The 105,934-nt window shown below is 39.6% G+C and overlaps 3 protein-coding genes across 3 annotated transcripts; all 3 read right to left on the reverse strand.

Moving 5' to 3' along the window:
• Positions 1–1,650: 1,650 nt before the first annotated feature.
• Positions 1,651–21,750, reverse strand: LOC311429828 (uncharacterized protein). The gene is made up of 20 exons (XM_084506072.1): positions 21,611–21,750; positions 20,347–20,591; positions 19,902–20,050; positions 19,692–19,817; positions 19,002–19,163; positions 18,509–18,626; positions 17,720–17,853; positions 16,249–16,408; positions 15,268–15,368; positions 14,988–15,049; positions 8,644–8,829; positions 8,044–8,282; positions 7,323–7,471; positions 7,096–7,224; positions 5,000–5,161; positions 4,763–4,886; positions 3,883–4,013; positions 3,468–3,627; positions 2,130–2,233; positions 1,651–1,904 (listed from the first exon to the last, which is right to left on the reverse strand). Exons 1-20 carry the CDS (start codon positions 21,713–21,715, stop codon positions 1,804–1,806), a joined length of 2,847 nt encoding a protein of 948 aa, XP_084362198.1. The 5' UTR covers positions 21,716–21,750; the 3' UTR covers positions 1,651–1,803.
• Positions 21,751–31,439: 9,689 nt separating this feature from the next.
• On the reverse strand, positions 31,440–41,095 carry LOC311429838 (stromelysin-1-like; the record flags this gene model as incomplete). The annotated part of the gene is given in 12 exon segments (XM_084506092.1): positions 31,440–31,540; positions 32,570–32,670; positions 33,974–34,133; positions 34,682–34,815; positions 37,515–37,668; positions 37,800–37,961; positions 38,511–38,636; positions 39,696–39,844; positions 39,934–39,946; positions 39,949–40,099; positions 40,101–40,175; positions 40,994–41,095. Coding segments are annotated over 12 exon segments (1,428 nt in total).
• A 6,593-nt stretch (positions 41,096–47,688) lies between these two features.
• LOC311429856 (uncharacterized protein) lies at positions 47,689–97,003 on the reverse strand. The gene is made up of 21 exons (XM_084506098.1): positions 96,703–97,003; positions 96,365–96,606; positions 95,178–95,326; positions 94,953–95,078; positions 93,897–94,058; positions 93,137–93,254; positions 92,461–92,594; positions 91,919–92,078; positions 91,046–91,149; positions 90,298–90,393; positions 76,402–76,478; positions 54,197–54,316; positions 53,815–54,059; positions 53,197–53,345; positions 52,954–53,085; positions 51,927–52,088; positions 51,177–51,387; positions 49,900–50,033; positions 49,193–49,352; positions 48,216–48,319; positions 47,689–48,024 (listed from the first exon to the last, which is right to left on the reverse strand). The coding sequence occupies exons 1-21, from the start codon at positions 96,823–96,825 to the stop codon at positions 47,915–47,917; spliced, it is 3,018 nt and encodes a 1,005-aa protein (XP_084362224.1). The 5' UTR covers positions 96,826–97,003; the 3' UTR covers positions 47,689–47,914.
• Between the last annotated feature and the right edge of the window lie 8,931 nt (positions 97,004–105,934).

The raw sequence follows: 105,934 nt of genomic DNA on the forward strand, positions 1-105,934 counted from the left end.
TGGAGAAGAGTTTAAGCAGGTCAGGACAGAGGAACAGGTAGGGAACCATCTCCATCCTGCCTGCTTTCAGTGTGTTCTGCTCATGTTTATTGTGGCCAGCCCCCAGGTAGTCCAAGCAGGTGCCTTCAACTTTAACATTGGTTTGTGGTCATATTAAAAGCTGATGATTTATCAGAAAGTGAACATCGGAGTGGATAAAAACAGCATGTCTTTCTGTTTTTGATCCCATAAAAACTAAAATACACAAGCAAAGACACTAGTCTTTTCAACACACTTAATAAATGTTAGCTGTCTGAAAGCTTAGCTACTCTAATTGAGTTGACTGGCTTGCCTCTGCTAAGAGACGCTTTCTCCAGGGGGTGGAGGTGCTTATTTGCCCTTGGACAGTCTTTGAATGAGATGAGTAACATTGTGGAGGATTTCCCTCTTCTTTCCGTACAGGGATCTTCCCTAATTCATGTAGAGTAAGTACACAGAGAGATAGAAAGTTAAAGCTGGGAGATGAATCTCACTCAAGCATCTACCATTTTACTCCAAGTTTAAATTTTGTTGGGGTTATAGAGTATGTTGCTGTTCACCATGACTACCTTTGTAGATCAGTGAGACAGCATATCTGAGCCTCTCTTTTGATTTCCTAGTGGAAAACAAGCCAGAGGAGCTCTCATAATAATAGCAGCAACATAATGACAGCACCCTTTAAACCAAATTGTGTAGGTAAGGTTTAGGTGGCAATCATTGCATTGTTGCACCTGGCACTGTAAAAGCACATAGCAAAAAGAAAACTTTTTACTTGAATATGGAATAAGTGTGTAAAACAGCCAGACATATGAGAACTAGGGAGCAGGGGGACAAACCTATACTAATGAGACCGTATTCTCAGATATATCCAGCTGTGCACATGATATAGCCAAGCATTTGGAAATTTGTTCTGGGCCTCTTTCCAGAATTAAATGTAAAGGAAATACTTGAAGAGGATATGGCTATGACTTTATAGATTTGGTTTGGTTTTGTGAGGAGTCTGCCCTGTGTGCAGTGACAGCATGAAATAATGCATTTTGCACTCAAAGCACATGTTTTGTACTAGCAGAGCAAAGGTTGTGCACTACAACATGGTAAATGAAAGTATTTCTTGATTAGGACAGGGCTGATTTATAAAGGAAGTCATTCATAGATTCACAAAGGTTTGTGAATTGGTCCTGAATAGCTGCTGATGAAATGCTAATCGATACACTGGGAAAACATATCAAGGTAAGTAAATGTACTTGGACACTGACAAGGAGGTAATTTTTGTGGCACAATATTGATTTGATATGAAAGGGACAAAGTTGTAATAGCCAAAGAACAGGACAAGAAGACAGAAGATGAGACAGAAGAATAATAAGGTAATGAAAAGCCTGGTTCTTGAAGATGTCTGGGGACAAAAGGAAAATACAAATATCCTAAGTTGGAAGAATATTTGAATACTAGAGTTGGCACATTAATATGTAGTCTTTCACACCTTCTTATAGATATAAAATGCCTTCAAGAGATGAAGCAGAGAATACTTGACTTCAAACTTAGAACTATATATTTCTGAATTATTTGTCCCCTCCTCCCCACCAAGTATAAAACAATAAATTATGTCATATGTTTTGCACTTAATCAGGGAAACAGAGTTTACATACTGGTTTATTAAAATAGTAGACATATATGAAAAGTAGTCCCATAGCTTCTCCCATATAATAGTGTATACATGAACAACCTTTGAGAAATCTAGAATGAATTTTTATTCTCATTTGTTATGTATAAGAAAGTTTAATGATATTAACAGTTAAACCAGCTGTTACTCTTCATTTCACGAATAACTTTTTTAGCAGTAGTGTCAAACTCCCACTGCCTTGAACCATGGAAGAAGTAGAAGAATCCTAGAAATAAAAAAGTAAAACATTATGTTATGTGAACAAGGAGCTTCATTCTTACATAGTGTCATACATGTCTAACATAACACCATCTTTGTGCACGCAAAAGAGCATCTGTTCAGTTCTATCTTTTGCAGAATACACCAATAATGACATCAATAATAACTCCAGAACTTGTACTCTTTAAAAGTAAACTGATTTTACTTAAAAGCCAAAGCTTCTTTCATTTACCTTTATGTTGAAAAACAGCATCAACCTTCTGGCTAATTCCTGGAAAGTCATTGACTGTCCGTCTAGGATAACCCTTTTCCATGGACTGGCTGCGTTCATCATATCTAAATCATATAAAAGGAGACATGTAGCTTTACAGAATTTAGTCACCAATTCTTCAAAGAATGAAACAGCTGCTGAATGCTATTCACCATCTCTATAGTGACTGCACAAATTTATTACATGAATTGTATACTCCTCTTAGACTCATATAATGTTGTACACAGAGGAGGAGGCTTCATGTCAAATCAAGTTGTACAATTTTTATAAGATGGGACTGAATTTGAGGGCTGAAAGGAGGAACTAAGGTTCTTGAAGATCTGAGAAAACAAATTTTTGAAGAATTTGAGGAAAAAAAAACACAAGTAAACAAGCAAACCTTTGTTTTACTTCTTGTTGGGTACAAGAAATACTTTTCACAAGGATTTGAGACTTAGAGAATGGGTGTTACTAGGTAAGAAATCCATGCCGTGGTTTTCTTACATGCCTTTGTCTTGTGACCAAGGCAGTAAAATAGCAGCGCAAGATATTGTGAACATTCTTTCCAAAACTATCAAAAACAAAGGGCAGGAAACCACATATGGCCAAAAATCCAGCTGACACTGTATGCCTCACTAAGGAGGACCACAAATAGTTATAATAAAGTGTATTTGACCTGTACATGCTCCTGATTGCCTGCAGAGACCTGATTGCCTGCAGAAACCTTTGCATCAGTTTTCCTTGCACACAGGAGGAATCCATCAGCTTCTCAAAGCTGACTTTTTGCTTCTGTTTGCTTGGTGTTCAAGAATGGGGAATCACTCATACAGATAGGGAATAGGATTTAAAAGAAGCACATTGTAAATCTAATGTTAATCAGCCAAAGGAAGGAAAATGAACTGATTGCTACTTTTCTGAAAAAGGTGAAATAATCTAGGACTTTTCAGAAATCACATAAATCTTGTACAAGCTGTCCCAGTCAGCCTTCTGCTGAAACAGGCTAGCTCTCTGTTCCTTATTTTCTAGAGATAATTTTGTCTACTTTTTTTTTTTTTTTTTTTTTTTTTGTAAGAATAGTCTACATGTAGGAACTTTTTCAGCTTCTAGGTGTAATGCATCAAAATGAGTGAGCCATCTTAAATGGCTGTTTCACCACACCATTAAATTCTCAAAAGTCAAAGCTATATTATTCTCCCTGCAGGAGTCAAACAGACACTTCTATGTGTTACCTAATGTTACATAATGTCTAACGTGCAATTTTAATTGCATATAGATTATACTGGAGTCAATCATAACAAAATATTTGTCTCTTTTTCTTACCTCCAGTATTTGTCGCCTATGAAAAAGTCTGTCTTCCCTGTATTTTTATTACAAACAACTGCATCAATTTTCTTAACACCTTTAGGAAATCCCAGTGTGTTGATGTTCTTTGGATAACCAAGCAACACCTGATATCCACTGATAACCCAAAACATATTGCCTATTGAAAAAAAAAGAAAAAGGTAAAGTTTTACCACTGATGTTGTGAAATCAAATGAAAGAAAAACATACTTTCTCAGCATAGGCTGTAGGAAAACTAGATGAAAGACATTTAGTGTTATTTATTTATTTATTTATTTATTTATTTATTTTAATTTGAAAAGTGAATTTTATTCACGTATAGCTGTCCTTCTTCCCTCATATTTTCCTTCAAAATTAAAAGTAAGAAAAAATTAAATAAAATCTCATACTTCACCTTTGAAAAATAGGATCTGATCTTTCATGTTCTCATATGCTGCTTGAATACCAGATGGCAGAGTTGGCCAGAAGGCAGAAATTAATCCAAGTTCAACTTCTGAGTTATCAGGATAGACTCGCCACAAATGTCTGTTTAAAATATGAAACAATTTTTGTAGTAAATAACAAACCACAGACTTTTCTATATATGCACAAGAATGTGACAACATTGTGACTTACAAGTTCTTTCTTGTCAGTGGAATTACCTGGGTTGATGTGTCAGAAAGGAAAACTCCCCTCTGTGGGAAACAAGGTGCTTTCTTTGTTGTTCTGACTTCTTTGTGGAATTACCCTCAATGGTAATTCCCATTGGTATTGATTGATTAATAATATCAGCTATAAGCAAGTAGTAAATTCAGATTGCTGCTGTACTGTGTGATATGAGAGGTATAGGGTCCCAGGGGAGCCTGACTGGCTATTCTCTGTATACCCAGATACAAGACTTAGGGCTTGAATAGGTAACTGGAAGAGATAATGGTCCAACTGTATCGTAGAGCATACTAATTTATTTGGAATTGGTTGCAGCAATTATTCATTTCACTGCTTGTTGTAACCATCTATACTTTTGGGAATAAAAATTTACTGGGACCAAGTGGTTTTCTGAAAATAAGCAGCCTATTTTGTCAGGGTATCCTGTAAAAATATGAATATAACTCCTATCTGCTGACAGGTTTTTTATTTATTTATTTATTTATTTATTTATTTTTTCTGTGAATAATTGATTCTGGAATCTATCTGTCTGTCTCATTATAAATCCCATAATCATGGTCATGCTAACCACCAGAGTATTCGGACTAAAACACAAACTTCACAGAGTCGATCATCATATCAATATTTACCTGCCCTTTAGAAACATGATTTCTCGTCGGAGTGTAGTTACAGCATCAAAAGATATATGGGAGCCACAGGTTTTAGGTGTTGTAGGATTGGGTGGGCTTTTATCTGGGATTTTTGTTGGAGAACCTAAGGGAGACATTTTAGAATCCACCACGTTAGTAGAAACATGAAGTTTTTCATGTATGAATAGATTTTTTTATTTTGTTTTTATTATTTTTTAAGCAGTGGATTTTACTCACCATAAATAGACTGAATACCACTTATGTCATCTGGAGAAAGAGGAAATTCACTGGGGCTGACGTAGGCGTAATTGGGGAACATCAAGGCTCTCTGGTCATTAGAATGGGAGAGACCCAGTGCGTGGCCAAACTCATGAGCAGCAACAAGAAACAAGTTGAATCCTTAAGAAATGGATATAGAGATTAGCCTACTTTTGGTCTGCGAATGGCTAATACATTCTGAGCAAACCAGGGCTATTGCTGTGATGGTTTCCATACAATATACTGTAATTCACTAGGGTATGCATACACATGTACATACATTTTATATAGGTAGGTTGTGCTCTTCCAACATTAGAAGGAAGTGACTCTCAGCCCTCTTTCCTCCTGTTCTTTCTATTACCTACTGAAAACACATATGTGGCATGAGTAGCTGTCTGGGGGTGAGTGTGGGTGCAGCCCTGATGAATGTCCTGGCATGGTTTCCCAGCTGAGCTAGAGCCGATTAGATAGTGAGTCATGTAAAACTAACAGCTCTCCAGGGAAAGGAGAAGAAGGTGCACTCTGTGCACAGTTGAGGTACCAAGTTGTCATTGTTTGTCAGTTCCCCACACCTGCCACAAACCTGGGTAAGAAAGGTGAGGTTATGAATAGGTAAAGAAAAATATAATTTTGCCTGGATGGTTTACCTTTTCATCATAGGATTTTTAAGCTTATGGCTTCTCTATAGCCTTGTCAAATAAAAAATCTTTAAAAAATATTATGCTTATGCACGCTTATTCCCAGTGAAATATTAACAAAGTTAACAGATAAAAATAGGATTTCCTTCAAATTGCATTTAATTATGTGCATCCCTCCAAGTAAAATGCCTTTCTGAATTAGGAAAAAACAATCATCTGCCCAGCTGTCCAAGAGCCAGCAATATCAACAGTGAAGATCACAAGCCTGTGGCAGTGCAGAGAACATGTCATCAATTGCCCAACACAGGCTGGCTGAATACAACATTTCCATTTCTCAAAAAAACAAACAAAGCCTCAAGTTTCCACACACGTTTCCTGTCCTCCCTTCTCACGAGCCTCCCAAGTTCTCCAACAAGTTCTGCAATACATCACTGCTGGAGTCACGCTGTTGAGGAACAACAGCAAAGCTGGGGTTGACCTGTTCATTCCCAGTGGGGGGGGAAATACTACATTCTGTCCATTCTGTCTACATGGAAGTCCAGCCATCAACCCTCGCTTTTTTTTTTTTTTTTTTTTCCTGCCACAATAAGCCCACATCTCTCTTCCTCGTGCAGTGCTCTTGCAACACCTTCCTGTTTGTTAGCTCCTTGTTTTTCTTGCAGTGCAGTTTCCCTCTGCTGTTTTCTATCCCAAAAAGTGGATGAGTAAAGGGTTTAAAATACAACAGGGTGACCTGCCCCTGCAGTGACAGATCTGTCAGAGGCAGTACATGCCAGCCAGGGAGTTGAGGGGAGCAGGTGGGTCCCAGGTGGATGGTTGAACACTTGATGTCCCTCTGTTTATGGGGCTAGTGGCACACATTTGTAGTCAACTCTCCACTCTGCATCTCAGCCTGTGGGCAGCCAAAATGGCATGTTCAGACTCCCAGCTGCTGGCAGTATATGAAAAAATATAGTGGGACCTATATGGTATCATTGGTGAGGACTTTGTTATCACTGGTGGCTCAAATGAGTTTCAGATGGAGGGAACCTCCTCCAAGGGCTGCTGCAAGGCACGATTTGCTGCCTCTGCAGGGTATGCTGGTGCAGGCTTGGTACCAGCACATGCACCAGGAGGGGAAAAAGAGACAGCTTTTACCACAGGTTGTAGAGCTTTGGTGGGGATGGGCCCCACTGACCCCCAGGTAAGAGCAGCACATGTCTGTAGCACTGATATCTGAAAAGGGTTGTCCTGTTGGTACCTTTGTTGGTGGAAAATATAGTCTAGAGTAGATCAGGTTGGTTTTCACGTTACATTTTAAGTATTCCTGTTTGAGGATGGTCTGCAATATCCTTGAACTGATAGTGCTGTGCTTTGTCTCAGTGTATCCTTCACCTAAATAAAGTCATAAAGGAATTTACCACTGTCATAACACTTTAGATACCTTTTGTTACATACCATCTGAGCCTGTGGTCCAATCTTCATCCTCATCGAAGTGTGCATCACCACCAAAACCATTGCCAGGTGGAAAGGCATGAGCAAGGACACCAAGGGGGCCATCAAAATAACGAGGGCAATGCCCATGAGCTAAATAATATGATGTTGAAATAACATTGAGTTTATGTCATGACAGCTGGAAAAATCTTTAAATTAGTCTTACCACTGGTTTGCAGTCAGTGCAATACCTTTGGTCCCAAAAGCAATCATTATATCTGCTATTCCCTCATGAATGCGAGTGAAAATCAGTGGGGTGACAGTGCTCCACACTTTAAATGCCTTCTGGATTGCTTTATCCACATCGTCTTTGCTCATATCTGGTGTATAGTTCACGATTCTACGGTTACAAAAGAATTTATCTAATATTGTTAAGATGATGAACAGAGATGTATAAGAAGCAATTTACCCTGTAATCCAATAGCTCCCCAAACTGATCTTGGACTGAGTAAGTTTAATATAATAACCGCCCAACATGTCTTTTGCATAAAAATAATTGTTTACACAGTATCAGTTTTTTGCCAAATGGCCTTTATCCAGGGGGTGGTCTCTTGAGCATGAGGAAAATTGTCTCCTTGTGATCGTGTGACTAAGCTGTTGGTCTTAGCAAATTTTGAAGATGTGAGGGTTTGCACAGGGTGCAACTGATATTTCTGTTTGGCTCGCAGAATATTAGTTAGGAGTGATACAAGACAGGCAAAATACTATAGTTGACTCATAAAATGTAAAATACCCAGCTTGAATCTCAGAGATTCTTCTCAGGAATATACTTAGCTAACAGCTGGAGAAACAAAAACATTTTTGTGTTTCCAGATGGAAACAGTTGCTATAGAAGTTATATTTAAATATAACAAATATGGATACCCACAAAACCACAATATAAGCACAGAAACACAATTATGGAAATACTACCTGTAAGTCAGCTTGTTTTTCTTCCACCCAGGCAGAGTGACACCATAAAGACCCACATCAGGAACTCCACACCTGGGTTTTTTCATCATTTCTAATGTCTCAGTGTCTGGTTTTCCAGTCACTTTCAAACCAAAAAATTGTTGCATTTTCTGGAGTTTTTCAGCTGACGATTCAGCATTTGTTTTCCATCCAAGCTGATTTGGATCTAGTTCAACAGTATAGAACTTATTTAAATAGTCCTAATGAAAAAAAAAAAAAAGCAAACACATTTCACATTTTGGTCTGTTTCTTAAATACATACCTTAGGACTGATATTGTTTGTGTATTGTGCTAGTAGAATCATCTGCCTGTGATTTCAGAGCACAAGAGTTGTTTTCCTGAGGAGCACAGTTAAACAGAAACAGGCAAATTTTTCTCTGATTCTTATTCACTTGACATTTCCAGTTTCTACCGATTATCCTACTTTAATAAAGTTTGGGCAACAGAATTCTGTGTAATAGCATTGCCTCAGAAAGACAGCAAACTGCTGCAAAGCTAGAACATGCAGATTACATCTAAAAGGAAAGGGCTGTAGATCTCAGATATGGACAATAGAGTTACCTCTACAAGCTTTGCATCTTCTTTGTTGTCTTTCTCTGGGTGGATGGGAAGAGCATTAGAAACAGCAGCACACAGTAAAAGAAAAAGCAAAATTTTCTTCATTCTTAAACTCCTTTCCATCCTCATACGAGAGCAGTCTGCTTTCTGCTCTGTGTGCGTCGTTCCAGTTAGTATGGTTATAGAATGCTTTGTAGAGTCAGCTGGAGACTGACTCAGAGTCTACCGTGCTCTGATTACCTCCAGACGTCCTATAACACTGTGCTGGCTGACACAATAGCTTAATTAAACCCATCCGATTTCACAGCCATCTGAAATCAGTTAGTACTTGAATACTCCTGAGCTGCTTGGCCACCATTTCAAACCTGGCACTCAATTTTAGATGTGTTAGACAGAATTTTAGAGAATCTGAGCAATTTCATGTCAGATGCAATGGAGCATAGTGGTTGTCCCAGTCCACCTGTGTGAAATGGGACCTCCAAATGTAGAGGGAGTCTTATTCGCTCTTGGTCTGAGAATGGGAGTCATGCAACAGATGGGCACCCCGTCCAAGAAATTTAAACTTTGGGACAAATTACTGCCATTTCTAGGATATTTTTTTTTTCATTAAATTTATCCAATAAATGAGAATGTTTGTTTTAGAAAATAGAACAAAGTCTCACTCACCTTCTCTTGCCTGAAACTCTTTGGAAAGGCTGTGTGTTTTCTTTAAATTATAGTGGTAAAATTCAAGATATCCATAAACAAAAAAGACTTTGCCCTATAAAAAAGCCTTAAGGATGTGAATAATCTTACACTTCCTTCCTTCCTTCCTTCCTTCCTTCCTTCCTTCCTTCCTTCCTTCCTTCCTTCCTTCCTTCCTTCCTTCCTTCCTTCCTTCCTTCCTTCCTTCCTTCCTTCCTTCCTTCCTTCCTTCCTTCCTTCCTTCCTTCCCTCCTTCCTCCCTCCCTTCCTCCCTCCCTCCCTTCCTCCCTCCCTCCCTCCCTCCCTCCCTCCCTCCCTCCCTCCCTCCCTCCCTTCCTTCCTTCCTTCCTTCCTTCCTTCCTTCCTTCCTTCCTTCCTTCCTTCCTTCCTTCCTTCCTTCCTTCCTTTCTTTCTTTCCTTCTTTCCTTCTTTCCTTCTTTCCTTCTCTCCTTCTTTCTTTTTCTTTCTTTCTTTCTTTCTTTCTTTCTTTCTTTCTTTCTTTCTTTCTTTCTTTCTTTCTTTCTTTCTTTCTTTCTTTCTTTCTTTCTTTCTTTCTTTTTCTTTCCTCTTATTTCTTTCTTTCCTTTCATTTCTTTCTTTCATCAATTATCTATTATGTTGCTATCTATCTTTCTATCTTTCAATCAATTATCTATCTAATCTATCTATCTATCTGCCTTTTCATCATGAAAGGCTTCTTCAGTTTAACCACAATAACCACAGGGGAAATGATTATTTCCTGTCTTAAGTAATTCAGAATAAAGGAAATTTAAAGTCATACAAACTGTGACAAATTTTAGGGTTTCATCCTGTGCCGGCCAAGCACCTTCCTCTTTCACTGGTAGCAATGGGAGCTGAAGGTGTTTGGGACCTCCAAGGAGATCTGACAGTGTGTGCTCAACATTTACGAAAGACATATAAGTAATATCCTTGTGTTGGACTGCGGCTTTTTTTTTCGGGAAAATCCTTGTTTCCGTATTGCTGGCTTTTTGCTGTCACTTGCAGCCAACTTTTCTCCGGCTGGAGACATTAATGACGAATTTTCTAGCCCAAATTTCACAATCTACCCTTGTTTGTTAAACTTTCTTGTTAACAGTATTTCTCAGCTATAATAATATTAAAAAAACCACCACCTACCTCCCTTAATTTGTCATTATTATCATTTTATTGTGATAAGGTAAGAGACCCAAGACACATGGACCCCTTTTAGTTCTGTTACTGAGGTACAAACTGTGACAACAAATTTTCTGAAATAGGGAATATCACAGAACTGAAACTAGAAATTCCATGTGCATTTGTCCAGAAATACAGAATGCTGTTTTTTTTTTTTTGAGCTCTTCTTTCCATTTTAAAACTGAAATATTTGGTAGCCTCAATGGTTTTAAAGCTAGAAGACATTACCATCTGACTGTATACATGTCAAAGGTCTCAAAACGAACAAACAAACAAACAAAAACAAAAACAGTTGCTTTTGCACAAAGTGTAATTACCAATGGCATTAGATTATCCTTTTGGAAAAGGTGTTTTGGCTTTTGTCAATTTAATTTTGCAAAAAATCAAGGCAGTATTTTGAGGTTTCATATGAACTTGGAGAATTTATTATCTTTTTTCTTGCTGTGGTTGGCTATCAGTTCCCACAGCTATCTGCTGTACAGCAGTGGAAGGACAGAGACAGTGAAAACAGCTAGGATAAGATTTGTTGCACCTAGTTTTATATATTTATTAGTTAAGTATTTGTCCATAGCTAATGGAGAAATATGTCTCTCTAGAGAGTGACTGAGCCAGCTGTCTTAGAAACTGCCCTTTTCAGGTACTCTTTTGCTGTCTTTACTGAATGTAGAATGGCTTAACAACTGATTTAGACTATGCCTCTAGCTTCAGCTAATAGCTCAAGCTACATTAGTATTTGCTCAGAAGAGACCTGTGTGACAGGTGATGGAGTCCTACATTACTCAAAGCCTGTGTAAGGTTTTTGCTTCTTGACCACCTGCATAACACAGCAGCCAGTTCCCACTACTCATGGGAGAGAAGTCTAAATGCAGTTTCTCACAAAAGATGTTACACAAATATGTCTATAGCATGCCTTGAGGTCTGAGAGAAGTAGCTGTGAAACAGCTGTTGGTTGTGGTTTCCTTCTTCTTATCTTTAGCTTTGGTTAGAATTAGAGGATGTTATGCCTAGTGACTTCCTTTGTTTTCCTAGAATAGGTTTCATCCAGACTGCAGCTATGTGACCCAAGTTTTAACTTAGAAAGGTCAGTGGCTGTCCTCGCCACATCACTAGTACCAAGTGACACTACACAGAGAGCTATAGCAATCCTCAATACCACTGCATCATTGTCATCTTAATATGATACAATCAGAGATTTAGATCTCCTAAGAGTTCACACTGTGGGTGTCTATATGTGAGTTAACTGTCTAGGCTTGCATGATATCAACAGAAATCTAATAAATATGGTCAGATGACATCTACAGAGCATTTCTTCTGACCACATGTAAGATGTAAACAGAGGATGATCTATACAGCTCTCAGGAGCTCACCAAATGTCTTGACCAACACCATTGACCATCATGGGAGCCTAAGCCTGAGATCATATGAAAACTCTTAGGCTTCAATTTAGTTGCCTAAACAATGGTGTGTTCTCTTGAGAGTCTAGTGAACCTGAGACATAGACACAGGTGGCTGTGACCCAGGACCTAGAGGGGACACATGGCTCCTAGTCTGGCATTGGGAGGCCATGTGGAAACATTCAGGAAACTTAATGGTAGTAGATACCTGTTCAGGTAGCTTATATGAGCCACTACTTTGCAGGCTCAATAGTAGAAGCATAGAATGGTTTGGGTTGGAAGGGACCATAGTGATCATGTAATTCTGACCCCCCTGCTATGGGCAGTACACCAGATTGACCAAAGCCCCATCCAACCTGGCCTTGAACACTTCTGGGAGTGGGGTATCCACAACTTCTCTGGGCAACTCATTCCAGTGTCTCACCACATCCATTGTGAAGAATTTCTTCCTTATATTAACATACCCTCTTTTAGTTTAAAGTCATTACCCCTTGTCCTATCAATCTGACCATGGATTCAACAAAGGTGACTACTCAGCTTGAGTGAAAATCATAGGACAATGTCAAATGTTTTAAATAATGTATTAGATCCATAACAAACCCTTGGCAAAGACTGCACTCTGTGAGGTCAGGATTCATTCATCCAAACATTGGTGCCAAGAGACAGCATAGGCTCTGTGGAGCTTTAGGGAGTGCTGATCTGCCAGAAGTTCTGTTTCATACCTGCATGGTCATCTTGGATACCAATGCACTAAACACATATTTAGGCAATTTAATACCTCCCTGGGTGAATCTGCCTCAGTTAATAGCAATGGGGTCTACACACAAAAAAACATAACAAACACTAGGGAGAGGTACATTACTCTACCTTGCTAAAGTAATTAGTGAATAGGACTATGAACTTATCAAAAGAGCAGGTAATTGCATGGATTTACCAGGTAATGACAACCAGAGTCAGACTTACTGGAACTGGTGCTTGTGCCAGGAGCTTGTACCATCTGTCCTTCTGTGTGGCTGAAATGGAGCAATTGCTACACTCATGCAAGAAAAGAAAAAATACACTCATGCAAGCTTGGGGGAAATTTTCTCTCAAAAAAATCACTTTGTTTTGAGCTCTTGGTCTTCCTGCTCAAAGAAAATTTACAAAACAAGTTCCTGAAATTGTGCCCGGGAACAGAAAATCAGAACTTTACTGCATGCCAGAAGGCGTGGACTAAAAATATGTTGTTATAACTTTCTCCACTCTTTAAACTCTTCATCTTTATGGGCTGTGAATTACCCTTTCTTCGTCTTTCTTTCTTTCCTTTAAAAAATAACCACCTCCTTACCCCATTTAACATTTTCTCTGCTCCAAAGAGTACCCCTAATTTTTAGTTCTAGAGAGGAATTAGTGGTCCTGCTCTAACTCTGAGGAGCTATTCTGGAATTACCTCACAACCTTCCCATTTGAAGGAAATATATGCCCCAAATTTTTATTTTTTAATTTAGACCTTGTCTAGAAAGAAGTATTATATTTCCCTCTAAATCTTCTGTTGCTAGGACTGTAGGTGATCTCTATTAAAACAAAACAAAACAACCCCCCCAAAACCATAATCAATTTAGACATATACGTTTAAAACAGCTTTTAGATTGATTGTTTGCACAAGACAAAATAAAATAACATTGTTACTGAAGTTTCAAATTTAAGAATTTTGTGAGAACAAGGTCCACATAAATTAACTTATTAATTTAAGTCTTCAATTTACTGATATACATTTCTTTATTTATTTATTAGGTTTTATAAGTGATATAATATATATTCACCTCCATTTCCAATTATAGTTTCTTATCTTTGAATTTAGATCAATTTTTACTCTTGAATTTGATGAAGGTAAAAATTATTGTCTGTTATTTATTTACAAAAGATGCAATTTAATAGGCTTCCAATACAGACAGCCAAGTAATGAAAAAAAGTTAATGGTTATATGTTCTTTTCTCAAAATCCTGTGAATTCTGTTACATTAACCTGAAACCTTCCCCTGAAGTATGTGTGTTGCATAATGCAGATGAAGAAGGAGACAATACATCTTGTTATGGGACATATGGCTTCTAATGGTATCAGCTGAGCTATATATATATATATATATATATATATATATATATATTTTTATATATATATATATTTATATATATATATATATATATATATATATATATAAAGAAAAAAAAGAAAGTGGATAACCCTTCAGAAACCATTCTAATTGAAGACATTTGAAAATAAAAACTGTGGATGTAAAGCCATCTTTTTAATGAAATTCTTGTATCAGAAATACTTTTGGCTAAGAATTCTCATTTTTAATGCAATCTTCTTTATCTTTTATTCCACTGAAACCAGAAGGGATTGACTAACTACCGGAGTATTAAGTACTTAACAGAGCCTCCCTGAATGAGGAGGTTTATCCGCCTCATATATTACATAATGTGGCTACCTGTGATAGCAGGGCAAAGGTTTCAGCAACCTTCTTTATAATCTTACATTTTTCCAGTGTTAAATTCAGTTCTTAAATACAAATATGGAAGTGGGATTTGTCGACTGGCACTAATGACTTTGTAGACTGACACTAGATAAAGATGACTGACACTAGATAAGGACTGATAATTTTGTGGATTTACACTAGACCAACTGTCCTAATTACCCACAGAATTTTTACCAGAACTTGTGTGGGGTTGTAAGTCTCAGAGCCAGCTGGCTGATCCTTTCATTAGCTAGGGATAAAGATCCAATATTTCATGCCAAAACACATTTTTTAGTATTTTGAAGCTAGACTTCTCTCTTGAGTATTAACACAAATAAAAAAGCAAGGACAAAATGATATGACAAATATAATTTATTAGGAATATTAATATGGTGGGTGAAAGTGCAATAAGTTATATAAATGCATTTGTATTACAATTAATAATTATTAAAACTGTACTCTTACAAAATCTGGGCAGAAAATCATTCTGACCTGATAGCCATAAAATGCTGAAAAAATCAGCACATAAAAATATACAGTGTGCATATAGAAAAACATTGCAATTAGCAATTAAACCAGCTGATGCTCTTCCTTTGACTGACAATCCGTTTGGACTGAGGATCAAACTGGAACTGAGTTGTTCCATGGAAGAAGTAGACATAGCCTAAAAGTAAAATTAAATCCAGTTATATTTAATAGGTGTCTTTTTGGTATTATGGCAGAAAAACAAACAAAAAAAACATTCATATATACTTTCTATTTTTCATTTCCATCTCTATTGCTTTGCTTCAGGGCTAATAACAGGTTTTTGAAAATAAATGCTTCTATCTAAAGAAGGTCAAATATTCAGAAAAAACCAGTTTAAACATATGTTTTACTTACCATCAGTCTGGAAAGCAGCATCTACTCTGCCTATTTTTCCAAAGTCATGGACTATTTTCCTGGGATAACCTTGATCCATGGATTTTTTGTTTTCATCATATCTTAAAACAAGAAACATCATTACAATTTGTAGTGAAGCAGATAATATTTTGAAAGTTCAAAGCAAATTCATACACCTATGCAACTTTACTCTTAGTATTAAGTCTTATAAGGATAAGCTAAAGTATATTTTTAATTCTAATTATATATTAAAGTTCTGATGAATGTCTTGAAATTTAAAAATCTCATGGATCTTTCATGAATCCTGGGAATGAAGCCCAGGGATATATTAATGAATTTCTGGATGATCTAGAGCCTTGGCCATCACTTGCATCTAAAATGTGTTTCTATTTCTAGCTACTGGATATCCAGTTCATTCTAAAAGCATAGCAAAAAGCGTGGGAATAGAAAAACTTGTAGCACAGTCCTGAAGCATACTTATATTACTGTCAGCCATGTACTTTCTGAAATTTATCATGAGCTACATTTAAATTACAAATAATACCAACTGTACAATAGGAGATTATGTACAGTTTGATTGTTTAAAGGGAAATCCAATTACAATACTTTTTATTAGTAGTTCATTTCATTTGAAATGTGAGTGATAAGTGTACTGTATCATAACATTACACAGAAAGGCATCAGTGTTGTGGAGAAAAAGTGAATAATTTACTAGAAAATAGCTGTTTTACTAAACAGATGTTTCATCCAGTAGCAAGTAAATACATTGCCACTATAGCAATTTAATGAATGGCAAAAAGTCCAACAGAAATCTTGGCATTTCATAGTAACTTCTATAAATGCTTAAACTTCCAGAGAAACCTGTTCAAATTTCTGGAGCATATCTGATTTAAACATCTTACATTTTAATTTTATAGTAATATATCCATCCTCAGGGACAAATGAAAAACCACTTTCTGATAGATGAATATTACACCTTACCTCCAGTATCTGTCAGCTACAAAGAAATATGTTTTTCCTGTGGTCTCATCACTGTAAGCTGCATTAACTCTTTTAACAGTCTTCGGGAACCCCAAGCGATGGATTGATTTAGGATAACCATGTGGAATGTCATATCCTCTGATAACCCAATATTTGTCCTCTGAAAAATATAAATACATTTCATTTGGTTTTTCCATTTCAGCTTATTGTTTTAGAAAATGGTTTTAATACATACATTGGAACTACGTCATGAAGAGAGTGGAAATGTCCGTTATTTTTATGGGTAAAAACCACTAGAATGACAAGGTGTATGGATAGTACTTTCCCCAGATTTATGTCAAATGAACAAAATATATTTGTCTAGTTAACAACCTGTGCTGGGCTGGAGGTTGACGGCTTAATCCACTGACATAGAGTAGGATGCTGGGAGTTCATTACATTTCTGTAACATATTATTTGAATATAGATCCACATAATATTTTAATGTTAAATCATGTGCATTAAACTATTAAGAAATGCATGTCTAATTAAATGCTTTGGTAATTTTAGGTGCAATGAACATCTTCATATATACTACATCTTCACATATAATATACACATATTAAAGTGTATATATATGTGTACAAAGCGTATATATATATACTTTAATTTGATACATTATGAAGTTAATAATAATGAAGCTATTTTAGATATTTAAAATGTATTTGATAACTTTAAAGAAAAAGATTTTTTTTTTCCCAGTGAACACACATTTTTCCTCCCACAGTGTAATTTTTCACCAACAATTTTTTTTTTTTTTGTAAAATATGACAAAATATTAATAAGCGTTTCAGTTTTCCAAACACTGCCCAAAGTCTTTTTTTTTTTTTTTTCCTCTTTGGCTTTCGAAATACAGTTCAAAAAAGATATTTTTTAAAATATCTTTTCAGGAAAAAACAAACAAACAAAAAAAAACAAACAAAAAAACAAAACAAGACTAGTCTAGTAACTAATTCTCTTACTCCCTTTTTAAACTAGACTTCACATAAGACTTCAAATATTTTTGGTGAAAATAATACTAAACAATCTTGTAAATGTACAGTATACTCCATGCTAATAGTGAGAACAGTAACAGTAATGTACAAACTCCTGTATTTGCCAATTGAATGATGTGTTAAGAGCAAAAATCCTTATGCATAAATCAAATGCTGTTATCTGAAGAAAACTAGATTTGAAGCAGGGAAATAATTATGTCTTGTTTTTCAGCACATTAGCTAAAACACAGCAGGAAGATTTTTTTAGGACTATGACTTCTGGAGAGCTCTTCTAACATTATAGCTCTATCATTCTCTGGTTTAATTATTTTCAGATATATAAGAGACTATTTCACTGACCTTCCTTAAAGAATCACTATGACTTTTGTAATTGTATAGTCTGTAAAGGTCAAGGGAGGATATCGTCAGAAAAAGTAAAGAAGTTCAGATTCCATTACCTTTAAAAAGTAAAACCTCATCCTTTTCAATGTTCTCATAGGCAGCCTGAATTCCTGATGGCAATTTTGGCCAGAACAGTGAGATAAAATTGAGCTCTGTTTCTGCCCTCTCAGGATGTTTGCGCAGCATGTATCTGGTTAAAAGAAAATGTACATATTAGAACAGTTCCACTCATCATAAATGTAAAACAACGATTGTAACTCCCGGACAGGAGGGAGATGAGTACGTCCACTTAGTGATTTAGTCTGTCTAATGTATGAATTACTCATTAGGGCATGAGTATCCCTCTCCACTGAATGTATAGCATGACTGCACTCTTAAGCTTAGCACCTTGTTTAGTACCAAAAATCAGGCAAGATAAATATAAGTTCTATTTCTCTGTAGGGTAGGAAGGTTGAGAGTTGGCTTCAGTAACTACCTTATATGTCTTCCTAAATACTGGTACTTTCAGTCCTGCCCCTGCTTGTGTAGTGAAAAGATTGTAGTGTGGGACATATGAATACATTGCCGTATCTACTCCAGAGACAAGTCTGTCACAGCAATGGCCAAAACAGCAAAACAGTTGGGAAATAACCTGTAAGTTCTCACCTCCTTAACTGCTCTTGTCAATTAAGGCTTTTGAGATTAATGAATTGAGAACTCTTTCTGGGGTACCATGGTGGTTTTCTAGTGTTTCTCTTTGTACTACATTTCAAAATGATAGTTTTCCCTCATAGATTACATTTCTTCTTTTTCTTGTTAACTTTTGAATATATATAAGAGATAATACACATGCTTATTGGTATTACCTGCCCTTGAAAAATATCAATTCTCCACGCAAGGTAGTAATAGCATCAAATGTCAAATTGGGGTCACAGGCTTGTGGAGTTTTGGGCCCTGTAGGCTGCACAGCAGCATTAATCTGTCCTATAGGAAGATAAATGAAGAAAATTTTATCTTTTAATGTGGAAAGATGTAAAGACAGTGTTCAGAAGTTGTCCAAGGATGTCAAGAACATTATTTGAAGAGAATGAGAGGGCATATGGCTATAAACTAAATGTCTGTCATTAAAAGCAGAATTTTGACATTGCTAAAAACAGTTGTGTTCATCTTTTCCAAAATGTTTGTGTTGCAGAATGGGACTTCAGATGAAGACAGCCTCCAGAATTTTTCCTTCTTTTGTTATCCATTGTTTAAAACAGTTAGATTTCTCATTTTAGTGGAATAAGCATATTTTAAATATATTCTTATCACTATTAATCAGCCTCCAAGTAGAAATACTAAAAAAATAGTTTTTCTTACCATATATAGCTTGAATGCCATCAATGTCATCCTGAGGAAGAATGAATTCATTGGGGTCCGTGTAGGCATAAGTTGGATACATCAGTGCTCCAGGATCATTTGAATGGGACAGACCCAGTGAATGGCCAAGCTCATGGGCAACAACAATGAACAAGTTGTATCCTGTGGGATAAGAATCATATGAAAAATGTAACATCTGTTTCAGTATTCACCACAGTTGACTAAATGGGAAAAAGTTTTGTGTGTCTTCCCAAAATACGCTACAGGTACAAGACAGGCTGTAAGTAATACTACCAACATTACAACTCATAAATTTTGTAACAGAAGATCTATATGAGTACTTGAAGAATGCTGGACATTGGTTATGGTCTCCTTGTTTTAAACAAAAATCCTGTTTCCCCTATTATTGCATAAACTGCTCAGGATCAAGGATCATTCCAATGATGTTGGATGTTCCGTGATCCAACAGAACAATCCTTCATAACAGACACAGGGATGAAAATTTTGAAGATGTTTGAATACTCTAGATAGTACAAAACTTTGAAGTGTGGAGGAAAGTGATTTAAAAGGACAAGTTCTGACCCTTCTACTCACATTGTATCTGCAATCAGGCTTAGGAGCTAAGTATCATGCAAATATTGTACAAGGTAAAACTAGATAATTGGATCCAGTTACTTAAAGAGTCCTTACCTCTTCCATCTTTTGACCAGGCTTCCTCCTCATCAAGATGCACATCTCCACCAATACCTTCACCTGGTTGAAAAGCATGAGCCAGCTGCCCATTGGGGCCATCAAAAGGAGAGTTGTCCTGGTGATCTAAAATGAAGAAAAAATAATTTAGAATAAAATTATTTCTATAACTTCAGGTGGCTAAGTACTATGTAAAGGTATCAGTTTTACCTCTATAAGCGAAAGAGATCACTATATCTGCATCTTTGTCCTCAGTCTTTTGGAATGTCAATGGTGTCACACTGCTCCAGACATTCAGAGCTTTTTGGATTGCTTCATCTACATCAGTTTGTCTCATCTTTCTGGTGTAATTCACAATCCTTCAAAGCAAACCCAACACATTATATAATGTTAAGAATATAGAGTTTTAGTTGAAAAATAATAATTAATGCAAAAGTAAGAAATCTTAGGTATTTCCTTCAGTAATAAAAATCAAGAATGTCTTCACTTTAGATACTGCCTTTTAGAGTAGAGTGCCTGTTTCTTTCAAGAAGTCAGTTAATCACTGAAGATATATTTATGGCATAATGTATTTTACTTCAGGCTTCCAAAGTTGAGATGCAAGATTTTTATTTATTTTATTTATTTATTTTTTTGAACCAGATTAGGAAGTTACCTGTATGTCAGATTATTTCTCTTCCATTTTGGATTCCCTGGTGTGAATACATATTGCTGAACATCAGGAACACCGCATCTGGGTTTATTCATAATCTCTAAAGTTTCAAGATCAGGTTTTCCAGTCACTTGTAGTCCAAAGAATTCTTGCATTTCCTTGAGCTTTTCAACAAGGTGATTTTTACCCCCGTGTCTTACATGAGGCCGATGATCTATTTGAAGATTGTAGAAATTCTGTAGATACGTCTGAACCAGAATACAAAAAAAGAAGTGGCATTATATCGTGGCATATCAATATTCTGTTGAGTCACACTTAAATTTTCCGACTCTTCTTAAATTATTTTATCAACAAGGTTTGTATTTACCAAAATCTAGAACAGATTATTTTCTTCAGAAATTGGTGTGAAAAGGTAGATATAATTTACACTTTTCATACTTATCTAAATGTCTTGTTTCACTGATGGAATATATGTCTTTAAAATCTAGTATTTGCTATTAATAATAATTAATTCCACATTTATTTATTGTAACCCATTACTTTATTAGCAAAACTTATGAGGAAATTTATAACTTAATTTCTCCCATTCAAGGAAATAGAGATTGCCAATGAAACCACAGACAGCTAGGACTCCTGAAAAAGCTGGTGAATACAGCTGGAAAGTCATACCATTTATTTTAAGCAGTGTAATATGATTTTAGAAAACCAGATATTCATACTAAATTTTAATATTGTTATCTCCAATAAATAGAGATATATATTACGTAGAGACATATAGTGTATACATTTTAAGTCCATATAAATGTTTCATTTCTCATAGATTTATTTATTTAAAAATATTCTAAAAAGATCCATTCAACAAAATACTGAAATCAAACTCTGATTCAAGTGAGTTTCCCTCCCTTGTATTACCGAGACCAGTCATGTCACAAGTTTCAAAGCACACTGAAATGCAAACTGTTGCCGATTTTGACTATTTCTGCACAACCTTGGAGCCTTGTGGCTAGAACTCATGCTTCTCTATTGTTGCTATTACCTTACTAGCATCATCAAAAGAGAAGCTATGCAATTTTTAGATGAATTTTATGTAAATAATTTCCACAAAAATTTTCACAGATTTTCCAGATTAGTAGGAAAAGCTTTCTCTTGAAACCCCTGCAAAATGATACATCTTTAATTTCAAATCATATTCTATGAAAAGAATTGCAGTTATAGCTATCTCTCAGACTATTTTGTTTCATTTAGAAATGCACCAGACAATATTTACCTCCACGAGATTTATGGTTTGTCCTTCATCTTTTTCTTCTGGACCCAAAGGGAAGGCAGAGGAGACAGCTGCAGACACCAACAGCAGAAGCAAAAAGACCTTCATTCTTGTCAAATGCTCTCTGGCTCAGCCACTCGTTGAAGTCTTGAGCTATTGAGCATGCTTCTCAGCTCTGTTTATATAGCTAAATTGTAAATCAGTGACAGTCTGACTCATGCTGCATAATATCCTCTGATTAGTAAAAATGATGCATAACCGTTTCATCATAAGGGAGTGAGGAAATGTGTTTAACTAATGTTACTGTCTTTATTTTGCCTTAGCCTTCTGTTTTGGGCAATTTCATAGTCTATTTAGTAAATAAGGAAGTACTCTTCAGATAAAAGGTGAAAATTACATTTCATTTCCAAATTACATTACATTTCATAAACTTTTTTCTTTTCTTTTTTTTTTTCTTTTTTTCTTTTTTTTTTTTTTAATCATACCTTTAAACTATTTATGGCATAAGGTCTTGACAAACTGGAATAAAAATCAGAATAAGATATAACAGTAACATAATATATTGCATTATAATCAATAACAATACATATGTTCTTTTATAATAAATAATAAAACATAAAACATTGTCAAAATAAGTAGAAATAACATATAAAAGTGCAATGAACTGATCTTAATTAGGAGTAATTAGTGTAATAAATCCATGAGTGCTGCCATCAGCTAATTAGCAGTTCTGTCTAAAACAATCTCGTGCTGTTAGCAAATCTAAGAACTGAAATGTTTCAACAACTTTCAACTGATATTTAAAAAATCAGTCAGATTACTGGAACATATAAGCTGAGATTGTATATGTATGATTAATAAAATACTGCTTATACTCTTGCCAGCGGACATGCAATAGGGTGTTTGGATCCAGGCACAGTAATGTGCTCTGATCAGAAAGACTCTGTGAAACCCAACATAAACATACGTGTGAAAAATAAAGACTGAAAATCATTTTGTGACTTTGCGTTCCCTGTCTCATCAAGACGAGGTATGTATGATAAATATTGTTAAATATATGAAGAGTTGTTCCCAAAAGACTATCTGTGTATGTTCTCCAAGACTCTACCATAGTCTTAATCAAGAGTGATTAAATGTAGATATGAGGTTTGTTGTGAGCATCTGTACAATTTGAGATATTCTAGGGAATCCAACCTGACTTCCAGCTACCCTACACAGATGTATGTCTCCATTCTTCCCTCCTACAATGATGTAGGTCTCCATACCTCCTGTGTCATGTCAGTCAGTCCCAAGTAGGTGTTTCAGTTATGGACAAATTAATGATGCTCTGATGTAGAATCAGCTTTAAATGTTTTGATGCATAGATATCTACATGTGATGTAGGTGTCTAAGTTCCCATGGATATTGATCCCATGGGGCAATGGATTCTAGAGAGTGACACTACTGACCATATGATATGGAGTTTAAGATCAACTGAAGTGCCCTTTATACTTTATTGACTGTATTGACTAGGTCTGTTGAATATAAGAGGATTTTAAATACCTTGGACATGCGGGCACCTGTAATATAGATCCCTAAATTCCAGAAAACATTTCTAACTGAAAGGAGAGCTAAGCACCAGGGTAGATGGTCTGAAGTGGCTGCATGCTTGCTGACTCTGGGAGTTGTCAAGTACAGGCTGCACATCTTTTGGGATGTTTTTGGTATTGCTGTCCTTGCCAGAGATAAATGCACTCTGTGGAAACCTATAGAGGTCTTTTGAAACACATTTTTTTATGATTCAATGTCTTGACAGGGAAAACAAAGGCTAGTGTGAGATGGTAAAAGGCAAATATGTACCATTTTTTTTGTTTCTGATATATGATCAGATTTTGCTCTGAAGAAGGTCAATACAGGGTGAAAACTTAATTGTTCTAGAATCATATAATATCCTGAGGTGGAAGGGAACCACAAGGACTATCTAGTCCAGCTTCTAAGGAGTTGGAAATATCCTTCTGGAAACTATTTAAATCAGTTCCCAAACACCAGGAAAATATAATGTACTTACTATTTATTTCCACCTCACTGTAGTGCAGCATCTGCCACCCCTCAGTCATGCTGAGATTTAACGGAGGAGACGCTATTTCTGGGAAAAGCAGATTTCCTTATATCTTCCAGTGTGAGTCATATTACTTATTTGTAGTGATTGAATAAAGATAATACAGGACATTTCAAAGCAATAATCCCGTGCTGGTCTTTGAAATTGCTAGGAAGATGATCAGTGGGTACAGCTTTTACACCAGTAAATAGATTCAGCTTCATGGCTCACTGTCCAAGGAAACTTTGCTGTTGATTATTTTTAATTCATCATGATTTTCAGACATGAACAAAAATTGTCATGTGTTGGATACATCTCCAAAGTCTGCAACAGCTCACATGATACTGGGATTAGTGAAATACTGCTTAACTTCTCTAATTCTGTTTCCAAACTAGATTTTTTTTTTCCTCCCTGTAAATATTTCTTCCTCATATGTTTCTGTAGGCTTGCTTGTATAGGTCCTTATTCAGTGCCTCATTTTTTTTTTCCTTTTTTTCATCTTTTTTTTTTTTTTTTTTAGTCTTCCCTAAGAACTCCTTAGATATTTATCTATCCTTTTTTTTCCTTTTTTTTTTTTTTTTTTATTATTATTTTTTTTTAAGACATAAGATGTTTAAACACATACAAGCAAAGAGATGCAGGTTAATCGGAAGGGTCTGGCGGCTGAGATGGGAACATTAGGAAATCATAAGCTGCAGATTGTACAGGAAGTTTCTGCTGCTATGCACACTTCTGGAAAGGGTCTTTTGCCAAATAGTAATGGGACAAGGAGGATACTGAGTCAGGCAGAGGGCAGGAGGGGACATCTGGTTGTTTTCCTGGAAACTTCAAATAAATTTATTTTTAGGATAGCCAATGGCAGAATTAGGGAGTCCTGGATTCCACCATTAGCTGTGGGAGCTGCTTATGTGCTTATAGTCATTGAATGAAAATCTTAAACAGCATCAGGAAGAGAAAGCAGAAGCAGTGGCTTCACTCTGCCTTGGGAATTTCCATCGTGTTGGGCTACAAAGTCATGTCCCGTTTCACCATCTGCATTGGCTTCCCACTGCGTGTCCTTCAGCACATCTCCCTTGAATGATGGAAAGAGAGGTTTCAGTCATCTGCTGTTCTCATCACACAGCCTTTCTCTCATTGTCACCCTCTTCTTTGAAGTCTGCAGAAAAAAAAAAAAAAAAAAAAAAAAACCTCAAAAGCCAGCAGAAAAAAGCTCGAATGTGCCAAACTGAATTTACTGAGTTCTAACCTGTGCCTACACAGTCCCTCGCTTTGCTTGTGGGACTGTTGTGTTAGATTGAGTGACTAGAGGCTCACCTTCACACAAAAAGGAGCAGAGGAGTATCCTGGCCAGCTGGGAAGCCCCAGCCAACTCTTTGGGCCACCAGAGCCCACAGCTCACCCCACAAGCCCCTAGGTTGTTCTGGGGGAGTTTCAATATATGGGCTGGTGGACCCTCATCACATGGTGGTAGGTTGCTTCCTAAAGGGCATGAGACTCATGATGGGGTGCAGGGGAAGAGCATTTTGAGATTGCACAAGACTTATTATGGGATATTTAATGCAGGAGGATTAACGGTGATTTGGAGAGGAACAAGTGGGAAAACAGCAGGATAAGGGAATAAAGTGCTGGTTGTGTGCAAGCAAGTTTCTGATTGCCTGATCATGCCCCCCCCCCCCCCCCCCCCACGTGACCAGCACAGTCCTGGCTTCTCACTAAACACCACTTTTAGCAATTTTCCTGGTTAAGGGACTCTTTCCCTTGTGCACAGGTATGTGGGGTCTTAGTGATAGCCCCTGTGGTGGGACCAGCGGCTGCAGACCCATGTGTCTGTGATGCCAGCAACTGGAAAGACTGGGATATGTGTCACATGAGTACCTACTACATCTGTGTACGAGCACTGGTGAAGACACAGCTGATGAGTCAGTGAGTAGGATAAGAGGTTGGGAGCTGACTTTCAAAGTGGACATAAGCCTTGGATGGATACTGGAGAGATATGGATGTTTGTGGGTTGGCTACTGGAGAGTCTGGGAGGCCAAACCAGTGACTAGGAGGGAGACTGTGGGATGTGGAGTCAGCAGAAAGACCTGTTTGTGTGAGTGTGCATGAGACAATAGGGGACAATAGGGCATCCCAGGGCAGCTGCAGGATGGCTGGGGAGTCTAAGCCCAGCTGCTGGGACATCCACGGTGTGGCATGCGTGTGTGTAGGTGTGCCTGGAACTACTGAGAACACATGTTCAGCATCTCTACTACCTGGACCCATGGAACTGCACCAGCCTCACCTCTGTCAGGGTACTGGATGTGGCATCTCCTAACACACTGACTCTGCCTGAAGTGTGCCTAACATCTCTATATAACCTTTGGAGAAAGGTAAGCCTTACCTACCCCCAGCTGTTGTTCAGAGACAGCTCTTGCCTGGAGAGTGATCATCTATACATCACCCAGGTTGCCTTAAATCACTCTGCCAGGTCCAGGACCCATCTGCTCAGCATTGCCAAACTGGGTGCCTAAGGAAGAAGGGGTTAATGCCTTTGTGAGTAAAGGACTTTTTTTTTTTTCTTTGTTTTTTTTTTTTTTTTTTTCAGAGGGGTTTCCATTCTTCCCACACACAGTACAGGCTTATGACTCCCTGCATTAGCAACAACCTTACTTTATTTGCACCTTTCTTCCTCAGAAAAACTGTGCCTTTCTTGCTCATGTTGAGGCAAGAGACCTCCCAAGTATCCCTTTTCTAGATACTCAACTCATTATTCCTTGTTCAAATCTGCATAGGAGTGCAAGCATTGCAGAGGTTTATCCAGAACATCTATCCTCTACATCTATCCTCTTTTCAGCACAGACTGAAGAAAACCTTTAAGCAGATGTCTTAGAAGAGAAGTAATTCCGCAGAAGAGTTTTCCAGCCTCCAACAATTTTCTGTCTCGGTGATTTCCATTTACTTTATACATCACTTATAGAGGATTTATATGTGACCCTTCAGGCTAGTTCTCTTTTGCTACAGTTATATCTGATCAATTTTTTAAATCTTTTAATGCCTTTCATTCTTCTCTTTCTAAGGAGAAACTTCCACCTACATCCCTGACTAAATAATGAAATAATAAACGCACAATGTGAATCATGTGTGGGTTTTCCCTAAACCAGTCTCTCACTACAGACCTACTGCTGAAAGGGGAACTATGATTGGTAGTTCCATATTTTTAATATCACAAAAATGAAAATTGCTAATTCATAGTTCTAAGAATTGCTTGTTAACTTATAATTTGTCACATTGATGTTTGCAATTTCTCTCATTCTCAGGCAGCACTTGAAAGTACAGTCGTCATTCTTCAAGGAAGTACTTTTTTGTCCATTCTGTGTTGCTATGCATATCCTAATCTCTCCATATGTTTCTGATACATTTTGAAGCAGCAAAATCAAAATCTTTCCACAAAACCAGAATGTTATCCTGTAACAATCTTTTTTCCTTGAAGGATGTCCCTTTTTCTGGGAAGACCGAAATGTCAGGGATATAAGTCACGTCACTGTGTAATAGTACACAGCTGGTTGCCAGATATCCTAGTAAAGTTAGAAGATTCATTAAGAGTTTTCTCTTAATGAGAAAGGTACATTTTAATAGTGAGATGAAAAAGCTGAATGAAATCGTCCGAGTCAGATGTTTTAAAGTTTGCACAAGCTTGTGGCTTCCTATCAGCCAATATTATACATTTCCTTTAAAAAAATGTTGTTGACTCCACTCCAAGAGTGTGATCAGTCATGCCCTTTATGAACCAGGATGCTGTGCTGGGCAGTGATAGGAGGGTAATGGCATAGCTCAAACCACACACAAGTCCAAAGGCCACTGTGATAGGGCTGAGGACGTTCGGTGCTGAATCAGCCTTAATTATTCTATTGTAGAGGAGCAATGCAATGTGACAGGTCACAGACTGGGGTAGTACCTGAGTTACACCTCAGTGACTTGCACAAGTCTCAGACATGACATCATCACTGAAATCAGTAGCTTCAAGAAGGGAAGGAGTGCTGCTTTCTGTGCCAAGTACCTACCTGTTTCCTGAACACACAGGAAAATCAAATCAGATGCTTTATCCCCACAGGAGTTGCTGCCTGGGCTTGGAAACTGCTCTGTTGTGTCCCAGGCAGCATTTCCCTGATGGCAGGCAAGCCATGGGACACTCTGTAGAGCTGATCTCACATGTGTGAAGTCCTTCACCTCTAAATCTGGCAATTGTCACAGAAGGTATGCAGTTGTAAAACTTGGCCTGAAAGAGGCACCATGAAGAGATAAATGTCCCTGCACTAATCTACAAAATATATCTGCATACGCCCAGGGACTCTGGCCCATTTGGGACTTACAGGAATTGCTATAGGCTTGATGCATGGCACTAATGCTGAAATACCCCATTGAGAGCTACTGATTGTGAACATGCAAAGTCTAGCTGTCAGGGAGCAAACACAAATGGGCTGGTTGGAGTCCAGAGCCAAGTTTTTGCTAGGAACCATTTCCTAAATCCCTGTTAAATGTAATCATTTTATTTTTGTTCTTTTTGGCCAGCACATTTTCTCTTATCTTTGTCTGTTTTATTTAGGTAATACTCCGTGGCATTTTAGTTCTGGGTGTCCAAATCATCACACAGTATGTTTTCAGTTCATTACCACAGCCCTGGTTATAGTGATGATGCATATATAATCATACCAAGAACAATGCCAAAGGAGATTTTTCCCTACCAGTGAGGGTGACTGTGTGAAACCAAGAAAACCAATAAGAGATAAGAAAAACAGCATCCAAGCCATATTGCTTTTCTAGGGTAGATATTGTTGGACCTTCCAGGTTGGACGTCCTGGCTTGTGTCTTATTGACACACTGTGGAGTCCTTGGTGAACAGAAAACAGATAGATACATTCAAATGTAGACCAAATACCCTCCAAAACAAGAGGTGAAAACCACAGCAAATTAGACCATTATATACGCACTATTAAAGAAAACAGTCATTTTTGTGCTCTGAATTCTCTAGGAGAAAGAATCACATGAAAATGTTCCTTATGAAGAGACTTTTATCTTCACTCAATTTTGAGGCAAACAGGCTAGAAATTTGCTATAACATAGAAAATCTGCTGCATTTAGAAGGCTGAGAAACTGTAACTGAAACACTTGGACTGAGTGCATCACAGATAATATCAGCTAAGATTCCTGGTTTCAAAGTTTATCTCAGAAGAACACAGGATCTTAAATGTAGGTCAATAGCCTACAGTTAAAAAGCCTATTTTCACACAAATGATGAGGCTGACTTGTCAGCAGTACCAGATATTTTCAAAATAAGAATTGGGAAGAAAAATAAGACACCAACATACAACAGGAAAACTAAATTATTTTAGAACAGATTTTACTACAGACGGTTAAGCTCTACTTCTGATACATATCTATGACTTCATATTCAACAGTTAGCATGATCATCTGGGCATGTAATTAGTGAAATAAGGAAGTAGAGTCCCAACTTACCAGAAATAATCAAAAATGAAGAAATAGAGAAGTATTTGAGAGCCACAACAATCATAAAAGATCTAGGACAAGTATGCATTGCTCTGAGAGCTAGAATCCCATCTGAAAGAGAGTATTTCAGAAAATGTCTGGAAGATTAGAGACAGAAGAGATTATTATATTATGTTTAAATGAAACATGCTCTAATGCAGTCGGATAAAATAGCAGTGCTGTGGAGGGCAAAGATACTATAGAGGATGATCAGCAGTAGGAAGAACTGAAGAAAACCACCCAAGCTGAGAGGCAGTTAGAGAATTCCTTGAGGAAATAAAACCTATAAAGTGTGAGCCAAACCACTCATGCATCTTTTTTGGCTTTTACTATTGTAGCTGAGACTGTGGACCGATTAAGACATTAACATATCTTGTGGTTATGAGACCACTCAGAAAGCCATGCCAGAAATGTGAAGGAATAACAGAATTATGAAACAAGAAGAGTGTGAGGCAAATAATAAGGAACAAATTAACGTAATTGAAACATTTCCTTCTTTATTCAATACAAACATTCAAGTTAGAAGATTTGAACCTGTTTCCCTGAACTTGGCAATATGAGACAACAATCAGATCTTCTTATTTATTTTTCTGGACATGGTGTAGCTCAATCTAATCATTTTGTCTCCAGTTTTGCCAGCGTAGCAAAGTCCTATTTGTCAGCTCTACAGCAGGGTATGGCAGCAGTATTTGCACTGTTTGCTGCAGGAACAAACAAATGGCAATGTCTGTGTCTTGCAAGACTGAGTTTGCCGTACCATGTTTTTGACCTCAGTGAAGTTCAGATTAAATTTGCTCATGGTCTAAATACACATTGGTGTCCCATTTGAGTAGACCTGCTACTAGGAGGGGGGTTAAATATATGTCAGGAAAAAAAAAAAAGTCCCATAATGCATGTTGAAATATTGCAATCGTACAATATAATTGTATATATAAATATAATACTTTTGTTCTGACAGAATAAGAGGCAATGTGTACTGAAACAAACTGAAACAAAGGTATTTCAGTGACCACTAGGGTGAGGGAGCCCTTGCACAGGTTGCCCAGGGAGGCTGTGGGGTCTCCTCCTTGGAGATCTTCAAAAACCACCTGGATGTGGTCCTGGGCAACCTGCTCTGGGTGTCCCTGCTGGAGCAGGGGTTGGACCAGATGGACCAAGAGATCCCTTCCCATCTGAACCTTTCTGGGATTCTGTGAGGAATCAAAAACTTTATTTCTCTGTTTTACTTTATTTATTTATTTATTTACTTATTTATTTTTAGGTAATCTGTCTGACAAGGGAGACAGTGGACACCAGGTCATTTTTTTTTTTTTTTCATGCATAAAACATACATTCTCTAAGACCTTAGATCTTGCTAGCTGTCCGTCTGTGTACTTAAGGGTTTGAATGACTCTTTTAATCCCACTTGTGGAGTGTTGCCAGTGATGCCTGACCCCAGTGCCTGGGAGATTATTGTCAACAGTGCTGAACAGTGGCAGTGACCCCTCAGTTTGTGAGAGATGGAGACTCTGTGTCATTGACACATAGTGACAGGTATCCCCCTGGCCCAAAGTCTGAGGTTCCCCTATGCCAACTGGAGGGGCATGGGACAGGTCAGGGGTGACTGGGTCTCTCCCATGTGCCAGGATGCCCCTAATCTCCTGTGTCAGTGGACATGAACCTTTAATCACATAAATATCAATAAATACCTTAGGGTAGGATTCATCACACCATTTTAGCCACCTACAATCAGGCATCTAACATAAGCTGCTCAAACAAGATGGTGCTGCTGCCAGTACTGAGGAAGAAGCACTTCTGTCCCTATGCACCCATCTCAGGTTGATTTCTGAATCGTTTTCTGGAGCTCCTCTCTGTCTCTCCATAACTATGAGAGGTAGCTCTGATTGCTTAATTTATATCTAAAACTTGTTGAAAGCAATGCTATGGCTCTTTGTAGGGTGATTTACAGCATGAAGACTGAAACGACTATGGAAAAAGTGTATTGACATGGTTTTCTATCAAACGTAAGAGCTGTGTTATTCTTTGGTAAGTAAACAATTCTGGTATATATACACCATGGTATGATAAATACAGTTCTTTTGTTATTTACAGAAACACACAAGGAAAATGCAGGTGTTGAGGTGTGATGACTGACTCTGAAGCACCTATATGTTCCGTATAATTGTAAAAGAAAAAGTGTTTCTAGTGCAATAAGACTACACTATCTCCTACACTGCTGTAGATTCTGTTTTCCTAACATGGAAACCAGAAGTTTGCCTTTAGGAAGCGTGTAACTCTCTTCTTATCAAAGTCAAACTCAAATTGCTTTCTTCTATGAAAGAAATAAAGGAAGTCTAGAGAGAGAGAGAAAAAAAAAAAAAAAAAAAAAAAAAAAGCCAGGTTAATTATGATATTGCAGGTGTAAAGATTAGTTTACTTTAACAAAAGCTGGAGAGAGTTGAAAAAACTTTGTATACACACACACTGCCAACACTATCTGCTCCCAGGTGTAACCTTTGCAAAAGGGTGCAACATGGCATGGGGTCACCCTGCTCAGGGCTAGCACCTTCCACAGCAAACCAGCCATACGTACACTGCATGATTTACTTAATGAAGCCCATGAGATGACTCTACAAAAAATTTATCTTGGGTGTGTTTCTGAAGTTTAAAATGTTTACTATCATGCAAAGGCTTTGTTGAAAGCCTCCAGAAGCATTTCTTTTATTGTGGATCTGGGAGTGGGTATTGCACAGCCTGGGTCGTGGCACAGAGCACAGTAGGGTGCAAGAGGAAGTAAGATTGCAAGGGTGCTGCTAAATAATGTGGGGGTAAGGATAGACCCAGCCTCAGAACAGCCTCCAAGAGTGAGGACTGCAGTTACAGGTTCCCACCATCACATATAGGATTTGTTCTGGAGGAAACTATAGACTTCCAATTAACATTCTAGGGTTTTGGTGGTAGGTGGATGAAGAGCTAGGAGAGAACTGGGTAGCTGTACCATCTGGCATTGCAGACTTACACTTGAGTCTGTCCCAGCAAACATCTTCTGTTGTGCAGAAGAAGATAGTGGCAATTATTATTCTCAAAGCAGTGTCATTTTATGTCACAGGATCAAATTGTGATAGCCTGGCTCACAGCAGATAGACTTTACATTGTTGAGACCTCAGTGTGTTCTTGAGTGGTGTTCTTCTGTCATCAAAAGCATATAACATGATTTTTCAAGGAGGTAAAGTGAAGCATGGCTGTCTTACATGACTGTTTCTGGGTCTCAGGGGTCAGCCTCAGGGCTATGAGGAGCCTGCAGAAGAGCCTCTTTCTGTCTAAGCACTCTTAGCCCCATGACTGGTCATTTAGTTCAAGTTTATTTAAGAAAAATGACTCACTTTTGTGTTGAAAAACAGCATCGACTTTCCCATTAATTCCTGGAAAAGTATCTTTTATCTGTCTGGGCCTCCTGTCCATGGACTCATTTCTTTGATTATAACTGAGAAAAAAAAAAAAAACAAAGAAAAAACCTGGTGCAAATTAAAAGTGCAAAAAACTTATGATTAATCCAGCCCACCCCAAGAACTTCACCCCAGGGATCCAAGTTCAATGAAGACTTTCAATAGGATTTAGACAGCCTTGAGACAGGTCCAAGATTTCATAAACAATTATTACTCTATGAGCTGCATTGGAAGAATTACTTCCGTTTACATGATCCCATCTAAGATACATCTAAGAATACTTAATATGTAAGCCATTATCACAAATCTGCCCTATTTCTATTGTTTTGTTTTTAAGAGACTGTATGTAAAGAAGAGGTAGATAATCTTACCTCAAGCATAAGTTAGATCTGTAAGTTTATAAAGAGATTGCTTTATTGATCCCTCTTTGCAAGAAGTGTTTATCAAGAATTTTTTTTTTTTTTTTTTTAAGTTATAATATAGATTAAGTTATTTTACTCAGTTTACTTACAACAGGCTGTTAAATTTTGAGTGAAGTACAGTTTATCAGTACTGGAATTCTGCAACATACTTGCTTACAACAAGGCTGAAAGCATTTTGCTTTGCTCAGCAAAAGCTTTAATTATCAGACAAATTACTCAGATGAAGCCCTCTGGACTATGAGATTTTGAATGAAAATGTAGAATTGTAGTCTTCTGTTCAAACTGTAAGTTTGTAGCTGACTAGCTACTCCAGGATGATCTCTGTATGCGTGACATACATGTGTATGAAAGACAGAAGCTGTGTCATTCACTTACAAATGCTGGTTACCTACTGCTTCTGTTATAGGAGCACGTCCTTCAGTTAGAAATATATGGCCTGCAACACAGACCTGAGCAGCAGAGACTGAATGAAGAAAGAAAATCATATCCAGGCACAGCAGAGAGTTCTTTGCTGTGCTAAACATTTGCCTGCAACCTCATGGAATGCTCTGTTTGTAACTGGAAAGAGGGATATTCAACCCACAGAACTGATGTTGATATAAATTATGTATTAAGATGGTCCTGACTGATTTCATGAGCTGATTTGTGGAACTGTAAGATAGCTTTTTTTTTTTTTTTTCTTTTTCCTTTTTTTTCCTCCAAAGTAAGTAAATTTAAAAAAAAAAAAAAAAATGCTAAATAACTAAAACATTTAAAAGGAGATCTAAGAACATTGTTTCAATTCCCTTTCAAATATTTTTTCTATAGAAAGTTGTGGCAGTGAAAGAGATGACCAAAACAGTGTGACATGCATCTTAAGTCATGACAGGATATTGATAATATTTGGTCCTTTTTAGGAAAGTAACACAGGTAATTTTACCTCCAAAATCTGTCCCCTATGATGTAATATGTTTTCCCCTTATTTCTATCATAAAAAGCAGCATCAATTTTAGCAACATCCTTTGAAAATCCCAGGATGTACATTTTTTGGGGGTATCCAGGTAATATGGTATCTCCTCTCACAACCCAGAATTCATTTCCTATCAAGAAAAAATGTTGAAAACATTATCAGAATCTTCCAGGAATGATGCAGTCCTTTTTTTGTGAAAACTAATCTTTAAATGAAAAAATACAGAGAGAAGCTACTGATTACTTGATAACATTCTACAGTCTAGTTTTGCAGTCCAAAAACATGCAAGAATAGTAGAGTGCACCACATTTTACAAAAACTAAAACTCCTCTTTTCCCTCCTACTTATGTTAGCTTTCCTCAGACTAGAAACAAATGTTATCATTTTCAAATTCAATAAATAACTCTCCAGAAAATGAAACAAAACACAAAAATTATGACATTTATTTTGGCATGGAAACTTTTCTCTTTTGATATTAAAAAATTAGACACATACCTTATCTTGGATAATATGTTTGCTATCTCTGTGATTGAAATATCCCAATTTATTGAACTAAATTAAAGTTCATGGAATACCACAGAAAGACCTTAAAGTGTTTTTCAAGCCAGACACATTCTCTAAGCTACTTGGAAAGTTGACATTAAAATAAAAACAAATAAATATATAAAAAAATCTGACCTTTAAAAAGGTGAGTTTCATCTTTTTCAGGGATTTCATATGCAGCATCAACACCAGAGGGCAGCCATGGCCAGAATGAAGTTACTAAATTAAAATCAATTTCTCTTACTGCAGGATGTTTGCGCCAAAAGTGCCTGATGTAAATATAGTACAGGCTTTGAATAAAATCAGATGTTTACACACAAGAATGCATGAAAGCATGCCATGGCAACAGGGACAGGATTTATCTGACTAAACTCAGCCATGTACCCTGTGTTAGTCACCCTAATCTCCTTGTAATATTGATGGAAAGAATGTCATTTCTATGGCGAGGATTCCTCTCCTCTTGATGCAGACATCTAAGATAGGGCAGATGAACTGTTGCATATCTAACCAGCTATTATTTTCCTTTTATGCAGAAGACAAGCTGGAGAGACTTGGTTCTTGTACAGAAACTGATTTGGGGATTGATTTGGGGAATGAATCCCCACCCCAGTCTTACCTCCAACAGTTTAGAGAAACAGTTGGAGTACATAAGTATCTTCTGCAAAATAACACCTGTCCAGCTTTGTGGACTCAGCTCCCTGAAGTTAAAGCTCCATTTAATGCTGATTTTGGGGAGAGTCTAAAGCAGTTCTTATACCCTTCTCCCAAGTCTTTGGGCTGTCAAGCCTTTGGAGACGGGCAGTTTATTTGAGCTTAGCAATGAATCAATTACCCTTACTTTTTATTATTGTACTAAATCACCACTGCAGGGGCTTTTCAAACAAGTATTGTCTCAGGACAGGTACACCCTCAGCTCAAAGCAAGGACAGAATGAAGGTGCTGAGCGTCCCAATATTGGTGGCATCTTTTGCTGATGCTGAACTCTCCTAGGTATCTGAGTGTCTGGGGACATTGTACAACCCAAAAAAGAAACACCAATTTTAGCACTTCATTATAGATTTCACTCTTAGAGATTACTGCAGTGAAAGAATCAGAATTATCAGCAGATGATAAAATAAGACATACAGTTAGGAGAACTTTCTCTAATAAATCAGAGTATGGTGCTTGTTTCAATTCCAACAGCCAGACTGCTGTTATAATGCTTTGCACTATTTGTGCTATAGCTTGAAGCTTGCAACCACTCAAGTGAATTTTTCTACAAATAATCACAGAATCACAGAATCACAGAATTTCTAGGTTGGAAGAGACCTCAAGATCATCGAGTCCAACCTCTGACCTAACGCTAGCAGTCCCCACTAAACCATATCCCTAAGCTCTACATCTAAACGAGTTTTGAAGACTTCCAGGGATGGTGACTCCACCACTTCCCTGTGCAGCCTGTTCCAATGCCTCACAACCCTTTCAGTAAAGAAGTTCTTCCTAACATCTAACCTAAAACTCCCCTGGCTCAACTTAAGCCCATTCCCCCTCGTCCTGTCACCAGGCACGTGGGAGAACAGACCAACCCCCACCTCACTACAGCCTCCTTTGAGGTACCTATAGAGAGCGATAAGGTTGCCCCTGAGCCTCCTCTTCTCCAGGCTGAACAAGCCCAGCTCCCTCAGCCGCTCCTCTTAGGACTTGTTCTCCAGGCCCCTCACCAGCTTCGTCGCCCCTCTCTGGACCCGCTCAAGCACCTCGATATCCTTCTTGTAGTGAGGGGCCCAAAACTGAACACAGTACTCGAGGTGCGGCCTCACCAGAGCTGAGTACAGGGGGACGATCACCTCCCTAGCCCTGCTGGTCACACTGTTCCTGATACAAGCCAGGATGCCGTTGGCCTTCTTGGCCACCTGAGCACACTGCTGGCTCATATTCAGCCGACTATCCACCATCACTCCCAGGTCCTTCTCTGCCTGGCAGCTTTCCAACCATTCCTCTCCCAGCCTGTAGCTCTGCTTGGGGTTATTGCGCCCCAGGTGCAGGACCCGGCACTTGGCCTTGTTGAACTTCATGCAGTTGACCTCAGGCCATGGGTGTAGCCCATCCAGATCCTCCTGCAGAGCTTTCCTACCCTTGAGCAGATCGACACACGCACATAGCTTGGTGTCATCTGCAAACTTACTGAGGGTGCACTCAATGCCCTCGTCCAGATCATTGATGAAGATATTAAAGAGGACCAGCCCCAGCACCGAGCCCTGGGGGACGCCACTAGTGACTGGCCTCCAACTGGACTTGGCTCCATTCACCACGAATGTGTGAATAATAATAAGTGATACTCAAGTGATAAATATCCTCTGGGAGATTTAGGCACTTCCGTTCCACTGAAAGTAGAGAGAATAGCTTTCAGTGATATAGCAGAGCAGCAGCCAGTACTGGGGAGAGATATAAAATATGACTTATCACTACAGCACAAAGCTGAGCCTGTGCTTGGGTGTGAACTTCCCGATTGCCCTGATTATTTACATACACATTCATACATGCTCTGGTTCACGTAACAGTAAAGGAAGAGAGGTTGAACACCTTGGTACAGCCCAGGGACTCTTTTCAGACATCTGATTGTGCATAGTGAGAGACAATGTGACCACAGGCACCTCAACCAGCCAGTGCCTGTGGCCCCTCCGGTGGCCAGCTGAGGTTGGTCTCTCCTGGAGGGACATTCACAGGGCTGAAGGAAAGTCCCTGAAGTTGGATGGTATCACCCAGATGGCTAGAGAGGTAACAACACCTGTGCAGGCTGGAGCTCATAAGCCACTTCTCAAATTAGCCATTTACCTCAGAGTGTAGATCTCTCTCTCATCTGAACCCCTTTGAGACCACAATGAGGAAAAGCAGCTGTACAATATTCTGGATGAAATTATTTTTCTATGCTGTAGTATATAATTTATAAATGACATGTGGGTATTATACTTTCAGAAAGCTGACTTACTTGTCTTTAAAGAACATTATTTCCCCACGGAAAGTGGTGACAGCATCAAAAGTTAAATCAGGGCTACAGGTGTTTGGCAATGCAGGCTCTTTTGACTCAGTAGGGTCCTTTATCTCAGCAGACTCACTTTGGTCATTGTAGGTGGTAGAAAGTCCTAAAGGAAGAAGTTTTTGGAAGAAATTGAAATGCTGAGTCATTCACATATATCCAGTACACAAAGTTATTGACAGGTATTCCAAAATGTTTGAAATTATAAGCATTATAAGATTAATAACTGGGAATTACCATAGAGGTACTGAATGCCCTTAATATCATCCTGATGAAGAGGGAATACTGAAGGGTCAAATTTCCTATAAACTGGGTACATCAGAGCATTGGGGTCTTTGGAATGGAAAAGTCCAAGTGAATGTCCAAACTCACGGGCAGCCACATAAAACAGGTTCGTACCTGAAAACAACAACCAAAAGGCATGAAAGGAGATCTGTGTCTTTTCACTTGTCCTCAAAACATGCAGGCCATAATAGGTTATCAAAACTGCTTTCCCGAGAAAGTAAAGCTATTTGTGGAAAATTCAGTTGGAGACAAAATTCTGGTCAGAAAGAAGCATAATGAAACCATTAAACATTTCAGTGTAGGAGAAGGACCCTGGATTAGTGCAGGTGATGTAACCACGGGGGGGTGAGGGGGGGGAAAGGATGAGGGGGACAGGGGAGACAAACTGGGTGCAGTGGTGGGGAGAAGGAGGTTGCCCATTCCCTTAGATTCTTCCCAAGTAAATCTCCACCCAGTCCAGGGCAAAAGTTTGGCTGAAGCCATAACTTTTAAAATCAGAGAGCTCAGGGACATTTTATGACTACAGAAACCAGAGCTGCCTAATGCTCCTTCAAATCAGCCCCATTTTAAAGCACTTATTAAGGGAGAGAGGAGACAGACTTTGCATTCTTGATTCCATGTATATGCTGCTTCAGGTAGGGATTGGAGAACTGAATTTCCTACCCTCTGTGCTTTTGGTCCAGGTTTCATCCTCATCGAAGTGTGCATCTCCACAAAGGTCCTTTCCGGGTGCATAGGCATGAGCAACAGACCCTCCTGGGCCATCAAAGGGGAGGAAATCATTGTGACCTGAGGAGCAAATCCCACAAAGAGATGACTGGAGGCTACAGGGAGGGAGCAGTGGGAGTGGGTGACAGACCTCAGTCATGCACGGAGCTTTCTATTCTGCTGATTGAAACTTTCAAGGTCCCTTTCCACACAGATTTGCCAAAAGGTCTATTTTTCATAGAGAAAACGAATGCATTGGGAAGGAAAACTTGGCTTCCTCAAGACGTGGGTGGACATTTATCTATTTCTTCCATGAGTGAGGAGGAGGGCAACACAGATTTGCTTGAAATCTATTCTTTGTTTTGATCATACTTTTTTTTTTTTTTTAAATATACTTTTTTGTTTGTTTGTTTGTTTTGTTTGTTTTCCCAAGCTCTGTGCCAGCAGCCCTCAGGAGGTTACTACTTAAACCTGACCTTATGGCTAACTTCAGTGCTGATGGCAAGGTCCTGAGGAGGACAATGTGAACCCTTCACTGGTGAGCCCTTAAATGGAAACTCCAGAAAAGGACTTAATAACATAGGTTTAAGGGTTACATGCAGTGCTTGCACACTCTTCAGAACCCAAATGAGTGGATATGTTTATTTGGGTGGGAACAGAGGAGCTGACTCGGAGAGTGCATGCATGAATGACTGTTAATGTAAGAGGGAAATGCTGCTGGTAACCCTGAGGGCAATGCCAAAAATATAAACCTTGAGTACATCTAGAACTTTTTTAGCTCACGTAGAACATATGAGTAACCCCAGGAGTGCAACTAGTGCTACCCACTCAGTTATGCTCTGAACCTGAGCATATTCCACAAGCCCCAAGCCCCTTGTGGTTTGTGCACACATTGTATGTTTAACACTAGGTACAGTTTCAGTGATCTACAGGCAGCTTATTACATTTATTTTCTCTCTCCTCTCTTCATCTCCCTCTACATCCTCCCTCAAACATCTTCAAGGATCATCTTCTTAACATCTTGAGCAGGAATTGTGGTTTTCTGTGCACTACATGAGAATGAATCATGACCTTTTTAGGTCAATGGCTTTATATTGGCAGTATTTGGCAATAGCTCATTATGGTTATGTAGGCCGTTACCTCCGGCTGCAAAGGAGATCATTATGTCTGCATCACCTCTGTCCTTCATGATGAATTTTAGTGGGGTCACACTGCTCCAAACGCTGAATGCTTTCTTGACTGCTGCATTGACATCTGCTGGGTGTAGGTCTGGTGTAGAGTTTAGTAACCTTTACAATATAACATAGAGAAAAATTGTGTCCTTACAACTTAGCTACATAACACACTGTCTTTACATCAAGGATTGCATTATGATTACCTATATGTCAGATTTTTTTTGCCCATTTTGGCTCTCCTGCGAAGGTAGAGAACCCAGCTACATCAGGGAATCCACAGCGACGTTTCTGTACTAGGTCCAAAGTGCCAGAATCTGCTTTTCCTGTCACTTCCAGTCCAAAGAATTCCTGCATTTCTTTTATTTTTTTTGGTCATTGGACTATTACTTTTCCAAATGAAAGATTCCCCATCTTTCTTAAAGCCATAGTAATTTTCCAGGTACTTCTAATGAAAACAAAGCATTTTAGGACAGTCAAATGTGTTCACTTTTGAAGCTCTTAAAAATTATGCTAATACCACTTCAGACCCGTATCTTCGCTATTTTTCTTTGTTCCCTAGGAACATGCATAATAGAGTTTGTTAAAGCATGTATGAATATTTTTCTCTTAATGACAATTATTTTGTATTATATTATCACTACAGATGCTTTGTGTTTTACTCAGAATACATTCAGATTTAGCAGTTGTCTAATAAACTGATTATTTTCTGGTAATGTGTCCTTCACTAACCTTGTGCTCCAGGGCTACCCAGAGTCATTTAGAGCAGGCAGTGAAAAAACTCACTGAAATGTATGACTCAATGCAAAATTTCAGTAGTGGTATTCCATTTACCCACATTTTTTAGAGTAATAATTTGGAAAAAAAAATAAATCTTATGAAGAGCTACATCTCATAATACAAGAAGTCACATAAATAACCACATTTCCACCTGACTACAGGTCAAACATAGGCTGACTCAGATGTTTAATTATTTGTATAATCAACTCAACACTGATGCAGTGAATGCATCAGCAGTTTTAGTTGTTCTCTACAAAAAATAAAACAGGAATGAGTCAAGATTAAAGAAGGCTTTGACGTCACAGTAGAGAGTAGAAGTCCCCCTACTTGGAGAAATAATCATGTTATTCACTCTAATGGAATTTGCAGTACATACTGGAATACATAGTATCTGTCAAGCTATTACATACTAGCATTATTCCAGAGACCACAATGGATGCTTAATAGTTGATAGAGATCTCAGCTCCAGAGGCCTACCCTCCTTACCTGAATCAGCTGCATGCCTTCTTCTTTCTCCTTCCTTGTATATGCAGGAAAAGCATGAGAAAGTGCTGCACACAATAGCAGGAGAAATGAGATGTTCTCCATTTTCTTTTTCACTTGCCTTTAGAAAAGTCTTCTTTGCAGTATGCCACTCACCTGTTTCACCTTTATATAGTACTCATTTGCTTTATAACGTTCTCCAGTCCTGACTCACTACTTCTCACAACTTTTAGTTAGCAACAGAATATATGCCAAACAGTTTTAACACAAAAAGATCGATTGTTGTCTTTCATCCGGTTCCACCTTTCTGGAGGTTTTGCAACATGGAAATATGATTAATGAGGAGATAACAGACCTGTATTTCTTTTTAATAGGATCATTACATTTCTTTTTAATAGGATTAAATTTCTTTTTAATAGGATCATTAATTTTTTTAAGTATTGAAGTGTAGTTTTACTTTGTAAAAACCTAGGGCATAACTCTATAACATTTTCCATCCAATGTTCCTTTTGATTTTAACTGAGTGGTTAAATAAATAAATTCGGTTAAATAAATTAAATAAACATTAAATTAATATTAATATTAGATTATTAATATTAATATTAAAATAAATAAATAAATGTTGTTAAAGTGGTTAAATAAATAAATAAATAGAAATGGAACAAACGAAAAACCACACACAACATTCATAGAAAGTTACAGAACTTTAAACTTCAAATAGATTTTTTAATTTATTTGTTTGTTGTTATCCATACAGGAACAGGTACTTTTGTACTTTTGGAGATTATAATAGTGCCATCATCTTTCCCTTGGCATAGTCCTCCAAAATTAGCTGGTCAATGCTGTTACTCATGGTTTGCTGAAGTAGTGCTTTGTGCAGCTTTTCTTTGATACAATTCTCACCTGTGTTAAACATTCTTTTGTCTGCAGGAAAATGTGGAAGTCCCACAAAGAAATGAAAGAACTTTACTCAGCATAATCAAGTTACGCTCATAATAAAAATTGGGCTGAGGAATTTGTATGTCACTTTTCTACAGGAATTCCCAGAATTCTTGGAAAATTGCTTGATGACTTCATATTCCATAGTCTCTTTCTTATATACTGATTTTAAGGTTTAAAAAAGCACTCAGATTTTCTGACCTGAACTCTCAGGTGGTTTTGTCTTTCAAAGGAGGGGGTTCTCTCTGTGCCTGCTGTTGGTGGTAAGAACTGCTGAGATTCAACATTCGGTCTATCCCAGCATAGGTCCCCTTTAACAGCTACATGCCTCATCACACTTTCTATGCGCTATCACAAATGAGGACAAAGTAGAGGTGAGTTGGTAAAGATCATATGGGTGTTGAAGAGTACTATCTACCATCACTGGAGGCAGCCTACTCTGTCTGAGGCTTCTGTGTGGGCCTGACACAAGATTTAGGTGACAGTTGCCACACTGCAGGGCAGGTGGGATGTTGTATGTTCAGAGAAATAAGCCCCCCTTCCACAGAGCAGGTAGCAGAATAGAGCTATGGAAAGAGAGGTTATAAATAAATAGTGTGCTTGGGATATTTGCTGAAATTGTTGCCTGCTGAAGAGCATTGTGGAGAGCATTGTGGAGAACAGACTGCAAGATCTAAGCAGATGGAGCAGGGCCAGACCCCAGGAAAGTGGAAGGAAGAGGACATCTGGCAGGGCTCTGCAGGGGAAGCCTGGTCACTGAGGGTGGAATTCCTACCCTGTGAGCAGACATCTAATTTACATTAGGGGAAAAGTCTCCCTCCCTGGCCCTGGAAAGACTTGGACATGCTCAGACAACAACTCAGAACTGGGATGACTGAGCTGCTTTGAGAAGAGAACCACTTAAGGAGCTCATACAAGGAGCTTTTAATAATGGCTGTGCTTATGTAGTTCTGTTAGGTGTCTCACATTGAGTGGGTGAGATGAATCTGTAACTTCTGTGCAGTGTTCTCCTATGCTGTTAACACACCCACAATATCACTTGTAGAAATAGCTTCTAGCTATTTCACTGTAGCTTTCCAACTTTTCTCTCTTCCCATACAAAGCGCAATTTTTAACCAAGTGTTCAATGTGTCTATGTGTGTACAGTGTCTCCATGGGTTTAGAAGAAAGAAGTAACTTTCCAACCTGTAGGATTTGATACATTTTTCTCACTCATCTTTCTTTCTAATGGAAGGGCCATTAGAGAAGACAGAAACAATCAAGCAGGGTATTGATGGAATTTATACAGTTTTCTCATGAGCAGCTTTCTCAAATACTCACTTTTCTCACTGTTCTCTATTGCCCTCAAGAGATCAGTCACCTCCTCAGACATCTTGTGACCACCAAGAATATGTTTTATGAACAACATTCCTCAACAATCTCCTCTGAAGCTGTCTTTTGACAAGACTTCATCAAGAAGTAGTACAAGATGTAATGACAATCTCGTGTTCTGGCTTAAAGAAGTGAGTGTGAAAATTGTTATGTTCTCTTCCTTTTGACCCTTAAAAGAGCCTGGATAATCTCTTAAGATTGCCCTTATCTTTCCCTCTTCCAGAGTCAGTCTTCTGCCTTGGATGGTTCTGACCAGCCTCTGCCAGTGCTACTGCTGAGCAGTGCTTAACTCAGTGTCTTCTGCCTGGCTTTGCCTCAAACACTGTGCAGCCCCAAAAATATCATAAAGTGAGTGTGGGACCAACTTGTTTTTTATATTACAGTCATCTGTCTCTATCACAGTAATGCTGATTCACCAGCAGGGCTCCTCTTGTGCTGGTCAGCTTGCACACAGGTTACCCTGCCTCTCCAGTGCTGAGTATCCAGTGCCTCCTTGCAGCTTAATTCATCTTCATTTTCTCCATACTGGTAGCAGTGCTGTCTGTCTCTGTGAGTGGAGACTTGCTTTGTATGGAAAACCTGACAGGGAAGATCTTAAATCCCAGACACATAGAACAGCATTAGACATATATTTAGACATATATTAGACATCTCCTCCACAGCTAAAACAACAGTCTTGAAAATCTGGCCAGGAAGAGGAAATGCAGTTCTGCCATGGGAAGATCCTTCTCATAACATCTCCAAAGATTTCTGTGTGACATAATTTTTTCCCTTCCCCAAAAGCAACATATGACACTACACCTACTGTGATTAAATCAGTTTTCCAACCGTAGACTGAGTGCTTGTGAATGAACAGCTTTACATTTTGTCGGGAGTCCACTGCTTTGCTGTAGCATTTACAAGTGTCTGGTATATACAGCTGAAGTGCCAGGAGAGTAGGCATTCCCTAGATTGTTTTTGCCACCTGTTGTGATATTTTTGTGTCAGCACACATTGTTACAAACTAACACAGCTAAAATTCTGTAAAGACCTTATAAAACTGTCATTTAAGCCATTAAGAAGTTTTTTAATGTGTTTTGAAGTGCAAGAGAGTAGAGTGTGTCTGGAACAGATGTGCAGTGATGAATTTGAGAAGTGGTGTTTTTATATATATATTTTTGCAGACCCAGCCTCAGACTTCAGGGGAAGTCCATATTCTTAGGGAATCAGTTCTTAAAATTATGTCTATGGGCAAATTTCACCCACTGGTATCCAGGAGACCTTTAATTCCAGCAACCATTTATGAGTTATAATGAAATCATAGCAACAAGAAATTTTCACTTGCTCACCAAGTGTGGATAGGCAGATCCAGAACTCCTGTTTCTAAAACAATCTGAATTACTTATTATTATATCATTTCCAGGAATTTCCTTGCTTTTCCCAGACCAAAATAAGATTCTTTATTTGCCAAAATTTAAGACTTTAACAAAATGGAAATACAGATGGAAAATCCACAGTTAATAATACTCAGCAGTCCCTCTGTCAGGGTAAAAACCATGCCATGTTGTCTTGCATTTATGGTCCAGATCAGACCAAAACACAGGAAACTTTCTGGATTACCCTTCACAGCCAAGTAAATAACATTCTTTTTTCACATACTAGCAGTTTAAGCTGATTAACACCTGGAAGTGGGAGACGGCGTTTTAATTTCAGGTAGCTGTCTTACTGAGGTGATAACTAAGAAAAAGGACCAGTCTTGTGTTAAATAAATAAGTTTTAAACTACATATTATATTATATTATATTATATTATATTATATATTTATTATAATGGCAATGGTGAGTCATTATTAACATCATTAACATCATCAATGTTCAGCCTCTCCATTGCTGAGATGTTCTTTTCGATTCCTCTTGCAACACTTCCACCACTCAGCAAACAAACAGGACCTAAAGGCCTGATTTCCACAGGTAGCCTTGACATAGAAGCAGGTATCTAGTTCGGATATAAAAGCGTGTAGGCACTTTTAAAATCAAAGGGATTTAACTCTACTCTTAATGTATAAGGAGCATTCACAAGTGCCCTGCCTCACCCTGAAGGCATCTTTTGTCCTTGGACTAAGTTCCTTCAGTATAGGCTGTGTACACAGCAAAAACTGTTGAGAAAGATACTGGGAGATGTTGAGGCAACACTAGCTTTACCATGTTTCTTCCCTGCCTGGATTTCTGCCAGGTGAGCTCACCAACTTCTCAGCCCATGACTTCAGCCTGGTACACCACAGCCTTTGAGGTAATGCTGAGCCGCTCGGTCCCTACAGGACTTCTAAACCAGTCTGAGATTCACAGCTTAGTTTCTCTCCTGCCTTGGTTTAGGGCAAGGTCCCATTTTAGCAAAGCTCACCTAGCAACCCACAATTCTTACACAATGAACAGAACATGTCAGACAAGAGGTTTTGAACAGTGGGAACTGGAAGACTTCATCAGTCGTTCCCATCCCTTCTCACTGCCTTTTCTGATTTTACTAGAGAAAGAGGAACAGTTAAGAGGAGTCAGCTTCCTCATAAAATCACATCAGAGCAGTGTTATAGGAGATGGGATCAAATCCTTTCAAGGAGCAGATGGACATCAGCCAAGCTTTCTTACAGCCCAAGGGGTATATTAGTCACTGAGATATTTCTCCGCAGCAACATGTCTGTTTGGAAACAGCAGAGCTTAGAGCTATATTTAAGCAAGGCACCTATCATGGCTGCTCCCCAGCTACTGTACTGGTGCCCTAAGTGTTGTCTTTAAGACTCTAGATCCTCCCAAAGCTCCCAGCCAGGCTGGTGCACCACAAGTGAGCCTGGTGCCCAACCACGTGTATGCCTACAGAGCAAGTGCAGTTGGGTCATTTCTCCGCGGCCTACACTCCAGGCTGACTTGTGGGGTGCCAGCCCAGCTCAGGAGCTGTGGGGATGCAGCCATTTCCCCAGCTTCACAGCCTCAAGTCCAGCCAGGTGTGAATCAGGCTGTGCACTTGGCGCCAGCAAGGCCTGGAACAGTGAGGATCAGCCTTAGGCGTGGTGATCTCAGGAGCAGGGGAATCCCTCACACAAAGGCAGTGCTGAGCATCTTGCTGCAGTTCAAGATATTTTCAGAAACCTGGCCCTGAATTTCAGGTGATATTGTTATGCCCCAAGTTTTCAGATCCTCAACAACAGTCAATTGAGAGAGCTCAATGCTTCACCAAGCTGGGCTCTGAATATTTGATGCCTTTCCTCAGCAAGCCGGATTTTCACAACCCTCAGTTAGTGGTGCAGAGAAATCAGGTTGATCTGAAGGCTTTTTACTCCACATAGACTTGGGACAAGAAGGGACAATGTCATAGCTCTGTGCTGGCTTCTGGCTGGTGGATTGAACAGCCCAACACCTCACTAGTTTGGACTAGTGGAGGGAGGGTCATGAGTCTTTCTGCTGACTGAGGAGAAGTGAGTAAAGTCACAGTCTGGCTTTTCACTGCTTTGCATGTACATACACTGCAAAGGGATCACAGTACGTGTTCATGTGGGTTAGTGGCATGGCTTTGCCAAGGGAGCACATGTCATGACACGATGGGCCAAGTAGTAGGGGAGACTATGAGGAGGTTCACACTGCAACCCAAACATGATGGACAGAGGAAGTGTGTGTGCTTTTGTTTGTGTCTTGCCACTCTTCCTCTAGAGGAGTCATCGCCAGTGGTTACATGAAAATCCTGTTTTTTTCTTATCACTTTGACTTGTTTGCTGTGGGAAGTGGTTCTTGTCAGTGGTTCCTGTCTAGCATTGTGAGTTGGACAGTCAGCCCTGATGTCATTCCCATGACACGTTCACAGTTCAGTGTGGGTGATCTCCTGACTCCCTGGTGATTACCCTGTGACTGTACTTCCATTGCATCTCATTTGGCCTGCATGCTGTCTCTATCCCCAAACTGACTCCCCTCCAGTTGCTCTTGTCCTGCCATACCAACCTCCTAACTCTGCCCACCAAAACCACCTCACAGAGGAATCAAAACATGTGTCCCCTCAGGACATTGCCATGTTCCCCTTTTACCAACAGGGATACATCCTCTTTCCCAATGCCATGGGGTCAAGGCAGGTGAGGTCACAGCTACCATAAACCTTTCCAGTGCTACTATATAGGATCTCCTTCTGTAGGATCTGTTTCTACTTTTTTTCCCACAACTTCCCTTAGTGTCTTTCTTTCCCCTTCTCTCTCTCAGGTCTTTTTTTCATTGCCACTCTAGACTGCTCAACTGCCTCTGATTCTCTTTAACTTCCCTGCTACAGGCACAGCACTACTAAAAACACTGCAGGGGTCCTGGGTTTATTGAGGCTTGCATTCAATACTGCCTTGTGCCTTGACACCACAGGATTGAACCAAAATACACAAATGATGCTATTCTCCAGCAAAATACTTTTATTACTCAAAAACAATTTGATTAATAAATAGTCGGAAAAAATAAATTAAACCTGTACATTAAGTTTTACATTATTAATATTTTAAATTAGGTTTTTCAAAGGCCGTCATTTTAGAATCAGATGCACAGTAACAGCTGAATGATGTTGTCTATAGGAACACGAAAAAACGTTTCTGGGGCAAATGTAGCCCTGCACCATCATTTAATACTTCTTGCAATCAAACCAGCTATTGCTCTTCATTACACGGACAAGTTTCTTGGTCTTGACATCAAGCTCATACTGGTTTGATCCATGGAAAAAGTAGAAATGCCCTAGAATTAGATGGACACAACAATGGCAAATTAATATTTAAGTTCAGCATACATATTGACCTATACCTGGTATTTTCCTTGATAATTAAAAAAAAAAATCATTTCAACACATATATTTGAAGCATATACTTTTTGTTTATATTAGCTGATGGTCTTCTATTTTGTTCTTAATTACGTTTAAATGTATTTACCATTTTTCTGAAGGGCAGCATCAACAGTGTGGCCAATTCCTTGGAAGTCAGCTGCAATTTTTCTTGGATATCCCTTTTCCATTGACTGAGTATTTTCATCAAAACTGAATAAAGAAATTAATGAAAACAAGAAACAAGCATGTGATGTCAATGTTGAAACCAGGTGGAAATTTTACTAAATAAGCCTACTGAAAACCCAGTAACTATGAGCTGTATATAGAACTCAGTGAACTCTATAAATCCTGCCTGTGTGAATATTCACATCTTTACTGGACTATGCAAGGCTGTTTTCAGAATATTAGACTAAATATTTCAACTCTGTTCCCTGAGATTGATAATAGGGCTGGACAGGGTTCTTACTGAGTAATAAACTTAAGCATAGAGTAAATAGTTATTCAAATTGATTATTTCAGTTTGACAGTATTCAACCTAAAAAGTGACTCCATGAGTGTAATGTAAAGTTCTGGTGTATTAACACTGTTACAAGATAATATTATTACAATTCAATTATTAGGGTTAATAATACTGTTTAGCAGAACTGTTTCTTTAAGAAAACAATATTTTGATCTCTTTCCATAGCTTTCTTAATAGATTTTTCATTTAAAATTTTCAGAGTGCTGACCCTTAACAACTACAGATTTAGTGCATGACATGATGACAAAGTCTACTCACACTTTTTTTGTACTATTTCTTCTACTAATTTCATGTAATACTGCTTTACAATAATTACACAAAGCTCATTTGCTTGTGTCTCTTAATCACAAACTGGCAATAACAAATGGATATCTTTATCTTTTTCTTTACAAACTTTTTTTTTTTTTCTACAATAGAGTTGAGTAATTGCCTCTGAGTTTCAGATTTATATTGGCTAAGAAGGCTGACAAGAGGCCACAAATTTACTGTATAAATTCTAATATAACTTCACTTTTTAAAAGCTATTTTGATTCTCTCCTACACAAGAGAGAAACTGGCCTTACCTCCAGTACTTGTTGCCTACAAAGAAATAGGTCTTCTTGGTATTTTGGTCATGAACAGCTGCATCTATTTTCCTGACACTTCTGGGAAAACCTAGGTTCTGAATAGGCTTGGGGAATCCTGCCTCTATATTGTAGCCACTGACAGCCCAGTACTGGTTGTCTGTTGAGAAAAAGAGAAAATATTACTAAGTATTCCCGAAGAAGCTGACCTCCTTTTTATCAAAGTCCCAGAGTTTTCTGTGCATCCAAGTAGCACAGAAGTCCAGCTGAGAACGTCTTTTTAGGACACACATAATTTTGAATATTTCAGAGACTGGATATTGGATTTTCCATTTTTAATGTTCAGTATGGTATTATAAAACACAATAGCTAAAACTCAGCATGTTTTTAGGTGTGTGTGTCATCTTTTAAAATGTATATGAATAGCAATGCATTCAATGAATTTTATCACAGCTTTGATCTCTCACTAAAAAGAGTAACATCACTAAAAAGAGTAACATCATATTGTGCAGGACTGCCATGAAGCAGCATTAACTAATGACATTAAGAGCATTTTGAAAATGAAAATGGGTTTAAATATTAAGAATATATGTTGTTATTATATTATTCCCATTATTCCGTCACATACACAGGTATAGACAAGCTAGCAGTACTACCATTACTTCACTTATTCATGAAAAGGACTGATGGAAATATAAGAGAAATACCTTTAAAAAAAATCACTCGATCCTTCTTGTCAATCTCATAAGCAGCATCAAAGCCAGCTGCCAGCGATGGCCAGAATGTGGAGATGGTGTCATGCTCTATCTCTGAGAAGTAGGGACTTTTACGCCAGACGTAGCTGATAGAAATGAAAACAGCAATGTTTCATTGTTCCAATTTCACTAGGAGATCAGTGGCACAGAAATATACTTAAAATCCCACGTCTGGTACTGAAGACAGTCCTGTATGGCAAAGCCATCACCCATTTTGGGATGCAGTGCTATACTTTGCCCTGCTCTCACATAGACATTTGTCCCTTACTTCTGCTTGTATTGATGTCACAGAATGGTTGAGGTTGGAAGACACCTCTGGAGGTCACATTGTCCAATACCCTTGTGCAAGCAGGACCACCTAGAGCCTCTTGCCCTGAGGACTGCTCCACTGATACCTTGATGGCTTGCCCATCAAAGTGTGATGCCTGTGGTAGTGCTGACCATTGAAGCTTTGTCTTCGCCATGTTCCATATGGGCTGGCACAGCTTTGTTCTTAAAATCAAGTTACTTACGAATACTCACTAGACATTCTTGAAGAATATGTCCAAACCCAAAATAAGGAGGAATTGCTCCTTGTTCCCCTTTCCTAAAATGTTTTTAAGCTACAATTCTTCATTACATGCTTTCGGAGGGGAATCAGACACACTTCATCAAAAGAAGTTTGTTCAATCGGAACACAATTGCCCACGCAAGAAGTGCGTGAAATGCTGGGCCTGACATGCTGTCCTCTTTCTCCAAGGTGGTAGTGTACCACCTTGTTACAGCACTCAGTGTCAGAACATACCCAAAAAGACACCTCTAATGCCAAGGCTTATCTACAGGCTGTACTAGGCACTGGCTCAGTGTGGTCCCCTAGGTCAGAAAACCACTAAAGTCATCAACAGCACTTTCCACAGCTCCATGACCCAGATGTGGGTTGGCGTGATAAGGCTGTGGTTGCATATGAAGCAGCTGCAGGCTGAGGAGTGATGCTGGGATTATTCAGTCTTGTGCAATTGTAACAGACCTGGGTGATGATGGATGATGGCTTAAAACATTTTACTCACCTGTCAATAAACCTTCTTACTCAGCTCTTGCTGGGCTAGTACAAATCTGCAAAGTTGCCTTAGTACTTTCAGAAATAAGTATCTTCCTTTGTAACCAAGGGAAGATAAGTTCCTTGAACTGAACTTTATGTTTTGCCTTTGTGAATCTCGGAAGAAGGTGTTGTTAGAAAAGAAATCACTTACCTGTCTTTGAAGAACAATATTTCCCCACGAAGAGTAGTGATAGCATCAAAAGCCAAATGAGGGTCACAGTCTGCTGGTCTTTTTGAGGGTGTCATTTCTGTTGGTTCTTCTCGGGGTGACATTTCTGTTGGTACTTCTGTAGGTGTCATTTCAGTTGGTTCTTGTGGGGGAAGCACTTCTGTTGGCAGTGCAGGAGACTCCCTGGGGGGTCCTTTGGGAAACAGATAAATGTGGAATTGGAAGATGAATTAGGGTTTCATGTTGCAGAAGTTCAGGATGTACACCACTGACCCAAATGTATAGGTTCTTTAAGGTTAAAGATATTAGCCTTAAATATATTAACCTGTTAAAATAGTCTCGTATGGTTTTGCCTCAACATGCTGTTGCTCTCTCAAAATGTATGTGCTCTGGAGTTAATGTAGAGCAAATACAATTTCCTAATGGCAGTTGTGCATATTTGCCCTTTTGTGGAAGGTAAGATAGTTTAATACTACAGTTATACGCTGTTCCTCCAGTAGCATTAGAGAAAAGCTCTTGGACTTTTTGATTTAGTGGCATGAACACAGCCCACAGATTCCATTTTTCAGCTGTTGACTTTTAGCCACAAAGAAACTGCGCAATTTACCCAAAATAATATCAGGAAATTAAATCTCAGCATCCTTTCTATAGTACTAAGATCAGTACTTTTCAGAATAAAATTTGTTATAAATGCTTATCTATTGTCCAATAAAAATGATACTTCTTGCTTACCATAGAGGGCCTGAATGCCATCAATATCATCCTGAGGAAGTCTGAAGTTTCTCGTATCCTTGGCCATATATATAGGATACATCAAGGCACCAAAGACATTGGAATGGCCAAGACCCAGTGAGTGGCCCAATTCATGAGCAGCAACAAGAAATAAGTTGTATCCTAAAACAAAATTCCAGCACAGAGAATAAGCACTGAACAAGTATTCTTGCATGGCAGTGAGATACAAATTTTCATCTTCTCATTCATGACATATCATTCATGGTGTTAACAACACAGCAAAATTTAACTATGTCTGGGGTATGAGGTTCTCTGGCACCCTGGAAAAGAAATGAGTTTCCAGGGGAACTAATCTGGGAACACTGTTCATGCTGCAAAAATTTTCCTGCCAACAAAGAATCAAAGATTCTTTAATATTAATGTAGACTGAAAATTAGATGAGGACATTTTAATCATCTGGTCACATTTCAAATATCATAAATGAAATGGAACACATCTGACAACTACTTCAGAAAGACCAGTATCATGTAGGCTCTGATAACCCCAGACATTGCTAGACACCAGAAAACCTCAATACTATCAACAAATTAAAGACCTTTTTGTTTTTCTTTTTTCTTTTCATTTGCAGAATATTAAGATTTCCATCATTTTAAATAATCTTGTTTAAAAAAAAGTGTGTGTGTGGGGGGGGGGGGGTGGAGGCAAGAGCTCACTATTACAACTTTTAGGGTCATTACTTGATGGTCCAAATTCCCTGCCTTACAATGTCATGATTACCCAATTTCTGGCTCATGCTAAATTAATTTGCTTTGTTAAAGCTGCAGTTGCAGCCTGTAGCTTATCTTCAGGGGACTATCATGACTGCAGCCCAGATCAGAATATGCAGAATCATTGTACTAAATTATGCTGACACTTTACACCTCAGCAAATACTGGAATTACTGACATGGTGTCTGTGACTTCACAGTGTCTTCAAGACAAATGCTGTCTAATAAAAAACAGACAAAACAATTTTTAAGGTTACTTACCATTATAGGTGGTAAATTTGGTCCAGTTTTCATCTTCGTCAAAATGAGCATCTCCTCCTATCCCATTGCTGGGGGGGTAGGCATGAGCCAGAGTTCCTCCTGGACCATCAAAGGAATAGAAGTCACCATGAACTAAAAAGGAAAAAAAAAAAAAAAAAGGAAAAAAAAAACAAAAGATGCTTTTCATCGGCTCTGTAGGAAAAAGTAACAAATACTTATTCCTAGGACAGGAGGTCTCCTTACATCCAGCAGCAAAAGAGATCATTATATCTGCATCACCACTGTAGATCCTGGTGAATCTCAAAGGGGTTACACTGCTCCAGAGATCGAAGGCTTTTGCAATTGCTTCGTCCACATCAGCTTGCAGCATGTCTGGAGTGTAGTTCAAAATCCTGTAAAACAAGACGAAAGGAATTAAAAATAAAGCAGATCACAAGTGGCTAGTGATTATAGTATGGAGGTCAAATGTTTTAATCACTGGTTGTTATTATTTATAGGTCTGGTTGTTTATTTTCTCTTTATCTGCTTACATAATAGAGGAAGTTTTTGAAGGTATCATCTCTTTCAGAAATCCTAACATAGATATTCTCAGTTGTAACCCTCTTATCCACTGATTCTGTTATTTAATATGCTTTTAACAAACTGATGTAGATTACTGTTCTGGTCTCTTTTATCACTGTTTGGAAACCTAAAGCAAAAGATCTAAATGCTCACCACATTCTTGGCCCTGTCACCCTGAATGGGGCTTTTGTGAGGATAAATACAGGAGCAAATAGTAAAGAACCTGCTGGCATCACTTCTGCCTGGCAGCCACAAAGCTTCCCAGTGGTGTACAGAGAAACATGCTTTAGTATGCATTACCGATATGTTATATCTTCTTTCTTCCACCTAGGGTTCCGTGGGAAGGTGCTGTATGAACGAACGTCTGGTATCCCACATCTGGGCTGCTTCATCATGTCCATTGTCTTACGATTCAGCTCCCCAGTCACCTCCAGCCCAAAGAATGACTGCATTTCTCGGATTTTGTCAGCCATATGATTGGGGTTCTTTGATTTAAAGAGAGAGTGTTTCTCTTCTTTAAAATCATAAAAGTTTTCCAGATATTTCTGATAGGGAAGGAAAAGCAACAATTTAGAGCATAAATATTTCTTTTCAACAGGAGAGCATTGTTAGTAAAATATTCCTCATCACTTTATTAATTTTCTCAATAAATTGTTCTCTGTATTTTGTCTATAGGCTTTACCTGAGCAAATTGCATATCTTCTTTTTCCTTTTCTGGAGCCACAGGGAAAGCATAAGAACATGCAATATGCAGTAACCCGAGGAAAGCAAGGATCTTCATTTTCATCTTTGCCTCTCTGTCCTATGAGCCCTTATAGAAGACCTCTCAATCACTTCTGTCCAAGGCTCACTAGTGTTTCTCTATTTATATCAGTTGCCTGCTTGCTAAAGTCAACAGCTGCATGACTCAGTTAATAACATCCTCTGATTTCCCACAGAAACACGGAAAACAGATTTAGTTTTAGAAGCAGGCTAACACATGACCGTTTACCTTCCCCGAAAACCCCTGATTTTGCAATCATATTGCTGGACATTATTCTTTTATCCCTTGGCTCCCAAAACCCAATAATATTTCAAACTTGTGAGTATCTAACTTTATAATTGGTCACCGAGAAAAAATCACCTAATTTTTCAGAGGTGCTAAGGGGACCTAGCTCTTTGTGAGAGACAACAGTCTGTAATTCATTATAGCACATGAACAGAGACTTCCAGAAACTGGCCTCACTTTTCTCAGTGTGGCACCTGTGCAGGACCTCAGTATGTCAGGGATGATCCCCTTCCTTTAGCCCATCTTTTCCTGAAAATGTTAGTGATATAACTGATTATAAAAATGATCCATTTATTTCTCCTCTTGAACAGCCCTAGCATCTCAGCACAGCTACAGCTATACTGCTGCCTGGCCCATGTAATTACAGACTTGTGGCCATGTCCCCTTGTTGCCATGTCCCCTTGTTCTCCCATAGTCATCCCAGGCAATCCACACACCACCGTGCAAGGGTTTCAGTAGAGAAGCCCAGATTGTACACCATGGTCTATATCAGCCAAGGGCATTTTCACAGCTAAAAAAAGATATGGTGGATATTGCCCTAGAGACTACCTGGTAGGGGGGTTTCAGAGAACCTTTCTAATACATCCCCCAAATTGGATGGAAGATGATAAGGTTTTTGCTTGTAGATTCCTAGTTCTCCAATTTGCCAGAAGTCCTACTTTTAGTTCCCAAATCCTTTTCTGAATGTGGTGCATTACACTTTGTGCAGATGCTGCAGAACAACCATCACACAGATCCGTCTTTCTTGCTGGTCATTTCTGAGACATCCATTTTTTGAAGCAGAAATCTCCTGTGTTGACTTTGTGTCCAAAATCTGAGTACAAAAGGAAAAAAAAATACAAGCTAAAAATAGTCTACTTGTTTTTGGACATGAGAAAAAGAAGGAAAAGAAACCACTTTGCCAGTGAAAGCAAATTTATTGGAAGCTTCAAAAAACAACCCTGGCACCACAGCAGCTGAGCTAGGCAGTCTGCGAGGTGGCCTGGGGAAAGGACATGGCCTCCTTCCAAAGGCAACTGGAGCTGCACTGCCCAACTGGAGAAAGTCACACTGCATGCCTGACCTGGGTCACAGCCCAGGTCCCCGAACTGCTGAGTCAGGTGGCACCGATGTTTGTGTCTAAGACTGCAGTGGGATGTGGACAGCTCTGCCAATAGCTCACCACTGCTCTTAAAGGGTGCTCCTGCCCCTTGCAGCGTGGCCAGCATTCCTGCTCATTCCCCATGCCCTCCAATATCAAGTGTACCCTCAGGAAACTGAATCAAAGGGCTGCATTTACAGAAAAGTATCCCAGAAAAACAATCCCTGGATGTTTTCTTCTGGAGTTAACAAACTGCACTGGCTCTCTGTGGCATGAAAAGAGCAAAAAAGCTCAAAAAAGGAGGAGGGGTGGGATGGTGCACATGGGAATGGGGATGCAGGGAGGCAGCCAGGTGTGATGCTAAGATGCTGGGGCCTCTCCTTTTGGCAGCAGAAAGGTAAAAGATGTCTCAGTCATGGGGCGCAGCCCAAATTGCGTTTGTAGCATACAGTGTCTGTATTTCTGTGAAGGAATTCAGATGTGAAGCTGAATTTTAAATACTGTGTTTGTATCTCTTTGCACCTAGCATCAGCAGTTAGCATATGGAAGTTAACCTCTTTGCTTTCAGCTGCATGTTTTGTCAACACCCTGCTTGTTGTGTCCAGGGGATCTGGGATGAAGCAGTCAGAGCAACGAGATGAAAAATAACTTGGCAAACATTTTAGCAAGCGCTTTTTATTGTTTAGGAGACTACAGCTTCTCACTGACTTTTGTACGTCTGCTGATAGATTTGTTACAGATCCTCTGTAGCTGTTGTCTCCATGCTCAAGCTGACGTTTATAGAGTGGCAGGTGAGTGCAGGGAGAGAGCTGGGTGTTGCCTTGTCAGTACATTTGGCAGCACAAGTAGGGAAAATTCACAGTGAGGCAGCCTGTATGACTCTGAGGTGCGTGAGCAAGTCTTTTATTTTTTCTTGTTTGAGATTCAAGAGAGGATTTTCCTCCTTGCAATGACCCTGAAGACCTTAGCAACTTTTAGGGTTCAAACTAGTGGGAGTTCAGTCCTGGTTTTAGGTGTCACAGAATGCAAGCAGGAACTGTTTTGTGGCTTTAATGTAAGGTTTATGGTGCTTGAAAATTATACTGTCAGTAGCCATAGTGGAGATTTGTCAGCAAAGACATATCTGTGCTTCAAATGGGGTGAAGAAATGACCTCCCATGGCACTTTTGCCTGACCTATTGGTTCGTGAGTTCTGCTTCAGGGGTGCTCAAAGGCACTTTATTTTTGACGAGGCTGAACACGTTGGTGTCTATTTCATGCTCTGGCCCTACAGATAACCCCAACAAGAAGCAGATCTTGTCATCTGCCCCAAGAGGTTGCCCTTGATGAGCCCCAAAGTCGCTGTTGCCTTCTGACTGCCCTGGAGACTGCATAGACTGTAGCAGTGATGCTTGCCAGCTTACACAGCAGCAAAGCAGCCAGGATGGATTCAGGAACACTGCTCATTTCTTCCCTCATCTCATCTGCACTCAGACTCATACATCCCATATCACCAGTGAGTGCCTTAATCACCACATTAAGGGACAAACATGGGTACTTTCCCAGGAAGACCCCTGAAGTTGGACTGAGCTTTTAGCTGAAAGCCTGCCAGTGTGCACGCTAATGCTCCTCCACCACAGAACTGCTTGTTCTCTGACAGCATAATTCACATTATCCTATAAAGTCTAGCTCAAGTGCCAGGCTTTTCAGAACATTTGTCAAAATTTTAGCTGGGAATTTTGCCATTTCTTATTTTTATATGCTTGAAATTCCATCTAGAAGTGTCATGCCAGTTTTGTTTGGCAGTTTTGACTTGTGGAAAGAAGTGGAAGCATACTTAACACAGTCACATAAACAATTATCATTAACTGTATAAACAACTGCAAATTAGGTCAAAGGAAGCTTGAAAAAAAATAGAGGTATACACACTATGACTTCACATCCTAAATTCATAGAAGGAACTATAAATTCTCCCACCTCCTCTTCCCCATACTGTTTCTAAACTCTCCCCAGCTTTGATTTGCTTGTGCCAAAGAAGCAGGAAGGAGTATGAAGAGCTTGGACATACCCAGGCATGAAAAAAGCTGCTGATTTTCTCCACTTAAACAGGACTGCAAGATAAATTCACAGTAGCCTCTCTAAGGCTTGAGGTGCCACGACGGCACATCAAGCAATGTCACTTTACATAATTAGACGAATCAGTGTCTTAGCTAAAAAACAGCTAGATAACAGAAAATAAGTGGTTGGGAGAGGTACAGAAGCAGAAGATTTAGCAGAGCTTTATATGGTCATCTGGATATTCCCAAATTATAATTTATTGTGTTATGAATGAAATTGCTTTTACAGAAATTAAATATATTCTGAATAATGCTGGGGTATTGTGCTACACTTTTTGGCTTTTCTAGCTTGTTGGATGTGTGTTCTTTTACTTTAAAAAAAAAAAAAATGTAGGGAAATAAGTTTTAGGAATGAGTGGAATTTCTCAGAGCATTGGAACAGGCTGCCTAGGGAGGTTGTGGAGTCTCCTTCTCTGGAGATATTCAAGGCCTGTCTGGATGCCTACCTGGGCAGCCTGCTCTGAGGAACCTGCTTTAGCAAGGGGGTTGGACCCGATGATCGTTCGAGGCCCCTTCCAACCCCTACAGTTCTGTGATTCTGTGATTCTACCTTTGCCACATGGAAACAAAAATAGGTCTGCTATTAAGAGAGAAAAATAAAAGAATATTTACTGAAAATGAAACACTTTCTATCTATCTCTGCAAGATAGTATTTTGACACTTAGCCTTAAGTAAGTACTGATTTGAATTGTACCGTTTTGTCTGTATATCCACATAGCTCCATTCATCAGTGGAGATTTTTCATCCTAGTTTTATAATATACAGCTACTACTAATAACTGTTAGGCATTTTTCTACTTTGTCTGGGTATTTTGTCCAGGTTTCATTGCAAACCAAGAGATGGCATGTACAGTTAGCCTCAATGGCTGATTTTAATTAACTAGGAATTCAGATTTTTTTTCCAATTCTGTATACTCTCTTTGAGTGTTATCAACAATAACAAAGCTGAAATCACTTACATACTTTTCTTTAGCTGATTTGTATAAACAAGTTTCATAATCTGTATGTCATTTCCTCTCACCAGAATCTGGCTTAATAGTTTCTGATGAAGATGTTCTCAAAGTGATTACAGTTCATTGATGCTATACCATTTATTGAACAAGAAGTAGGCCAGAACACAATGCCCCAGAATTTTGAGGTTTTCAGTAATGAAAGAGCAATACAAAATTTTGAAACTTTGGCACCCTACATTTGACCTCCTATTTCATAATTTGCAATTTCTCAGGGCTATAATCTGAAGTTAAACATGGCCTTGAGCAATGGGTGAGGCAGGAAGCACTGTAGCTGTGAGACACAATTAATTCAGTTTCCTCTTTACCATCCAAACACCTACTAGCTTCAGACTATGCCACTGTCACAAGGCAAGCCACCAAAGAAAATGGACATGATCCAACCTTTCCTGCTGAAGGAGAAGGCTCAGCAGAATGTTGCCCCCCCTTTCCTCTCACACACACCCACATTCACGGACAAGGACCTAAACCTGTGTGATCCTTATTCTGTTATAAAACATATCAACAAACATCCACTTCTTTGGGCTGGTAGATAACATGACGGTCATTTAGCCTCAAGAAGATATACTGTAGCTTCTTGGCTTTGTAAGACAGAAAACAAGACTATGGAAAATACTTTCCCATGTGCTGTTGATCATCCTATCTCTTAACAACAGTTTAAGCATTTGACTCATGTTGTTCAGTAGTTCCAAAAATCATATAGTTAATATTATACTGTTATTTCATCCATTGTAATGAACATCATTACAATAGATGTAGCATGAGGAAGAGACAGGGAACTTGATCTTTTAAAGAATCTCTGACCTTTTCTGGTGTTCCCTCTGGTGTGGACTGGAAAAAGCTTACAGTCTTGATAATTTGTCATGGAAACTCTGACTTCGATATTCAGCCAAGATGCTATAGCCCTATATGAAGCTCAAGACGCCTCCTTTAGAAGCCTTAGCTCTGCTCTCTGATTCTTATGGATATGAGCAGGAAAAGCAGGGATGTATTCCAGGAAGCCAGTTGTCATTCCACTGTTATATGTAATGGTCATCATTTAATGATTTAAGCAATCAACTACTGGCAATCTTGGTCTTCAGTTTATGTTGCATATATGACTATTGGTATCTCATACAGTATCTGCTATCTTTCATGTGTAAACCATGGTCTCTGAATCTATGCTTCTTAAGCAGAAAGTCTTCTTGATACAGATGACTTGCAAAATGTGTAACATATTTATTTATTCAGGTGCAGAAACTAGAAAAATCATTTTAAATACTGACTAATGCACAGTTATATGTGGCTGTGGTGCTAGGAGTCCATTTTTTGGAGCAGAACATTTGATATTTAATACACTTGGAATTCTTTGGTTGCTTCATATTTCCCTGCCCCTTTTTTGATATGGATATGATCACCAGTTTGTGTAGTGATCTACAATGGTTCTTTACCAGCCAACATAACATCTCTAAGGGCAGATTGTGCTTGACAAATCTGGTGGCCTTATAAAATGGGGTTAACCATTAGTGGATGGGGAAGAGCAACTGATGTCAGCTACCTGAGCTGATGCAAAGCATTTAACACAGCATTGTTATATCTAAATTAGAGAGACATGGATGTGATGGATGGACCACTTGGTGGATAAGGAATTAACTGGATGGTTGCCCTCAAAGAGTTGTGGTTAACAGCTTGATGTCCAGGTAGAAAACAGTGGTGAGTGGTGTTCTGTATGGTCACTGGGACTGTTTAACATCTTTGTTGATGACATTGGCAGTGGGATTGAGTGTACCCTCAGAAAGTTTGTGGATGACACCCAGCTGTGTAGTGTAGACAACACACTGGAGAGAAGGGATGCCATCCAGAAGAACCTGGACAGCCTGGAGAAATGGACCCATGAAGTTCAATAAGTTCAAGTGCAAGGTCCTGCACCTGGGCTGGGGCAATGCCAAGCATGAATACAGGATGGACAATGAGTGGATTGAGAGCAGACCTGAGGAGAAGGATATGGATATGTTGGTGGATGAAAAACTGAACATGGGCTGGCAAGTGTATTTGCAGCCCAGTAAGCCAACCGTATACTGTACTGCATCAAAAGAAGCATGGCCAGGTGATGGAGGGAGGGGATTCTCCCCCTCTGCTCTGCTCTTGTGAGACCCCACCTGGAACTCTGCATTAAGCTCTGGGGCCTCCAGCACAAGAAGGACATGGACCAGTTGGAGCAAGTCAAAAGAAGGGCCACAAGAATAATGAGAGGGTTGGAGCACGTCTCCTACGAACACAGGTTGAAGGAACTGGGATTGTTCAACCTGGAGAAGGCTCAGGGGAGACCTTATAGGGGCCTTCCAGTAACTAAAGGGGGCCTACAGAAAAGCTGGGGAGGGATTCTTTGTAGGGAGTGTAGTGATAGGACAAAGAGTAATGGCTTTAAAATAAAAGAGGGTAGGTTTAGATTAGACATAAAGAAGAAATTATTTTCTATGAGGGTCGTGAGGCACTGGAACAGGTCTCCCAGAGAAGCTGTAGATGCCCCATCCCTGGAAGTGCTCCAGGTCAGGTTGGATGGGGCTTTGAGCAACTTGGTCTAGTGGTTGGTGTCCCTGCCTATGGCAAGGGAGTTGGAATTTCATGTTCTTTAAGGTGTCTTCCAACCCCACCTATGATTGTATAATTAAATAGCTGCTAGTAGACCATGGGCACAAAACATGATATTTTTCTTAAGTTCTTATAATTCTTAGCTGGAGATCATCACAATTTGTACAATTAATAATTTCTTTAAGGTATTTGTTAGAGAGTGCATAGTGCTCTAACTCTTCTTTTGTAAAAACAAAACAAAACATAAATGGGAAGCCAATGGGATAATTTAGAGACTTGGCCTTGGAAGTTACTGGTATATGTGCAACAACCACTCCTTTCTGCGTCTTTTGTTACACTGTTTTCTAGAAGTGGCTTCCTCCATCTCACCATCAGCTGCCAGCACAGAGGGTTCTACCCTCTCAGAACATGTAGCCCTCAGAACCTGTAGCTGAGATATTCAGATGAATTCACATCTTCTCACTCCAAATAAGGTTTATTATTAGGCATTTATAATTTTAATTTCTTAATCAAATTCAAGTGATTTGAGTGAAGTATGCTAGGGAGGAATCAGCTCTGCTATACAGCAGTGGGACTGGTGAGCGGTGGTTTCTCCAGATGGCACTAAGGATGGCGCAAGAGCCAACCTTGTATGTGCAATTATGGCTAAGGGCATGAATTAGTTTTCAGATGTTAAATTATTTTTTCATGCTGACTATGTTCTTAAGGAATTGAACTCGTGACTTGGTTGGAAGGGATCATCCAGAGCTTCATTTATGTACAGGAGCCTCCAGCTAAATTAAAAAAGTATGAAGCAAGCTCATCAGGATGTTGCTTCACTATAGTTTTGTAAGATTTGATCACAGTATTTTCTCTCACGGTATTTTCTCTCCAAAATCTTTTGGTATAATACTTCACATATTAAAGACCAAATAAACTGATCCCAGAGCTATGAGATGTAGTTCAGGTGAACATGAACAGGAGGAAGTGCTGTGGGTCACAGAGTTTGAGGAATGAAGCAACAGGCAGCCGTGTAGTTCATAATAATTGATTTTTCCCTAGCTCATGCTTTTACAAAATACATAAAGCTTGTCAATACATCTCCTCTGTCTTTACTATAAACACCTCATAATAAAACCATTCTAGTCTCCAGATTGTACATCTGCTTCTTGTAATGGAAGACGCGGAATGCACTATGGACTCTCTCAGTATGTATGTAGGTGAACTAAGTCTTTCAAAGATGAGCTGAAAACTCAATTACATGGCTGCACAGGGTACCAAAACCCACAGCATAAACACACAGACTATTATGGTACATTATGAGCCCAATCACTAATCTAGCTATTGTGCACAGCTTAAAATTTCTCTCTCTCTTTTCTCTAGATATATCTAGAGAAAACTTATCTCCCCAGGGAAATTTTGGTTAACTTTACCTGTCTCTTAATAATAGATTCTGAGCTCCACACGTACCAACTTTATTCTCCTATAGAGATGATTACTTGATACAGTCATAATTAAACTCTGATTAAACAATCTCATCTTGCACTTGATTCTGAAGCCATCTGCTTTAACACAATCAAAGAAAATCCTGAAAGTTTATCTATCTAATTATAGACCTTTTTTATCTGTAGTATTTAGTAGAAGGATACATGCAACATAAAAAAATAGTAATTAGATTCAGTTTAATTAGTATTAAAAATACCAAATGTCCACAGAGAATAGGCTGTGATCTTTCTTTACATATGTACTTTGCATATTTTTTTAACACTGTGTTTCTACAAGTAGTCATTGATCTTTGGATTTGTACTTCAAAATATGAGATTATAACTATCTCAGGTGATACAAGAACATTGTATCACCTGATACATTCCAAACATTGGAATTCTCAAAGCACCTGTACTTCAGGGAATTTATGTTTTTGCTGTATTCAAATTTTCTTCCATTAGAGTCAGGATTTTGTGTAAAATTGATTGTTGGTTAATTCTTCTAATGCCTATGCCATACATTCACTTCTAATTTTACACCACAATAGAAATAATACTTGTGAATCAATAAAAAGTGCAATAAAATGTAGAGAGCTATTATTATTGATTTCCAATTGTATGGAAGAAAAATAGAGTAAGGTCAATTATTTGTGGATGTGGTGTTAAGGGACATGGTTTTAGTGGGTGATGTTGGTGGTAGGGGGATGGTTGGGCCAGATGATCTTCGGATAAAAGTCTTTTCCAACCTTAATGATTCTGTGGTTATATTATTAACATGCGATTGTGGGGTAAAATTAAGAAAAGTTTAATTGAAATTAAAGATTAATCATTTGATGTAAAGTGAGTGAGAATCTGGTCTGAATTCCTTTTAGTATCAATAAGAGTTTCAGAGGTGGAAGAGAGGAAGAAATCCCCTAAGTTTATTGTTCTAATAATAGCTCACACTTAATGGAATTTCAATAAAAATCACAGTTGGGCAGACAATAAAAGAAATTGCTAACTACTTGAGAAATTTTATGTAATATGAATCAGTCACTGAATGTGTTAAATGTAATCATACAAGACTACTAAACTGTTAATAGAGAGTTTTCTATTACTTTGTAAAAATGATGTGCCCAGCAACTCTGTTTTTCTTTTCTCCACCAACAAAGTTTCTCTTTCCTTTAGGAAATATACTGGTCAAGTATGCTCAAATTTCCCTAGATTATATTTTAGCCATTCCAATATTCTACACTATCTATTACTTCATGTATTTAGAAAAAAAATCCTGCCCAAAGTTGACCAAGAAAAAAAAGGGGGGGGGGGGGGAGGGGGGAGGGAAGGGGGAGTTGAGGAGGGGGAGAAGAGAATTTATTTGCATCAAATTTTTAAACTATTTGATAATCAGAAGGTGCTGAGTGCCAAGAACATTGAAACAATGGAAACAGTTTTTCTCCTGAACTCCTGAACTGGACAATTTTATTTTTTTTTTTCTTAATCAGAGCTTCAAATGATGGGGGAGCACCCTCACAGAAGAAGCTCACTGCATGTACCCTGTTTCTCATACTGCTCTCCAGGAAAGTCTACTATGGCACAGTCTGGAGACAAAGCATGAGGTAAGCTAGATTTTGCTCTTATTCACAGTGGCACCTTTTGTCTTCCTACTAAGAAGCTTCCACAGAATTACATGATGGTTCACAGAGGAGATAATTTGCAGGTGAAGCGATCAGAGGGAGGAGATTCCTCCATTGCACTACATGAGCCTGAAGGATGGTCTCGAATAGGGATATCTTTATGCACACAAACAAACTTCTTTACAGAAGAAGTTTTTTTCTCTAGAAAAAAGAACTTCTAGAAGTTTTTTTTTTTTTCTTTCTAGAAAAACAAACAAAACAAAACACTGCAGCTGTGCCCTCCGTTATTTCTAAAACCCCAGCATATTAAGGATGGGGTTAACCTGAAAGCTTTTGTCTGTGTAAATTCTGGGATCTGGTTTGTTAATAGCTCCCATTACTGTCGAGGCTGTGTAAGAGATGTCTAGGGAAAGTAATTTGTTCAAACTGTCTGAAAGAACTCCTTTAGGATGGAGCAAACTAACTCTTGGTTTCCTCTGTTTCTTCATTGACCATAGAGAGAATTTTATATCAGTGAGAAAAATCTTCCACAAGAGTCAACATTTTGGTGCAGCTGTATAAATAATTATGAGCTTTTCCTTTTAGCAAAAGTGCCAAAACTAGCTGCCAGTCATGTTATATACTGAATTATTAGCACAGAAAATGACAAACATGGGCAGGAGTACGTTCTGCTCTCAAGCAATTTAAAGGACACACAATCTGGTCAATTAAAGCTAATAATTTGTTATTGGTATAAATTGATAGTGAAAAGAAAAGGTAAAGATTATGTGTGCTGTTCAACAAAGAATATTTCAGAAAGTGCAATAGGATTTTCATCATCCTATATTATCTGGTCCCCATAGCAATAAAAGAAATACCTTTAGTTAACTTGATCTGGAAAATTTTCTAGAAAAAAAATAAATCTCCAGTGCAAGCATGGATAATGAATTCTGGTTTGGGAATAAGCAGAATGTACCAATATCACAATTCCTTCTACCAGGCATTTCAAGAAAAGAGAATTTAACCTAAGTTGTACTGCAGGAAAATGAGTTTGACTCAGTAATCCATATCATATTTCTTGAAGCTAACTCTTTCTTAAGAGCGCTAAAATGATGTGTGACTCAGGTGTTTATGCATTATTTAGCAGAGTGATTCAATTAGCATCTGCTTGAGGCTCAGTTCTTGAACAAAGAGTACGGGAAAGTATTTGCATTTCACTGCAACAGTCACGTACCCACTTCCATACCTGGCAGAATTATACTGATGGGCTCTGAGCAAACATCCAGAAGATGCAGGTCTATGAGAATGAGGAAACACTGAGGATGGTGGAATATTCTGAAAATCCCATGTATTTAATGAAGAGCTAGATGTTGATCCTTCACAAGCATTAACTAAATCCAAGTTATTCCAAGGAACTTCCTTGAAAGAATATATTCAGATGAGAGATCTCTTGAGCCCAAAGCACATCTTCATGTTTAAATAATGAATTAGTACCATTGTAGGTGTGGCAGCACAGAACTTTACTGGCAGAAATCTACTCCATGTGTCATTTAGATAAACCCTATGCACCCAGAGGGAGAGAGTGATGACAACTTCCTAACACCTACCCAAGTACACAAACAGGTTCAAGGACTGATCCTGGAGAGCATGGTGTGACTCCTGCTCTCCTGCAGCCATGATATGTTGTTGTCCCTTCCTCAAAACAGGCATTTCTTCTTCATGCTGTCTACTGGGGTGCCTGGATGTATGCAGAGGCACTGCTCGGGGGGTGCTAACTGGCACGTGGTTGAAAACTGAACAGCACAGTCAATGATCCACAGCTGCTGAAGCCCTGTCCCTATCAGTTTGGTGGTGTGGGTGTAGTCTCTGCTGACTGTGACAGGTAGTGTTTTCCCTAGCTGTGATAGGGCCCTGTCGGGGCCAGGAACTAAATGAAGGTGTGCTCTATGCAGGTGAGTCAGAAGAAGGTCCCTTCCCTACTTCCACCAGTGCCATGCTGGAGGACATGCACATCAGTAACTGCCTCAGGAACAAATCCCACCTGCCCAGCAACTGACTGCCCATACTAGTCCCACAGCACTCAGCACCATCCCTCTCTTCTCCCCGTGCCCTTTCTGAATGTAGGACGTAGGCCCAGAAGTTAGCATGGAGTTTGCTGATATCTCATTTCCTGGCTTAGAATACTTTACTGGTGGGTTTAAGCACCCTTTTATTTGCCAAATACTTTTGCAGAAGAAGTACCAATCCTAAGGCCAACTAATGTAGCAAACACAAACTAACAGCTGCCACTTTCCTATCTGTAAATCTGAATTCAGTACTTGTGCAATACCTATGAGTCTGAGTTGTTTCCTTGCTTTGTAAGAACATTATCTATGTGAGAAAATGAAAACTGAGAAGGAATCTCAGAGATGGAATCCAAAAGTCCCTCTCCAGAGATGTGTCTTTCCTTCTACCCTTTCCTGATATCAACAGCAAGCAAGGATTTGTCTTTTTTTCTGTCATTTCCCAGACTTTTACTGTATTTGTCCAAGCATTATTGACCACAGAGGCTTCCTGAATCTTTCTGCATCATCAATTTTTTATGTGCTCAAAAACAGTTTGAAAACATATATACAATGGAGCTTCACTTATTCAAAACAATTGCTTACGAGCAAACATATTGTTTTTCTTCTTTTTTATTGTTGTTGTTATTTTACTTTATTTATTTTATTCTTTCTCACCAACCTTTATTATTTTTTTTTCTTCTGAATTTTACTGAATTTTATCTTGTAACTTAGTTTGTCTTTAACTTTTGAATGCAAACAGAGACCCGAGGCATTTAAATGCTGAAAGTTTCCAAATATGTTAGATAGTATCTCAGAATAAGAATTCAAGGACAGTTAGTAATAACATGACAGAGCAACAAGCACATGAGTTGTGGGTGGGAGAAGGAAGAAAAAGAAGGCCAATTAGCCTTAACCATTATGATGTGACCTAGTGAAAAAGAACAAGTCATTTCAAATGAAAAACAATTTATCTGAATCAAAAACATATTCAGTTGAATAATTGTTTGAGATCCTTGGTAGATTTGGAAGAAGTTTTTGGAGTGCTTTTAGAGAAATGAAAACTATGAAAGGCATCATTATACAAAGCTTCAGGAGTGAGATTTATTTCTTGTAACGCTGGATGTCTCTCTTTAGAGGATATCGATATGGAGAATGTAATTCATTCAAGCACAGGTACTTGAATGAGAGAAAATCTGAATTTTCTATGGGTCAAAGGTGAAAAGAAACTGTTTCTCCAAACAAAAACCATAATCCTAGAAAACCTCTTCATCATATAAGAATACTGAGTTAATAAAAAAGAAAAACAACACACACACACACACAAAAAAAACACAAACAAACAAACAAAAACAAACAAACAAACAAAAAAAAAGCAGAGGTGATACAGGTATAGAAAACAGGTTAAATCTAAGATAAACCTGTCATGAATTTAGATGCTTCATTAGTTTGTCTTGGTTAGGAGCACAGTCATCCAGTCTCTTTATTATGGTCTATGGAGAGAAACAGATGTCTTTAGAAAAAAGCTGAGATATTTTTTATTCAATCACTCTCTGGTGGTGTCTGTCTCTCTCCACTGACTATATGGGAAGAAGAGAATAGTTGTACATCTGGCTTAGCATTTCATTTAGAGGCCTGAAGCTAAGTGGAAGAATGCAGGCATTCAAAAAAAAGGTTCTAATTTATAGGTTATGAAATATAGGGATAAAGTGAAAGCTGTCAAACCAAATTAGACCTTGAAGAGAAAATTTAATAGCAATACAGCTGTCACTTGCACAGAGAACGAAAGAAGTAAAAGAGAGCAAGAAGAAACAAAGATACTATATGTAAAACGGAGTAAAGGTTTAAGATATTCTACATATGGCTTAAAAGCAAGATTTATTGTCTCACTTTTCAGTAGGAACACTGGTACAAAACAGATGATCAAACACCAGATGAGTAAGAGGATGTGGATGGAGTACAAAGCAACACCTTTAAGCTGAAGCATAATTCAGAGAAAAATATATGAACTATAAAAACTGAAGAAGTCAGTAAGCTGACTCTGAAAAAGCCATTTGTAAGTAGTTTCTTGAAACTAAATGACATAGAATTAAGTAATATAAGACCCATATTTAGAAATGGTGGAACAATGAACAAGACAGAAAAAAAACCAACAAACCTGTTAATCCAACCAGAGTAGTATGCAAAACATGAAATGAATTTGAAGGAAAGGAAAACTAGCTTTGGAAGCTAACAAAATATGAGATAATTATGGCAGGAGCTGAATAAAATAATATGATAAATGAACTTACTACTTTTCTTTGACTAAGGAAATGCTTTAGTAGGCAATGAAAAAGTAGTAGATCACATTTTCTTGGGCTTTTGTAAAGTATTTGAAGCCACATCAAAGGAAAATTAAATAAAACATAGAACATGATATTTAGAAGTAGATCTGTCTGGAGAACAAGGAGCTAACTATAAAGAAGATAGCTACTGGATATGCTAAGAGAGGAAATGAAGAGCTTTAGGGACCAGATGGGTCATGGGACCTTTCTTCTTTACCAATTTTACTAAAACCTTGGACACAAAAAGCTAACACTGAGTTGGGGGGGCACGGTCAATAGAAAAGAGGGTGATTCAGGATAGCTTTGAGAACTTGTGTAAAAAAAATAGAGGAAAACTACAAAAATCAAAATCAAAGACTGCCAGGAGACTGATATGATTCCTCAGTCATAATCCTTCTAATACTGCTTCAACACCTTTACAAAAAGATACTTTCATTATCTGTCAGTATTGAGATTTCCCAGTGTAACAGATGTGGAACAACAAAAAATACGTTTTTGAGTTCTAGAAATCTTCCACAAGACACCTGTACATTATGTCTGTCTGTCTTTTGTGCTTGTGAGAACAGAGCTTGTGTACAAGTCACTCCAGAAAACACACCAGAGAGTTGAATTCTTTGTGTTAAAGATAAGAAAAAAGCAAAGACTGCAGCTAACAAACTTATGAAAAACGCGATGGAGTAAGCCATACCAGTCCTATCTAGCTGATATTTTGAAACTATTGTTTACAGTCTTTTCTGAATCCTTGGGTCATTATATCTTCCTTTGAGTAACGGAGAATTCAGTATCCTGACAGGCATCCAGTCAGATAGTGCATACTAGAAGTGATGGCTAAAATATTGTATGGTCTGTGATGTAGCTCTCATTCCTAGAACATGCTCTATCTTCTAGAAAAGCATGTTAAAAAATGAGCAGTAAGTTTTATTATGTATAGATTAGAAAACTTAGGGCTATGCATGAGGTACAAATTAGTCCCAGCCTAAAGGTCCTAAGGCATTTGCCTAAAATGTATGTTATTTCTGGGGCTATTTCCAATGGTAGTCTTTGGTCTTACTTCAGTTGCTCCTCTCCAGATCAGGCTAGCTTCTCACTCATTTATGCATATCCATCTAAAAATATCTAAAAAACCTGAATTTAGCTTTCCATTCATTTATTATTCCTCATTATTTCAGCTTTTTACAAAGCAGAAATATGCAAAAGTCAATTGTAGTATCAAAGTCAGAAATGAAGCACAGAATTTAGAAAGTCCTCTGACATATCTTCAACATAGTTGTATGCATCGACTATATACATTTTTTAACTATAGCATGTTACAAAAAGTCTGATATGACTATCATAAAAATTTAGATATTTTTGTCACTTTTAATAAAAATGCCTTTAAAATATTGATTTTCACTCAAAACGTTGGTATACCTATCATTTGCTTTTTGGTGAGAACAAGCAGGAGTAGATTTCATTGCAACTAGTAGTCCCTATTCGATCAACATCCACAGGCTAAATTAGTCACTCTGTAAAAGTTAGTGACACAATAATATTTGGCAGTGCTGCAACAATCAGCCTTTAAGTGTGAATTTACTTGTATGCAGTCTGGAGTGCCTGCCTGGGTGCCAAATCTTAACAGAGCCTAACATACATATGTTATCAAATATGCAACCTAGATATACTGAAAGAGCTATGTGGGAAACTGGCTATTGATACTGCCAGACTGACTTGCCTTTAACAAGTTTTTGTGAAGATGCTAATGCAGAGAACTAGACAATTGATCTAAGTCAGCCTGTACTGTGCTTTGCAGCTGCACAGAACACTCAGTTTGTAACTCATAGTGACACTTTCTTTGGAAGTTTCTTATGAGAAATTTGCAATTATGCAAATGTCTGCTGGCGTTCTGGTGGGAGGACAGCTTTACCCAGGGCTTGCAGCAGATAACAGGAGGCAGAGGACAAGGGAGGAGAGCAGAGCGCTTGAAGAAAGGTGGGAGTTCTAGCAGGATGGGAGATAGCATGGTGCAGAGCAGAGACAGAGCTGGAGGGTGACACTAGGGTGGGTTGACAAGAAGGGCCCTAAGCTGAAATTCTATTCAGGGAAAACCTATAGGCTGAAATTCTATAGCCTGAAACCTGATTCAGAGTCTCTGTAATACCTTTAACAGGCAGGAACATAAAGATGTGAGGAGTCACCTTGTTGCAGGTGTAATAGGAGCTTGCAGTTGCTGATCTCATTAAGGAAGAGAAAAACAAACACCAATTTCTTTAACCTATGTTTTCCTTTAATAGTTTTGTCAATGAAGTCACTTTTAAAATTTCAAGATAAGCAGCAAAAAACATGATTCTTTTAACTTCCCCAAACTGCATTTGAAAAGAATCTGAGTGACCAGCCTTGACAAATCTCTTAAAGAGACATCTATATGGTGTTCTACCCAGACAAGAGAGCAAGAACTGAAGTTCCAATTAAATACAATTACAAAAAGTGGCTCTATAAGCATCAATAAAATGAAAATCATTAGTTCCTGTTATTATATCTAGATTAAAATTTACTAGTGCAAAATGTGGATATTTATTAATGCAGTCTGTCACTGCTGCTAATACAAAACACATTAAATGTGCTCACCATTACTGTTTTCCCAAGCCACTGCTGCTCACAGCCACCACTGCTTGCACTATGCTAATTATTCAGTCCTGTGTCAGCTCTGCACTCAGTTTCATCCCACAATTTCTTTTGGTTACAAATGACACAATGAATTTGGCGGCAAAGGAAGGTGCTGTAGTGTTCACAGAATCACATAAGCACAGAAGTGTAATAGTTGGAAGGGACCTCAAGAGATCATCGAGTCCAGACCCCCTGCCAAAGCAGGTTCCCTAGAGCAGGTTGCCCAGGTAGGTGTCCAGACAGGCCTTGCATATCTCCAGAGAAGGAGACCTCCCTGCACAGCCTGTTCCAGTGCTCCGTCACCCTCACCGTGAAGTTCTTCTGCATGTTGGTGCAGAACTTCCTGTGATCCATCTTGTGGCCATTGCCCTTGTCCTGTCTTCACAAACCACTGAAAAGACGTTGTCCAAATCCCTTTGTCTCCCACGCTTAAGGTATTTATAAACATTAACAAGATCCCCTTTCAGTCTTCTTTTCTCCAGGCTGAACAGACCCAGGTCTCTCAGCCTTTCCTCATAGGGAAGATGCTCCAGATACTGTATCACCTTTGTGGCCCTCCACTGGACTCTTTCCAGGAGATCCCTGTCTTTTCTTGTACCGGGAAGCCCAGATCAGTAGATCATGATAGCCTCTGATAGCCTCTGCACTGTGTCTCTGTTACGGCTGGATCCTCACTCTGCTCAGAAGGGGATACATGGAAAAATGAGCCTAGATAAAGAAATGTGATGATCAGTGGAGATGACTGGACAGATTGCAGAACTGCAGGGACACTCCAGTATGAGGTAGAAAGAAACCAGGACTGAAAAATAACCTCAGGTCCTTAAGTAACGTAAGTCACAATTAGTTTATGAAATGGAATGGTCTTACATTTTGGATAATACTTAAGTGCCTCAGTTTGTTATTCTTATTTGGAGCATCCATCCACCTTTAATAATGAACAAAATTTTGACTTTCTTTATTCATTTGGCCGTGATATGATTTTTGTTTTCTGTGCTGTAGGTGAAAAAAGCTGCATTCAGACAAGCTATGGGGCCAGTATGATATAAAATGATAGGAGCTGTCTTCATTAGTTCCCACTAATTCAAAAGTTTACATGGATTAACAATGTATAGGCAGAGTTTATGCTGCATGGATACTGCCTATTTTCTTGGCAACTGTACAACCCAGCTAGTACCCACATAGATTCTTTATCATCAGACCTATCTTATTCACTAGAAAAATGATTGTGTATCCATTTCGAATGTGGATGTAATTGTAGCTTTGATCGACTCCTCTTCCTTAAGCTCAAATTAAAACAAGATACATGATGTCTCCATTATTTAACTTTAAGTGAACTCTCTGTTTCAATGAATACATAGAAGAGAAAATGCATTAATTTGGAACTGATTACAGGGACAGAAGAATTATTGGCTGTTAGTAAAAAAGTAATTAATCTGGAGTGCTGCCTCTGCCATTTCTGTCTCGCAGTTAAGAAAAAAGAGTTTTACCATTTTTCTTGTAGTTCTGTGGCACAAAGAGGTCTGTTACTTCTGTTACACACCTAGATTATTTTATTTATTTTTCTGTAACACCACAAAATCATTTCATCTCATTTACTGAAGCAATTTTTTATGTAAGTGCATGTTGTTTTCCGGGTCTGTGCTTTCACAGCCTTGAAGGTTTTCCTTCATTGAATAAATTCTGTTTTGCAATCATTCATTCCAAGAAATGAGTCTCTTCTGTTCAATCACCTGCCATCACATGTTATAATCTGTTCACTGTCAGGTGTTTTGGGGCCAAGACTGTATCCAAGAAATGTTTGATAAAGTCCCAGGACACTTGTATTGTATCTCCTTGCCTGCAAGGTGTTTTACACTGGGTAATACTTGATTTCTAGACACTTTGAAATTGAATTTGAAAGATTTCAAGGCTCTGGGCCTGTGAGGAAGGGAGAGAAGAATAAAATGTGATGATTAAATGCGTGCTGGAGCAGTTTACTCCTGACGGATGGACCCCATGGTACGGAGCCACGTGGGAGCAGTTCTTGAAGAGCTGCAGCCTGTGGTCAGCCCCCACAGGCTCAGTTCGGGAAGGATGGCATCCCGTGGGAGGGACCCCACGGGGAGCAGGGGCAGAGAGGGACCCTGAGGGAGCGGTGGAGGCGAAGTGTCAGGGACTGACCACAGCCCCCATTCCCCTGTTCCCCTGGACCGCTTGGGGGAAGAGGGCAGATGGGGGGAAGGATTTTCTGGTTTCTTTCCTTTGTTTCTCACTTCTCTAGCTTGTTAGTAATAGGCAATAAATTTTACAAATCTCTGTATGATGAGTCTGTTTTGCCCGTTGTAATAACCATTGAGAGATCTCCCTGTCCTTATCGCAACCTTTGAGCCCTTTCCACAGCATTTTCTTCCTTTTCCCATTGACGAGGGGGAGTGAGGGAGCAGTTGTGGTGGAGCTTGGCTGCCCACCTGAGTAAAACCACCACACATGGCTACAGAAATCTCACATAAATACATTAATGGGCTGCGGATTAGAGTTGGTCTTTCAACACTAAATCAAACTATATTAATTTTCATGCAAGTCCTAGCAAGCACAGTTTCCTGTCACATAACACACTGTAGCCCTGCACGTTTGTTCTTTGCTGGGAGTGGAAAGGCCCTCCAGGTCTCAGCTATTTATTCCACACCATCTGAATGCCTGACGCAGCAAATGAGAAGAGGTTGTGGGCTGAGGTAGGGACCTTAGAGACAAAGTAAAATTAAATCTGTGCAATCTGCTTGATGGAAATATATAATGATTCAAAGTGAGGAAGCAGACTAGTCAACTGGATCATTCTAGACAAATACTACACCCACACATTAAACGCTGGATATTCCCAATAAAAACAAAACAAAATGAAACAAAACAAAAGCCAGTGGCTTATGATGATCGTCGGTATCAGAAAAAAATGGAAATCTTACCTGAGGAAAGTCACTTTCTCAGGCCTCCCCAGAAAAATATGTTAATTTTGAATATGTTCATTGCAACTAAGAATGGGCCCACAGTCCCCTGCTGCCAGGTGACTCCCCTAAACCTAGGCTATGACTAACATTATCTTCTTGCTGGCTTAATAAAGTTATTTATATGAGAACAGTTTCAGTGGAAGGTCCTAAGAAAATGTATTTACAATAAATTCAGAAATTTGGTGATTACAGGTTGCTCTAGGAATTAGATAGAAGGTATTCAGATCTCTTAGGAAAAAAAAAAAAAAAAAAAAAAAAAGGGATTTTGAACATGGATGTGTTTTATTCTGCTTAAATGATCTAACATAAATCAGGAGAGACAAATATTTTTGCCTCTTCATCAGCCTTCAAGGATTTTTCTCTGGGGATGGACTTGTTTAGACCACAATTACCACATAGGGTGACTGAGACATTAGGTTGAGGAAGGTATAGTGTAACTGCTGTTTCCTAACATGCAGTAAGCTGGTTGCATTTCTGACCTCTTATGCAGTTCTGGCCATGCTCAGCGTCAGAAACATCAGGTGACTTGTGGACTTACAGAGTTAGCTGGGGCTTTGCAAATGCAGCTGACATTTAAATGTGTAGCTAGACCACTTAAAATCACTTAGCTGGCACTTAAACATAGTTCTGGATGCTTTAGACATGCAGAGCTTTCGTGTCATTAAAAGATGTGGGAATAACTGCAGTGACTCGGCCTGTGACCACACATCTGTGACATTATTACTCCATCAGTGACATGTGTATTCTTTCTTTGCTGTCTTATTATGGTAATGGGAAGGAAAGAAGACAATTTGAAAACCCCAAGCTGCTTCTTTATCAATCTTGTTGAATGGTCCCTCGACATTACTTGCACTGAGTAGCAACAAAAATTCCTTGCTAAAAGATACATCACTTCAAACACTAAGTTCCAGTAAATTTCTCCTTATATTAAGACAGGCATGCAGAATTTTGTAAAACAACTCATGGAAAATATTTACTGTTTACATAAAAATAACCCATCCATCTTCCTCTGAATCTTTAAACAGGAAGAGTTCAGCTTGATTCTGAAAAAATGAAAACAGTCTTGAGCAAATAAACAGGCAGGCTTGGAAGTCTTCTATCTGTCTGGAATGGTGCGTAAGCCTGATATTTTCTTAAAAAAAATACCCAGTATAGACCAAAATCTAAAAAACAAACAAACAAACAAACAAAAAAAAAAAACAAAAAACAAAAAACAATCACTCCATTACCAAGCATGGCTAACATGAAAGTTTGAAGCTACAATGTTAAGCCATGCCATTTAATGTCACCTCCAATAAGTTCAGGGTATTTAAGCACCTTCCCTAGGGCTAGGCAATGGGATCTGAGAGCACTTCCCAGCTCACAGCTCACAGGCCCAAGTGTGCTCCCTGGCTCCTTTTCATTTCCCTATCAGAATCAGGTCAGGCACAAATGATCTCCCACCACTTCAGTTCCTAAAGAAGGAAACGAGGTGGCAAAGGACCTCCTTCAGTGTTTCCCCTCTGAATTCAGCACAGACCAGCTCCACAGTCCAGGAGTAAGTAGATTGTGATAATCATTCCAGCTATACTTTGTACCTCCCCTGACCATCTGTCACTTTCTCCCCTTCCTTGCTCCTTTCCAGGCCCCTTTTATGTTGGTCCTTCTCTCTTTGTTTGTCAAGCTGCCTACCTCCTTCTCCAGCCACCAAAATATCGTGAAACGTGGGGAACACTAACAAACCATGGAAGGGCTCTGGCACCTGCAGGGTAGGATTCTTCTCACACATGACCTCTGTTGTACCATTGTCCATTGTATCTACCTGGAGCACAAGCTCTTTGGAGAAGGAATTGATCCTTATCCCAGACTGGAGTTATAAAAACCGCTCTTATCCGGTCTGCAAGCAACAGCATGCCTGTGCCAAAATAGAAAGCATGACCCTTTCTTTGACCCCTTAAAGTCTCTGTTTTTCTCCCAGTATTTAAGAATATTCAATATCTCAATATCTCAATTCATTCAAAATAATTCAATATCTCAATTCAGAAGAATTGAGAATACCTTTTTGTCATTCTCAATGTGAGTAATTAGTGATACAGTAAGTCTCATATCATATAGGATTGCAGTTTCTATCTTGACTAGATAGACATGCAGCATGTTGTTTAGTCATCAAACTCAGAGGAAGTGAGGTTACTTGTGTCACTGCAGTGCTTTTAAAATAGATAGTTTACATGTGCACTATTTTCAGTAGCTAGTTATATTGTTGGAAATACTTGAGAATTGTTTTGGTTATACCAAAACCTAGCCTACCTATTCTGAGCTAAAAATCATCTGTGACACCTACACAGCCATGGTTGTTGTAAGATCAAGGGAAAAGTGTGTGGAATTACGGCTCCACAACCTTGCAGACAGATCTGCACTGACGGGTGATTTAATCCTCCCCTGTATTTCCTCATACGGTCATATCTGTTTGTCTCTTATATTTATCAAAGTTGTCTTGACAGTTCTTGCTCCTGGAAGGTTTGCTTTTATGCTTCCTCCCTTTTAAGGACAGCAGCAGCACTGATGGAGTTTACTGATAATAACAACCTTCCCCTTTCCTGAGGTCTCCATTTGTTCCTGTTTTGCACCCCAAAGTTTGTACTTGACACATTCATTAGTCTTGTACACTGTCATAAAGCAGAGCTGTTTTTCCAAATCCTTTACCTCTGAAAAATGTATTTGCAGGCTGAATTTATTTATTTATTTATTTTCTTCGAACTTACTCCCTAAAACCAATCATAAGATTGGCACAATAATTTGAGCTCTAAGTACTCTGTCAGGAGTTAATCCACAGTTTGTGTTACATAAGAGGAAGTAAAACAAGATGTGGTTTCATACAAGTCCCTGACGTTGTCTAATGTTAATATCTATCTATTACTGCCGTCCTGTAGCAGAACCTGAGTTGTTCCATTATAACAGGATGGCTGGACTTTTTGGTGATTCATTGTTGGCACTTAGTGATGACCCATACTGAATATGCAGTCCATTTCATTTAAATATTATCTTTTTGAGTAGCTTACACGAATCTATAGTCCTTCATAAACACACAGAAAATGGTGAATTGCAGATAATCACTGAAGCAACATAGATGATGTCCTTGGCTCCTGCTTATTTGTCTGTTATTTTGGATGAATTCTTAAGTTTGTGTTCCCTTGGCTTGTCTTCCCTTATTAGATAGTTTACCTGATAACAGCAGTTAAATAAACATCTTAAAATACACACCTGTATATAAACAATAAGGCTATGAAGTTTAGACAATGAGATTTAAGATAATGCTAGAAACACAATGGCCCGATTCACTTTCACCTGAATATTGTGTCTAGTTCTGGTCATACAGCCTTGCTAAACACATAGCAAGAATAAAAGTCTGCCAAAACTGTCAGAAGAATTCAAAAAGATGTTGACATTAAAGGATAGAAAATTGTCACATCGGTTTTACAATTACAACAAATAAGAGATTACCAAAGACATATAGAGAAGCAACTAGGTGCTCTTATTCATTTTTTCTTAATATAGCAATGATTACATGTTCAGTGAAATACATGTAGTACAATAGTTTCAAATTAGATAATAGGGCAGTACTCTTTCAAAAAGAGTACAAAAAACAAACAAACAAACAAAAACAAAACAAAATAAAAAAACACTCTGGGGCTCACTGTATTATTTTAAATCTGAGATCCAAGTGAGAATACAGATGTTAAGAACATCTATATCTATGCAAGACAGAACTAAAGAAAAGTAGTGTAAAAATCAACAAACAGGAGCTGATGTTGTCTGAGCAAATGTCTGAGCAGACATTTTTCTTCTGAGCAGCAGCTCTTAAAATAGTCCATGATGGCATTTTGTTTAGTCCTCACTTCCATTAAGGACAGAGAGAAATAGGATCATCTGAAAGGGCGTCTGATTTGGACAGCTGAGTAATTCTGATGTTCTGCAACTGGAATCATTAGATCCAAGTAGAAACTTCACACTTTAAACACGCAGCAACATTATGCAAGTCATTCCTTGGAGTTCCATGAAAAATCCAATGCAGAGAGCTGTGAAAGGAGCAAGAGGATCCATAAAAAATAACATTTCCAGTGTTTACTTAAGGCTGCATGCACAGTAGTGTGTGTGTATGTGAGCCTGAGCTTTCTACAAGTATTTTCCCTCTGGAGTTGACGCTTGTGCAGCATCATACAGGGGCAGTAAGCCCACATCCGATATTTACTTTGCGCATCAAGTGACTCAGTTTCATAGTGTGTAACTCATACTCTAAGTCCCATGAACATAATTTGGGAAAATTCCCGAATGTGAAGCCCTAAGCTGTGTGCTTCCTGCTTGGCACCCAGTAGAAAGCTGCCAAAGGGCTTCTGCTTTCATCTGGTAGAAATATTTGAATGGCACCAGAGCCAGGTGCTCATCCAACAAAACTTACTTATGTTAACATTTTATCTAAATTATTATTCTTAGAACTGCTTGTGCAGAAGAAATAAGTCTCCAGAGCAGAGCTTGCAAAGCAGCTGTTTTCTGACCAATTGCTTCCTGAACCAAAGTGAACTGAAATCAATTATAAGATTTCTGTTACCTTAATTGAATTTGGGTTCAAATCCTAGCAAGTCTCGTTAGCAATTCTTTATTTATTCATTCTCACACTTTAGATGCTCATAACAGCTTTAGAAGTAATTGTACATAAACTAGTGTTATCACTTCCTTTGTGTTTCCCACCACATTGTGATTCTACTGTTAATCATAGAATCATAGCATCATAGAATCATAAAATCATAAAATCATAGGATCATAGAATAGTTTGGGTTGGAAGGGACCTTGAAGACTATCTGGTTCCAACCCCCCTGCCATGGGCAGGGACACCTCCCAAAAGACCAGGTTGCTCAAAGCCCCATCCAGCCTGGCCTTGAACACCTCCAGGGATGGGGCATTCACAGCTTCTCTGGGCAACCTGTGCCAGGGCCTCACCATCCTCACAGTAAGGAATTTCTTCTTTTTGTCTAGTCTAAATCTCCCCTCTTTTAGTTTAAAAACATTACTCTTTGTCCTATACCAACAATTCATGGTAAAGAGTCCCTCTCCATCTTTCCTCTAGGCCCCCTTTAGGTACCAGAAGACTGCTATAAGGTCTCCCTGGAGCCTTCTCTTCTCCTGGCTGAACAGCCTCGGGTCTCTTAGCCTACCTTGATAGGAGAGGTGTTCTTGCCTTCTGGTCATCTTTGTGGCCCTCCTCCAGACTTGCTCCAACAGGTCCATGTCTTTCTTATGTTAGGGGCCCTAGAGCTCACACGGTACTCATGGGAGGAGAGGGGGAGAATCACATCCCTCACATTGCTGGCCGTGCTGCTTTTGTTACACCCTAGGATACAACTGCTTTCTGGGCTGCAAGAGCACCTTGTCTGCTCATGATGAGCTTCCTATCCACCAGCACACCCAGATCCTTCTCCTTAGGGCTTCTCTCAATCCATTCCCCACCAAGCCTGTATTCATGTTTAGGATTGCCCCAACCCAGGTGCAGAACTCTGTACTTGATCTTGTTAACTTTCTTGAGGTTTGCATGGGCCCACTTCTTAAGCCTGTCAAGGTCCCTCTGGATGTTATACCCCTCTCCCTGTTATGTTATTACCCTGTCATTTCATTGTTTTGTGTCACTGTAGATAGAGCTGGTTACATTTGATTTCCCAAACATACTGAGATCCCCTCTTTTCCTCATGGATGAAGTGAATTTGCACCAGGATTTCCAATAAAACTTCACACAGGACACTTCTGTGCTGCATATTACAGCATTTAATGTTGTTTCTCTTAATTTGGAATGGACCTCATTTGGAAATCTATTCTCATAAGCAAGCTAATTTTATGATTGATGATCATATTGAAGCTTTCCATTTGTCCCTGGGGGTGTTCAAGGAAAGGTTGGAGATGGTGTTTAGGGACATGGTTTAGTGGGTGCCATTGGTAGTATTGTGATGGTTGGACCAGATGATCTTCAAGGTCTTTTCCAACCCTAATGATTCTATGATTCTATGATTTTGGAGCAGAACTTACACACTGAAATTACAAAAATATTCCCAAATCATTATGTAAATAAAACTTTTTGCAAAAATGATTAGTGTGACACACAAATTTTCCATGAGAAAAGTTCCACAGAGGATTCCAGGAAACTGCATCTGGACTCATTTATGGTTGGAATTTGAAAACTGAAAATTATTGACTTTAGTGAAGCAGGAAAAGTGCACTGCCATGAAAGGACACCAGCGTATTGCCAAGAAATGCACATTGATTTTCTTGCTTTGTCATGGGTATCCCGGGAGATGTGGATTAAATCCACCAGTACTAACACCATGGATGGACTGAAACTGAGCATCCAGCTGAGCTTCTTAAAGTGCCCAGTGGCCCAGTTAAAGCCTAAAGGTGTTAGCACCCTGTCAAGCCATCAGATAAGTTTCTGCAATGGACTTTGGGGCACAAATTAATTCACTGCCTTATGTCTAGGCTCTGTCAGAACCACAACAATAAAGATTTTCTATTAGACTATTAGATGAAAGCATGCAGCTGGAAGGGGACCATACATTTTGCCATGGAAACAGCTTGGTTATTCTGGTTGCTTGGCCACATCCTCACTGCCCTGGTGAATCACTTCATTGGGCAGTTCCCTGTTGAACTGCAGGAATCATCTGATTGTCCAGGGGTAACAGTACTGCAGTCTGCTTAGGGTGCCCTCAAACATGGCATCCTATTCCATTGGTCCTTTCAGCTTGCCATGACCAAATTCTTTTTGGCATTTTTCTTACCCCAGCTTCTCCTTGCCACTGATGTATTTGACCCCAGCATACGGCTCTGTATGATTCATTGGCCACCATCCACCCTCATATTACAGCAAAAGAACCGGTGAATTGGACTGGAGGTAATATTTACGAATTACCAGCTTTCTGTGGCCAAGACCTGCTGTATCAGAACCTGCAGGCCTGCATAGGGTTAGATCATAGAATCATAGAATCATAGAATATCCTGAGTTGGAAGGGACCCTTAAGGATCATCAAGTCCAACTCTTGACACCGCACAGGTCTACCCAAAAGTTCAGACCATGTGCCTAAGTTCACAGTCCAATCTCTTCTTAAATTCAGACAGGCTTGGTGCAGTGACCAATTCCCTGGGGAGCCTGTTCCAGTGTGCAACCACCCTCTCTGTGAAGAACCCCCTCCTGACGTCCAGCCTAAATTTCCCCTGCCTCAGCTTAACCCCGTTCCCGCGGGTTCTGTCACTAGTGTTAATGGAGAAAAGGTCTCCTGCCTCTTGACACCCCCTTACGAGGAAGTTGTAGACTGTGATGAGGTCTCCCCTCAGCCTCCTCTTCTCCAGGCTGAACAGGCCCAGTGACCTCAGCCGTTCCTCGTACGTCTTCCCCTCAAGGCCTTTCACCATCTTCGTAGCCCTCCTCTGGACACTTTCCAACAGTTTCATGTCCTTTTTATACTGTGGTGCCCAGAACTGCACACAGTACTCGAGGTGAGGCCACACCAGCGCAGAGTAGAGCGGGACAATCACCTCCCTTGACCTACTAGCGATGCCGTGCTTGATGCACCCCAGGACACGATTGGCCCTCCTGGCTGCCAGGGCACATTGCTGGCTCATATTCAACTTGCTGTCTACCACGACCCCCAGATCCCTCTCTTCTAGGCTGCTCTCCAGCGTCTCATCGCCCAGTCTGTACATGCAGCCAGGGTTTCCCCGTCCCAGGTGCAGGACCCGGCACTTGCTCTTATTGAACTTCATGCGGTTGGTGATCGCCCAGCTCTCCAACCTGTCCAGATCCCTCTGCAAGGCCTTTACGCCCTCATTTGAGTCCACAACTCCTCCAAGTTTGGTGTCACCAGCAAACTTGCTCAAAATACCCTCTATTCCTACATCCAGATCGTTTATAAAAATATTGAAAAGTACCGGCCCTAAAATGGAGCCTTGAGGGACCCCACTGGTGACCGCCCACCAGCCTGACGCAGCCCCATTTACCATAACCCTTTGGGCCCTGCCCGTTAGCCAATTGCTCACCCATCGTATGATGTTTTTATTTAGCTGTATGGTGGACATTTTGTCCAGTAGGATCCTATGGGAAACCGTGTCAAAAGCCTTGCTGAAGTCCAAAAAAATCACATCAGCTGGTTTCCCTTGGTCCACCATACGGGTGATCTTATCATAAAAGGAAATCAGGTTAGTTAGGCAGGACCTACCCTTCACAAACCCATGCTGGCTGGGACCAATGACTGCTTTGTCCCCCAGGTGCGCCTCAATAAGTCCGAGAACCAACTTCTCCATGATTTTACCAGGCACTGACGTGAGACTGACAGGCCTGTAATTGCTAGGGTCTTCTTTCTGACCCTTCTTGAAAATTGGCACAACATTTGCCAGCTTCCAGTCTACCGGGACCTCTCCAAATTCCCAGGATCGTTGAAAAATAATTGAAAGAGGTTCCGCGATGACATCCGCCAGCTCTTTCAGCACCCGGGGATGAATCCCATCCGGACCCATGGACTTGTAGGGATCCAGGTGGAGTAGCAAATCCCGCACACGTTCAGGGTCAGTTGGGAGTTTGTCATCCCCACCGTCCCGGCCCTCCAGCTCAGGGCACCCTGGGTCCCGAAGCCCATCATCGGCATTGAAGACAGAGGCAAAGAAGGCATTAAGCATCTCTGCTTTGCCTACGTCATCGTCTGTGAGGAGACCTTCCCTATCAAGGAGCGGCCCTATGTATTCTTTAGTTCTCCTTTTTCCATTTACATATCTAAAAAAACCCTTTTTATTTTCTCTCACAGACACAGCCAGCTTCAACTCTAGCTGTGCTTTGGCCACTCGAACTTTCTCCCTACAAACACGAACAGCATCCCTGTATTCTTTCCATGACACCTGGCCCTCCTTCCAGTAGCAAAACACTCTCTGTTTCCGCCTAATCTCCATTAGAATGTTCCTGGTCAGCCACGCCGGCCTCCTGCCCCGCCTGCCTGACTTGCGATATTTTGGAATTGCCTGATCTTGTGCTTCTAGGAGGTATCTCTTAAAGAGTGACCAGCACTGGTGGACATCGAGGCCTTCAAGAGCAGTTTCCCAGGGGACCTTGCTGACTAGTTCCCTGAGCAGCCTGAAGTCCGCTTTCCCCATATCTAGGGATGAGGTTTTGGTGGCACTTTTCCTTCTGTCACCATAAATTTTGAACTCAACCACTTCATGGTCGCTATGACCGAGGCGGCCACCAATCACCACATCTCCCACCAGACCCTCTCTGTTTTCTAGCAACAGGTCTAATATAGATATCAGGTTTCAAATTTCTCAGGCTTGGCCTTTGTGAGTGGCAATGTCTCCTCCTCAGTACTGTGTGACCAAGGCTTCACAGCATGTCTGAAGACTTCTGCAGTATTTCTGTGATACCTGCTCAGAAGCCTGTGTACCTTCTTGTATTTGAGGTACTCTGCAGGTCCAGGACAGAATCAGCTGGGCTCAAGAACACCCAGAGTCACAGCCAGTGGTGAATGTTTATGAAAAGACAATTCTCTGGCTGGTGTAGAAGGAGGAAAAAAAAGTTTTGGAGCTAAGTCCTTTCCTGAAACAGTAGCCATAATGCAAGAACATGCATCAAATGATATTCATATCATCCCTGACAATAACTAAACTGTACCAATAACGTTAAAATACTACTGCTCTTTGTGTGAGTAATGAGTAATCCTCAGTTGGCCTCCTAAGGAATTGCTCTTCCTGCACCTCCACATCCTTGCCAGCAGCCAGGATCATGGTCAAGAAGAACTTTATATCCTGATCTGCCTGGAAACACCCTGGAAATGTGCATTTAATGTATATGAGTGGTATGCCTTTACTGCTGGGGCCTGTCTAAATTATCTTGATTCCTCTACCAACTCAATCGAATCCACTGGCCAAAACTAGTGAACTTTGTCCTTCCTGCCTGAGACTGTGGAATGTCAACACGAGCCACTCAGAGGACAACAATGAACAGCACATGTAAAAGCATCCCAAAAAATAAAGCCCTCCTTCTGACTACACTTGCTGTCCCTGGTACTTGCTAGGTTTGTGCTGTTCTTGTGTAGCAGACATTTATAGTTCCCAAACTATTTACCGTCTCAGAATGGGGCATAGTGGGGGACATAACTTTGTGGGCAACCTAAACCAAGTCTGAAAAGTACACTTAATAGGTAGATATGTAGGAAGGACACTGTGAACTCCAGACACTTCTGACCCATCCAGTTCCTGACAAACTACCCCAAGTTCCTCTGAGCAATGCAGACTCCTAAGCTCATTTTATTTCCTGTGAAGACATATAGTCGTCTAGAATATATCAGATGACATAACTCATGCAGATATAAAAAGGACATCTTCTTTTAAGAGCAGAACAGGACTATGTGAGATCCAGCAGAGACTACACAGTATGGAAATGGCCATTCTGAGGACACTATTCCATAAGCCAATCCTATCACTCCACAGTAGGACCCTGGTGTAGTCCATGCAAAAAGTAAAGATATAACTCAAGTGGTTCGCTCAGATACACACAGAACTGCATCACACTTTGTTACTATGCCAGCAGGATATTTATTATGTAACACGTAAATAAGAAAGCAGTACCTGGTTCTCTGCTGCCTGAAAAGATATTTCTTAGAGGAAAATTCTCCCTCATCCTTTTATTGTGAGGAAGACAGAGAGGGGCAGACAGCACACTCTGTAGCACAATACGTAGGAGACAATAGTGTAGGATGTTGTAGAGGCAACCACAGCCAGTGCGAGAGATACTCCTGAAACAGCATTGGCTGGAAATTCATACCGTAGTACGTAATTGAAAGTCTATGAGTAAAAAGGATGTGCCAACCACAGAACAACTGTGTTGGGTGGGAATGGGGAAGATCCCAGTCTAGAATGCAGTCTCTGTGAGCTTTGAACACCCTACACTATGTTAGAGAGAACTGGTGAGGTTTTATCTGGAAATGCTGTTTTCCACCAGAAACAGCAGAATCATCAAACCTCTAAATTGGTGTGGACCCACAGTTCATATAGGTGTACTACTTTGTACAAAACCAAGAATGATGAGAGCTTGATCCTTGAACTTTCTAATCAGTGGGCACTCAGTCTTTCCAGAGTGTTGTTTAACAGTATTTGTCTGAAGAGGAAACATCTCCATCAGGACAGACGGAAAGAAACCACAAATAAGTGAATGTGTAGTTCTTTTCATTTAGAAAATTGAAGATTGAGGTCCAGACCTTCTTATAAATCAGGCTGAGCAAAAAAATGAAACAGTACATTGTTCCCTCCAAACCCCATAAGTATTCTAACTGATGATATGGCTGCAGATTATTCCAAAGGATAAACATTGGAATCTCTTTATGTTTAGTTTAATTTTGTTTTTGATTAAAAGTTTCAAAACTTCTTGTTTTTCTTTCCAGTGCAAGCAGTAAGATGACTGAAAGTCTCAAAAATATTTTAAGGATACTAAAATCAATTTCTGCCTAGTTTTAAATGCTCAGTACTCTTAATGATCTTGGCAGTATTAGGGATTCAAAGATCTTGATCATATTCTGTCAAATAATCATAAGCCTGGAAATACTAGTTCAGAATGACTGAGAAAAGCTCTCTACCAATTGTCCTTAGTTCTTTCAAGCAGATGTGGTCACATACTTGATATAACAGACACTTTTAAAATATTTTTACAGTTTTACATGGGTTCTTTGCAACTGATATTTTCCTCTGCTTTTGCTTTGCTTCCATATTCAGCAGTGCCATTTTTTTTTCAGAAACCAAATTGCTGAGAGGTTCTCATGTTCCCAAGGAGTTGGATTACAAATCTGTGTCCATGTGTGTTTGTTTTTTTTTCCAACTAATGAAGTTAAATTAAGGAATTGTATTATTCCAAGGACTATCCATGGAATACACTATTTTAAGTGTATTGCATTGACATTGAAAGAGAACTTTCAATAGATTGAAAAATTAGTGGTCTTTACAGTGTATATATATATAGGAGTTTCCTAAACATTTTAGTGTCCTAACTTATTCCTCTGAGACTCACATTTCAACACAAAATAAGCATTTAATTCTACTTTTTGGTGTTGTTTGTTTGATATCTTCATTTACTCTAAGAATTTGCCATAATTGGCTTCAGCTTCCTCACCCACAGTATTATTTTTGGTCTCACCCCCTGTGGCTGCGGGTTTCTGTGCTAGTCCTCTAGAGAGCAAAGTTATCACTGCCACCTAGTGTCCTTGAAACAGGTTTCTGGAGATTATATGAAAAGAAAACATTTTCACACTAAAATTGAATTTCTTCTCCAGTCACTTAGCTAGTAGCTCTTACAGTATTTGTTGCCTTTACAATGTACTATTTAACTTAGTGGACAGATGCCTAGTTTCTCACTTTGAAAAGTTTAAGTGACATTTGCTCACTTTTGTCTCTCTTCTGAGTGACATCCTCTCCATCCTACTTCTTCTGGATCACTTAACCAGCACAGAAACTGGTCCTGAGGAGCAGATTTCATTCTGCTGGTCCTGGCAGATTTCATTCTCTTCGTTACCCTTTCTTCCCCTCCAACTGATCATTCTTAGCAGAAATGGGACCAATATAAAAGGTATATTAATTAACATTGTGTTGTTAGGTGGTTTGTGTAGTTCCACATAAAACTGGTGATCTGTAAGGAAGCCATTAATTCTGCTTGTATTACAGCCTGGGACACAGTTGTCTCAGCCTCTTGTGGTCCTTTCCTTACTCATGACAGCTGAGGGAAGGCAGAGAGTTCAGTCAAGTTCTCAAGGGACTCAATTCTTTTCAATACCTGATGGTCTTGGTCAATACCCCCTAAAGACCATGACATCTCATCAGTGTGTATTCAGTGCTCTCACCATGGACTTGTGTAATGTTTTTCTCATGAGATAGCAGCAGGTCCAAGGGCACCAAGTCCCATGAAGAGTTTTCCTTTCTGGCTGACTGTGAAGTGTCAGGGCCCATCTGGCTCTGTCCTCAGCCTTCCACTTCCACAGCACAAGCATTTTTGTTGTTTTCCTTTTTTTTTTTTTTTTTTTTTTTTTTCTTAACAAAATGCCAGGAACTGACAGGCTGGTATTTTTTTCATCTGAGGTAGAGCTAACCACAGGGCTGTGTGTCTCTCACTGGGGATGTAGTTGCATGAGCTGGAGCTGTATTTGGACTGGTGCCGAAGACTGCTTCCAGTCAGCCAAGCAGCAAACAGGAATCTAACTATTTGGGCTGGGGAGCAGCTGGATATGATCATGCTGAAGTCTCTAGAAGGTTCAGCTTCCTAAGTAGTACCTTTTACTGCTGCCAAATGTTCAGAAATTTACATAGATATGATTGATAGTAATCAATGTCTCCTTGCTTCCCTGTGCATTTTGCATTCCTTGCTCAAGTGAGGCTCAGGTCAGACCTCTGAAGCTCAGAGCAGTCAGAATCAACTGGTCTCTCTTTACTATTTTGACACAATTTTACACCAAGTCTTAATAACAAAAACAATGAGGAATAAGGTTACACCTCCAGACCCTTATTTCACTGCAGACTGCAATGAAACTGCAAACTAAACTGCAATCCAACGTCAAACATCATTCAGTCAAATGACATCTATCTGATGTCTATCAAAAATGTTTTTGATATATAAATGAATAATTTTCTGTTTATTATGCAGAGATTTTTTTTTTTCTAGCAGCTTTATCAATGTTATGTCAAATAACAGGACTTAGATTTTAGTTTAAGTTTTTCCATTTGTAAATTTTTTTCTTCATCTCTATTTGCTTACATTTCCTTTAAATATTTTAAGGTCTGACGTTGATTAATTCATAGTTTTACAGTCAGAATAGACCACTAAATCTGTTAACCTCCCTCATCTGACCATGGAGAACCTCTCCTATGAAGAAAGACTGAAATAGCAGGGCATGTTCAGCTTGAAGAAGAGAAGGCTCCAGGGTGGCCTCATTGCATCTTTTCAATACTTAAAGGGGGCTTATGAAATAGATGGTGAGCAACCTTTTGCTCAGGCAGATGCTGTTAGGGCAAGAGGGGATGGTTTTAAACTAAAAGAAGGGAGATTTAGGTTAGAGGTTAGGAAGAACTTCTATACTGTGAGGGTGGTGAGGCCCTGGCACAGGTTGCCCAGAGAAGTTGTGGATGCCCCATTCCTGGAGGTGTTCAAGACAACCTGTTTTGGGCAACCTGGTCTGGTGGGAGGTGTCCCTGCCCATGGCAGGGGTGTTGGAATGAGATGATCTTTAAAGCTCCTTCTGACCCAAGCCATTCTTTGATTCTATGATTTATGTGGCATAAATTACAAAATTAAACTCACCTAGCCTGTTGATTGGTAAACCTGGCAAGTTATGTCTATTTAAAAACATTCAGTATTAATGGGCTTTGCTTGGTGGGCTGGCTGACTGACTGATTTGGGGGTTGGTTTTAAGGAGGAAGAAGAGGACAAGGTAATCAGATTACATTAGTTATTAAAGTTTAGACTTCAAGCTAGTGTGGAACTGATTTTCATAGTATTTTGTTATCATTTGTGCTACTTTCTCTATCAATAAGGACTAATTTCAATTTAGCTCTTATTCTGTGAATTCAGTGGTTCTTTTGTATTTTCCATTTTTATGACTTTTTCTCTGCTCCTCTTTTCTATAAAATTAGTTTTCCTTTTTTAAAAAAAAAAATCACAAATGAAAAACAACAGAGTTTTAAGTAGAAGCAAAAATTTTAATGAATAAAATGCACAGGTTAAGCTTCCTGATTTCTTTTATCCAATAACTCTGTCTTGTTATATAACATACAGTGTAGGATCTCTTAACTGAAATCCTTTCACAATTGCATTCTGTTCCTCCAGTTTCTTTAACACTACTTTTTAAACTGAGAAATAACAACAGTCCCACATCATTTGCATTGAAAAACTAAACAAAACAAAACACCCTCCCCCCCCCTAAACCTTACATGGTACTGAAACAACTGATATATTCATTTTTAACATTATAAACATTTTTAATGTTTGACACCCTTTCAGTATTATTTTGAATATTATAACTTGAATCTTCAGGTTCTCTGCTGGCACAGATAGGCATAACTTCTATAATTATCACTTGAACTACTTCAGTTTACACCAGCTGAAAACATGGGCTTTCTTTCCAGGTGTAGATTCATGAAAGGTTTCAACCTGTGTGATTCTCTTGGTATCACTACTTTCTATTTTCCCCAGTGCCATACTAACTGGTGATTTCTGTAGGGAATACTGTTCCCTTTTCCTGCTCTTTGGTCTGCTTTGAGATGACACCTCAATGTTTCTATATCTGCAGCTTCTTCCAAATACCATATGGGCATCTATTTCCAGGGGGATGTTCCCATTCAAATCATGAATCATTCAAATACCTTTGTATTTTCTAACTTTAGTGTTGCAATCTAGTGTTATGCTGCTCAGGGCATCACCATGTAGTCCTGACTCACTCATTATGTGTCTGAATCCCCAGTACTTTAAAAATAATTTTACAAAGAGCTGGAGGGTTAGTTTTAAAAAGAAACACTCCAGGGATTATCAACTCGATGTCTTTAGAAATGCTAGAAGATTCTGAGAAGATGCTAGACATGCATAGATTACTGGAAATTAGTAGTGCTTATGATCATGAAGGATGTATCCAGCATCTCACTTTAATGAGAGACAAACTTTAAATGGTGTAATGCCCCTTGAAATGCTTATAATTTCTCCTTCTTTCCTATTAAGTTAATTCAGTTCCAGACTGACATACAGCTATAGAATTCCCATATATACAGTACACATTTGTTTGTAGGTATCCAGTGCATGTTCACAGAACCTTGCTTTCCTTTAATAAACCTATATGCCCATATTATTACTTCTATGTACTACAAACTGCTCTGCAGCCTGCAACATGTCATTCAACTGTAATCAGCACCAAAATATGGAGTTAGTGTGCAGGACACGGACAATTCTTTTGCTCCAGATGCTGTATTCAAACTGCAAAGATCCATTGAAGAGGTAGAGGTAACCTAAGGAAAAAGAAAATCAAAATTATTAACCCTGAAAAAGCTGTTATATTAAATTTTTCCTTCAAAATAAAATTACCTGTTTTGTCTTAATGTTTAATAACTCTTGCAATATTTTTGTAAAAATGCAATATTTTAGTAATTAAAATGTTGAGGTAATTTTTTGAGAGTCTTCATTCCATTTGTATGATCTGGATCAGTTTTTAAAATAAATAATTTTAAAATAAATAATAGTGTCAAGCTCTGCATTTTATTGTTATACAACATTTTCGTAGGAAAACATTAACAGGAAAACCATGGTTTTAAGTCTCTGACTTGGAAACACTCCTGGAAAAATTGGCTCTGAATGATCTGGATTTGAAGAAATAGACTAATTATGATGCATCTGTATTATGCATATCACTTTAGGTTCCCTCATCAAGGTCTCCTTTGGATTCTCAAATACATATCTCCACAGTTTATAAAAGCATCTTTGCCAGAAGGCAATTGAGATCAGAAGACAGATTCAGGCAAGAACAGAAGTGCTGATGTCAAAATAAATAAATAAATAAATAAATAAGTTCAAATTACAAATGACAGAACTTCCCACAGGTTGTTAATCTCAAGTTTCAGACACAACTAATTGTAATAAAGCCTTGTTAATCAGGCTATATACCATTTCTGTAATAGACTGCATCCACTCGATCACCAATTCCTGCAAATTCTTCCTCTATCAGCCTGGGGTAGCCTGCTTCCATCAGCTCTGTCTCTTCATCATAACTACATTAAACATAAAAGAAAATAAAAATTCAGAGGTTTTAGACAGCCTTGGATTTGGTGTGTGCCCTTTGTATGCTTTGAAGTTATCTACATCAAGAGTAGCCAGCAGCCATTGGGTACCTTATGTCTAGTTCACTAATGAAACTCCGTGTAATAACCAGGGCACCCTTACACCAGAAGTACAATCCCAATAATCACAAAACCAGTAAAGTTACATTTTCAGAAGTATATAAGCTACATACGATAGGGAGGTGATTGTACTTGGACATATCAGCACTGCAAGCCTACCCTAAGGCTGCTTGACACACAGGTTCTGGGAAGGGATGGTGACATCTTTCTTGATTATACAAATGACCTGGCTGTCAACCCCATTTCTGGCCAGGAAAAAATGGGCATCCTATGGGGAGATAGACTTCTTGCTCTCACAAACCAGCACTAATATCCAGCTTGTGCCACACAAGTGACTCTTGGGAGCAAGATAGGAATTTTATCTAGGAGACATACATACTCTCCTGCATCAGGGCAATTTGTTCTTCTCTCCTTTCTTTCACTCTTTTAGCTTGTACAGGCTCTGACTGCATATTTATATCATGAATGTGCATGCAAGACTTCTATTCTACACAGCTGTTGCACCTGCAGAAACCATAGACTGGCAACATCTGAGCCACAGTGAAGTGCTTGATTTGAAACCCCCTGCTAATCTTTTGAGTCTTCTGGACAGTTATGACTAAGGATGCTGAAAAGAAGCACCACTCTGTCTGCAGCTTACCTCCAGTACTTATTTCCAGTAAAAAAGAGAGTCTTGCCAGTGTCTTTAATATGGACAACTGCATCTATTCTTTTCATTTCTTTTGGGAATCCCATTTCATATATCTTTTTAGGAAAGCCTTCGACTATGTCATAGCCATTCATAGCCCAGACTTTCTTTCCTGAAAATAAGAACAAAGTATGTATTAGTCTTTCATAAAAAAGCTCAGCTTTGAGAGAAGGATAAAATGAGGATGACAGGGTCCTTATTTTCATAAAACTAACAGATTCTTAGGCCATGTACTCTGAGTGTATTAAACTATTTATGCTAAACTTAATCCTAGGCATCTGATCTTGCATACATGTGTTAATTTACTGAAAGTTGTGTAAGCTTGTATAGGGTGAAGCCAGCATTCACAGGTGGTCTTTTAAACAAGAAAGGCAGAATGTTATGTTTTTCCATCTATTACTTCTTTATCACTTACTGAATTTGACTAGATATATTTATATATATATATATATATTTTTTTTTTTTCTACATACAGTAAAATAAAAAAACCTCACCTTTAAACATGAAGACAAGATCTTTGATGGGGTTTTCATAAGCTGCATCTATTTTGTTTGGAAGCTCTGGCCAAAATGATTTAATTAAAACCAGCTCTGCATCAACCATCTGAGGGTGCAGTCGCCAGAAAAACCTAGCTCAGAAAAAGAAAATATTGCACTTTTAGTGTCAAACTACAAAATAGCAGTATCCTTGATGTTCTATACTAAAAATGAATTAATGGAGAATGAAATTTTTCACAACATACAATTTTCAATACATAGAGGTCCTGGTAAGACTTTCCTCAGTCATCAAACTGCAGACCAATTCTGTCATTCACGTACTGTTATCACTTTGAAAGGCAAAGGTGAATCTTCAAAGTAAAACTTCATTCAAATAAATGTTAGTAAATTTTTACATATTTACATATCCCTGTGAAATGAAAAATCTGTAAAAATGGGGTCAGCCTTTAGCTGCATCAGCTTCACTTCACATCATTGGACAGGCAAATCTGTAACTGCATTATAAATCCTGCATAAAAAGATATGATGTAACTTCTTATAGGCATCTGTGTAGATATGGGATTTTTTTTTTTTAATTTTTGTTTATTCAAATCTAGTGAAAAACTGAAACAGCTCTTTCTCTTGCTCAAATTTTATCGAGTACTAACTATCCGTCATATAGCAATCTTGTTACCTGTCCTTGAAGACCAGCATTTCTCCACGAAGTTCTGTTATTGCATCAAGTGATAATTCTGGATCACATTTCTCTGGTGTTTTAGGATGTTTTGGGTTTGGATCTCTGTCTCCAGCACCTGGAACCATGCAGTATGATAGGTTTAAAAAATTTCTTTCCCTTTTCCTGGATTATAATACTAAATAGGACATGGAAAAGTTCCCCAAAATTGTGATGAATAAAAGCATAATGGGCTTTATAAATGGTTTCATTTATATTGGGGAAAACAGTTTTATCCTTCTCTCCTTTAGCCAAATATGTTAATGGACTTTGTAGTTCAGCAGTGCTTCAAAGATATTAAATTGACTTGCTTCTTTCTTTATCCTAAGTTTTGAAGGTCACCTAAAAGTTTTATTCTTTCCATGATGGAACACTGAAAAATCAATATTTGTTTCTCCCTTCTACTTCTCCTCGTTTCACTTTCTCTTATGAGGTAAAAAGGTCAAAATAATCTACGAGCCCCTCACCATATGAAAGAGCTAGCAGCAGTCCACTGCAAAGTTATTTCAGTGTTATTTCTTTTTCTTCTGAACTATTAAATCTGAGCATCTTCTGCTCCTAAAGAATTCTGTGCCTAAAGATTGGTTGCCAAGAATTCAGTGCTTAGGGCTTAATCAGTCATGACTGTTGCTTGTGAACATCTGCAGCTCTTTAGAAACAGTGCAGTGCATCTGTAACAGGTTATAATGACACCAGAAATATATATATTGTACAGACTTACCATAGAGCTCTTGGATCCCTTGCACATCATCATCAGGAAGCACAAAACCAGTTTTTCCAGTATATGTGTAAATTGGAAACATCAGAGCTCCAGGGTCTCTGGAGTGTTCGAGTCCCAGTGAATGACCAAATTCATGGGCAGCAACAAGAAACAGGTTATACCCTATAACAAACCACAATGAAAGTAAATTTATAACCCTGGATAAACAAAGTGGACTTAACTATTCAATTAACATTAACACTGTGCATTTAACATGTGAGATAATGAAGGAGATAATTGGAGAAATGGATCAGTGATGTATAATTGATTGTCTTTCTCCAGTGACTAAAAGTTTTGTTTTTATAAGGGCTCAATCAGTTGATTATCTCATAGCTGTTCTTCAAGCTAAATCTTATTTGACAATGGTGTTCTGTAGGCAGCTTTAGGTTCCTTGAAATTTCTTAGCAACACTGGAACGATCTACAGTGAAGTCTTAGTCCCACTAAAATCAATAAAACTTTTGTTGGGAATTCACCTCCAGTGGAGAGTGTGTGTTGGTTTTGGTACTGCATTAATTAGTTTTGATGCCAGAAAGGTGACATAACACTTTGGGAAAACAAAAAAACAAACAAACATGTTCTATTAAAACTCTCTCCTGAATAGGTAAGATGAAGATTTTTCAAATTGTATGTAGGTGACTTGCAGCTGAGAGAAGTATATGCTGTAAGTTTTAGTAAGGTCATTTCCAACTAGCTGCCTTTGAGCACAGTGAAATGCCTGGATGACAGAATATCTTATACATGGCTTTTTTTTTTTTTAAAAAAAAAAAAAAAAGAAAGAAAAAAAGAAAAAAAAAAAAAGAAAAAAACAACTTTACTTAGGATTTGTACATTTTAGAATTTATTGTAGGCTTATATTATATTCTCATTTATGACTGGGGATTAATCTTCCTATGAGTAGACAGTGAACATATTGGATAAAATGTGGTAAACTGAAAAAACAAACCATTTACAAACAGCAAAAGGTGGAAATTATTCATCTATCACTGTCTGAAATAATCTCAGGAACCTCTGTTACCTCTAGAATCATCTGACCAAGTTTCATCATCATCAAAATGGGCATCTCCTCCATAGTCTGGACCAGGGGGGAAGGCATGAGCCAGTAGTCCAGAGGGTCCATCAAAGGGGTAAAAATCACCGTGTTCTATAAAACAACATTCAAACCAATGATATAAAGTATATTGCATCTTAATAAATTGGCAGCAATATAACTATAATGTAAAAATAATTGGTTCTGTGTTACCTTTAGTCCCAAAGGAGATCATGATATCAGCTATGCCACTTCGTATTCTGGTGAAGTTAAGTGGTGTCACATCAGACCAAACTTTGAATGCTTTTTTGAAAGCTCTGTCTACTTCCGCACGTCTCAGATCTGAAGTGTAATTCATAATTCTGTCAAGATTAGTATCTCCAGTTAAATTGTGTAGATTGAAGCAACTGTTTAATACACTTTTATCTGACTGTACACCTTATTAAAAAGTTTTGTTTGTTTCTTTCCTCTGTTCTTACCTCAAACCTAAGAGCTGGGCAGCTGCATATAATGCTCTAAGAAATAAAAATAACCATTTCCATTGCAGTTATTCAGAGACACATGAAATGGTCCAACAGCATTTATAATAAATTTTATATGCACCAGTGGATTTAGAAAACGACAGATTGGCATCAAATCAAACCATATCAGTAACTTAAAACTATTTTAATGCCATATAAAATATCTCAGGACTCTCACTTCCTGGAGGAACAAACATGACCCAAAGAACTTTCTGTAGTCTTGAATCACCAGTATTAAAGTAATTATTACCAGATACTGGACTGGTATCTCTGAAAGAGTTCAGTGATTTTATATTTGGAATCTGCAACCCAGTGCCAGCTGCCTGAGGACATGGTGTAGTGAGGGACTCATTTAACCAAGCAAAGATATCTACAACAGGGCTGTGAAACGGAAGAGGGACAAGGATCAGTCCCATTTCTCACAGCCACATTACATGGACTGTTTTGCATGCACACTGCTTTGGGATAACCCTTCTTGAGCAGATTTGTCCAGGACAGACCTAGGTGGAGCAGACAACAAGCTTGGTCCAAAACAGAGTCAAGAGCAACCTAACAATTAATCTCTGCAAGCTCAGCCCCTACCCCTCTTTCATTTGGAACCATGGATATGCCCAGAGTGTCTACATGGAGGCCAGCTCAGGAGTGAGTGGCTTACACCACACCAGATTTCCTATGTGAAAAAGTCCAATAAAAAAAAAAATTGTATTTACTTCAACAGACCATACGGTGGGTCTAGGGGACCTTTCCAAAAGTTTCCAAAAATTTCCAGAATTTTGTCATACTTGAACACACTCATCAACTTCATGTACTGAACAACCTATGGAACAAGCTACATGGAAAGAAGGAACAGTAATAACATTCAAAACGTCATGCATTTACCTGTATGTCAAATTTGTTTTTGACCACTTGAGTTTTCTAGGGAAAAAGTTATATTCTCCCACATCTGGGACACCACATCTTGGTTTCTGCATGAGCTCATATGTTTCTTCATCTAATTTTCCTGTCACCTCCAAGCCAAAAAAAGCCTGCATTTCTCGAAGTTTAGATGCCACTGTGTTGGCACTCTTCTTCATTATGCCAGTGGGATTCAGATGGAGATCATAGTGAGTCCTGAGGTAGCGCTAAGAAAGGAAAAAAAAGTAATAAGCCTGATTTCCAAACAGCTGTAACTACAAAAGTATTTCTAAAAAATGTAAATTAATTATTTTATACTGTACCTCTGCAAACTGAAGGTCTTCCTCTGTGAATTCATGACTATCTTCAAGAGGAATAGGGATTGTCAGACAAAATGACAAACCCAGCAAGAAAAAGAAGACAGCTGAAAGCCTTGACTGCATCATGTTGGATTTGTGAAGTCTGAAGTCCTGATGTTTTAGAGAGCAGTTACCTTTACTTTTATAGTCTTACCCCAGTGAGTCACCACTTAGGGACAAGTTAGAACTTCCTTGTCACTGAAAGTAAACATGCTTAGATAACTACTTTTTCTTTCCTCCCCAGCGCTGTGGTTTAGGCATCTGTTGTCCCACTGAGGTCTCTGAAACAGTATCTTCACATAAACACAGTCTCAGAATATTTACATGGGTTGTGGGAATAAATGGGCAGAAGAAAACAGCAATTTTTGATTATTTTGCAATAACGCACACTGGCTTGTTTCTCCTCTCTGCAGGAGTGATTGCTACTATTCTACTATTTGATAGAAAATAGAAGAGTTTTACAAAATTTTAAGTAATTCTGCAACTTTTCAGTAGTTACACAGAAGCACTTCTATTTTTAATAAATGCAGCTTTGGCTGATGAGAAATAACATCATGGAGTTTATAATAGGACACCACATTTCCTTGTTTCTGTAAAGAAATATAACTGTAAAGCATTAATAATAATTTTACTTCAGGGATCCTTAAAGTGACTTCGTGTCTATCTTTCAAATTAATTTACAGTTTGAGAAAAAAAAATAAAAATGAGAGATGTTAAATATCAGGAAATAGCTTTGAATATTTAAAAGTGTTTTTGATTAGTAGTAAAGCAGGTCATGTAAAGTGACTGGTTCATACAATCTATCTTCCTTAAAAACATGAATTTAATTTACTTCATGAAGGGAGAATAGCTGTAGATCAATGAGATGGCTACTGCTCTGAGAGAGGGAATTTAACAGCTATGGCAGGCAGGCAATGAATCTGTGTGTCTAGAATGACAGAAATATGTGATTTTGAGTTATGAGGTGGAAAATAGGATAAATATGGCATTATGACACATGAGTATTACTATGCTTAAAAGTTCAGTGATGACTTCTGTCTTCCCAGGGTCACTCCAACCTTAGCTGCTACTAAGACTTGTATCACAACATGTGCCCATGAGTGTGGATGCCAAGTGGAGATCCTGTTCCATCTGAATTCACTCTCCTCTTTCGTGGAGGCTATTCTGGCATGGAAATCCTCAATCAGCTTTCTGGTAGACATTGGTATACACTTTCTGGTACACTCTACCCTGCAAATGATGTTGCCTTGATGACAAAACAGGAAACAGATAAAATTCAGTGTAGCCGACAGTTAAAAAGCTCAATTTGTTACTCAAACAGTATTATGAACTATTTCCTGAGACTTTGTGAAGTTGTGAGCATCAACATATGTCAGAAATCTGTAAATAAAATGAAAAACTTTAAACTGCACAGTTAAAATTCTTGTGAACTTCAAATTCCCTGAAATTAGCTTTCTTGCATCTAAGGGAGAATAATTGTATACCAGCATTTGTATATCACTGCCCTTTTAGTAAAAGTGTTTTAGCCTTATACCACTTCTCTTTATCAACTGTGACATTGGGACCTTTGCTTCTGAAATACAAGAATTTAACTTAGAAGAAAATTGTTACTGTAAAAATGTGATCAGTCCATCGTTCTTTATGATAAAATGATCCGAAATTATTCCTAAGTGTTTTCAGGATTGCATTAATAAATATAGGTTAGCTAACTGGAAAAAAGGCAGCTTTTCTCAAAACAATTTCTTTTTAGATTTGTGTAAGAAGAGATGCATAAAGCTGGGCCTTTATCTATTATAAGACAATGAAACAAGCAAAACCACAGCCCAATGTTTTCAGCAGATTCTGCATACGAGTAGAAAACATTCAAAGTGAAAAAATGTAAGGACTCTGTAATTATTTTGTTGCCCAGAGTAAACAAAAATTGTAAGACAGAAGTTGATTTCTGAAACAAAGTGTAATGAGTCTTCTGTGCACGGACTGTTGCTGAATTGTGTTTTCTGCACATTGTTGATTCCTTTGGGAGCCTGCACCATGCAAATATACATGATCCAATATGTCTTCTTGCACATTTATTTCTATTGCTATTTATAGTACACTAGTGGCAAGAGGCCCATATAGAGGCATAGATTTTGTTTGTTCCCTGTACACAAAATGAAGAGACACTGACAAAGCACTGTGCAAACAAGCATACTGAAGTGGCAGTGAAAATCAGCAGTATTCCCCCTTTTCAGAAAAAGCATCACAGCTGTAGTGTGTGATTTCTTATTTTTTTTCTTTAAGGGTAGACAAAAAACTTTGACAGAGTTGAGAACTAAGGACAGAACCCTGAATTTGTTCTGTGTTACTTTAGTGCATTGACCCTAAAGCCTTTTCTAGGAAGTGGAGATTTTAAAGTTGTCAAGGACATATGGCAACTTCAAAGCCTGCCAGTCTTGGGCAATGTAAGATATTCAAGTTATTGCTCAGGCTCAAGTGATGACACTGTCCGAGTTTAAAAATTAGGAAAAAAAAAATGGAGCTAAAACTGTGAAGAGAGATGTAAATAGAGATAAAAGCAGTCAGCAGTAGTTCATAGACCTTGTGCTGACCCCACTGCAAACAAACAAGCACAAAAAAGTTACATTTTGCTAACACTGAAACCCACAAAACTGCTGAATACTATGATTTCAATAAGCACTGCAAAATTTCTGCAGTCCTGGCATCTTGTGGATGTGGGTAAAGTTAGCTGGGCTGATGGTAATTTTCACAGGCACAGCAGAGACTGGAATAAGCATGCCAGTTTTTCCCCCAAAGAAAAAAATGAATAAAGAGGAATGGGAGAAGTGGCAAAAAGAAATGAAGTACATCAAACCAGCATTAAAGTACTAATTATTTGAAAACAAAATTTGTGCCAACCATATATCTTCAACATGCATTTTGTGACCGCAGATAATTGAAAGGTGTCATGTTTTGATTTACACCTGTAGTGGGTTTACGTGGCAAGGTTTTGGTAGCAGGGAGCCATAGGGGTGGTTTCTGTGAGAAAGATCTAGAAGCTGCCCCATGTTTGGGAAGGGCCCCATTGTTTTCCAGATCCGAGCCAATAAGCGATGTTGTTTTGCGCCTCTGTGAGAGCATATTTAAGACAGGGAAAAAACGCTGCGACACACAGCAGCCGGGAGAGTCAAGGGAGTGGGAGAACAGCCTTGCACCAAGGTCAGTGTGGAAGGAGGGGGAGAGGTGCTCCAGGCGCCGGAGCAGAAGTCCCCTGCGGCCTGTGGTGAGGACCATGGTGAAGCAGGATGTCCCCCTGCAGCCCATGGAGTACCACGGTGGAGCAGGGTTCCACGCTGCAGCCCGTGGAGGAGACCACGGTGGAGCAGGTGGCCCTGCACTGACGGAGGCTGCCGCCTGTGGAAGACCCCTGCCGGAGCAGATTCCGGGCCGGACCTGTAGCCCGTGGAGAGGAGCCCACGCAGGAGCAGGTGATCTGGCAGGAGCTGCTGCCCGTAGGGGAGCCAGGTTGGAGCAGTTTTCTCCTGAGGGATGGACCCCGTGGTACGGACCCATATCTGGAGCAGTTCTGGAAGAGCTGCTGCCTGTGGGAAGCCCACGCCGGATCAGTTCATCAAGGACTGCATCCCGTGGGTGGGACCCCACAGCACAGGGGACGAGAGTGACCGAGAAGGAGCGGCAGAGAAGAAGTGCTGTAGACTGACCATAACCCCCATTCCCCGTTCCCCTGCGCCGCTCGGGGGGAGGAGGTGGAAGAGGGTGGATGGGGGGGAAGGTGCTTTTGTTTTTTTTTTCCTTTGTTTTCTCACTTCTCTCGCTTGTTAGTTGTAGGCAATAAATCTTACTATCTCCTTATGCTGAGTCTGTTTTGCCCGTTACAATAATTATTGCGTGATTTTCTCGTCCTTATCTCAATCCTTGAGCCCTTTTCACATATTTTCTCCCCATTCCTCTTTGAGGAGGGGGAGTGAGAGAGCGGCTGTGGTGGAGCTCGGCTGCCCACTCGAGCGGAACCACGACAGTCTTTTTTGGCGCCCAACGTGGGGCTCAAGGAATTTGAGATAAGGATGATAGTTAGTAGAAGTAACGGGCAAAAATATGTGCAGGATGATTGTTAGGAATGTACAAGTTGTGAAGAATTTAAGAAAGCAGTAACTGTGAGATGTTAGTGTGGTGAAGGGACAAGGGGTGGTGTGTGTGTAAAATGTCCACATTGTCGGTGCTGTGATGATGTTATGTTTATTTTGGTGTGGTGAATTCTTTTTCGTTTTGATTTAAGTGAATTTTGTGAAGGTTGTTGTGATAATTGTAAAGTGAGAGTATGTTGTGAGTAGTCTTAAATATGCTTTTAACAGAGGCGAGGGGTGGAATGTAGTGGGTTTACGTGGCAAGGTTTTGGTAGCAGGGAGCCATAGGGGTGGTTTCTGTGAGAAAGATCTAGAAGCTGCCCCATGTTTGGGAAGGGCCCCATTGTTTTCCAGATCCGAGCCAATAAGCGATGTTGTTTTGCGCCTCTGTGAGAGCATATTTAAGACAGGGAAAAAACGCTGCGACACACAGCAGCCGGGAGAGTCAAGGGAGTGGGAGAACAGCCTTGCACCAAGGTCAGTGTGGAAGGAGGGGGAGAGGTGCTCCAGGCGCCGGAGCAGAAGTCCCCTGCGGCCTGTGGTGAGGACCATGGTGAAGCAGGATGTCCCCCTGCAGCCCATGGAGTACCACGGTGGAGCAGGGTTCCACGCTGCAGCCCGTGGAGGAGACCACGGTGGAGCAGGTGGCCCTGCACTGACGGAGGCTGCCGCCTGTGGAAGACCCCTGCCGGAGCAGATTCCGGGCCGGACCTGTAGCCCGTGGAGAGGAGCCCACGCAGGAGCAGGTGATCTGGCAGGAGCTGCTGCCCGTAGGGGAGCCAGGTTGGAGCAGTTTTCTCCTGAGGGATGGACCCCGTGGTACGGACCCATATCTGGAGCAGTTCTGGAAGAGCTGCTGCCTGTGGGAAGCCCACGCCGGATCAGTTCATCAAGGACTGCATCCCGTGGGTGGGACCCCACAGCACAGGGGACGAGAGTGACCGAGAAGGAGCGGCAGAGAAGAAGTGCTGTAGACTGACCATAACCCCCATTCCCCGTTCCCCTGCGCCGCTCGGGGGGAGGAGGTGGAAGAGGGTGGATGGGGGGGAAGGTGCTTTTGTTTTTTTTTTCCTTTGTTTTCTCACTTCTCTCGCTTGTTAGTTGTAGGCAATAAATCTTACTATCTCCTTATGCTGAGTCTGTTTTGCCCGTTACAATAATTATTGCGTGATTTTCTCGTCCTTATCTCAATCCTTGAGCCCTTTTCACATATTTTCTCCCCATTCCTCTTTGAGGAGGGGGAGTGAGAGAGCGGCTGTGGTGGAGCTCGGCTGCCCACTCGAGCGGAACCACGACAACACCCTGTGTTTGGTGCTCAAAATAGTACTGGGGAGCAAACGTGGTGAATGCTTTCTAACTCTGAAACAGCAGACACTTCACTCAAGACAAATAAACTAAAACAAATAAAGTCAATGGGTCAATTTGTTAATGTTTCTTACCACAAGTTGTATTCCAAATTGGAACATCTCCAGTGCCTAGGGTTACACCATCATGTTTAAATCAGCTTCCTCTGAGAAGAAGGAAGGCATTCTGAGATTCATGGTGCAGCTGGATAAATTAAGTCCCAGAGTGGTTAAAAACACACGCCCCAACTCTGCTACTGCAGGTTTGACTCCATCTGCAGGATCTATTACAAGAGGGGGCCAATGACATGGGCATGGCTTCCACGGGCAGGTCTTCAGCTGGGATGGCCAAGGATATTCACAGAATCACAGAATTTTCTAGGTTGGAAGAGACCTCAAGGTCATCGAGTCCAACCTCTGACCTAACGCTAACCGCCCTCCACTAAACCATATCCCTAAGCTCTACATCTAAACGTCTTTTGAAGACTTCCAGGGATGGTGACTCCACCACTTCCCTGGGCAGCCTGTTCCAATGCCTCACAACCCTTTCAGTGAAGAAGTTCTTCCTAACATCTAACCTAAAACTCCCCTGGCTCAACTTAAGCCCATTCCCCCTCGTCCTGTCACCAGGCACGTGGGAGAACAGGCCAACCCCCACCTCGCTACAGCCTCCCTTGAGGTACCTAAAAAGAGCGATAAGGTTGCCCCTGAGCCTCCTCTTCTCCAGGCTGAACAAGCCCAGCTCCCTCAGCCGCTCCTCGTAGGACTTGTTCTCCAGGCCCCTCACCAGCTTTGTCGCCCTTCTCTGCACCCGCTCAAGCACCTCGATGTCCTTCTTGTAGTGAGGGGCCCAAAACTGAACACAGTACTCGAGGTGCGGCCTCACCAGAGCTGAGTACAGGGGGACGATCACCTCCCTAGCCCTGCTGGTCACGCTGTTCCTGATACAAGCCAGGATGCCGTTGGCCTTCTTGGCCACCTGAGCACACTGCTGGCTCATTCAGCCGACTATCCACCATCACTCCCAGGTCCTTCTCTGCCTGGCAGCTTTCCAACCATTCCTCTCCCAGCCTGTAGCTCTGCTTGGGGTTATTGCGCCCCAGGTGCAGGACCCGGCACTTGGCCTTGTTGAACTTCATGCAGTTGACCTCAGCCCATCGGTGCAGCCTATCCAGATCCTCCTGCAGAGCTTTCCTACCCTCGAGCAGATCGACACACGCACCTAGCTTGGTGTCATTTGCGAACTTACTGAGGGTGCACTCGATGCCCTCGTCCAGATCATCGATGAAGATATTAAAGAGGACTGGCCCCAGCACCGAGCCCTGGGGGACGCCACTAGTGACTGGCCTCCAACTGGACTTGGCTCCATTCACCACGACTCTTTGGGCCCGGCTATCCAGCCAGTTTCTAACCCAACGAAGCGTGCGCCAGTCCAAGCCAAGAGCAGCCAGTTTCTTGAGGAGAATGCTGTGGGAGACGGTGTCAAGAGCCTTGCTGAAGTCAAGGTAGACCACATCCACAGCCTTTCCCTCATCCACCCAGCGCGTCACTCTGTCATAGAAGGAGATCAGGTTCGTCAGGCATGACCTGCCTTTCATAAAGCCATGCTGACTGGGCCTGATCGCCTGCTTCCCCTGCAAGTGCTGCATGATGACTCTCAGGAGGATCTGCTCCATGAGCTTTCCTGGCACTGAGGTCAAACTGACAGGCCTGTAGTTTCCCAGGTCTGCCCTCCGGCCCTTCTTGTAGATGGGCGTCACGTTTGCTAGCCGCCAGTCGATTGGGACCTCCCCCGATAGCCAGGACTGTTGATAAATGATGGACAGTGGCTTGGCCAGCTCCTCTGCCAGTTCCCTCAGTACCCTTGGGTGGATCCCATCCGGCCCCATCGACTTGTGCACATCTAAGTGCCGTAGCAGGTCACCAACCAGTTCTTCATGGATAGTGAGGGCCACATCCTGCTCCCCATCCCCTTCCACCAGCTCAGGGTACTGAGTATCCAGAGAACATCCGGTATTGCCGCTAAAGACTGAGGCAAAGAAGGCATTGAGCACCTCCGCTTTTTCCTCATCTCTTGTAACTAGGTTTCCCCCCGCATCCAGTAAAGGATGGAGATTCTCCTTAGTCCTCCTTTTTGTGTTGATGTATTTATAGAAACGTTTTTTGTTATCTTTAACGGCAGTAGCCAGATTGAGCTCCAGATGAGCTTTGGCCTTCCTAATTTTGTCCCTGCACAGCCTCGCTACTTCTTTAAAGTCCTCCTTAGTGGCCTGCCCACTTTTCCAAAGCTTATAAACCCTCTTTTTGCTCCTAAGATCAAGCCACAATTCTCTGTTGAGCCAGGCCGGTCTTCTTCCCCGCCAGCTCGTCTTTGGGCACGTGGGGACAGACCGTTCCTGCGCCATTAAGACTTCCCTCTTGAAGAGCGCCCAGCCTTCCTGGACCCCTCTGCCCTTCAGAACCACCTCCCAAGGGACTCCACCAACTAGTGTCCTGAGCAGCTCAAAGTCAGCCCTCCGAAAGTCCAATACAGCGGTTTTACTGGTCCCCTTCCTGGCCTCGCCAAGAATAGTGCACCAGCCTGACTCCTTTTTAAATCAAACAGTGGCATCCCTCTGCCATTTACTGGCCAAAAGATGCAATTGGGGTGCTTGGGTGTGTTCAGCAGGGGCTAGCACCAGATGCAAAAAACATACACATTTTTGAAAAGGCAATGGCTCTTGATCAAATGAGTCCCTGCAGACCCTGTGAACCACTTTGTCCTACAGAGGCTAATTATTTGGATGGGCTATCTTTCTGCTTGCCTTCATAGCAAAGCAACTTGCAACACAGCACCTGCCCAAGCTTGGCAGGACCTGGGTGCTGCCACCACACTGGGAGCTGCTGATCAGCAGTACCTTCTGTATTCATTAAGCTCCAGGGAAAGACTCAGCTGTAGAAGAAAAAAGAACTAAAATTAAAACAAACAAAAAACACTAAATTCAGGTATCTTCCTGGGTGCTGTGTCTCTAAACATTCATTGTAAATGATGAAAAGTTGGTCAATACACTTGCTAAACTCTAGAGAGCATTTCAGCTTTCTCTGAGGTAGGCGCCTAGGGCTTGTAGTTGTTGACACAGACATACAATGTTGTTTGAAGGACAAACAGCTCTAGTCATTCCTTCACCATATCTGACAGTTTCATGCAAATGTCTTGGGTTCCCTCCTGCATCTCAAATGCCACTGGATGCCTCTCTTCAAGGTGATGTGCTGACCCCTCACAGCTGGGCACTGCTGACTGTAATGACCTGACAGCCACCATCTGTAGAGGATCCCCACCACCCAACACACACAGAGATACACATTGCAGGTGACTCATTCTGAACAAACAACTCCTGGCCTGTCAGAAACTCAAGAGATATGGGAAATGGGCCCCAGAGAAGAGCAGGTACCCCAGTTAGCTACTCCATGCAAGGCAGTAGCTGCAAACTCCCACAGAGTTTGCATGCTCTGCTCCTCCTTACCACTCTGAGCACTCACCAGGACCACAGCTGCCATACAGTTCTGCTGGAATGTCAATTTCTGTACTTATGTAGTGGTATGTCATGAGGTACTGACCTGCTCAAGAACTGGTTCATTTGTTGTGCTTCTCACTGCAATCAGAATAGTGCTCCTGTATCCAAACTGCACTAACAGTTTGAGGAAGACACTTATAGCAGTTGCTGTAATAGAATTTTATTGATTTTTGAAAGA

The sequence above is a fragment of the Aythya ferina genome, assembly GCF_964211825.1.
Source record: "Aythya ferina genome assembly, chromosome: 1".
Classification (NCBI taxonomy): domain Eukaryota; kingdom Metazoa; phylum Chordata; class Aves; order Anseriformes; family Anatidae; genus Aythya; species Aythya ferina.

Bases quoted from the DNA above. Each gene is read 5' to 3' on its own strand.
- LOC311429828 (XM_084506072.1), bottom strand. From the start codon at position 21,715: ATGAAGGTCTTTTTGCTTCTGCTGTTGGTGTCTGCAGCTGTCTCCTCT. The intron at 15,369-16,248 runs GTAAGGTGTAAT...TCTTGTTTTAAG, and splicing joins GTAGCTGACAGATACTGGAG to ATATGATGAAAACAAAAAAT. The intron at 4,014-4,762 runs GTAAATATTGAT...TATTTTAAACAG, and splicing joins ATCATGTTTCTAAAGGGCAG to ACATTTGTGGCGAGTCTATC.
- LOC311429856 (XM_084506098.1), bottom strand. From the start codon at position 96,825: ATGATGCAGTCAAGGCTTTCAGCTGTCTTCTTTTTCTTGCTGGGTTTG. The intron at 92,079-92,460 runs GTGAGGTTTTTT...TCTTATTTTCAG, and splicing joins TCTTGTCTTCATGTTTAAAG to GAAAGAAAGTCTGGGCTATG. The intron at 53,086-53,196 runs GTAAGGAGACCT...TTTCCTTTTTAG, and splicing joins GATCTCTTTTGCTGCTGGAT to TTCATGGTGACTTCTATTCC.